General features: G+C 36.9%; 2 protein-coding genes and 2 long non-coding RNA genes across 5 annotated transcripts; 1 reads left to right on the top strand and 3 right to left on the bottom strand.

Moving 5' to 3' along the window:
* The first annotated feature begins 69965 nt into the window (after nt 1-69965).
* On the top strand, nt 69966-70795 carry LOC122198019 (uncharacterized). Its single transcript, XR_006191825.2, has 2 exons — nt 69966-70199; nt 70327-70795. It is a non-coding gene; the product is annotated as an uncharacterized LOC122198019 (long non-coding RNA).
* Nucleotides 70796-72148: 1353 nt separating this feature from the next.
* Nucleotides 72149-73335, bottom strand: LOC111880387 (uncharacterized). The gene is made up of 3 exons (XM_023876805.2): nt 73259-73335; nt 72577-72851; nt 72149-72468 (listed from the first exon to the last, which is right to left on the bottom strand). The coding sequence occupies exons 1-3, from the start codon at nt 73333-73335 to the stop codon at nt 72149-72151; spliced, it is 672 nt and encodes a 223-aa protein (XP_023732573.2).
* A 5990-nt stretch (nt 73336-79325) lies between these two features.
* Nucleotides 79326-82737, bottom strand: LOC128126230 (uncharacterized). Its single transcript, XR_008223995.1, has 3 exons — nt 82665-82737; nt 82453-82517; nt 79326-80852 (listed from the first exon to the last, which is right to left on the bottom strand). It is a non-coding gene; the product is annotated as an uncharacterized LOC128126230 (long non-coding RNA).
* A 21208-nt stretch (nt 82738-103945) lies between these two features.
* On the bottom strand, nt 103946-122902 carry LOC111880376 (receptor-like protein kinase HERK 1). 2 transcript variants are annotated; one of them, XM_042902561.2, is made up of 3 exons: nt 121870-122902; nt 121684-121728; nt 103946-104077 (listed from the first exon to the last, which is right to left on the bottom strand). In XM_042902561.2, exons 1-3 carry the CDS (start codon nt 122788-122790, stop codon nt 103988-103990), a joined length of 1056 nt encoding a protein of 351 aa, XP_042758495.1. In that variant the 5' UTR covers nt 122791-122902; the 3' UTR covers nt 103946-103987. The 2 variants fall into 2 exon arrangements, with proteins under 2 accessions (XP_042758495.1, XP_023732563.1); XM_023876795.3 differs by lacking the exon at nt 103946-104077 and adding an exon at nt 117096-117760.
* Between the last annotated feature and the right edge of the window lie 21277 nt (nt 122903-144179).

The raw sequence follows: 144179 nt of genomic DNA, 5'->3' as shown, positions 1-144179 counted from the left end.
TTGTGTAATTTGATTTGAAATTACCTTGACATATAAGAGTTGCTAGAAGATCAAATTAGTAAAAGATAATATGATTATTTTATAAGTTTAAAAATTTTGATCTAAATGTTTTGGAGAGTTTCAAAACTTGGCTTTAAGTTTTGGAATTCTAAAAGTTTTTTTTTAAGATTTACAAACTTACCATCAAGTTTGGAATTCAAAAGGTTTTCAAGAGATACAAAAGTTGCCCTCAAGTTTTGATATTTGGAAAGTCTTAATTTACAAAACATTGAATTCTAAAACTCTTGTAATTAAAAGGTGCAACTCTTATGTTCATAACTTAAAAAATTAATTAATTAGTTTTTAATTTTGAATTTTTATATTTAGAACCTTGATGTTTTTGAATAGTTCAAATTACACCTTTATGGATTTCATTTATTTAATTAAAGTGTTTAACTAAAAGAGATTAATAAATCCATAATAACATGGTTTAAGTTTAATTAAATTAAGAGTATAATTTATTAACAGATGAAACCATCAAGTATTTTAAAAGGTTAAAATACATCCTTATACTATATAAAATTAAAATTTTAATATGTTATATATGTATAAGTAAATAGTCAGTCTTACCGTTAGTAGGTCTCGTTCACGAAGCTAGTCTATAAGGGGTGTTTAAGGAAATTGCCTATAAATGACAATTGAATGGGTATCCACTCTTACCAACCGCACTGATGACTAGTGGAGGGTCGTTAGCCGAACGGGTAAGACAGGAGACCGTGACATCCGCATTTTTATGGCCAAAAAAGATCGATCTTGTTTATGCTTTATAAAAATCAGAGTATCTCTTTTAATAAAAACGTTGCAGAATTTGTTCCCAAAAAAACATGATAATTTCATTATCAAAGCATTTCCGAAGAAATGTATTTTTATTCATTTTAAAATATTTGGGATGTCATCGTCAAAACAGAAACATAAGCATAAACAGAACTTACATTCATTATCACTAGTGATTTATATCTCCTTAATCTCTCGGTGTAATGTGACTTCATATCAACACCTGTGATATAAATAAACTGAGTGGGTTGGGTTGGGAAACCTGGTGAGTACATAGGGTTTTAAACCCGCAATAATATAATTAATATGTTTAAACATCAAACAATCAACCCAATTACTCATCCCCATTATCTTCTATACTCTTAAGGATATACCCTAAGAATCAACTATTTCTCATTCATTCATTCCTAAGGATTATCCTAAGGAATAGATACGAAGTCCATCGTTGTCAATGACATAGCTGTCAAGCACGGCTGCTAGTTCTATCACTTAGGTGCAGCTGCCAGAATTGTGGCATTCTATGTGAGGCGCTTCTGCATGTATTGTCCTTTACACGCTACTGTCATGGTTATAATGTTCTTTATTAGGCACAACAGCCGATACTATCCTTAGAGCGCAGCTGCTAGGATGTTTATTGTAGATCTAAAACATCTACAGATTTTGGCGTAGCTGCCAGTGCTCATCTATAGGGTACTAGCTCCATTGCTGCCAATGTTTACCTATAGGGCACTAGGTCCATACTACTAATGTTCCACTATTTCAGCCTTCAGCATTCATCATTCATCTACCCATGTTTTACCCAACATATTTTGTAGATATAAAATACATATACAGTTTAAATCATTTAAAACATGTATAAAATCGTTCATCTAGCATAGACAGCAAGTATTCAGACAATATGCACACATAACACGTAATTTATATAAAATACTTCATATCTATGTGTAAGATGAAAGTAACTATGCACTCACAACACGTAATATATATTAAATACTTCATATCTATGTGTAAGATGAAAGTAACTATGCACTCACTTGATAATGTGGTGACTCGGTACTCGGAAAACGCTTCGTTTACTTTAAAATAATTTCCATCGACGAAACCTAGTAATATTACCACTAGATTTTAGTGTAATATTTACCGTGACTAATTACTAGTCTTATTATTATTATTATTATTATTATTATTATTATTATTATTATTATTATATAAGCGTTTAAACAATACTTTCCAACCACTATGTACAGACAGGGGCAGACATAAAACACCGGAGGGCAGGACCATTTTGGCATATAGCACTTCTGAAATCCAACAACCCTATGTGGCCCTTTAAACCAAATTTCCCGTACCTCAAGTAGTTAAAAAGATATTATAACGACACTTATGTAAGTCATAATAATAGCTCAAATATTTATTATAAGTTCATAATGACAATACTAATTTTAAATATAAACTACATTTAAAATAGGGTAAGCAAAACTTACTTACAAGGGGGTTTTAGCTAGGTGTCGGGCTCTGCAGGGGCAGAACTTCGTCGCTGAATCTTTCTAAGAAAGATTTGTGCAGCGCTTCAGCGCTCACCTTAGTATACTAAAACTACAGAAAGAGAAGTCGAATCACGAGGTACCGAAATGCTCGGGGGATAAGAAGAGAAAGACTCTTGAATCAAGAGAATGGTGCAAGAAATATGAGAGCCCAAACCTCTTATTTATAGTAATTGAATTTACAAAAAATACCCTCCATAATTACTTAATGACCTTATAGTTATATAAACGAGTAAACACCCCTTCATAGTATTATTTTAAATAGATCTAATGATTTTTTTACTAAACTAATGTCGAAAATACTCAACAATAGTCTTATAATGACCGCATCGTCGATACCTCTCTAATGATATATACATTTGTATATATATGTATACGTATATATGACTTATACTTTATTTTAATATGTAAATATGCTATTATATTTTATAACTCGTTCATACAGACTCCGTTTTTGATGTTCTTTATATCCACGTGTAGGAGGGACCGTACCCTACAACTTTCGTTTAGACTCCGTCGGCTAATTTTGATTTTATTTTTAAAGTTATATTTTTAACAGGCCGGGACATGATTGGTCCCTTAAAAATTCATAACTTTTACATACGGACTCTGTTTTTGTCTATCTTTTTGTTGTTGAGTTCCTATTAATGAGATCTTCAATTCTCATTTAGTCGCGTTGGCCAAAAATCGCTCTATCTAAAATTCGAATTCCGGGTTGTGCAATGTTATGCTAAATCTTAGAAAATCATAACTTCCTCATACGAAGTAAGATTTGGGCGTTCCTTTTATGGACGCTATCAGCTTAACATATTCTAAGACTTTTGTTTAGATTACTAAGGCTAAAAAGTCCTCCATCGTAAATTCACTATTTACGTCTCCCAGTGTCGTGCCGGTTTTGCCGTAAAACTTCGACGGGCCATAACTTCTTGGTTATAACTCGGATTTCAGTGTTCTTTATATGTACAGAACCCTTGAGACATATTCTACAACTTGGTTAAGATTATTTATTCTAAATAATCTTTTGTCAAAAAGTCGTTTTCGACCCTTGAGACATCAAACAATCAACCCAATTATCCATCCCTACTATCTTCTTTACTCTTAAAGATATACCCTAAGAATCAACTATTTCTCATTCATTCATTCCTATGGATTATCCTAAGGAATACGTATGAAGTCCATCATTGTCAATGACACAACTGTCAAGCATAGCTGCTAGTTCTATCACTTAGGCGCAACTGCCATAATTGTGACATTCTATGTGAGGCGCTTCTATCGGTATTGTCCTTTAGACGCTACTGTCATGGTTATAATGTTTTCTATTAGGCACAACTGCCGACACTATCCTTAGAGTGTAGCTGCTAGGATGTTTATCGTAGATCTAAAACATCTATAGATTTTGGTGCAGCTACCAGTGATCATCTATACGGTACTAGGTCCATTGCTGCCAATGTTCACCTATAGGGCACTAGGTCCATACTACTAATGCTCCTCTATCTCAACCTTCATCCTGATGGGTTTTGGTCATAAGAACATCATATGTGCTCATACAAACCCTAATGCTTGGATCTAGGTTTCTCTATTGTACATGCAAGTTATCTAAGACTATAAACCCTAATTCTAGCATACATGTAATCATATTAGCATAAGAATGGGTTTGAGATATTACCTTGATTGTTATATAGAAATAACAATCACAATTCCTCCTTGTAATGACTTTAGAACGCTTAGAGTCGCAAATGTCCCTCCTCTAATGCTTCACAAACACCAAGAGCAAGAGGATGAAGAGGAGAAGAGAAGGAAGCTGCCCAAAAAACATGTTGAAACCCTAGAAAGAAGCTTGTCCACGTTTTTGAGGCATAAGGACTCTATATATAGTGAGGCTATTAGGCTTATCTAACAAGGAAACCCTAATTTGGATGCTTAAGCCCTAAGCAACCCATGGACTCCTTTCCTTAAAGGCCTTGGACGATTTCTAATGGGTTTCCCCATAGAATTCGTCCACTCCTTAATATAAGGCAATCCATAGCCCAAATTGCAATTATCTTATAATTATAATTCCAGTCCTTTAAGTTTAATTAATCTCTTTTAGTCACAAACTTAATTCTTATTAACTCTTGACTAATATTATTTAAACAATATGATTTCTCCTTTAATATATTATTCTCATAATATATTAATAAATCATATTTAATCCTTTCTCTCCATAATTCATCCTATCTAGTTGCTTTGGGGAAGGCAACCCAAAAGGACCATGCAACATCGGGTCAAGTACATACCAAAATAGTTATGGACTTAGACACTAATCCAACAGTCTCCCTCTTGGATAAGTCTAATAACTATTATGCGTATGACTTCAGATCCTGATCTGTAATCGTAGCTTTCCAAAGCCGCTGTCAACTCTAATCATATCAGATACGCGTGTCCTTTAGATAAGGAATCATATATTCCTCCATTCTACATATCGTTTGAGACATGATCTCTAATCATTCTCTCTGTACTATTTCTTGACTTCCGATTTATGACGACTGACTAATTGAACAAATCAAATTAGCCCTAGCTCGTCCGAGCATCTATGTTTGTCATCACTAAATCATCGAGGGGCCCAAAGATATCGCTTTTATCCTACTTTGGATAAAAGGAACGGATAAACTTAGATTCAATGCTTGCTTGCACTTACTCACCGAATCACACACACCAATATGTTTTATGACACCAAGTTACTGGTGCGTTTACATATTATCAATGTGCAACCGATTTGCAAGATACAACTCACACATCTCGGTTTCAAGAATATAAGATGTTATTGTCTCACAATTCACTCGTGATACAATTCATGGAGTGTTCCAAGTGAGTGTGGGTTTAATCCAATGCTCAAATCATATTCATAAGCACTCATGAACGTTGCAGTAAACCTTTGCTTATGTCTAATACTCTTTAGACAATCCACACACCAATTCACGACAGTCTTTATTCATACCTACTTCCAATGTATGAACGACTGTGGCCCGTTCGAATAATTTAACTGTTCTCAACCAAGTAAATTATTCAGGAAGTCAACACATGCAAAGTGAAACACAAGAATAATACTAATCCCATATGGCCTCAAACCTTTGAGCATAAATAAAACACCTTTTATTTATCACCATATCGATTACTTATTATTTGTTGTTTCGGGTAATCAACTTTTTACTTGAATTATTACACTTGTCCCATGCTCCTAGCATGCACACAATGTTTACCTATGGTTCTTACTTTGTAAAATAGATCAAATGAACACATTTACAATCATACTCGTTTCACAACTCCTAATCCTTTTTCACAAGTGAAAGAATATCAAATTCTTGCCACTTATGGAATATGCTAGATTCTAACATTTTATGCAATGATTCTTTTGTAATGTCACTGCACTAAAGTCACAACGACTATTGCCAATGATATTACAAAGTCCTCTATCGGAGATTGTTACAATACAATTCCTTAGATGTGATGTCTCTCACTCAAAGTACATTCCTTTGAACATCCTTTTGCATAAAAGTTTCTAATCTAGACATAGATTTTCAATATTCAATTCCCAATATGGAAAACTTTCCATACATACCATATGACAACTCATTCTTAATAGAATCTTATCTATTCATAATAATGTCGATATGGTCCATCTAATACTATACTTCCAACTACTCACAAGCGACCAATCCTAGGCGAACTTTGGATTGTCCTTTGATAGTTGTTTAATTATCTTAGTCAAAACCGATTCTTGTCCTTTTTCCCTCTAAATGCGCTAGACATTTGGAAAATTTTAGAATGGTCAAATATTATATCATTTGCAATCGATCCTATACCCGAAGCGTATGGGACACGATACATAATGTCTTACATAAAGATTTGATACTTTATCAATCTTCTACCATAATATTTTATGTGCTACGTTCTCAAAATTTGAACTATGAAGGGGAATGCCGTAATCATAATCGAAATTCGAGAACACACAATTGATCCTTGACTAAATTTATTAACATTCCACAACCTAAGCCTTTAGATTTGAAATGAAGCATAATATTCTCTCCCTTAATTATAGCAAAACAACTATTCAACCTTTACAACTTTGCAAAGTATGACTCTTGTTTTCTATAATTAATATTGCTAACTTGCAATACTTTCCTTAATAATCATACAGTCATAACATTTATGCTCCCACTATCATGATGATTATTACAAACATAACACTTATTCTCCCACTAGCTTTGACATGTATTCAGAAACTAGCTTAACTTCCAGAAAAAACAATACTTATTGAATTTCTTAAGTTCATGTTTCTAATACCCAATGCTTTTATAATCTTTTATCAAGGCTTATTAAACTTATACACCTTTGCCTTAGATAGTTCATATGTGTGTCTAAACAATTTAGACTAATTGCTAAACCTCACAATTCAAATTATGGAAAGGGATACCGTAACCATAATAGAATTCGAGAATTCAATTTCACAATCACTATCTTCTTAAAATCTTTCTTAGTGAAAGCATTTGCTCATAGTCATTTTCATGAAGGAGGGAATCTTATGACACTTAGATTTTAATGGTGTATGTGTTCCTATCCATGTGAGTTTGTCAAAACCAAAGTTTAAAATCAAACTCATATGGACCAAACTTTCTTAATCTTGATTTCTTGCCTTATGGTAGCATAGCTGCCCACCATGTCTTCCAAGTAGTTAAGTAGCCCACCTTTTCTTATCAATGTACTTTTCATTGATCAAGGCCCTTGCCTTTTATGCATTCAAATGAGAACTCATAGGGCTCACATGCATAATTAACTCAATTGGAATGGCGCAGAAACAAAAATAGTGTCAACACGATAGGTTGTAAACCTCAACTCGTGTGCTAGTGATGATCGATAAGGTTTATTTTGATTTGTTCTTGAAACCTTTCAAGACCATTAAGACTCCCACTGACTCCTTGACATATAAGATTCTCTTGTCAATAAACATTTCTTGACAAACAAATATTCAAGAGTTAGTGTAGTCTTTATCAAAACACTTCATAAATTGGTCCTAGTTGGTCTTTGTCTTATCCAAGACATCACAACTTTCCACATTTGATGAATGTTATAAACCTTCTTAATACTTATCACTCAATTTCACAATCTTAACTCTAAGACTTGTTTTTGGAACGAAGTATGATTGACTTCTTGATGCCACCATTTCTTCAATTCTTGACTCCTCTTCTTAGACATACAATTGTACTAAGACTCACTTAGAGGATCAATTGAGATATGGTTCTTAATCATTAAGACTCATCATAAAGCATAAAAGGTACTCTCCCTTCGTCTTAGAATGGAGAAACTTTTATCTTTCTGCCTACTTGATTCTTCTTATTCGTTCTGCTATTTGATAAGTGATAAAACAAACTTGAAGATCGATTACATCTTTGTAACAGGTATTGCGAAGAACACAAAGATAATATATAAGACAAGTGTGGATCAAAATATGTCGAATGATTAGATCAAACAATCCCCAGCAGAGCTCGACTAAGAACTTCCGATGTAGAGGACTTTAGGGTTACAAGAACGATAATAATAAACTTGCTGAATAATACTCTGATCGTTCTATTCTATCGTTAACCTCTAAGATGCATGCAAGCACCTTTATTTATACTAAATCCTACTAAACTCACGGATGGACAGGCCCATACTAGAGATACAAAATGGACTAGCTAACGAGCCCAATAGACGCAACACCTTATACAAAACACGACCCAACAATCTCCCCATTTGCGTCAAATTGGAGCGAGACTACTTCTTCTTCTTGCTTGGGCCAGCAGCGGGAACTTTCTTCCTAGTATCAAACAGACGTTAGATTAGCGCCAGGATAGTCTGTCTGAACTGAATGTACCATTGAATCATGTCATCAAAGTACTTGACATCATCCGCTGTGTTCTGCTTGCATCTGTGGATGATCCTCAAAACATGCTCTAAACAGGCAGTGGTGTAGAGGTGTTTGTCAGCCAAGGCGAAAAGACATTTCTGTCCTTCGTTCCTGGTAAACATGACCGAATTCCTCCTCGATTCAATTTTACCCATCTGCATTTGGTTGAGATCATTGGCAGAGCCAATAGGAGAAATTGTAGGTTTCTTCTTAAATACGCTCGCAATCTCCTGATCGATCAATGCAACTTCCATGATGTAGCACACGAGCATCCTCTTGAAATGGTCGATGATCGGACCGTATTCAGCTTCGTTGGTGAGTAGAATGTTGTGCAAGATAATCCAATCATGGGGATTAAGGTTGGGAAGATCTGCAAGGGAAATAGCATGTTCGGTTTTGGCAGATACCCGAAGTACCTTGAACCGAATGTTGATGAAGTTCCCTTCACTGTACGGCTTCAAGACCCGAACGTTGACAATTTTCTGAGCGCTCCAAGTCTGATATTGGGGTTGAGCAGCCTTCAGATAGAAATTTATTAAGTCCTGATCAACCTGTGGATGAGGATGAGGGAACTCTGCAACGTTGGAGAATGCATGAAAAGTAAACGCCTTTCGGGTCAGTGGCATGTCGAACTGTGAGTCAACAGTGTTGGAACAATCTAGAGAGATTACAGGTTCCAGCCACAAGATACTCCGTGTGTCAATGGCTTCTTTAATCATCCTCTCGAGAGTCCAGACGGGAAAAAGAGTTTTCCTACTCTCAAGAAGCTCGTGGGCTTCCTTCTGTTTTCGTTCGGCTTCTTCAGCCTCTCTAGCCACACGAGCACTGATATCAGCTTCATTGTTTCGACTTTTTTGCTTTAACAAGTTAGCGATTGTCTCTTTATCTTCATCTTCTTCCTCCTCAGCAATCTTTTTTCCTTTGTCTTTCACACCAGAACCGGAGGCTTGGCCTACTGGAGGAGGTTCGGTTGTGTGAGTTGCTTTTGAGGTAGGAGGTGGTTGAGACATTGATTCCTTCTCTCCCCCTTGTTTCGGAATGGACACGAAATCAAGTAGCCCTTCGATTTTGCTAAGTAGGGCAAGGGCGGGAGCGAGCTTCTCTGCAAGGTCACGCCTCACAGTGTAGTTAAGAATTGGATCATGTGCTTCTTGGATGTTGGAGATGGCAGAGTGGACATCCGAAACACACGACTTTATCACCTCCCTTTCAGACCGAAGAGAGTCAATCTCCTGTTGAGAGTTGGAGAGTTGAATGCCCTTGACCTTCAGAGTGGTGGTCTTCCTAGCTCGAACATCCATAAGAGAATTCTCGGCAGCCAAATCTTCTTGAAGCTTGGAGAGACGCTCTTCAATGGTTGTGCAAAAAGCTGAGTTGTCGTCAGAAATGGATTGACGAAGAGAAGCGAAGGACTTCAACTCATTTGTGACTAATGTTTCCAGCTGGTGGACAATAGGTTCCAGCGTAGTCTTGGCAGCATTGGCACTCTCATGTAAAGACTTTAACAGAGAAGAGGCATCAGTAAATAGTTTATCGACTTTTTCGGTCGCAGCCTGACAGGCTTTTGTAGAGGCATCGATGGCAGTGGTTGCAGAAGCAAGGGAATCTTGCTGAGCTTTGGAGAAATCATCAACAATCTTCTGAACTGCAGCTTCAGAAAGGGATGACTGAGAAGTGGAAGAGGAGGCGATGAGCGAGTCAATTTTGTCATGGAGCTCCTTGGGATGTCTTTTGGTGACAGGAGCGTCGTCATCGTCATCACTCTGTACTTGAAATGGGCTATAGTAGACCGAGTCAAAAGTCATATTCTCCCCGCCAAGGAGTGGTTCTTCTCCCTCTGAAGCATGGCCAGGAGAAGGTGGTGGTGGTGAAGCTGGTGGTGCAATAGTATGGGTAGGTTCGGGTTGGGTTGTTTCGGGTGTAGGTGTAGGTTCGGGTGTTGGGTTGGTTTCGGGTGCTGAGGTGGATTTGGGTGCGTCAGTATGAACCCCCGTATCAGATACGTTGGCTCTAACATCTGCAGTGGTTGTTGTGGTTGCGTCGGTGAATATTGGTGGTGGTATTGGGATGGAAGTGGGTGGTATTGGAGTAGTGGAAGTTATGGGGGGAATTGAAATAGGAATGGTTTTAGGTGGAGAGGAAATAGGAGAAGTAGAGACATGAACTTCAGGGGTTGGAGATCTGGGTGGAGTGTTGCGACGTGGAGAGTCATCAGAATCTGAACTCTCACCCTCAGATTCGCTTGAGGAGGAAGCGATAACAAGCTTTCGCCTCAGCTGAGTTTTTCTTCTCTTCTGCTGCGGAGACTGAGCAGCCTTGGTGGGTTTCCTCTTCCTTGGAGACGGGCCTTTTTCCCCCTTTGGCCACCTGTTTCCCTTTATCAGCCTTCTTACCTCTTGGAGCAGGCTTGTCGGTGTCATGTATTGACTTCAGCATCTCCAGAGTAAGATACCTCAGACCAGAACGCTTGAATTCCTTGTACGTCCTGATAATCCAGCTATTAGCAGGAACATCCCCATACATGGTTTCCAGAATAGAACCGTTGAGCGGAAACTTTGAAGCGTCCAACACAATGATCTTCGTGGTATGGAAGGTACCAATCGAAGACATTGGAGCACCAGCGACAATGGGGACGTGGTACTTGTCCATCACCCATTTCGTGATAAGAGTCCAAAACCTAGCATAAGAGATATCCGAATGTCTGGAAGTATAGGAGAGACTCTGGATGAGTTGTTGCCATAGAACAGACCCATAATCCATGTTGATGCCATTATAGACCCCATACATGATGGAGAGAAATAAACGACTGGCTCCATCAGACCCGGCACTTCGTTCAGACAAACCTTTGAACAAAACCATGAACATCCCATTCCACTGTGGAGGTAGGCACGACTTCTTGAATTTCGTGACCGTAGTAAGCACCTCCGTGTAGCCCATGTTGTAGAACATGTTGAACAAATGACCCATGGGGATGGATTTTGGATTGACCCTAGAAGAATCCACGTCAAACCCTAATAGTGAATAGAACCGCTGCTTTGAAATTGATGCCTTGTGCTCAAAGACATCAAAGAAGATTCTATCGACGCCCTTGTCGTAGTGAGCGGTCGCAAAGATCTGTGACAAGAACTCCATCAGAACAGTTCCAGCCCTGGTAAGTGCAGGAGCGATTGGAGAAAACTTCAGACACTCAATGATGGGGAACATGAATGCGTCGTAAGCATGAGGGGTTAAATCGATGATTAAACTTTGTTGTGGGCGAATGGGCAAAATGTGGGATGTTGCGTGAACGGAGGAAGAATCTGCCATTGCATTGAAGAAAGTCGAGAAGATGATGAACAATGAAGGATTAAGGATTTCTTGCTCTTTGGGAATTTTAATTGCAGTAAAGAGGTAAACGGTGGATTATGTTGCCTTTTATACTGGGGGTTAAGGAGAGAGAAAGATCGTCCCAAATCTTCGATTGAAAATCGAAGGGTTTTTCGGAGTTGACTGATGCGTGACAGTTGGGGTTGCCGATGATCACGCATGAGAGAGAATGTCAGGCCCCTAATAACACGCCTTCCCATCAGGCGCCGTTTGGAGACGAAACGGTTCAGATTCGCAAGCTTCCCTCTTGCGCCGTTTGAAATCAAATCGATTAGACTCCCGCCTGAGTCATCATGTCGTAATCTTATCCCTTTAAATTGTAACGACATCCTTTTAAAAATGCTCCCACGTGGATTAAAATCAACCACAACCTTTAATCAACCGCCAATCCAATTAAAATGCCTTGTAATCAATAGAACCTGAATTTTGGAAAATCAAAGATTTTCGTGCTTAGAGTGTAAAAGAAAAGGAATAAAGCAACACTTTTGGGAAAATATGTGATGTCAATAAAGACACGAAATAAAGGATCCTGGGCACGAATCTCTTCCTTCAAAGTCAAGAGAGACCTTAAAGTGTTTGTATGGTTTCCCATTGAATAAGGATCATACACTTATTAAGAAGTGTTGAAAGGCTTCTTTTAATTAGGCATTTGGGGTTGACTTTTGCTTCGATTCAGAAATCCTAATCTTGAAATAAGACAGAAATCGAACGAAGTACTTGTGAGACCGGTGTAGTCTATTGAACAAGTAGGTTTGAGATAATTTAATTTGGCTAGGAAATATATATATATAAAATCTCAACAAAAATTTAAAACTGGATCCCAAGGGAAGAAATGTTATTGGTTTTAACAATTTCATAGGAATCACACAAAAGAAAATTTTGAGATTTCATGGAGGTACGTCCGGCAATTCATTAGTGAAAACTAGAGCAAATTAATTGTTCACCGTCAATTCGTATTGGGTATTGAATTTTGGGTTTCACTTAGCTTGTAGTGGCACGAAGTTAAGATCATAAACACAGTAATTGTGTAACCATAAACCTCAGTGGTAATTTCTGAGAGTCTCAAGGGTTACGTTGGTGAAACGAAGAAGATGGAGAAATGTAATGTAGATGTTGTAAAGAAACCAAAGTACCTCTGCTGTGAAGAGAAGGACCAAGCAGAAAACTATTATCTCATGTGAGAAGAGAGTTAGGTAGCTCATGATTATAATATATATGAGAGCCTAATTGGGAAGACAAGGTTTGTGTATACCAAGTCATTAAGGCTATTATTCAGAATCAGGTGAGGCTTTGGACACATACAGTAGCATGCTTCTAGGGACACTTAGCTAATTAAACAATTTCCCAATAAACGAACACACAAACAAAAAAATAAAACCAAAAAAAAAATGAATAACAAAATATTTTTGGAGTTTTTGAATTTATAAAAAAAAAATTTGGAATTTTTGATAAAAATGAAAAGTAAAAAAATAAGACATAAAAATTGAGTACAAAAAAAATGTTGGAACCGAACCCGAGCCTTCGGTTTATTTCGGTTGTGAAAAACTTTGGAACCGAACCCGAGCGTTCGGTCTATTTCGGGTGAGAAAAATTTTTGGAACCGAACCCGAACGTTCGGTTTATTTCGGTTGCCAAAGAAAATAGGTTTGAAACAGAAAATAACTTTGACAATAAGATAAATGCATTTGGAAAAAGTATACATAAGATCTACAACCAAGGAAACTACCTTTGAGTGATGAGCGAAAAGCAGATAATTCAACCGAACCCGAGCGTTCGGTGCATTTTGGTACATTAGTACAAGACCCGAACCCGAACGTTCGGTCTATTTCGCTCCTTACTTTTGATCTTGAGAGGTAATTTTTGGTACTGACTCTGATTCCATCATACCTAGCCCTTGTAGAATTTTGTTAAACGATGCTTCAGGAAGAGCTTTGGTGAAGATGTCAGCCAGTTGATCAGTGGTTCGTACAAAATGAATTTCGACATTCCCATCTTCCACATGATCCTTAATGAAGTGATACCGCAGTGCTATGTGCTTAGTCTTGGAGTGTTGCACTGGATTATGACAGATCCTAATTGCACTTTCAAAGTCACAATATAGTGGGATCTTTTTCATATCGAGTCCATAGTCTCGGAGCTGGCTTTGGATCCAAATCACTTGAGATGTACAGGAGGCAGCTGCGATGTATTCTGCTTCAGCGGTGGACAAAGACACACAAGTCTGTTTCTTTGATTGCCAACTAACCAACTTCCCGTCAAGGAATTGGCAGCCTCCCGTGGTGCTTTTCATGTCTAGTCCACAACCTCCAAGGTCTGCGTCAGAGTAGGCTTGAACAAAGAATCCTGAGTTGGATGGATACCATAAGCCTAGAGAGGTAGTTCGCTTGAGATACCGGAGTATGTTCTTCACTGCAAGCATATGAGGTTCACGAGGATTCACCTGAAATCTAGCACAGTAACAAACAGAGAACATTATATCAGGCCTGCTGGCAGTAAGGTACATCAGAGAACCGATCATCTGGCGATATAGCATAATATCAACTGCTGGCTTATCCAAGGATGGAGTGAGCTTGGTGCCGAACGCCATTGGAACTTTAACCTTTGAGTCTCCCATCATGCCAAATTTAGCAAGGAGAGTCTTCGTGTAAGCTTTCTGGTTCATAAAGATGCCTTCAGGTCCCTATCTAATATTTAAACCAAGGAAAAAGTTAATTGGACCCATTGAGCTCATTTCAAATTTAGTCTCCATCAGCTTTCTGAATTCAACCGTTAAGCTAGGATTCGTTGAGCCAAAGATGATATCGTCGACATAGATTTGAACAATCATAAGGTGGTTACCTTCCTTCTTACGAAAGAAGGTTGGGTCAACCGAAACTTGTTTAAATTTGGACATCTTTAAAAACTTGGTTAGCGTTTCATACCAGGCCCTCGGAGCTTGTTTCAGTCCGTATACGACTTTGCCCAAAATATAACAGTGATTGGGGTACCTTTCATTGACGAATCCAGGAGGTTGCTCCACGTATACCGTTTCTTCAAGTTCTCCATTTAGAAATGCGCACTTGACATCCATTTGGTAGACCTCAAAGTTCTTATGTGCAGCATAGGCAAGAAATATTCTAACAGATTCCAGCCTAGCTACAGGAGCAAAAATTTCTTCATAGTCAATTCCTTCCTCCTGACAGTATCCTTTCACCACTAGACGAGCTTTGTTTCGTATCACATTGCCTTCCTTGTCCATCTTATTTCTTAAGACCCATTTGAGACCAACAACTGAGGCATCTTGAGGAGTTGGAATGAGGCGCCAAACTTTATTCCTTTCGAATTCATTGAGTTCATCTTGCATACCTTGAACCCAATCGGAGTGATCAAGAGCAGTGTTAACTGTCTTTGGTTCAACTTTTGAGACGAAGGAGTTAAACATACAGAACTCTACTTTTGAAAATAAGGAGGTTTGCTTTGCCCTTAGTTGAGATCGGGTCAGGACCTTTTCAGAGACATTACCAACAACCTGTGAAACAGGATGATCTCTGGTCCATTTGACAAGAGGAGGGTAATTTGGATCATAAGATGGATCCAATTCAGCATTTACCATCTCTTCTAGTTTAGATAGACTATCATCATCATAAAGCATATCAGCATTCTCCCCCTCGACAGATCAGCTTTCAGGTGTGTCTTGAGTCACTGGAGCTACAGGAGTTTCGGGTGGTGTCGAGCTTTCGGGTGTTGTAGCACCTTCGGGTTTTGTAGCACCTTCGGGTACTTTAGGACTTTTGGGTACAGCTGGGCTTTCAGGAGCAACTGGATAACAGTTCTCCCGCTCAATATGTGAGCTCGGCTGTGATGAAGAAGATGGATCCTCCCCCTCAACTGAAGCAACATGTTGTGGAGGTTTGTTTGGACTTGATCCTCCTTCGTTCATTTGCTTGGCAGCATCTTCGATGAGTTGCTTCAGATGATCTACTTTGTTGTCTGGTGCACTAGCTTCCGAGAGAGTAGCCTTCTCTGGTTCATCGAATAACTCAACAAACTTCTCAAATAGATTTGCGATCGAGGCTGTGACTTGGCCTATTTGAGAAAAAATTTGTCCAACTGTTTCTTCGGTGGCCTTCATCTTTTTGACATAGCTATCATCAAAAGTCACATAATAAGTTTCTTCTATCTTCCTCGAGCGTTTGTTTAATACCCGGTAGGCTTTCCAAGTGAGAGAATATCCCAGGAAAATTCATTCATCGGCTTTGACATCGAACTTGTTACGATGTTCTTTAGAATTGAAGATAAAGCACCATGAGCCGAATACATGGAAGAATTTGACATTTGGCTTCCTGTTGTTGATGATCTCATAAGGAGTGCGAGTGAATCGCTTATTGAGATATGACATGTTCTGTGTAAAACATGCTGCAGCAATAGCATCAACCCAAAAACATAAAGGTAAAGAAGCAAAACTTAGCATGGTTCGGGCCGCCTCACACAAAGATCGGTTTCGTCTTTCGACAATTCCATTTTGTTGAGGGGTGTAAGGAGCTGAGAAGTTGTGACTGGTTCCTTTTTCGGACAAGAAATCTTCGAATTCTCTATTTTTGAACTCCAGCCCATTGTCGCTCCTGATGTTGCGAATGACTTTCCTCGGCTGCACTTCAACTTGCTTGATAAACATCTTTAGCTTGAGAGTTGCTTCAGATTTGTGCTTCAGAAAGAATACCCATGTAAAACGTGAAAAGTCATCAACAATGACAAGAATATACTTGCTACCGCCGTTACTTTCGATAGATGATGGACCACACAAATCAATGTGAATTAATTCTAGTGGTTCAACAACTTTAGTGTTTACTATCGATGGGTGACTTTGACGATTCTGCTTCCCCATTTCACACACAGCACATAAATGTTCTCGATCGTACTTAAGCAATGGAAGACCTCGAACATGACCACCTGTGACAAGTTTATTGATATCCTTGAAGTTGAGATGAGAGAGCCTTCGGTGCCACAGCCAGCTTTCGTCAGATTGTGCTTTGGATAACAGGCAGATAGCTGGATTCCCTTTGATGGGTTTGAGGTTCAGGGGAAACATTTCGCCTTTGCGCTCCGACTTGAGAATTACTCTTTTCGTTTTCTTTTCAATTATTTCCGAACCCTCATCGTCGAATGAGACCTTGAGACCGGTACCTCCAACAAGCTGAGATACACTGATAAGGTTGTGATGTAGTCCTTCAATGTATGCAACCTTTCTAATCGTAAAATCACCATTTGTTATCATTCCATAGCCTTTTATTGTGTTGAATGAGTTGTTCCCGAACTTGACATTTCCACCGTTTGAAAGAGACCGAAATTCCCTCAGCTCTTCCTTCCTTCCTGTCATGTGACGTGAGCAGCCACTGTCAATATACCATTCTTCGTCAAACTGCTCGTCACTAATAACCTGCAAAAATTAAGCAGATTTAGGAACCCAAATTTTCTTGGGTCCACGTGAGCCTTTCACAGGAACAGGAATAGTAAGAGAGATGTCAACAAGATATGTTCTTTTTATTAACATTGTTTCATCTTTCTTTTTAATGGTGAAAACCTTAATTTTATTGGGATTTGTTACTGTCGGTTTGGATTCTGGTTTAGGTATTTGGACTTTGGGATGATTTTGATCTGTTTTGACTGATGAATCCTTCGATTTTCCTTTCAAATCTGTTGAAGATTTAGGTTTCTGAGTGCGAACAGAATTGAATTTAGAATGAGGTTGAGAGAAATTAGAAGAATTAGAAGAAGTAGAACGAGAGAACTTGGACTGAGATGTTTTCTTGACTTGAGGTTCTAAGTGACCCTTTTGTTTTTTATCATCAGTGGGACCGAACCTAGAACTTTGGTTGCTTTTGCTCTCGGAACCGAACTTATGCTTTCGGTAGCTTGTGTTCTCTGAACCGAACCTTTGCCTTCGGTTGTCATATTTTTCAGAACCGAACCGAACCTTTGCCTTCGGTTGTTATGACCCTCAGAACCGAACCTCTCCTTTCGGTTGTTATTACTTTCTTGCGATCTAACAGTACTTTTCTCTGACTTTGAATTTCTGTCATGATAAGAGAAATGGGCCTTTTGAGATTGCCAAAACTGTTTTCGTTCAGATAGATTCTTCATGTATCTCTGATTCCTTTGTTGTTTTTGATTTTTCACTTGCTTCGGCTGACGATGGATATTCGCTTTTTGTTTTTTCTTTTTGTCAGCTGGTTCACTTTGAACTGATGATGTTTCGCTTGAAGGAGTGACTTCTTTTGCAGAAACTCCTTTTTCTTCAGGAACATCTTTTGTACCACTAGTACGTGGCATGTCGAAGCTATCAGGCTTGTTCAAAGGCTCTGGCACATATCTGCCTTTGGTTTTCCAGGACGTCCTTTCTGACATACCAACGGTTTCGTCAACATTGTCGATAAGGGCGGACCAGAAGAACTCATCACAACCATCAACATTATCTTCGTTTACAATGGTTGTGAGTTCAACTGTCTGATGTTCGGTTACACCTGTGACCTTATACACCTGATTTGGAGTCGTCCTTACCTTTTGGTATACTACAGCCTTTTCTTCAAGGATCGGGGACTTTTGTTGGGACAGACAAGAAAACTCCACAGAATTTTCTGAAATAAGATTTTTGTGGTTTTTGGGTTCGCTCTTGACAAACTCAGAACAGTCAACTTCATCCTCTACAGAAATTTCACTCATATCATTGTCCTCATTAAGCTCAGATGCATTTTCAACATCAATTTTATTTTCTGAGCTCAAGTTGGCATTCAATGAATCAAACTTTTGTATGGTTTCGGTCCTTAGTTTCAGTTTATCATTTTCATCCAAAAGATTTTTCAGCATGTCCTTATGGTCCTTGGATTTACGTCCTCAGACGAAACTACACTTTCGCAATTATATGCTTTGGCGTCGATTTCATCCTCCTTAAACTCAAGGAAGGGCAAAATCATGCGATGAATTTTCTGCCCTATTTCACAGTTCAAATGAAGTTGAGTGATATTAGTGTAAAGACGCTTAGCAATTAAACAAAAGACATTTCTCTGTTTCAAAAGTTTCAAATTGTCTCTTTGTAAATAAATATTTTCGTCCTTGGATTTGATTAACTCCGACTCCTTCAGCTCAATCCACATCCTCCGTTCCTCACTCTTTGAAGACACCCTGCTTATTTGGTCAGTTAGGTTAGAATTGGTGACCCGTGTTTGAGATAAACTACTGTCTAGATGAGAGATTCTTGAATTTACATTTTTTAATTCTTTTTCATATGAGTTTTGTGGGACTTTGAATGAAACAAAAATAGATTGTACCTTCTTGATTAATTCATCAAGCTCATTAAACTGCACACTAAGAGGTTTTGCTATGAAGCACAAGTCCTCTCGCTCCTTCGTGTCTTCATTCCCACCGTCTGTGTTGTATCCCCTCATTTGAGATACATCTGACACCATCAAACACTTTCCACCACTTCCTTCATCTTTCGCAACATAAGCCTTTCCATGAGATGGCTTCCAGACTTCATCATCCTCAGAGTCGGTTGACCAGACCTCCACGCCACCGAATTCATCATCCGCTACCGAACCCTGCACAATTAAAGCATTCATTGAAGGGTTAGTGACAGTTTTCTTTCTCTTGATCTCTTCCAGCTTTTTCATTAACATCGCTTCTTCATCTTTCTCCTCATCCTTTTCTGCCATTTTCTTTAGGACACAGTCTTTGGCATAGTGGTTATTTCCTCCACAATAGTAGCAGTTCACACCCGATTCTCCTTCAGCTTTCAGTTCTTTCTTTGGTTCTTCTGCCTTTGGTTCTTCCCTGACCTTTTCAGAACTATAACTTCCCTGCCAATTTCGGTTCTTATTGGTAGGAAACCTTTTCTTGATGAACCTCTTAGGGTTTGACACCATCATTGCATAGTCTTCTGAGGTAAGGTCATAGTCTTCTAAGTTAAGGTCTTCATCTTCCACTACACCTTTGCCTTTGGACAGAAGGGCCAATGATCCCAAGCTTGAAACCACATTTTTCTCCTGCAAGACAATCTTTTCTTGGGATTTCAAAATCCCTACCAGCTTTGCCAATGAGTAAGATTTGAATTGCTCATGTGCTTTAACAGTGGACACAACCGCTCTCCACTCAGATCTAAGACCGTTTAAGAACGTAACCTTTTGTTCAATTAAGTTCCTTTCAATATCGTGTTTAATCATCTTACTAAGAAGATGATTGAAGCGATCGAACATCTGAGTAACAGTTTCTTCAAGATTCTACTTAAATTCACCAAACTCAGATAAAAGTAAGGTTTGAATGGAATGCTCGAGATCTTCGTCTGTGGAATATAGCTCTCGCAACCTATCCCATATTTCTTTAGCAGTGCTGCACGAACTCACTAGCCTGAAAGTATCGGATTGAAGAGCGAATCTAATTAGTCTCAATGCTTTAATATTGCACTGAAATTTATCCTTTTCATCTTGGGCAATATCTTTTACGTCTTTCAACAGATCATTAAACTCTTTCTGAGTTTTAATGATTCTTGACGTTGCTAAATGAGCGAATGGTCCAGACACGATTGCTTCAAAAATAAGATATCCATTGTCCTCAGATCCAATGACATAATCTTCAAAGTGATGTGCCCAGACTTCGTAATCCTGGGTGTAAAGGATGGGAATCTTCGTCGTTGATCCAATGTTGTTTGAGATGTTAATGGGATTTGATTGTGACTCGTCCATGCTTGATCGAATAACCTGTTTGAAAGGTCAGACTTGTAATATATTAAATTAGGGCAAAACAAACAAAATGCTGAGTTACGTCAATTATGGGATGACGGCTCAATAAATATTAGTTAATGCGGAATAACCCTAATCGCAACCTTTTTCACAGAAAATATGTGTACGAATTACACAGCCTTCTGCTCTGATACCAATTGATAACTTATAAAACAAACTTGAAGATCGATTAGATCTTTGTAACAGGTATTGCGAAGAACATAAAGATAATAAATAAGACAAGTGTGGATCAAAATATGTCGAATGATTAGATCAAACAATCCTCAGCAGAGCTCGACTAAGAACTTCCGCTGTAGAGGACTTTAGGGTTACAAGAACGATAATAATAAACTTGCTGAATAATACTCTGATCGTTCTATTCTTTCGTTAACCTCTAAGATGCGTGCAAGCACCTTTATTTATACTAAACCCTACTAAACTCACAGATGGACAGGCCCATACCGGAGATACAAAATGGACTAGCTAACGAGCCCAATAGACGCAACACTTTATACAAAACACGACCCAACACTATTGATTTAAACTTTTTCAATCAATTCAGCATTACACTTAATCTTATAAGTATAATCATATTTACTAAACCTTCAGTAAATCATGACGAATATCTTTGTTACTCTTATGGTGGACTTGATCAACACACAACTTTGTGTAGTTGATCTCCTAGTCCTTCACTTGACACTTTGTCAATGAATTAGTCTAATTTCCAAATCTGAAATTACTCATTCATCGTGCAATCAAGTTGCGTGATTCCAAGTTTCTGTCCAATTGAAACTTGGGCGATGAGAAACTTTGCTTATTTGGTAAATTTTCGACATTTCCATAGTTAAGAATCAAATCGATTATTGCGAATAATAGAAATATTCAAACATCAATTTTTCATATATGCCATTGCAAGGATAAATAAATAATAAAAAAACAAAATTTACTTTTATTGCAGAAAAATTTGTCCTTACAACGCAATTCATTGAAAAACTATGCTAATACATCTTTCTTAGCAATCCAATTCTAACTCTAAGTAGCAGCTCAAGAATCTAAGAACATCCTATGTGCTCATACAAACCCTAATGCTTGGATCTAGGTTTCTCTATTGTACATGCAATTTATACAAGACTATAAACCCTAATTCTAGCATAAAAATAATCATATTAACATAAGAATGGGTTTAAGATATTACCTTGATTGTTATGTAGCAATAACAATCACAATTCCTCCTTGTAATGACTTTAGAAAGCTTAGAGTCACAAATGTCACTCCTCTAATGGTTCACAAACACCAAGAGCAAGAGGATGAAGAAGAGAAGAAAAGGAGGCTGCCCAAAACGTGTGGAAACCCTAGAAAGAATCTTGTCCACGTTTTTGAGGCATAAGGGCACTATATATAGTGAGGCTATTAAGGTTATCTAACAAGGAAACCCTAATTTGGATGCTTAAGCCCTAAGCAACCCATGGACTCCTTTCCTTAAAGGCCTTGGACGATTTCTAATGGGTTTCCCCATAGAATTCGTCCACTCCTTAATATAAGGCAATCCATAGCCCAAATTGCAATTATCTTATAATTACAATTCCAGTCCCTTAAGTTTAATTAATCTCTTTTAGTCACAAACTTAATTCTTGTTAACTCTTGACTAATATTAATTAAACAATATGATTTCTCTTTTAATATATTATTCTCATAATATATTAATAAATCATATTTAATCCTTTTTCTCCATAATTCATCCTATCAAGTTGCTTTGGTGAAGGCAACCCAAAAGGACCATGCACCATCGGGTCAAGTACATACCAGAATAGTTATGGACTTATAAACTAATCCAAAAGTCTCCCACTTGGATAAGTCTAATAACTATTATGCGTATGACTTCAGATCCTGATCTGCAATCGTAGCTTTCCAAAGCCGCTGCAACTCTGATCATATCAGATACACGTGTCCTTTAGATAAGGGATCATATATTCCTCCATTCTAGATATTGTTTGAGACATGATCTCTAATCATTCTCTCTGTACTATTTCTCGACTTACGTTTGTCATCACTAAATCATCGAGGGGCCCAAAGATATCGTTTTTATCCTACTTTGGATAAAAGGAACGGATAAACATTAATTCAATGCTTGCTTGCACTTACTCACCGAATCACACACACCAATATGTTTTATGACACCAAGTTACTGGTGCATTTACATATTATCAATGTGCAACTGATTTGCAAGATACAACTCACACATCTCGGTTTCAAGAATATAAGATGTTATCGTCTCACAATTCACTCGTGATACAATTCACGGAGTGTTCCAAGTGAGCGTGGGTTTAATCCAATGCTCAAATCATATTCATAAGCACTCATGAACGTTGCAGCAAACCTTTACTTATGTCTAATACTCTTTAGACAATCCACACACCAATTCACGACAGTCTTTATTCTACCTACTTCCAACGTATGAACGACTGTGGCCCGTTCGAATAAATTGACTGTTCTCAACCAAGTAAATTATTCAGGAAGTCAAAACATACAAAGTGAAACACAAGAATAATACTAATCCCATATGGCCTCAAACCTTTGAGCATAAATAAAACACCTTTTATTTATCACCATATCGATTACATATTATTTGTTGTTTCGGGTAATCAACTTTTTACTTGAATTATTAAACTTGTCCCATGCTCCTAGCATGCACACAATGTTTACCTATGGTTCTTACTTTGTAAAAAAGATCAAATGAACACATTTACAATCATACTCGTTTCACAACTCCTAATCCTTTTTCACAAGTGAAAGAATATCAAATTCTTGCCACTTATGGAATATGCTAGATTCTAACATTTTATGCAATGATCCTTTTCGTAATGCAATAGCACAAAAGTCACATTGACTATTGCCAATAAAATTACAAAGTCCTCTATCGGAGATTGTTACAATACAATTCCTTAGATATGATGTTTCTCACTCAAAGTACATTCCTTTGAACATCCTTTTGCATAAAAGTTTCTAATCTAGGCATAGATTTTCAATATTCAATTCCCAATATGGACACGTTTCCATATTTTGCATATGACAACTCATTCTCAATTCATAATAATGTCAATATGGTCCATCCAATACTATATTTCCAACTACTCAAAAGCGACCAATCCTCAGTGAACTTTGGATTGTCCTTTGATAGTTGTTTAATTGTTTTAGTCAAAACCGATTCTTGTCCTTTTTCCCTCTAAATGCGCTAGACATTTGGAAAATTTTAGAATGGTCAAATATTATAACATATGCAACCGATCCTATACCCGAAGCGTATGGGACACGATGCATAATGTCTTACATAAAGATTTCATACTTTATCAATCTTCTGCCATAATATTTTATGTGCTACGTTCTCAAAATTCGAACTTTAAAGAGGAATGTCGTAATCATAATCGAAATTTGTGAACACACTATGTTTCCTTGACTAAATATATTAACATTCCACAACCTAAGCCTTTAGATTTGAAATGAAGCATAATATTCTCTCCCTTCATTATAGCAAAACAACTTTACAACCCTTACAACTTTGCAAGGTATAGCTCTTGTTTTCTATAATTAATATTGCTAACTTGCAATACTTTCCATAATAATCATACAATCATAAATTTTATGCACCCACTATCATGACGATGATTATAAACATAACACTTATGCTCCCACTAGCTTTGACATGTATTCAGAAACCAGCTTAACTTCTAGAAAATCAATAATTATTGAATTTCTTAAGTTCATGTTTCCAATACCTAATGCTTTGATAATCCTTTATCTAAGCTTCTTAAACTTATACACCTTTGCCTTAGATAGCTCATATGTGTGTCTAAACAATTTTAGACTAATTGCCAAGTCTCACAATTTGAATCATGGAAAGGGATACCGTAACCATAATCAAATTCGAGAATACAATTTCACAATCACTATCTTCTTAAAAACTTTCTTAGTGAAAGCATTTCCTCACAGTCATTTTCATGAAGGAGGGAATCTTATGACACTTAGATTTTAATGGTGTATGATTCCTATCATGTGAATTTTCCAAAACCAAAGTTTATGACAAATTCAAACTCATATGGACCGAACTTTCTTAATTTTGACTTCTTGCCTTATGGTAGCACAGCTGCCCACCATGTCTTCCAAGTAGTTAAGCAGCTCACCTTTTCCTATCAATGTACTTTTCATTGATCAAGGTCCTTGCCTTTTATGCATTCAAATGAGAACTCATAGGGCTCACATGCATAATTAACTCAATTGGAATGGCACAGAAACAATATTGTGTCAACACAATAGGTTGTAAACCTCAACTCGTGTGCTAGTGATGATCGATAAGGTTTATTTTGATTAGCACAAAACACCAAACTATAACCATACCAAACCTTCAGGGAACAACGGATACCAAAACGAAAACTCTCCAACGAGACTAGCAATAAACGATACTCCACAATAATCATAAATCCACAAGGCAACAAGAAAGAAACATACTCGCAGCTACACCCGGCACTGCTCTAACCTCCTCCGCTGCAAGCTGAAAAGCACGACCCTAAGCCCTTAGGGGCTCCGCTCCACTCTGACCTCCACCCGTGATCCTCAACATGGCCGGTGCTGGAGCCTGTACTGGTCCTGCAGCAAACAGTGGACAGTTGACCCTCAAGTGTCCAATCCGATGACAATGATAACAAATCCTTAAACCCCGGGCCTGCGCTGACTGTTGACAATCCCTCGCATAGTGCCCCTCTTTTCCGCACTTGCGGCATGCACCACCGGACCGACAAACTCTGGCGTTACCCTTTCCACACTTCCCACAAGTGTTACTACCCTACTCTCCTACCATGGAATCGACGGTCATGGACCGTTTCGGCACCGGCTGCGATTGCACCGGAGCCTGCCTCAACTCATGCAACCGCAACTCAATCTCTAACTCACGCCGCCTGGCGGCCTCCTGCAATTCCAACAAGGTCTCACACCTCTGCGTAGACACCAACTGTCTGATATCCCTCTTAAGCATACTTAGATATCGGGACATCTGAGCCTGCTCCGAAGCATACTCAGGGCAAAACATCGCTCTCTCAGTGAACATTCTGGTGATCTCCGTCACCGACTCCGAACCCTGCTTTAGCACGAGGAACTCTTGAGCCAATCTTTCTCTCTCAACCCGTGGAATATAACGAGCGCTGAACATCTCTCTGAACTGGTCCCATGAAACCACAGGCCTCTGCGCACCCGAGTATGACCCCGTGGTCAATCTCCACCAATCCTTTGCCCCGAGCCTTAACAGGTTCAGAGCACAGCTCACGCTCTGATCAGCAGGGCATGAGCACATGAAGAAACACCCCTCCACGTCAGATAACCATCTCATAGCGACAATCGGGTCCTGAACTCCATCAAAGGTGGGAGGCTTCGTATCATCGAAGTCCCGATACTGAAAACCCCGACCAACTCCTCCCCCTGCCGTTGCTACAGCTGCTGTAGCCGCCGCGGCAGCCGTCTCTGTGAGAGCTGCATAGCGCTCATCGAAATACTCAACCATGGCAGTCTTGATTGACCCGAACAGTTCCGGCAACTCGGCCCGGAACAATGCAGCAACCTCATCATGCAGGACCTCACGAATCCTCACATCCAGCTCGCACGAGCTCATCTGACCAACAACCTCGGGCGGCACAAACCCGCCAAGAACTCCCTCTCCTACTCCCGATCCTGACCCAGATCCACTCCCAGCATGCCTCGGGATCTCCATACTGAAAAACACCACAAAATCTCAAACACTTCCTACAATCCTAGGATCCAACTCTCTCAACCCAACCCTAGAGATCATGGTTTCCCTGATACGCGTATGGGTCCTGTGCTTTCAGTAGTACGGGCCCATACTACCTTCCACACCTACCCATATTTGTATGAAGTACTACCACAACACCCTAGAGAAACATGCATAACAACGCTCAACCCTAACCACTAGAGGAACACTGAGAATCTCCCATAAGGAACCCTAGGCTACAGGCATCACAAATCAGGCAACATTATCATGAATTCCTGAAGATCCCTAGGCTAACTCTAGCATGCTGTTCTATCAAAGCTCAATAAAACAAATGTCATGAATGGTAATTTGGGGTTACTTACTGGCTCCGGCTGATCGTACCTCCGCGTCCTCCTTTTACTTAATTTAAAAAAAACCATTTTAATTTCTCTTTTAAAAGCCTCCTCGATTTGAGACTGGAGTCACACGAGTGTTCCTCCAATTCACTCAAACCAAGGCTCTGATACCAACTTGTAATGACCAAAAATTTCAAAACAATTCAAACTTTTCAAAAACAACCCATTTTAATAACGTTGTTACAAAAAGGTTTTCAATACATTATTTAACAGAGTATTTCCCAGGTCCATTTCATAAAACACCAACGCGAGGAACGGTAGGATCACGTCTTTGCCTTGCCACAGTCTCCTGAGAACCTGAAAACATAAAACCACAACTGTAAGCCCGAAAGCTTAGTGAGATACCCCCAAAATACCAACCACATATACGCCCTTCCAGGCCACGACCTTCCGGTCCAAAACATGTTGCCTTCCGGCCCAGAACATATTGCCTTCCGGCCCATAACATAAAAAGCATAAATAACATAACAGAACATAGAACAGCCATGCATACCGGGTCACACTCCAGTCCAAGCAACCGTGTGCACATAACATATAATCATATAACAGTTCACAGTCAACAAATCGATCAAACAGATCACATAACTTATCATCACCCTAAGATACCGGCCTAGCCGATCACTACCATAACATCACCCTACGACTCAGCCAACATACTAATTACGCACATACGCCTTTCCAGGCCATGACCTTCCGGTCCACATCATAATGCCTTCCAGCCCACAACATATAATGCCTTCCGGCCCACAACATATAATGCCTTCCGGCCCATAACATAATGCCTTCCGGCCCATATCCCGCAATATCATAACAACAGACAACCACCCGGATTTCCATCCGATAAAGGGTCGGCCTTGGTGCCTTAAACCCTGTTGATATAGTAAGGATAACTCACCTCGCACTGCCGAAACTCTGAACTGAAAAAGCAGACTCTCGAATCACCAACTCACCGCAAATCCCAAACTAACCAACATAACAAGCATAAGCATTAGGTCAAACATACTTCCCCTTATCGGGCCAAGACCAAGGTCCAAAACTCACACAAAGCCCAACATTGGCCCAATTTACCAAATTGGGCCCACCTCACCAAATGGACCTAGATCCAATATCCATAATATTAATTGGGCCCATAATACTATATTCATAATTTCCAGACTTGGGCCAAACACCAACAACCGACAAATGGCCCAACACGAAAGCCCAAAAGAATGTCCACAGGAGGAGTACGTTGGGCGTACTCTCCTTGGTACGCTGGGCATATTGCAATGGACGCAAATGAGGATCGGGGCTTTGGCCTGCTACGCGGGGCGTAATCAAGGATTATGCGGGGCGTAACTACGAGATCCAATAAGTCCTTATAACATCTTAATGGCTTAAGCTCTTAAGCCCAAACTTCAGATCCATAGGCCAAATCTGATTAGAAATCATAAAGTCTCAGACTTTATCACTTGGGACGTCCTTAAGCTCTTAATCCAAGGTCTTGATCCATTAAGACCAATATAACTCATACATGGAACAACAATAGCCCTTGGGACCTTATTTTTATCACTCAAGACCTCTCCAAAGGTCTGAAAGCACAGATAATCTTGACCAAATCGAACTATGCAACAAGATGAGGACTTTAGGGACAAGAATGATAACAAGGCTTCAAAATACTTAGATCTATGCAATATGGATATCAAGCAAGAAGCTTTATACCTTAAACCATCTCCAAAGGGTGGTATTTCTCCAGATCTACAAGCTTCACATGCTCTTCTTCTTCTTTGACAACTTCCCTCTTCTCCTTCAAGCCTCTCTTTTGCCAACAAGAGTGTCCCAAGGTCAAGCACACCCAAAAATGGAGAGAACACAAGATCTAGGGTCTTTCTGAGGTTAAGGATAAGCTTATGGAGGCTGAGGGGGTGAACCATCATGTTCCTAATATAGTGGCTGACCCTAAAAATAGGGTTTGGGGTTTCTGAGAGTACGCTGGGCGTACTCACCCGACTACTCGCAAACATTCATCCCATTACGTTGGGCGTAAGTCCAGCTTACGCTGGGCGTACCCAGCCACCTTTCAAAACACAAAAGCATGCATGCATGGGACCATTTCCTTCGCATTCCACAAGGAACTATAAACAATGGTCAACTTCGAGGCACCACAACTCCTCTAATCAACTCCCACTCTCAAATAACTTTACATTCATACGACGGTGACTAGAAGCCCAAAACTTCTAACACATACACCCGTCCGAAACCTACTCGGATGAAGCTTATTTCTTGAAAGGGACCAGAATTACCCTTCCTCTTAAATCTCAGGGACTTATAGTTGAACACTCGAAGAACGGGGTATTACAGATTGCTTTCATTATTCCTCAAATAACGTTCACTGTTATTGCTTTCATTTTCTCATCTGATGTCAAAATCTTGATTGCTTCAGTAACATGCTCCACATTTTTTTTATTTAAAATTATTATATTGATAGGAACCTTTATAATAGAACTATCAATCATTAGAATAGTCAATTAATAGAACCTCAAATATTACTCCCAATAAATCAATCAAATTTATAGAAAAGGTTAAACAGCTGCTTCACCTAAAGTATTTATGTTAAAAACCATACGGGCCATGAGTATTTATGCAAAGAATGAGAAGCGGTAAATATTTGGGTGCACATGTAAATAGGGATCATGAGGATGTTATTTTTTACCGAAATTGCAAGGAGAAGAAACTGTGTTGGTCGGGTCACTTTCCATACCTGAGAACCTTCTTGAAAACCTTCAACGTCACTTTATGGTGACTCTCTATATACAATCACTCACAAACCATTATCACTTTACTACTCTTGGGAGTTGAAGAAGGAGCTACTTAAACAAAAGATTCTGAAGAAATTAAGCATATAAAACCCTAATATTGGAGTTCAACATCACCATTCACACCATGGAAATAAAATCAATCACGATGGAAAAACCTCCATCAAGAAATTAATACTTTCCAGATACAAGCAAAACTAAGGAACGGTAATAGGGTAAAACCATTTTTTTTCAAAATAGGATGACCAATTCCATAAAATTATAAAAACTTACAATTTGATTTGTAGAGGAGGCATGGTCATCTGTACGTTACACATTGCTTGAGTCCGCATCTAGTCGTTCTTTTCATATGGACGACGAGGCTTCTTGAAAGTTTTTCCATATGAAAGTGGTGGTGATGGAAGAGATGGTAGGGCGGCGGCGGATGGTAGGAATGGTGGTGACGGTTGATTCTGTAGAGGTGAGTATGAGGTAAGGTGGAATGAGATTTTATGAAAAAAAAGCCCTAGATTTGGATGCCTTTTGTATTTGAGAATAATGGATGTGCGTTTGGTAAAAGAATTATAAAATAACGCCTTTACAATCCAGAAGGTGGAGGATAGAGATGAGAGAAAACCTGGTGGAGAAGGAGAGACGAGAAGGTGGTGGTGTCGATTAGGGGTTGTTTAACTGATAGCTTCGATTAGGGGGTGGAGACGAGGGAGAAGAAGGCGGGGGTTTAAAAAATTTAGGGATTTCATTTTCCCTCTAAGGAGAAGCGTGTTTCTTAAAAAAAATATAAAACGACATTCACAGACGACGCACCTTTTAGATAAACTGCCCTCCGTGTTTTAAATTTTTTTACATGAGAAACTAATTTAAGGGCACGCAATAATGCGCGACCTAAATCCTTAAATTTTTTAAAGAGATGACACTTTTTTAACGTCACTCTCTTTTGCGTAACATAAATCTCTGAGTGTTGTTGTTTGCGCGTCGTAAAAGGGTCTTTTTCTTGTAGTGGTAATTATTAGTATTAAATACATTATATGTTTTATATACATTTTATGTTTTACATTTGGTAATTGTAAATTGTAAATTTATTTATATCTTTAAGCATACATAGCTTAGTTGATGTTGTATTTCTGATTTTTGGATGTGATGTCAGCTTATGTTAAAAATGAATATTAAAAATTATGAATGGATTGATGAAGTCTTATAATACAAAATGATGAACTTTATTTAGCTAACTCCAAATTTGATTTGTATGATGAACTACTAAAGAGTGTAAGAGATTTTTATTACGATAAAGGATACATAATATCTATTCGAAATTCAAGTAAAGACAAATATATCACTTTGCAATGTGATGGAGGTGGTTGCTATCGAGATAGATTGTGTATTGGAGATAAAGGGAAGAAGAACATCGGACCTCGCTTGATTAATTTCCCTTTTCAGATTGTATGTAAAAAGGAATATAAAAGCGGTTAGTTTCTTAAGGAAAAATACTTGACTCACAACCATGAACCGCCTACTAATATCTCTCGGCATCCATCATTTCGGTGATTATCACCAAATAACATACAAAGTGTCAAAAAGATGACTACTTCTGGCATACCACCAAAGCAAATTCTTTCTTCTTTACGTCAAGGAAACCCAAACCTTCCATCAATCTCTCAAACTATATACAATCTGTAGGTGAAAATTCGCAAGGAAAAATTAGGAAATCGATCAATGGTTACTACTTTATTTGAAGAGTTTGAAAAAGAGGGTTTTAACAAAAATATTTACAAAAGCTGTGAAAACGGACACCACGAGCCGTTTAGATGCGAAACTTCGAACGCAGTTTCCCAAAGTTCAATAACTCCAAAAATTAATATGTTTAATCCTTGAATTAAACTCTATCTAACGGTACTTTCAAAAAATATTCTAGGTTTTGTGTGTTTTTGGGCATTTAATATGGGTATAACCCCATGTGGAACCCACATATGATTCTAGAAGCTAAAAATCAGATTTTTTTTGGTCTTCTACTTCTTCCCCCATTTTTTTCTCCCCCTCTCTTTTTCTTGAGTGCAAGTTTACATAAAATGGTATAATGGTTGGTTGGAGGTAGGGCCACAAAAGGGTGTGTGTGTGTGTGTGTGTGTCCCTCTTCTACAATAAATAGGAGCCTATCCTACCTCAAACATCACACACAAAAACTCAGTTAACTGATCTCTCAATCTTCCTCTCGGTGTATACACATAAACACCTTACACCACCAAAAACCACTTCCAGCACCCTAAACCACCTCCCTTATAACACCCTTAATTATTACCACCCTCTGTACCTATCTCCTTCTTCGAATCCCAGTCAAAACAGGAGGATGAACCGGAGGAAACCACCCCCGGAACCACTCACTGCCACCATACCACCACCCACTGCCACCACCAGGAAACTCCACCTCCATCCCTCGGTTGTTTCTGTTTCAATTCCCAAAGAACCTATCCACATCCCCTTCATCAAAATTTACTGAAAGAAGCAAAGAGGAGACAACATAAGACCACCGGAGTGGCCTCCTGCCACCTCTGTCACCATTCCTGACGGAGCTCCAAGCCACTGCCATCACCACCGTCTGCAGCAGCTACTCCACCCCATAAGCTACTCCACCCCCTTGATTCAATTTCTAACTCCTCATGCAGCATCAATGAACACAAAACCATTATATGATTTTTTTTTTTTGGTATCTACATCGAGGAAGAAACAGGAGGTGTATACCTCCTACTATGAAACTCATTTCAAAAACAAACATGCCTTAGAAATTTACCATTCCTACCCGATTTTCAAAAACGTTAACATGATAAATCCTAAAGTAAAAAAACTTTAAAATGTACAAAAATAACCCCTAGTTTGGAATAGCCTTTCAACTAAACCTAAATTTTAATAAAAATTTATTTATAAATATTTTATATATTTTATTTACTTTGTACAAAAATAACCCCTAGTTTGGAATAGCCTTTCAACTTTTACTAAATCTAAATTTTAATAAAAATTTATTTGCTCGAACCGTCTCTAAAACCATTAGAGATGGTCAATATAGGGTCACTATTGATGTGGTAACCCTTTGAACTGCTCTTCTTCTTCCTCGATTTGAAAGTTACTCTAAAACTCCTTCTGAAGAAAGCTGCAAGATTGTTCTTGAAACATTAGGTTATCACTTCAAACTCAAGTGCCTAACTTGTGATCCCTACAGGTACACTCATCGTCAGTTTTTTAATGTAGGATGGAAATACTTGACAGGTGTGATTGGAAAATTTGTTGGTCATGAGACTGGAAGTTTGGATCAACTGAGTCTCTTTGAGCAAAGGATCTTATACTCCATCGTTTACCAAAAAAAAGGATTTTTCTCTAATATTTCTTGATCAGATGATTGAATGTATTTCTGGGAACAATAGACCAGTGCATGTTCCCTACCCATGTTGGCTTGGGTCGACCTTGTCTCGTGAAGAAGGCTATCTTGAAAGTTATGGGATCATCATTCCTATTCCTGCTATATTCTAGAAAATTATTAATGTTGCTCCATTTAAGGATGATTTTCCTATTACTACAAGGATGAAAAAGTGGATTGAAAATACCTATGTGATTGAATCCTTAGACTCTGATGAGGATAATAACAATGATGATGTTGGTGATGAAGAAGATAATGATGCTGATTCAGAAGCTGGTAATAAAGAAATGGTTGAAAGGTTGAAAATGACTTAGCATATGGCATGGGAGATGACTTCATTCATAAAATGAACTCTTCTCCAAGGTTGAACAAGTACATAAATTTTTCAACTACTTCATCCTCTTCCTATACTGATGGCACTAAACATCATTGATCAACCCCTCCTTTTGGAGATACTACTAAGCCAATATTCCAGAATGAACCTTCTCCTACACCGTCTCTTTCCTCTAAGGCTGATATAATTCATCAAACTGAAATGGTTCCTCCTACACCATCACCTATTAATAATGTTGTTCTTCATCAGGGTAATCAGCGAGAATCTAGTTCAAACTTCATCAGGGGGAGAATTATCAAGAGGATCCTCAACCAAAGGAAAAACATGTGGTGATTGCATCTCAGCCTAAGATAACTGAAAGGGATAAAGCTGAAGCTGGTCCTCTGAAGCAAATTGTTGTTGCTGATATTCTATATGCTGATGCTATAGATACTGGTGACCAATTAGAAACTAATGACTATGAAGGGCTTATGGATCTTGGTTTCATGCAAAAATCTGTTGTTGTTATTGTTCCATTAAATTTTACCTATCCTCGTTCTTGATTTTAGGGGAGATTTCTCCAGAGGTTCTTCAAGGAAAAAAAATAATGACATTGATTGTGATGATGGTGTCCAACTCAATCCATAGAAAAAGGAAGGCTTCCTTCTTAGGGGGAGCTTTTAACTCAGAAGCTGGAAGTTCCTCTATAGCTGGTGATGCTTCAGCACCTCTTCAAAAGAAAAGAAAGCTCATTTTTATATGAATGATTTAGAAGAAACATGGAGCTTACTTATCAAGGAAGTTAAACAGATCATGCTGGAATACAGTGATGTTGTTTGACAGAAGAAAGAAGCCAGAAAACAAGAACGATTATCTACCAAACTTGTTTCTACTAGTAATATTGTTGATGTTCAAAGCACTGATAATCAGGTCAAGAAGATCTTTAATAACAATGTGGAAAAACAATATATTGTTTCAGACCTATATGACTAGATTGATTCAAAGAAGTTTAAGGACATTCTTGTTGGATTAGGAGTCTAAGCCCATAACTATAATTGGTATGTACTTGACCCGAGTGTAGCATGGTCCATTTCGGGTTGCATATCACCAGGACAATTTGATAGGATGGATATATGAGTAAGAGGTTATTTATGATTTATTAATATATTATAAGTATAATATATTAATTGAGGAATCATATTATTTAATTAGTATTGATCAAGAATTGATTTGGAATTAATTTAGTGATCAAAAGAGACTAATTAAATTAACAGAGACTGGTTAAGTAAATCAGTGATACATATATAGTTTGGGCTAATGATCCATATTGATTAGTAATCGACTAAGTTCATGTAAGACTCCATGAAGAGTTAGTCCAAATGGCTTATCATATAGATTATTGTATTAAGGCCCAAGGGAGTGGATTAGGGTTTAACTCTTGGAATTTTACACTATATGTAACCTACTAAGCCAAAAATCATACACATTAGTATTATATGAGACCTAGCCGATTTTGGTGTACCTAACCTCTCTCTCAATTCATGCATTTGTTCATGGTGTGTTGTGAATCGTTTGAGGCATCACACTTGAGGTGCTAAGCTCTTAAACGCCGAATACAACAAGCTACAACAAGAGGTAATCTTGTAACTTAGTTTTATGATTCATATGTCAAATTGTAGGCTTCATGCTTTGGAAATTTTTATTTCATATATAACTAGAGAAAAGTTAGATCCAAAGCATTTAGGTTTGTATGTGCATCATAGGAGTGGTATAGTACATAAAACCCAATAGTGGTATCAGAGCCGTGGATAGTTTTATGTTATATTGATGCTTGCTTAATTGTTCAAAGCTGGAAAAAGTAAAAAAAAATGCACTCTAAAAGAGGGACTCGACGAGTCCATAAATGAACTTGACGAGTTCATGATGAACTTGACGAGTCCATAAGTTGACTCAACGAGTCGGGTAGCCTGTTTGCAGTTTTTCGGGTTTTTTTGGATAGAATTGGATTAGAATCATTACCTTAAACTGTTTTGCATCTAAACTATATCTTTTCTATTATGGTAATGGTTATCCCATCCAATTAAAAGACAAATTATCAAATTATAAAATAATTACTAGATTATATGTTAAACTAATTATTTGTGTAATTTGATTTGAAATTACCTTGACATATAAGAGTTGCTAGAAGATCAAATTAGTAAAAGATAATATGATTATTTTATAAGTTTAAAAATTTTGATCTAAATGTTTTGGAGAGTTTCAAAACTTGGCTTTAAGTTTTGGAATTCTAAAAGTTTTTTTTAAGATTTACAAACTTGCCATCAAGTTTGGAATTCAAAAGGTTTTCAAGAGATACAAAAGTTGCCCTCAAGTTTTGATATTTGGAAAGTCTTAATTTACGAAACATTGAATTTTAAAACTCTTGTAATTAAAAGGTGCAACTCTTATGTTCATAACTTAAAAAATTAATTAATTAGTTTTTAATTTTGAATTTTTATATTTAGAACCTTGATGTTTTTGAATAGTTCAAATTACACCTTTATGGATTTCATTTATTTAATTAAAGTGTTTAATTAAAAGAGATTAATAAATCCATAATAACATGGTTTAAGTTTAATTAAATTAAGAGTATAACTTATTAACAGATGAAACCATCAAGTATTTTAAAAGGTTAAAATACATCCTTATACTATATAAAATTAAAAGTTTAATATGTTATATATGTATAAGTAAATACTCAGTCTTACCGTTAGTAGGTCTCGTTCACGAAGCTAGTCTATAAGGGGTGTTTAAGGAAATTGCCTATAAATGACAATTGAATGGGTATCCACTCTTACCAACCGCACTGATGACTAGTGGAGGGTCGTTAGCCGAACGGGTAAGACAGGAGACCGTGACATCCGCATTTTTATGGCCAAAAAAGATCGATCTTGTTTATGCTTTATAAAAATCAGAGTATCTCTTTTAATAAAAACGTTGCAGAATTTGTTCCCAAAAAAACATGATAATTTCATTATCAAAGCATTTCCGAAGAAATGTATTTTTATTCATTTTAAAATATTTGGGATGTCATCGTCAAAACAGAAACATAAGCATAAACAGAACTTACATTCATTATCACTAGTGATTTATATCTCCTTAATCTCTCGGTGTAATGTGACTTCATATCAACACCTGTGATATAAATAAACTGAGTGGGTTGGGTTGGGAAACCTGGTGAGTACATAGGGTTTTAAACCCGCAATAATATAATTAATATGTTTAAACATCAAACAATCAACCCAATTACTCATCCCCATTATCTTCTATACTCTTAAGGATATACCCTAAGAATCAACTATTTCTCATTCATTCATTCCTAAGGATTATCCTAAGGAATAGATACGAAGTCCATTGTTGTCAATGACATAGCTGTCAAGCACAGCTGCTAGTTCTATCACTTAGGTGCAGCTGCCAGAATTGTGACATTCTATGTGAGGCGCTTCTGCATGTATTGTCCTTTACACGCTACTGTCATGGTTATAATGTTCTTTATTAGGCACAACTGCCGATACTATCCTTAGAGCGCAGCTGCTAGGATGTTTATTATAGATCTAAAACATCTACAGATTTTGGCGCAGCTGCCAGTGCTCATCTATAGGGTACTAGCTCCATTGCTGCCAATGTTTACCTATAGGGCACTAGGTCCATACTACTAATGTTCCACTATTTCAGCCTTCAGCATTCATCATTCATCTACCCATGTTTTACCCAACATATTTTGTAGATATAAAATACATATACAGTTTAAATCATTTAAAACATGTATAAAATCGCTCATCTAGCATAGACAGCAAGTATTCAGACAATATGCACACATAACACGTAATTTATATAAAATACTTCATATCTATGTGTAAGATGAAAGTAACTATGCACTCACAACACGTAATATATATTAAATACTTCATATCTATGTGTAAGATGAAAGTAACTATGCACTCACTTGATAATGTGGTGACTCGGTACTCGGAAAACGCTTCGTTTACTTTAAAATAATTTCCATCGACGAAACCTAGTAATATTACCACTAGATTTTAGTGTAATATTTACCGTGACTAATTACTAGTCTTATTATTATTATTATTATTATTATTATTATTATTATTATTATTATTATTATTATATAAGCGTTTAAACAATACTTTCCAACCACTATGTACAGACAGGGGCAGACATAAAACACCGGAGGGCAGGACCATTTTGGCATATAGCACTTCTGAAATCCAACAACCCTATGTGGCCCTTTAAACCAAATTTCCCGTACCTCAAGTAGTTAAAAAGATATTATAACGACACTTATATAAGTCATAATAATAGCTCAAATATTTATTATAAGTTCATAATAACAATACTAATTTTAAATATAAACTACATTTAAAATAGGGTAAGCAAAACTTACTTACAAGGGGGTTTTAGCTAGGTGTCGGGCTCTGCAGGGGCAGAACTTCGTCGCTGAATCTTTCTAAAAAAGATTTGTGCAGCGCTTCAGCGCTCACCTTAGTATACTAAAACTACAGAAAGAGAAGTCGAATCACGAGGTACCGAAATGCTCGGGGGATAAGAAGAGAAAGACTCTTGAATCAAGAGAATGGTGCAAGAAATATGAGAGCCCAAACCTCTTATTTATAGTAATTGAATTTACAAAAAATACCCTCCATAATTACTTAATGACCTTATAGTTATATAAACGAGTAAACACCCCTTCATAGTATTATTTTAAATAGATCTAATGATTTTTTTACTAAACTAATGTCGAAAATACTCAACAATAGTCTTATAATGACCGCATCGTCGATACCTTTCTAATGATATATACATTTGTATATATATGTATACGTATATATGATTTATACTTTATTTTAATACGTAAATATGCTATTATATTTTATAACTCGTTCATACAGACTCCGTTTTGATGTTCTTTATATCCACGTGTAGGAGGGACCGTACCCTACAACTTTCGTTTAGACTCCGTCGGCTAATTTTGATTTGATTTTTAAAGTTATATTTTTAACAGGCCGGGACAGGATTGGTCCCTTAAAAATTCATAACTTTTACATACGGACTCTATTTTTGTCTATCTTTTTGTTGTTGAGTTCCTATTAATGAGATCTTCAATTCTCATTTAGTCGCGTTGGCCAAAAATCGCTCTATCTAAAATTCGAATTCCGGGTTGTGCAATGTTATGCTAAATCTTAGAAAAATCATAACTTCCTCATACGAAGTAAGATTTGGGCGTTCCTTTTATGGACGCTCTCAGCTTAACATATTCTAAGACTTTTGTTTAGATTACTAAGGCTAAAAAGTCCTCCATCGTAAATTCACTATTTACGTCTCCCAGTGTCGTGCCGGTTTTGCCGTAAAACTTCGACGGGCCATAACTTCTTCGTTATAGCTTGGATTTCAGTGTTCTTTATATGTACAGAACCCTTGAGACATATTCTACAACTTGGTTAAGATTATTTATTCTAAATAATCTTTTGTCAAAAAGTCGTTTTCGACCCTTGAGACATCAAACAATCAACCCAATTATCCATCCCTACTATCTTCTTTACTCTTAAAGATATACCCTAAGAATCAACTATTTCTCATTCATTCATTCCTATGGATTATCCTAAGGAATACGTATGAAGTCCATCATTGTCAATGACACAACTGTCAAGCACAGCTGCTAGTTCTATCACTTAGGCGCAACTGCCATAATTGTGACATTCTATGTGAGGCGCTTCTATCGGTATTGTCCTTTAGACGCTACTGTCATGGTTATAATTTTTTCTATTAGGCACAACTGCCGACACTATCCTTAGAGTGTAGCTGCTAGGATGTTTATCGTAGATCTAAAACATCTATAGATTTTGGCGCAGCTACCAGCGATCATCTATACGGTACTAGGTCCATTGCTGCCAATGTTCACCTATAGGGCACTAGGTCCATACTACTAATGTTCCTCAATCTCAACCTTCATCCTGATGGGTTTTGGTCATAAGAACATCCTATGTGCTCATACAAACCCTAATGCTTGGATCTAGGTTTCTCTATTGTACATGCAAGTTATCTAAGACTATAAACCCTAATTCTAGCATACAAGTAATCATATTAGCATAAGAATGGGTTTAAGATATTACCTTGATTGTTATATAGAAATAACAATCACAATTCCTCCTTGTAATGACTTTAGAAAGCTTAGAGTCACAAATGTCCCTCCTCTAATGGTTCACAAACACCAAGAGCAAGAGGATGAAGAGGAGAAGAGAAGGAGGCTGCCCAAAAAACATGTTGAAACCCTAGAAAGAAGCTTGTCCACGTTTTTGAGGCATAAGGACTCTATATATAGTGAGGCTATTAGGGTTATCTAACAAGGAAACCCTAATTTGGATGCTTAAGCCCTAAGCAACCCATGGACTCCTTTCCTTAAAGGCCTTGGACGATTTCTAATGGGTTTCCCCATAGAATTCGTCCACTCCTTAATATAAGGCAATCCATAGCCCAAATTGCAATTATCTTATAATTATAATTCCAGTCCCTTAAGTTTAATTAATCTCTTTTAGTCACAAACTTAATTCTTATTAACTCTTGACTAATATTATTTAAACAATATGATTTCTCCTTTAATATATTATTCTCATAATATATTAATAAATCATATTTAATCCTTTCTCTCCATAATTCATCCTATCTAGTTGCTTTGGGGAAGGCAACCCAAAAGGACCATGCAACATCGGGTCAAGTACATACCAAAATAGTTATGGACTTAGACACTAATCCAACAGTCTCCCTCTTGGATAAGTCTAATAACTATTATGCGTATGACTTCAGATCCTGATCTGTAATCGTAGCTTTCCAAAGCCGCTGTCAACTCTAATCATATCAGATACACGTGTCCTTTAGATAAGGAATCATATATTCCTCCATTCTACATATCGTTTGAGACATGATCTCTAATCATTCTCTCTGTACTATTTCTCGACTTCCGATTTATGACGACTGACTAATTGAACAAATCAAATTAGCCCTAGCTCGGCCGAGCATCTATGTTTGTCATCACTAAATCATCGAGGGGCCCAAAGATATCGCTTTTATCCTACTTTGGATAAAAGGAACGGATAAACTTAGATTCAATGCTTGCTTGCACTTACTCACCGAATCACACACACCAATATGTTTTATGACACCAAGTTACTAGTGCGTTTACATATTATCAATGTGCAACCGATTTGCAAGATACAACTCACACATCTCGGTTTCAAGAATATAAGATGTTATTGTCTCACAATTCACTCGTGATACAATTCATGGAGTGTTCCAAGTGAGTGTGGGTTTAATCCAATGCTCAAATCATATTCATAAGCACTCATGAACGTTGCAGCAAACCTTTGCTTATGTCTAATACTCTTTAGACAATCCACACACCAATTCACGACAGTCTTTATTCATACCTACTTCCAATGTATGAACGACTGTGGCCCGTTCGAATAATTTAACTGTTCTCAACCAAGTAAATTATTCAGGAAGTCAAAACATGCAAAGTGAAACACAAGAATAATACTAATCCCATATGGCCTCAAACCTTTGAGCATAAATAAAACACCTTTTATTTATCACCATATCGATTACTTATTATTTGTTGTTTCGGGTAATCAACTTTTTACTTGAATTATTACACTTGTCCCATGCTCCTAGCATGCACACAATGTTTACCTATGGTTCTTACTTTGTAAAATAGATCAAATGAACACATTTACAATCATACTCGTTTCACAACTCCTAATCCTTTTTCACAAGTGAAAGAATATCAAATTCTTGCCACTTATGGAATATGCTAGATTCTAACATTTTATGCAATGATCCTTTTGTAATGTCACTGCACTAAAGTCACAACGACTATTGCCAATGATATTACAAAGTCCTCTATCGGAGATTGTTACAATACAATTCCTTAGATGTGATGTCTCTCACTCAAAGTACATTCCTTTGAACATCCTTTTGCATAAAAGTTTCTAATCTAGACATAGATTTTCAATATTCAATTCCCAATATGGAAAACTTTCCATACATACCATATGACAACTCATTCTTAATAAAATCTTATCTATTCATAATAATGTCGATATGGTCCATCTAATACTATACTTCCAACTACTCACAAGCGACCAATCCTAGGCGAACTTTGGATTGTCCTTTGATAGTTGTTTAATTATCTTAGTCAAAACCGATTCTTGTCCTTTTTCCCTCTAAATGCGCTAGACATTTGGAAATTTTAGAATGGTCAAATATTATATCATTTGCAATCGATCCTATACCCGAAGCGTATGGGACACGATACATAATGTCTTACATAAAGATTTGATACTTTATCAATCTTCTACCATAATATTTTATGTGCTACGTTCTCAAAATTTGAACTATGAAGGGGAATGCCGTAATCATAATCGAAATTCGAGAACACACAATTGATCCTTGACTAAATTTATTAACATTCCACAACCTAAGCCTTTAGATTTGAAATGAAGCATAATATTCTCTCCCTTAATTATAGCAAAACAACTATTCAACCTTTACAACTTTCCAAAGTATGACTCTTGTTTTCTATAATTAATATTGCTAACTTGCAATACTTTCCTTAATAATCATACAGTCATAACATTTATGCTCCCACTATCATGATGATTATTACAAACATAACACTTATTCTCCCACTAGCTTTGACATGTATTCAGAAACCAGCTGAACTTCCAGAAAAAACAATACTTATTGAATTTCTTAAGTTCATGTTTCTAATACCCAATGCTTTTATAATCTTTTATCAAGGCTTATTAAACTTATACACCTTTGCCTTAGATAGTTCATATGTGTGTCTAAACAATTTAGACTAATTGCTAAACCTCACAATTCAAATTATGGAAAGGGATACCGTAACCATAATCGAATTCGAGAATTCAATTTCACAATCACTATCTTCTTAAAATCTTTCTTAGTGAAAGCATTTGCTCATAGTCATTTTCATGAAGGAGGGAATCTTATGACACTTAGATTTTAATGGTGTATGTGTTCCTATCCATGTGAGTTTGTCAAAACCAAAGTTTAAAATCAAACTCATATGGACCAAACTTTCTTAATCTTGATTTCTTGTCTTATGGTAGCATAGCTGCCCACCATGTCTTCCAAGTAGTTAAGTAGCCCACCTTTTCTTATCAATGTACGTTTCATTGATCAAGGCCCTTGCCTTTTATGCATTCAAATGAGAACTCATAGGGCTCACATGCATAATTAACTCAATTGGAATGGCGCAGAAACAAAAATAGTGTCAACACGATAGGTTGTAAACCTCAACTCGTGTGCTAGTGATGATCGATAAGGTTTATTTTGATTTGTTATTGAAACCTTTCAAGACCATTAAGACTCCCACTGACTCCTTGACATATAAGATTCTCTTGTCAATAAACATTTCTTGACAAACAAATATTCAAGAGTTAGTGTAGTCTTTATCAAAACACTTCATAAATTGGTCCTAGTTGGTCTTTGTCTTATCCAAGACATTACAACTTTCCACATTTGATGAATGTTATAAACCTTCTTAATACTTATCACTCAATTTCACAATCTTAACTCTAAGACTTGTTTTTGGAACGAAGTATGATTGACTTCTTGATGCCACCATTTCTTCAATTCTTGACTCCTCTTCTTAGACATACAATTGTACTAAGACTCACTTAGAGGATCATTTGAGATATGGTTCTTAATCATTAAGACTCATCATAAAACATAACAAAAGGTACTCTCCATTCTTCTTAGAATGGAGAAACTTTTATCTTTCTGCCTACTTGATTCTTCTTATTCGTTCTTCTATTGATTTAAACTTTTTCAATCAATTCAGAATTACACTTAATCTTATAAGTATAATCATATTTACTAAACCTTTAGTAAATCATGACGAATGTCTTTCTTACTCTTGTGGTCGACTTGACCAACACACAACTTTGTGTACTCGATCTCTTAGTCCTTTACTTGACACTTTGTCAATGGATTAGTCTAATTTTCAAATATGAAATTTCTCATTCATCATGCAACCAAGTTGCATGATTCCAAGTTTCTGTCCAATTGAAACTTGGGTGATGAGAAACTCTCCCTATTTGGTAAATTCTCGACATTTCCACAAATAATATAACTAAGAATCAAATCCATTATTGCTAATAATAGAAACATCCAATCATCAATTTTTCATATATGCCATTGCAAGGATAAATAAATAATATAAAAATCAAAATTTATTTTATTGCTGAAAAATTTGTCCTTACAATGCAATTCATTGAAAAACTATGCTAATACATCTTTCTTAGCAATCTAATTCTAACTCTAAGTAGCAGCTCGAGAATCTAATCTTCAAGTAATGCGATCGAACTCCATTTCTTCACGGTTAGATTCTGCTCACTTCTTCCCTTAAGCTTCGTTTCTTTTCTTCGATCCTACAAAACATCAATTGTAATTTTATCACATTATGTATTAAGAATCTAGAATGAAGCTTAAAAGAGTTAGTCAATGGATTTTACCTAAAGCAGAGCCATACGTTTTGACTCTCCCATCTCTTAGATCTCTTAGGTAAATAGGGCAGCTTTGTCTCCAATGCCCCTTCTCTTGGCAATAAAAGCAAATCGACTCTTTTGGAAGAGCACATGGAACTACTTCAGATATTGCCTTTCTCTTATGATCAAACTCTTCGATCATGGCATGTCTTTCGTTGCCATTGTCCATATCCAAAGGGGTCTTGAACGCAAATTCACCAATCAACTTTGCTTTTCTATTGCGCCAAACTATTGCCGATTCAGCAGCAATAAGCATATAAGTGAGATCTATAAGGGTCACGTCGCAGTTCATCATATAGTACTCTCTTACGAACTTACTATACGAGTTAGGAAGTGACTGAAGAACCCAATCAACAGCCATTTACTAACAGACAATGGATCCCAACATTCTTAACCTATCAATGTGTGACTTCATCCCTAGGACGTGCGCACACACCGACTTTCCTTCTTTATGTTTACTTCCCAAAAGGGCTTGAGTGAGTTTGAACTTTTGAAGTCTTCGAACTTGTGGGTTAGGGAGAATAATTGGAGGAGGAGGAGGAAGTGAAACATGATCTCTTGTTCCTCGATCGAATCGTGGAATATCATTTTCATGTGGAATGCTTGTTCCACGGGATTTGGGAAGACCATGGTTGTCGAACTTTAACATCTACAAAACGGGAGAAAACGAATTCAAGTTAGTTGATTGATTGAGTCCTTAGTAAATCACCAAATAAGATACTAAGGCTAGGACCCAACACAATATTCCACAACTCGGGAGAGGGATGTCGTAACCCTAATTGCAGAACATTTGAAGGTAAGTGAATGACGATTCACTAATTTCCACCATTAAAAAAACAAAAAAGAAATTTAAGTTTTAAATCTATGAAAAATCCTAGATCCTTTGAGATTCATTGAACATTTTAATGGCATGTTTAAATCTCGATATTCCCCTCATGTTCGTGATTGGGATGCCGAGGATCACAAAGCGGGTGTGAATAACCATGCAAACTTACATGGCGCCCTCACATGTTATGGTTACCTATTCGATGTGCCGGTAAACCACACACGCTCCACCGAACTATGACAAACATTGAGTCACCCTTTGCTACCTTTTCTTAGAACCATTTAGTGTGCCGGTAAACCACACACGCTCCACTAACGTCTTTGCAAGGGCACAAAGTGTAATTTCATGGAATTGCATCAATTCACTTTTGCCTAAGTAACTAAGATTGGGAATTTGTAAAACATTTAGTTACTTTTGTATATCATTATACTTATAATTGAAGGTTTTGTCCTATCCTACCCATTCGGCTAACGACCCTCCACTAGTCAAGAGTGCGGTGGGTAAGAGTGGATACCCATTCAATCGCCATTTTATAGGCAATTTCCTTAAACACCTCTTATAGACCAGCTTCGTGAATGAGGCCTACTAACGGTAAGACTGACTTTTACTCATACATATATATAATGTTAGAGTTCTAATGTTAGATATAGTATAGGGTGTATTTTACACTTGTAAAATACTAGGTGGTCAAATTTAGCAATTATACTTTTAATTCAATCAAATTATAAACCAAAACTTTATGGATTTATTAAACCTCTTTTAATTATACACCTTAATTAATTAATAAAACCATACGGACTCTGTTTTTGTCTATCTTTTTTTCGTTGAGTTCCTATTAATGAGATCTTCAATTCTCATTTAGGCCGCGTTGGCCAAAAACCGCTCGATCTAAAATTCAAATTCCGGGTTGTGCAATGTTATGCTAAATCTTAGAAAAATCATAACTTCCTCATACGAAGTCAGATTTGGGCGTTCCTTTTATGGACGCTCTCAGATTAACATATTCTAAGACTTTTGTTTAGATTAATAAGGCTAAAAAGTCCTCCATCGTAAATTCACTATTTACGTCTCCCGGTGTCGTGCCGGTTTTGCCGTAAAACTTCGACGGGCCATAACTTCTTCGTTATAACTTGGATTTCAGTGTTCTTTATATGTACAGAACCCTTGAGTCATATTCTACAACTTGGTTAAGATTATTTATTCTAAATAATCTTTTGTCAAACAGTCGTTTTCGACCCCTATTACCTCTAAATATGTTTAAACATCAAACAATTAACCCAATTATCCGTCCCTATTATCTTCTTTACTCTTAAAGATATACCCTAAGAATCAACTATTTCTCATTCATTCATTCCTAAGGATTATACTAAGGAATACATACTAAGTCCATCATTGTCAATGACACAACTGTCAAGCACCGCTGCTAGTTCTATCACTTAGGCGCAACTGCCATAATTGTGACATTCTATGTGAGGCGCTTCTGTCGGTATTGTCCTTTAGACGCTACTGTCATGGTTATAATGTTCTCTATTAGGCACAGCTGCCGGCACTATCCTTAGAGCGCAGCTGCTAGGATGTTTATCGTAGATCTAAAACATCTATAGATTTTGGCATAGCTGCCTGTGATCATCTATAGGGTACTAGGTCCATTGCTGCCAATGTTCACCTATAGGGCACTAGGTCCATACTACTAATGTTCCTCTATTTCAACCTTCATCCCTTATCATTCATCTACCCATGTTTTACCCAACATATTTTGTAGATATAAAATACATATAAAGTTTAAATCATTTAAAACATGTATAAAATTGTTCATCCAGCATAGACAACAAGTATCTAGACAATATGCACACATAGCACGTAATTTATATAAAATACTTCATATCTATGTGTAAGATGAAAGTAACTATGCACTCACTTGATAAGGTGGTGACTCGGTACTCGGACAGCGCTTCGTTTACTTTAAATTAATTTTCTTCGATGAAACCTAGTATTATTACCACTAGATGTTAGTCTAATATTTACCATGACTTATTATTATTATTATTATTATTATTATTATTATTATTATTATTATTATTATTATTATTATTATATAAGCGTTTAAATAATACTTTCCAACCTCAATGTACAGACAGGGGCAGACATAAAACACCGGAGGTCAAAACCATTTTCGCATATAACACTTCTGAAATCCAACAACTCTTTGTGGCCCTTTAAATCAGATTCCCCGTACCGCGAGTATTTAAAAAGATATTATAATGACACTTATATAAGTCATAATAATAGCTCAAATATTAATTATAAGTTCATTATGACAATACTAATTTTAAATATTAAACTATATTTAAAATAGGGTAAGCATAACTTACTTACAAGGGGGTTATAACTCGGATTTCGGTGTTCTTTATATGTACGGAACCCTTGAGACATATTCTACAACTTGGTTAAGATTATTTATTCTAAATAATCTTTTGTCAAAAAGTCGTTTTCGACCCCTTTTACCTCTAAATTGACTAGCCCGGATCTACGGGCGTTACATATACAAACACTCGTTAAAAGTATAATGAAATAGCATGTAACTAAGTTCTTTTATAAATTCCCAATCTTAATTACTTAGTAAAATGTGAATTTGATGCTTTCCATGAAATTTCACTTTGCACCTTGCCAAGTTGTTAGTGGAGCGTGTGTAGTTAAACTGACACACTAACATTGGACTAGTAAGGGTGGCAAAGGTTAGCTCAATGTTTTTCATAGATCAGTGGAGCGTGTGTGGTGAACCGGCACATTGATTAGGTGGTAAATGAATTTGAGAGTACGAAGCTAATTTGCATGGTTTTTCACATTTTGTTTGTGATCCTCAATATCCCATTCACAAACTTGAAGGGCATAATCGAGATTAAACATGTCATTGAAAAGTTCAATGAGTCTCAAAACATCTAGGAGTTTCATTTAAAATGTAATTCGTTTAAATTTCATTTTCGTGGTGGAATTGGTAAATCGTCATTTACCTACCGACAAATACTTTGCAATTGGATTACGGCATCCCTCTTCTGAATTGTGAATCATTATGTTGGGTCCTAGCCTTAATGTTTCATTTTTGGTGTTATATAAAGGACTTAAATTAACTAAACTTGAATTTCTCCCTTCTAGATGTCTAGTTTAGACAACTATGGTCTTCCCGAATCTTTTGGAAAAAGCTTTCCACATGAAGATGATGTTCCACGATTGGATCGTGGAAATGAAAATAATGCTTCGCTTCCTCCACTTCCTCCAATAGTTCTCACTGACCCACAAGTTCAAAGAATTGAAAAGTTCAAGGTCACTCCAGCCCTATTGGCAAGAAAACATGAAGATGGAAGGTCTGTGCGTGCACATGTCTTGGAGATGAAGTCACACATTGACAGGCTCGGAATGTTAGGAGTCGTTATGTGAAGGAAGTTGGTTATTGACTTGGTTCTTCAATCACTTCCTAATTCATATAGTGAGTTCATTAAAGATTAATATATGACAGACCGTTACGTGACCCTTATTGATCTTACCTATTTGCTAATTGATGCCGAATCAGAAATGATTTGGCACAGTGGCAATGAAAATTTGATTGGGCGATCTACTCCCCAAACTTCGATGGACATTTACAATGGAAACATTAGAAGTCTAGAAAAGTCTTCTCTTCCTAATGGAAAGGGATCGACCAAGGTCAAACCATTTGACCAAATGGTAAAGAGAAAGGCTAAGTCTGAGATTGTCCCGTATACCATTCCAAAAGAATCTGTTTGCTTCCATTGCCAAGAGAAGGGGCATTGGTTGCGAAACTACTGTGTCTACCTAAAGGATCACAAGGATGGTAAAGTCAGAGTGTATAGCTCTGCTTCAGGTAATTCCACTATCTAACTCTATTAAGTTCCTATTTGGAGATTCTTAATACGTGATGCAATGTATTACATTTTGAAATTTTGTGGGATCGAAGAAAAAAAGGAAGCTTAAAGGAAGAGAAAGTTGAATCTGATCGCGAAGAGATGGATTTTGATCGCCTGATTCGATGATCGGATTTTTGAGCCGCTACTTAGGAGTTATGATAGATTGCTTAGAAATATTTAGTAACATAGTTTTCATATGTATTTGCATTGTAAGGACAAGATTTTCCGCAATTTTATAAATAAAGTAAAATTTTGTTTTATCTTATTTTATAATTCCTTTCAATGGTATTTGTGAAAATTGATAGCAACATCGATTTGATTCTTTTGTTAGTGGTAGTTTTTAAATTTACCAAATAAGGAAAATATTCTCATCACCCAAGTTTCAATTGGATAGAAAATTGGAATCATGCAACTTGTATTGTATGATGAATGAGAATTTTTTTTCTTTGGAAAATTAAGACTAATTCCTTGTTCACATGTACATGTGAGTCAAGTGAAGGAGTAGGAGATATAATACACATTATTGTGCATTGGTCAAGGTCCACCATAAAGAACGATAAGACTATTTGTCATGATTTACTAGAAGTTAGTAAATATGGTTATGATTACAAGATTAAGTGTAATTCTGAATCATTAAAAAAGTTTCAATGCATAGCAGAACGAATAAGAATAATCAAATTAGGTAGAAAGATACAAGTTCCTCCAATTTGAATGGAAAGGAGAGTACTTTAGTATCATGTTTTATGATCATCTTACTGATTGTGAAAACCATATCACAATTGATCCTATAAGGACACCTTAGTGCACTTGTATGGCTAAGAAGAGGAATCGGAAATTGTTGAAATAATTAAATCATTAAGGAGAATCATACTTCGTTCCAAAATCGAGTCTTAGAGTCAATCTCCACGATTATGAATTGAGTGACATATCTTAAGTAGGTTTATAGCACATTTTTAATTGGTAGTTGTGATGTTTTGGCTAAAACGAAGAGCAACTAAGACCAATTATATGAAGTGTTTGTCTTGGTAAGAATCTGTACTAACTCTTGGATATTTGTTTGTCAAGGAATGTTTCCTGACAAGAGAATCTTATATTTCAAGAGGTCGGTGGGAGTCTTAAAGATCTTGAAAATTTTCAAGAACTAATCAAGAATAAAACCTATTGTTTATCACTAGCACACGACTTAAGGTTTGTAACCTATCGTGTTGACATATTCTTGTTTCAGTGCTCACTCTAGTTAAAGTTGACTATGCATGTGAGTTCTATGAGTTCTCAATTGTTTGCATAAGGCAAAGCACCTTGATCAGTGAAAGTTCATCGATCAGTAAGGGTGATCTGCTCAACCAGATGGAAGACATGGTAGGCCCTTGTGATACCAAGTGGTAAGAAATTAAGATTGAATAGGTTCATTCCATATGAATTTGAATTTATCTTAGACCTTGTCTTATGATAATGACATATTCACATGGATAGGAACACATACACCATAAAATCTAAGTGACATAAGGTTTCTATCTAATTCATGAAAATGATTGTGAGGAAACACTTTCACTAAGAAGATTTTGAGGAGATAACAGTTGTGTTAATTGCATTCTCAAATTCGATTATGATACAACATCCTTCTTCATAGTTCGAATTGTGAGAAATGGAAAATAGTTTGAACATTCGGACATACTGTCATAAGTTCTGAAATAGTTTAGACACACATATGAGCTTTCTTATAAAATATGTATGAGCTTAGATAAAGACTTATCAAAGCATCCCATATCAAAAATATGAACTTTGGTAAGAAAGTCAATAAGTATTGATTTCTAGAAGTCTAGCTGTTTTCTGGGTACATGTCAAAGCTATTGGGAGCATAAGTGTTATACTGGTAAGTATATAATTATCATGATAATGGGAGCATGATTATTACGTGAAGTGTTGCAAGTTAGCAATGCCAGTTATAGCAAACAAAGGTTAAGGTTTGCAAAGTTTCAAATTTTGAAAAATTGTTTCGCTATAGTAAGCGAGAGGATACTTATACTTTATTTCAAATCTAAAAGCATAGATTGAAATATTAATCAAACTTAGTCGTCGATTTATATGAATACCATGTTGAAATGCTTCAACATTGGAAATTCTATATATGGAAATATTATACCAAAAGACTGGTCAAGTATCATGTATTTATGTAAGACATCATGAATTGTATCCCATATGCTTTGGGTATAGGAGCGATTGCATGTGCTATAATATTGAATTGTTCTATTTTTCCAATGCCTAGGAATTAAGAGGGAAAAATGATTAGAACCGGATATATATGACTAAAGTTATTAAACAACTGTCAAGTACAATCTAAGTTTCGCTAAGAATTGATCATTTCTAGTTGGAAGTATAGTAATGGATTGACCATATTGACATTATTATGAATAGACATGATTCTATAAATCATAAGTTGTCGTATGGCAAATATGGAAATGTTTCTATAATGAGAGTTGGATATTAAGAATCTGTTGGGAATAAAACCCTAATTAAGATTTGATGAACAAGATGCGGAAAATAAGAACAAACACAAATATGAAGATTAGGTCGAATGATCACTCGATTTATTCAAACAAGAGGAATAAATTTCAGAAATAAACTAAAGAATCTAACACTACATAAGAAACCTCACGTGGCGGCTACATTTTGCATCACTCTTAACCCTAATTATGAATAATACATGTCTATTTATAGGGAAAAGACAAGTCTTGGGCTTTTAACCTAGAATTCATCAAAGGGGCCCATTGCCATCATCCATGGAGTACTTTGAAACCCTACAGAATCTATGTGTAGGTTAAAGACTTTTATGAAAGAAGGATGTTCAAAGGAATATACTTTGAATTTGAGACTTCACTTCCATGGAATTGTTCTTGTGACAATCTGTAACACCTGTGTTTCTGGGCTTGCCATTTTTAGCAATGTAATAGTCTAGGATAACTTCTATAACCTATTTTGAAATAATAAGAACGTATTATTTGAGTATTATGTGTTTTGTGCTTAATTGCTTAATTATGTGATTTGATTTAATTAAGAATAAAATAAGCGTCAAAATTTAAGTATAAAATAAACCTGATATCTTTGCATAAAGTTATAGTGGCCAAAACGAGGTGTCTGAATATATATAGAACGCCCAAATCTGACTTCGTATGAGGAAGTTATGATTTTTCTAAGTATCGACTTGGCAGTATGCAGCCCGAATACTCGATTTGAGATCAAGCGGTTTTTAGCCGAAACAATCTAAACGAGAATCGAAGATCTCGTTAGTATTAGCGAAGCGATATAAACATAGCCGAGAACGGACGTCAGATAAAGAAGTTATGAATTTATAACGAAGTTTTCCTGTTCTGGGCTACTAAAAATAAATAATAAAAATAAAGTCAAAAATTAGCCGACGGAGTCCAAATAAAAGTTGTAGAGCGTAGTCTCACCTTCGCGTGGATATAAAAAACATCGAAAACGGAGTTCGTATGAAGAAGATATGAATTTTTGTAGTTTATTAAATAATTAAAATATAAATTTAATTAATAAATCCGATATTATCCGAAGGGGAGTCACCGGAGTTATCCGGGTTATGCCCAGCATACAGCGAAGCGTGACCAGCCTCGCACTCGAGTACTTCGGAGACGTAAGCAGTGACGTTTTCCGAGGCGTACGCCCAACATATGTGACGCCTCAGCCTCCTATAAAAGGGCATGCGAGGGCAGCCTTATTCTTTTGCCAAATTTTCTCATCTTTCTCTCGTTTTGCATCGTTTTACATGCCAGAAGTATCCCGAAGCCCCAGTATCATTACCGAGCCCCGAAGCAAGTTCCGAAGTCCCGAAGATCCCGAGAAGTGTGATTCCCGAGCCGAAGCTCTGCCCGCGAGGAGCCCGGTCTTTGTGAAGATCTTCCATATCTACCGAAGAATACTACTTCTGCAAGTCGTAGTGCTGTCCGATCATCTTCTGATCAAGTGAGTGTTTAGTTACTTTCTTCTAACGCATAATTAAGAAGTATTTGATACGAAATACGTGTTATGTGTATATATTGTTGTTTATATATGTGAATGTATGTTCACTTTCTTCTAACTCATAGATATGATATATTCTCTATGAGATACGTGTTATGTGTGTGTGCCTCATCTGTTATGTGGAATATGTATTGAATGAACATGCTATACAGGTTTTAGACTATGTATAAAACTATATATTTTTATCTACTAATATATTGTGTAGAACAAGGGTAGATAGTTGATGTGTGATAAATAGATGAAAGGCCTCGTTGTTATTGTTGTTGATCTAGTTATTCAGCGGAGTATGGATAACGACCACGGACTCTTTCTAGACAGTCATGTGGAATGCTAGCAGGCTCATAACCTGTAGGTGTTGTGAACGATGTGTTCATCGGTGTACTCTATCCCCCTCATGGTTGCCTTAGGACTTTTATTGCTGAGGAAACCCCTCGAGGTAAAGTCCATCCCGATGAAATTCCTAGTTTAGGTCCCTTATAATAGATGTTGTTTTAGGGACGTAAAGTGAGGATAACGGGAATGGGTAATCAGGTTATTGTTGTGGTTGGTTGGTGAATTAAATATAATTATTTATTGTGGGTTGAAAACCCTATATGCTCACCAGGGTCCCAAGCCTGACCCACTCAGTTTATTTGTATTACAGGAAGTGGCGCAAGGGCATGATGGATGAATCATCAAGTTGTTTTGTTTACAAGTCTGTATATGGATATATTTGTTTAATGACTTGTAATGTCATCGTTTATGCTATGGTCTGTATGACATCCCGAGTTTTGATTATATAATGAAAATACATTTCTTTATGAAATGCTTTGGTAAATATCATTTTATCACGTTTTGTTTTTGGGACCAAATTCCACAACTCTTTTAAATCAAAAGGATTTACTCTGAAATTATTTTAAAAGCATAAATGAAACCGGTCTTTTCTGGATGTGATTTTGGGGATGTCACAATTGGTATTAGAGCATTAGTTTAAGTGAACTAGGAATTTGTAGGATTTCTAGACTTAAACTTAGAATGCTAAGTGGAAATTTGAGTTGAGTGTCTGTTGAATTTTAGACATGAGCACTAGTTTATTTTAGGAAAGTTGCCTAAAATGCTTTTATGTGCTAAATGTTATATGTTGTCATATATGATATTATTTGTTCGGATCCACGGTTTGTTGCCAACCTGATCTGAAGGTTTATGTGTTTAGGATTCTAAGCGTATGACGACGATATTAGAACTAGCATGTAATCTTTTCGGAGTTATATGGAAGATCGCAATATCTTTCACGAATGAAGATCTAAATTTCACCTTATTCGGTGTATAGATCAAGAATGGCGATAACAAGAAGCGGTGTTGGAAACGCAAACGAGAACAGGAATCAACCGCCTGTAATTCAACAAGTAGCTGTTGAAGCTGCTGCACCAGAACAGATCACCATGGCTGGAGTGCAAGCCATGATTCGGGCTATGTTAGCCGAACAAAGGGAAGAAATGCGACAAATGTTGCATGGAAATAGGGACGAACCTATCATACCTATTATGGAACCCGAACTGATTCCCGAACAATCGGAGGAAGGGAACAATAGTCGCATTGTGATTCATGTTGGCACTCAAGAAGAACGAAGGAATGATTCAGAACGGAGAAGCAACAAGGATGGGCGAATGTATAAGAATTTCTTGGGTGCCAAACCGCCAAGTCTTTCTGGGAGCCCAAAGCCTGTTGAAATTATGGATTGGATCTCCGAAATGGAGATGGTCTTTGAAAGTTGCGACTGCAGCAACAAACAGAAGACTGTCTTTGCAGTTAGACAACTGAAGACTGAAGTCTTGAGTTGGTGGAAGTTGTTAGCAGATACTATGCCACAAGGAGAAGCCCTGAAAATGTCATGGGAGGAGTTCTTGGAACAACTAAGGGTGCAGTATTGTTCAGAGATAGATCTGATTGATCTGAACAATGAGTTCCAAAACTTAAAGAAAGGGAGAATCAGCGTAGATGATTATGCTACGACATTTACTGAGAAAATGATGTTATTTCCGTACCTAGTGCCAACAGAACTCTCCAAGATCGAGAGGTTCGCTAATGGACTGACTGCCGACTTTGGCCTGACAATCAAGATGGCAACCACTCTGAAAACAGTTGTTCGAGCAGCTAAAAATGTGGATGCCCAACAGAAGGAAAAGGGTCTAGAAAGGATAGAGGTTGGTGAAAAGAGGAAAATCGATGGACCTTCAGGGTCCAGCAAGAAAAGTAAATTCTTGAAATCTGGTTCGAGAGGAAGTGGAGGAAAGGTAGAGGCGAAATGGTACGAAAAGTGTAAAAAGAAGCATCATGGGAAATGTGACGAGGAAGTGGTCACATGCTATAAATGTGGAAAGCCAGGGCATTTTGCTAACGAATGCACGCTTACCAAAAAGGTTTGCTATGGTTACCGTGAGGAGGGTTACATGTTGAGGGACTGCCCTAAGAAGAAGGAAGCAACAAGACCCAACATTCCACGAAAGCCGAAAGCAAGAGCCTTCCAGATGACACTGGAAGCTGCCAAAGAAGAAGTTGATGTTGCTTCAGGTACCTTTCTTGTAAATGAATTGCCTGCCCAAATTTTATTTGATTCTGGAGCCAACTACACCTTTATATCGCATGAATTTGGTAGAAAACTAGATTTGCCTGTTGTTAGACTAGATGATGTTTTATTAGTCGAAGTTGCTAGTGGCAAGTTTGTACCTGTTAGCCATCGTATGAAAAACGTATTAATTGATTTGAATGGGAATAAGCTCCACGATGAATTATTGCCTATCGAACTTAATGGATTCGACATCGTTTTGGTAATGGATTGGCTTAGCGCCAACGATGCCGAGATTTTATGCAAGAAGAAAATAGTGAAAGTAAACCCGCCTGGGAAGGAGTCATTTGTGGTGTATGGAGATAAATGCAGAGTAAATTCTGGAATCATTTCCCTAATGAAAGCCAGAAAGTGTTTGACCAATGGGTGTACATCATACTTAGCATTCGTGACCGATGCTAAGAAGGAAAAGAAGGTGATGCAGAATATTTCCGTGGTGTGTGATTATCCGGAAGTATTTCCCAAAGATCTTCCTAGATTACCTCCTGATCGACAAGTGGAATTCCGTATTGACTTGTTGCCCGGAACAACGCCGATTGCAAAAGCAACTTACCGATTAGCACCGACGGAGATGAAGGAGTTGATGATGCAACTTCAGGAGTTATTGGACAAAGGTTTCATTAGACCTAGTTCATCACCCCGGGGAGCTCCAGTGTTATTTGTGAAGAAGAAAGATGGAAGTATGAGAATGTACATTGATTATAGAGAGCTGAATAAGGCAACAATAAGGAATATATATCTATTGCCAAGGACTGATGACCTATTCGATCAACTACAAGGTTCAAGTTATTTTTCAAAGATCGACCTAAGGTCATGATATCATCAACTAAAGGTGAAAGAGCAGGATATAGAGAAGACTGCATTCAGAACACGATATGGACACTACGAGTTCTTGGTTATGTCATTTGGACTAACCAATGCTCCAGCAGCATTCATGGATTTGATGAATAGGGTTTGTAATCCGTTCCTTAATAAATCTGTGATTGTGTTCATAGATGACATTCTAACTTACTCGAAAAGCCAAGAGGAGCATGGTAGACACTTGAGAGAAGTGTTGGAAGTCTTGAAAAAGGAGAAGTTGTATGCTAAGTTCTCCAAATGTGATTTTTGGATTAGAGAAGTCCAATTCTTGGGTCACGTGGTCAACCAAGAAGGGATAATGGTTGATCCATCAAAGATCGAAGCTGTGATGAAGTGAGAACAACCGAAAAGTCCCACGGAGATCCGAAGCTTTTTAGGATTAGCCGGATATTACCGAAGGTTTATCCAAGGCTTTTCTTCAATCGCTAGTCCACTAACAGCTTTGACCCACAAAGGAGTTGCTTATGCTTGGAATGATAAGCATAAAGAAGCATTCGAGAAGCTAAAGAAGAAGCTATGCGAGGCACCGATTCTTTCTCTACCCGATGGAGTTGAAGACTTTGCTGTTTATAGCGATGCGTCTGGGGTTGGATTGGGTTGTGTTTTGACCCAGAGAGATAAGGTGATCGCATATGCGTCTTGACAGCTGAAAGAGCATGAAAAGAACTACCCGACTCATGATTTGGAGTTGGCAGCGGTATTTTTCGCTTTGAAAACATGGAGGCATTACCTCTATGGAACAAAGTGCAAATTGTTCACTGATCATAAGAGTCTCCAATATCTCTTTAGTCAGAAGGAATTGAACATGAGATAGTGACGCTGGCTAGAATTACTTAAAGACTATGGCTGTGAGATACTTTACCATCCCGGTAAAGCTAATGTTGTTGCCGATGCTCTCAGTTGAAAAGTCAATCTTGAAAGAAAAAGGCCAAGAGCGTTGAGAATAGAAGTTGTCTCAACTATTTTGGAAAGTATAAAGAAAGCTCAAAGCAAAGCTTTTGAAAAGAATGACCGGAAAGAGGAATGTTTGGGTAAAACGTTGGTGTTCGATACAAACCGTCATGGACTGAAGGTATTCCAATATAGGGTTTGGGTACCTAAGTCAAGAGGAGTCAGAGATCTTCTGATGGAAGAAGCTCACAAAACCATGTACTCCATTCATCCCGGTAGCACTAAAATGTATAGGGACCTAAAACCCTATTACTGGTGGCCGACGATGAAGCTCGACATTACGAAGTATGTGGCAGAGTGTGTGACTTGTGCTAGAGTCAAGACACAACATTAGAAACCATATGGGAGTTTAGAACCTTTGCCTGTGCCTATGGGTAAATGGGAAGACATTGCTATGGATTTTGTAACTAAACTGCCCAGAACAAAAAGTGGTCACGACATGATTTGGGTGGTCGTTGATCGATTCACTAAGAGTGCGCATTTCATAGCAGCCAAGGAGAAATGGTCTATGGAAAAGCTTGCGAATTCTTACGTGAAGGAAATTGTGAGGCTTCATGGTGTTCCGTTAACGATTGTATTGGATCGTGACAGCCGTTTCACCTCAAGGTTTTAGAAAAGTCTACAAGAAAAGATGGGTACCTATTTGTGTTTGAGTACAGCTTACCATCCACAGACTGATGGTCAGAGCGAACGAACGATAAAAACGCTTGAAGATATGCTTAGAGCATGTACCCTGGAATTCCTAGGTAACTGGGATGAACATTTACCTTTGGTAGAATTTTCCTACAATAATAGTTTCCACTCGAGCATAAAGATGGCACCTAATCAAGCTTTGTATGCACAGAAGTGTCGTACGCCGTCTTGTTGGCTTGAGGCTAGGGAAAAGCAGTTTATGGGACTGGAGATGGTTCATCAAACCGCCGAAAAGTTGAAAATAATTAGGGAGAGAATGTTAGTAGCTCAGGATCGTCAAAAGAGCTATGCTGACAAAAAGCAAAGACCTATGACTTTTGAAGTTGGAGATTCGGTCTTACTTAAAGTCTCGCCGTGGAAGGGACTTATAAGGTTTGGTAAAAGGGGAAAATTAACTCCAAGGTTTATTGGACCATTTAAAGTTCTTCAGAGGATTGGGAACCAAGCTTACAAGCTCAAACTACCAGAAGAATTGAATGGAATTCATAACACTTTTCATGTGTGTTATTTGAGAAAGTTCACGGGAGAAGTTCCCAACATAATTCCAATTTTTGAATTAATAATTGATGATAATCAAAGGTTGATTGAAGAACCAGAAGCAATCGTTGACCAAAAGACTGAGAAATTGTGACATAAGATGGTTGAGTTAGTGCTTGTCCGATGGAAACACACGAATGGGCCAAATCTCACCTGGGAAACGGAGAGTGACAAGATGAGTCGCTACCCGCAGTTTTTTGTTGATGTGTGATTCCGAGGACGGAATCATTCTAAGGTGGGGAGAATTGTAACGTCCGTGTTTCTGGGCTTGCCATTTTTAGCAATGTAATAGTCTAGGTTAACTTCTGTAACCTATTTTGAAATAATAAGAACATATTATTTGAGTATTATGTGTTTTGTACTTAATTGCTTAATTATGTGATTTGATTTAATTAAGAATAAAATAAGCGTCAAAATTTAAGTATAAAATAAACCCGATATCTTTGCATAAAGTTGTAGTGGCCAAAACGAGGTTTCCGAATATATATAGAACGCCCAAATCTGACTCTGTATGAGGAAGTTATGATTTTTCTAAGTTTCGATTTGGCAGTATGCAGCCCGAATACTCGATTTGAGATCGAGCGGTTTTTAGCCGAAACAATCTAAACGAGAATCGAAGATCTTGTTAGTAGTAGCGAAGCGACAAAAAGATAGGCGAGAACGGACGTCGGATAAAGTAGTTATGAATTTATAACGAAGTGTTCCTATCCCGGCCTACTAAAAATAAATAATAAAAATAAAGTCAAAAATTAGCCGCCGGAGTCTAAGCGAAAGTTGTAGAGCGTTGTCTCACCTTCGCGTGGATATAAAGAACGTCAAAAACGGAGTTCGTATGAAGAAGATATGAATTTTTGAAGTTTATTAAATAATTAAAATATAAATTTAATTAATAAATCCGATATTATCCGAAGGGGAGTCACCGGACTTATCCGGGTTACGCCCAGCGTAAGGCTGTACGCCTAGCATACAGCGAAGCATGACCAGCCTCACACTCGAGTACTCTAGAGACGTAAGCAGTGACGTTTTCCGAGGCGTACGCCCCGCATAGAGCATTACGCCCAGCGTAATGCGAGGCCTCAGCCTCCTATAAAAGGGAATGAGGGGCAGCCTTATTCTTCTGCCAAATTCTCTCATCTTTCTCCCGTTTTGCATCGTTTTACGTGCCAGAAGTATCTCGAAACCTTGGTAACATTCCTGAGCCCCGAAGCAAGTTCTGAAGTCCTGAAGATCCCGAGAAGTGCGATTCCCGAGCCGAAGCTCTGCCCGCGAGGAGCCCGGTTATTGTGAAGATCTTCCAGATCTACCGAAGAATACTACTTCTACAAGTCGTAGTGTTGTCCAATCATCTTCTGATCAAGTGAGTGTGTAGTTACTTTCTTCTAACGCATAATTATGAAGTATTTGATACGAAATACGTGTTATGTGTATATATTGTTGTTTATATGTGTGAATGTATATTCACATTCTTCTAACTCATAGATATGATATATTCTCTATGAGATACGTGTTATGTGTGTGTGCCTCATCTGTTATGTGGAATATGTATTGAATGAACATGCTATACAGGTTTTAAACTATGTATAAAACTATATATTTTTATCTACTAATATGTTGGGTAGAACATGGGTAGATAGTTGATGTGTGATAAACAGATGAGAGGCCTCGTTGTTGTTGTTGTTGATCTAGTTATTCAGCGGAGTATGGATAACGACCACGGACTCTTTCTAGACAGTCCTGTGGAACGCTAGCAGGCTCATAACCTGTAGGTGTTGTGAACGATGTCTTCACCGGTGTACTCTATCCCCCTCATGGTTGACTTAGGACTTTTATTGCTGAGGAAACCCCTCGCGGTAAAGTCCATCCCGATGAAATTCCTAGATTAGGTCCCTTATAATAGATGTTGTTTTAGGAACGTAAAGTGAGGATAACGGGAATGGGTAATCGGGTTATTGTTGTTGTTGGTTGGTGAATTAAATATAATTATTTATTGTGGGTTGAAAACCCTATATGCTCACCAGGCTCCCATGCCTGACCCACTCAGTTTATTTGTATTACAGGAAGTGGCGCAAGGGCATAAGATGGATGAATCATCAAGTTGTTTTGTTTACAAGTCTGTATATGTATATATTTGTTGAATAACTTGTAATGTTATCGTTTATGCTTTATGGTCTGTATCAGAACATGACATCCCGAGTTTTGATTATATAATGAAAATACATTTCTGTATGAAATGCTTTGGTAAATATCATTTTATCACGTTTTGTTTTTGGGAACAAATTCTGCAACTCTTTTAAATCAAAAGGATTTACTCTGAAATTATTTTAAAAGTTCAAATGAAACCGGTCTTTTCTGGACGTCATTTTGGGGATGTCACACAATCTCCAAAGGAATATTCTGTAATATCGTTGGCAAAGTCTCTGTGACTTTGGTACCTCGACATTACAAAAGGAATCATTTCATGATAGTATAGAATCTAACACAATCTAATAGTGGCAAGAAGTTGGATTTCTTACACTTGTGATATAGATTTGGAATTGTGAAATGGGCTTCATTGGAAATGTTTTTCAAATTAATCTATTTCACAAAGTAAGGACCATAGATAAACATAGTGTCCATGCTTGGAGCATGGGATAACTATTGTTTTAATTCAAAGTATTAGGTTGATCAATCGAAACATTATACAATGAATAATGTGTAATCAATATGGTGATTAAATAAAAGGTGTTTTATTTATATTCAAAAGTTTTGACACCATATTGGATTTGATTATTCTTGTGTTCCACTTTGCATGTTTTGGCTTCCCAAATAATAAGATTATTCAAACTATCCACAGTCGATCATACTTTGTAAGTAGGTATTAAGGCAAGGTTGTCATGAATCTAATTGTAGATTGTCTAGGTGTTTTAGATATAGCACAAGTTTGATGCAGTGTTCATGAGTACTCCTGTAATCAGATTTGAGTATTGGATTAAACCCATGCTCATTTGAATCACTTCATGGATTTTATCACGAGTGATTAGTGAGACGATAATATCTTATATTCTTGAAACGGAGACATATAGTTGTAGTTTACAAGTCGGTTGCGCATTGATAATATGTTGATGCACCAGTAATTTGGTGTTATAAAACATATTATTGTGTGTGATTTGATGAGTTAATAGAGCAAGCAGATGATTCAAAGTGTATCCGTTCCTTTTACCCATAGAGGGATAAAAGCGATATATGTGGGCCCCTCGATGATTTAGTGATGACAACCTAAGCGCTTGGCCAAGCCTAGACTGATTTGGTTTGTTCAATTAGTCGGTCATCATAAACCGAAAATTGGGAAACAACATATAGAAAGAGAGAATGATTATAACCCATGTCTCAGTCCGTACGATATCTAGAATGGAGGAATATATGATCCCTTATCTAATGGACGCGTCAGAGTTTGACAATGGCTTTTAAGAGCTACGAATTCTAGTCGGTTTTAAGTCATACTTGCAATTATAATTGTTAGACTTATCCAAGTGCGAGATTGTTGGATTAAGTGTCTAAGACCATATAGATTAGATGCAATCCCTTCAGTCAATGGATATACATGTATAGATTAGTATATATACAACATTAGGGTAAACCCTAATATTGTGAGGTTAGTGATCGAGGCTTTCTGTCAATCGTCTTTGTGATAAAAACTGACTTCTTGGTGAAGACAAAAGCTCTTTTCTTGGTGAAAGGAATAATTAACAGAACTTATGTGTTATTTACTTTTTGTTGATTATTTTGCTTAGATTAGTTTTACTTTTTTTTATTTATACTTGAAGTGTATCTAATCAAACACATAACTTCAATTTGATTTCCACTAGCTTCTTTGGAGATGAGCTCTCCATCAAGGAAGAAGCCCCTTCGAGACACAATTAATTTGTTCTCAAAACCATATAGAATAACTATCTAATAGAATTTTTAGAATAGCCAGGAAATAACACATTTCAGCTATAGGTTCTAGTTTATCGTTCTCCTCGCGATGAACGAATACTTTGGATCCCCATATTTTGAAATGTGCAAGTGTGAGAGGTTTCCTATTCCTCATTACGGAAGGTTTCTTAGTGACCTTCTTAACTGGTAGGATGTTTAATATATTAGATGTTGTATCTAGGGCGTAGCCCTATAAACTTATGGAAAGCATAGCTCGAGTTAAGTATTCTACACCCTATCAAATCGGAGCACCCTGATATTTTTTCCTAGTTGGTTTCAACTTCCTTTAGGAATTCTTTGAACACTTCAAAATGTTTCTTGACTTATGCTTCATTAAATAAATATAACCATACCTACTAAAATCAATAAAAGTCACAAAAGTATCTTTCACCATGGCTTATGGGGGATTTGAACGGCCACACACATCGATGTGGATTAGGTCCAACGGATCCTTCCTTTGTTCATAGTTTCCCATGAAAGGAGATTTTGTCATCTTTCAAAGTATGCAAGACTCATATACATCATTCAACTTTAGGTCAAATGATTCTAACACCCCACCCTCTAGGAGCTTGGTGTGACAACTGTAAAAATTATGTTAACGTTCGTCAAACTTTATCATTTGCGAAAAAATGTATTAAACCTAATGTAACATATTCCACTTAATTTAATGCAAATAAAGTTTTATTCTTTGAAATGCATTCGGAATATCATTAAAATCTTCGATGTCTGTAGATCGTTTACGAACAAATACTTTTCATTATACATAAGTAATGATTTAACACATATGATTGAAATGGATGTATCTATTAGGTATTATTACGCATAGATGATACACTAAACAAAAATTACATGAAACTAAAATAGATAATAATATAAAGAAAGTCGAAAACGAAGTTTGTATTTAAAATTTACGAGCTTTCCTTTAAACCATTCAACCTAGTATAGAATTCTACCTCTAACTCATTTTGCCCGAAAACCCTGACATTGTTGTGGGTAACAACGAAGAGCAACCCGTGGGGTTCCTACCTTCGATGAACCTTCAGGCAATTTGTTCGGCTAGCTATGATGCCTCTCGGAGACAAATTTTTATGTTTTCTAGAACCTAAAATAGTCTATTATTTGAAAAGTTCGCTAATTTATGTTTTTCACTAGCAAACGACACTTTCACGCACATAAGCGGACTGCAACAAACGACATTCTATCGTTAAGTGTAACTTCAAACCATTCGTTCACATAGCTATACTATTCATCACATTAATGTTTTCATATATTACAGAGCATAAATTCGAATAGTAATTTATTGAATTTTAGCCTTTTTGCGAAAAGTTGGATTATGATGGCCTGTTGAACGCGGTTCGAGAACATGTCACACGATGCATTCTCGGTCACACACGTCACAAACTCTATATGAAAATCTAGCTGATAGCTGAAAAGTTAGTTGATAAATAATGACTTTTGGTAAAACAAACTGATAAACTAACTGAAATTTATAAACTGACATTGAAGAACGTGTTTTTCATAATTAATTAAGATGTATATTTGAAACAAATTTAAAAACTCATGAAAATATAATGTAAGTAACTTAAATATGTAACTTAAAAGTTACTTTTTTTGCTTACCAAAAATGACAACTTAAAAAAATTTGAAAAATAAGTTAGTTTATCAACCAAGTATGACGTGTCAAAGATAGCCTAAATAAGAATAAATTATGTGTACAAATGAAAATAAAATAAATAAAAGAATATATTTTAATGATAAACTCGCTATGCCCTGTCATAACAACTCTACACAAAATATATGTCCTAGAAATATAATAATACCCAAAAACCATGTATATAAAAACTTAAAAAGAAGTTTCCTTATAAAATGGACAGGTAGGCACAAATTGTATGTGAATCTCAATTTTTTTTCCAATAGTTTAGTATGTCTCATATAGAAAACTGTTGCTTTTATATTTATTTTGTCACTTTTTTTATCTTATTTACCATTGAACTTGTAGGGAAATTGACTTATTAGGGTAATTAAGTGTCTCATTTGTACTCATTTGGTCACTTTTTGTTTTTGTATCTCATTTACCATTGAACTTGTTGCAGGTGTTCATAGAAACAATTAAAACAGGCTATTGAAGGTTTCCGACAATTTCTTATCTCCGGCGATTCTCCGATCGTCTTCTCCGACGAACCTCCAGTAAAAATGAGTTTTTCTGACGGACTTTTCTCAACTACCATCCAAGCGGCACCCACCGCCGATGCTGCTACTTAACTTTCTCCACCCTCCCCCTCTCCCTTCTATCGATTTGCTGCCAGAAAAATGAAGAAGGGACGAGGCAGCAAGCCACCTGCCACCTCCTCCTGCCATTATCGAAACCCACCTACCACCTCCCTCTTGCCTCAGTAAACCACCATCACCACCTCGTGCTGCTTGCTGCTGCTACAAGTCATCCAGCCAAGACCCAATGATCCGTCGGAAAACTCATTTTTGCCGTAGGCTCACCGGAGAAGACGACCGAAGAGTTACCGAAGATAAGAAATTGCCGGAAACCTTCAATAGCCGGTTTCAATGGTTTCTGTAAACACTTACAACAAGTTTAATGGTAAATCAGATACAGAAAAAAAATGACTAAATAAATACAAAGACAACAGTTAATCCTCTTAAGTTTCCGATCTCATACGTTTCCGATCTCATACATTATATATACTAAATTATTTATTTAAAGAATTTGAATGAACAGATTTCTTGGAGATACGTGTAGCGTAGCAATTTTAATTCGCTATATGTGTTATTAATATATTACAGTTGGCATGCTTCAATATAGTATATAATAATTAGGTCAATGCTTACCGAAAGTCACGTTGCGTGCTTTGTGGTGGATATTAGGATGAGATAGATATTTATGATGCTTGCTACAGTCTGGGTGGTCCCTTATCAATAGCTATGGTAGTTGTTTCTTTTGTATGTACAGAGTAATGTAGCAAACTTGAAATAATTAAATGAGCTCTGTCATTGGTCAGGAAGCATTTGAACTCTGAACCATGCAGGAGACGGATCAGTCTTTTAATTAAGACCGGCTTTGTTAGGTTAGAGATTAACTGAGAGATCTATAATGGGCAATTGATTAGGATACGTGTACAGGATCATTTAGTCGTTGTTGGCTCTCTTAAGGAGATGTGATTATGATCCATACCAGATGAAGTACGTGTATGACTTGTTAACCATCGGAGATTGCTTAGAAACTAAAATGGTTGATGGTGTATCGCTATCCCTTAAACAGTCGTTTTATTTTTAAACTATTGTTTTAATAACATGTGACACTTTGCACTTATGTACTCATATATGACAAAGGAGCACTTTTTATCGTAATTCGTTTCAAACCCATGCAAAGTTATGGAGGGGGTGTTTGGATTAGCTTATTAGTTTATTGTTTATTAGCTTATTTGTGGTGGGAATAAGCAATAAGCAATAAGCATGGGGAGAGATGCTTATTAAAATTAGCTTATTTAGCTTAATAAGCTGGATTTTATCCAAACACTCAAAGTTAGCTTATTGTGGGAATAAGCAATAAACACCTCTTTTTTTTCTATCCAAACACTCCCTAAGTTTTGATCATATTTTATGATTCTTTTACTCATTAACAATCGGTACCGTTTAACCCTTTAATTAAAAAGATCAGATATGAATCACTATCGATCGGAGACGTGTATGACCCGCCCTCAAGAAAACAAAAGAAATATTGCTTTAACTCTAGAATTCACATTACTTTTTAACTGAAACAATTTAATATATATTAGAAAAAACATCATAAATGATCATGTGGTTTCCTTACATCTAAAGTTTAGTCCTCGTGGTTTAAAAACAATATATATGGTCTATGTGCTTTCAAAACTTTTGACAATTGGTCGTTATTGCTAACTCCGTTAAGTTTTGTCAGTTAATTGAAGGGATTTTCGTTATTTTACTGCCACAGAACCATTTATGATGTTTTCATTTATTTAAAAAATAAATAAATAAATAATATATATGCAAAAGGGTCTCTCTCATTATATGATCAACCATGTTTAGACTTCGTTACTCCTAGTATGCAAAGATATTATTTTCTCACTACATGCTCCTTGATTCTTGCTCTTTTCAAGTTGGTACAAGTTCTTAGGGCTTTTGATTTCAATTCGAGAATGATGATACATTATCTTTTCGTTTGGTAAATATAGTGTTTTTTGCGTACTTGGATTTCAATGTTGAAGAAGACCCAATTGCCAAAACTCGATTTTGAAACTCAATTTGGTTGTACCTTTTGATTATTTGAAAATGATGTATCTTGTTGTAGATGTCTTCGATCATATGCTCGCTTGCTTCGTCCTTCAATAAGCCCTAAAAGCAATATGCCTTCATCCACTTCAACCCACCGTCAATCTCATGCTTCACTGGTGATCATTTACATAGTGAACTTCAAAAATCAATTTATCTCCTTCCTACGCCTCAAATTAATTTGATTTGGTGCATCTTCTAGGGTCGGAAAACATGTCTAAGCAGTTCCCGATGGAAGGTTAAAAAGGTTACTGAGCAGATTGATACGTTAGGTTTGAAAACAAACTTTGACAAGGGTAACTTGGTTTCACTCGTAGCATGAATCCTTTTTGGTCATCTAAACTCCCGATTTCGATCTTCCCTCCTTTCATTTCTTTATGCGTTTTCTGTTCATTCGATTTTGCAGAAACTAATTTTCATTTTGTTGTTTTTTGTTGACCATGGTGGTTTTGATGTGTTTATGAATTGCGTTATAAAGCTTCAGAGAAGAGAGATTAGTTCAAAAGGAGATCGCGCTGACAGGATTTGCAATGCTGGAGAGGAGTTCAGAAACATTCACTTACAAGTTGTTAATCCTACTCGTTTTCTATTTACCAATTTCTTTCATTTTAAAGTTAAATCTGGTTCTTAAAGTTAGGTTCTTTTTGTTGTCATACATTTCTAGGAGTAAGATACTCATGTTCCAAAGGGACACTACTCTGTAGTAACTTCAAACAACTTTTAAGAATTTCAAAGTACTTTGCTCGATTTCTTGCCTCTTTTTGTCTCTTTTCATGTTTTTGTTGCATTTTTTGTTGAATAGGGTTTATTGGAAGGTCAATTGAACTTGGTTTCTTTAGGAGGAGCAGTTCTGGAACCAATAACGATGCTAACAAACATCTAATATCAAACAACTTTTAGAATTTCAAATTGATTTCCTAGGTTGGTTTCCTTTTTTGTTTCTTTTCACGTTTTTACTGCATTTGGGTAAAATAGAATTTGTCGGAAGCTCAATTGCACTTCTTTTCTTCATTATCTATTGTGTGAGAGAGACCCTTTTACATATTAATTTATTGAGAGAGAGACCTTTTACATATTAATTTATTTGTTTAAATAAGAGAAAATATTATAAATTGTCCATGTGGTAGGGAAATGACGAAAACACCCTTTAGTCAACAGACAAAAATTAACGGAGTTCGCAATAAGGATCAATCGTCAAAATTTTTGAAAGCACAGGGACCATCTATGATGTTTTTAAACCATAGAGACTAAACTTCAGATTTGGCGAGACCACAGAGACCATTTATGAGGTTATATATATATATATATATATATATATATATATATATATATATATATATATATATATATATATATATATATATATCATTAACAAGTAAGTGGATTCATTCCACTTGAGTTTTTTGAAATGCATTGTGATGTTTATATTTTCTGATACATTTTTGCAATAATAGACATTTGTTTTGTTTTGGAAACATTATTTATTAAATTATATTTGAAGTTTGTTTTGGATAGCGATTCATGTTATATGTGTTGTAATGAATAATTATAGTCTAATCTTAATATTGTAAATGGATCCGGTAAAAGGGTTAAAAATCGGTTGATCCGATGGATAGGGATGAGTATAATTATTCAAAACCCTGCAGGTTACTGTTCGGGTTTGGATTAGTATTTAAAAATTGTTTAATGTGTTTGGATCAAAAACGATCTATGTTATTTACAGGGGTGGATTTAGGGGTTCCTTGGGTCCTGCCACTACTTCGTTTTGGTTTATAATCGATTTATAAGAATAAGAAAATGTTTTTTTTTTTTTGTTTTTTTGAGTTATTTTTTTTGTATCAAGCTATTATAGAGATATATATATATATTTGTATTTTGGGAAGGGATAACATAAACATATTGTAACTCGTGGTTGCCTCGCCCCTTCATCTATTTTCTTTATGGGTGTTGCTAATAATACACCCTTTAGACACCCTATTGACATTTTTTTAAAGTCAACCAATAATTAACTGTTTATAATCAGCTTTTCCGAAAAAAAAATACAATTTCAACCAATAAAAATATTTAAAAAATTAATTAGGGTGTCCATATTGCAATATGGGGTGTCTTTTTAGCCAACCCTTTCTTTATAAGTTGCCAGACAAGATGCCTGCTCCAACAAGAAAAGATAAATTGGGTTTGAATTAATTAGAATTGGCTGCTAAATTCTTTTAGGCTGCAACTAATTCTCTTATTGGGTTGTTAAATATAATGTTGGCAACTTTCTGTCCAACTCCTCATGATGCAAAAACCGATATAAAAACTTGTATGAATCAGTTCATTTTTCGTGAGATTGAATATCAACGAGTCAGGAAGACATCTGTAAAAATTTAGCTCAACTGGAAAACGTTTGCCTCTTTGTCTAATGGTTTAAAGAAAGTCGTGCAATATTGTCAAAATCCTAAAATTAATTGTGGCTCACAGATTTTGCTAGTGGACTTCTATCGTGGTTGTAAGGTATTCAATATGGCTTTAACGATGCTCCAAAATACAATCTTTCTCGAACAAATCTACATAAAATTAGCTTAAAGACATAAGAATATCATAACAATAAAACTAAGGGTAAATATTATAAAAGTCACTAAGTTTACATCAAAATTCTAATTTCATATTGTGTTTAATTTGTTTGAAATTAGAAATCTTGTTTTTCAATTTGTTACAATTCTGACCACTTGACTGGTCAACCTGATTATCTGTAGACGTGACATGATAACATGTCATTTTTTTGACGTGACATTTTGACATCACATGACATGTTGACGTGTGAAAATTGAACTTTTTTTTTTCACAAAAGATAGTTTTTTTTAATCAAATTTGACATTCATTTTTAATTTTTCTTTCAATTATGACACTCCATATTTTGTTCCAAATAAAACATCATATTTTTTAAATTTTGTTAATGTTGGCCATTTTCAGGAACACGATTGTTCGAGAGCCAGATGGAATGTTGGCTTTAGCTAGTGATTATATATTCGTGTAACTTATCTTCATGCATACTAAAAGCAAATTAATAAACAAATTACACCATAGTGCCATATATATATATATATATATATATATATATATATATATATATATATATATATATATATATATATATATATATATATATATATATATATATATATATATATATATATATATATATATATATATATATATATATATATATATATATATATATATATATATATATATATATATATATATATATATATATATATATATATATTAAAGACAAAACTGTAAATTTGGTCCTTGTGGTATTCAAAAAACTTTGGATAGGGTCCAAAAGTTTTCAACTTACATGGAAGGTCCAAAATCAAGGTTTTTGTAGGTTTTTGGTCCAAAAAAACTTAAAAAGATGGTTTTACCCTTGTGATTTCTTTTTTATATTTTTCCTACTTCGTCAAATACTATTTTAATTTAAAAAGAAAAAGATAAAAAAATTAATTATCCCCCCAGCTCTCTCTCTCTCTCACTCACTCACACACACACACACACACACTCTCTCTCTCTCTCTCTCTCTCTCTCTCTCTCTCTCTCTCTCTCTCTCTCTCTCTCTCTCTCTCCAGATAAGAGGGGACTGGTCCTAAATACTTCTTTCCTATAGTGTTCATGCTTTGGTGAAGAAATCAATTCCACCACCATTATAGAATCCACAACCCAATTGATTACTCAAGAAATAAAACTTCCCTCCTTCAATATTGTATACATAATCTGAAGCAAATTAGGGCAAGGGAAATTTGGTACAACCCATCAACGCATAGAGAAATCTACAGGTTCATATTGATTCATGTTTTCCCTTTTCTGAAATCTCTGGCATGAATTGTGTTTTTAAACCCAATCATGAATTACTTGATTGATTTGGAGCGAAGGAACCCTAATTTAGGGGTTTCAGATTTTCAGTTCGTCTACTTGTGTCACTGGTGTGAGTTGAGGAAAAAGAAAGGTAGAGTGACGGTACAAGAGGGGTAAGGGTAGATCCATGGGCAAAGGAGATGAAGGAGCGATGAGAAACAATATCCACCTGGAAGTCACGATATTTTGGGGAGAATACTCAATCTGTTCTTTGACAATAACCTTTGGAGCCGGTTTACCTGAATCGGAGCTTAACTGGATGTAATCGTCATCCTATCGCCACTTCCCGCTAAGGGCATCGACACTTAAGTTCTTCCTCAAGATATACAAGGCATCGACACATCAATTCTTCTTCAAACTCTTGGATTGAACCCACTTTGTTTCTTCTAGGTTTAATCTCTCATTCTTAGAAAAACTATAATCTAAATCTATGGTATTTGTAATCTAATTTTGGTGATTGAACGATTTCGTGTTCCAAAATCAATTTTGAAGAACAAATGGTTTTGTGTTTATTTTCTGGGTTTTGTTGGTGTTCTATATTTCGTATTCATATAAGTGTGTTTCTTTCCAGAAGGAAGCCTACACATACACACATACATAAATCGATTATAGATTGGATTTTGTGGGTTTTCTTTTGAGAGAGATATTTCAGTGTGTATTGATGTTCATCAGAAATCAGTGGAGTCACTAGTGAAATGAGAGAGAAAGAGTCAAAGAGAGAGAGGAGGGGATAGAGAGAGTGAGAGAGAGAGAGAGAGAGAGTGAGTGTGTGTGTGTGTACGGTGGGGTGGGGATGGAAAATTCATTTTATTTTATATCAAAATAGCATTAAAATACTTATAGAAAAAGGAAAAAAGAAATCAAAAGGGCATAATCGTCTTTTTAAGTTTTTTTTGGACCAAAAACCCAGAAAAACCTTGATTTTGGACTTTCCATGCAAGTTGAAAACTTTTTGGACCCTATCCAAAGTTTTTTGAATACCACAGGGACCAAATTTGCAGTTTTGTCTATATTAAAAGTGGTTGGGTTTATCTACAGTCACTTTTCTATCTTTTGGACATTGCCCACAATGTTTTAAGCTTTTTGTCAGTTTTGGTCCAATTCATTGTGGTTTCCAGCTTTAGTCCCCCTGGCTTCTTTTTGATGGTCAGGGACTTTTAGCCCAATAGTTTCTATGGTTTTATATAATTCCCTTTATTTATTTTATTTACCTCCTGTTCCTCGAAACAGTAACTTAGACTACTAGGTGTGAGCAACATGTTATCACATGTTACCACACCCAAAAGGTGTCATGTTAGCATCCTACTCATACATGGTGTTATAACACCCAAGGTGGAAATGGGCAACATCTAATAACATGTGATAACACCAATTATTTTCTATTTTTTTTTTATTTTTTTTTTTGATGTTTTGTTTTCTATATTTCGAATTTTTTTTATTTAACGCGTTATATTTGAAATGTAAAAATAAAATTTTAATAAATCTTAAATTAAAAACAACATAAAAAAATTACAACAAAACACAAACACAATTAAAAACCTAAAAAAACAAAAAAACAAAAAAAAAAACGATAAAACATACATTTTTTGCCCTAAAACTATTCATCTTCATCTTCGTGACCAACATAGATATAATCCGCCAAGTCTTCACGAAGTTGCATGTGTTTTCGCTGATCTTGAATATCAACCACTCTATGTAAATATTCTGATGTCCCTGGTTGAAATTGCACATGTCTTGGTTCCGTAGGCGAATACGTTGCAATATTGCGTCCTTTATCTTCGACAACCATGTTATGCATTATGATACATGCATACATGATATATCGTAGAGTATCTAACTCATAAGATCTCGCTACATGTTCAACTATGTGTCATTTTGATTTCAAAACCCCAAAAGCACGTTCAACGTCCTTACGTGCTCCTTCTTGTCGTCTCTTGAAATATTTGTCTCTTGGATCTATTGGGTGCCGAAACGCCTTCACAAACGTGGAATATTGTGGATATATTCCGTCTGTAAGATAATACCCAAACTTATATTCATTTCCATTCACTGTGAAAGCAGCATCCGGGGCTTTTCCTGACAAAAGGTCGTCAAATATTGGTGATTGATCGAGAACGTTGACGTCGTTGTTAGAACCCGCAACCCCGAAAAAAGCATGCCAAATCCATAAATCTTGTGAAGCAACAGCCTCTAATACCAACGAAGGCGCTCCATGATGACCGCTTGAATACTAGCCTTTCCACGCCACAGGGCAATTTCTCCATTTCCAGTGTGTGTAGTCAATGCTCCCAAGCATACCCGGAAAACCATGTCTTTCTTCATGCGCCGCATATAGTTGTTGCATATCATGCAACGAAGGTTTGTGCAAGTATTGGTCACCGAAGGTTTCGACAACACCTCTTGCCAATAAATACAAACTTTCTCGTGCGGTCCTCTCAGACATTATCATATAATCGTCAACAGAATCGGGTGACTCCCCCATTGCCATAAGTTTAATTGCAGCAACACATTTTTGCAGCCCTGTGAAGCCTCGTTTGCCTCTAGCATCATATCTCATTTGGAAAAATTCATATCTAAATAAATATTAAACATGTAAAAATTATATTTATTTTTATCTATAATTAGCATTTTATAAATTAAAAAAGTTGAAACAAACGATACCTAAATATATAGTAAACAAACGATACCTAATTAAATATTAAACATATAAATTTGTATTTATTTTATCTAAAAGTGACATTTTGTAAATTATAAAAGTTGAATCAAACGATACCTTGCTTCCATAGCGTTGGCTATCCTTTCGAAGACATTTTTTCGCAAACGAAATCTTCTTTTGAAATCGCTTGGCTGGTAGACACAATTTTCCGCAAAGTAATCGTTAACTAGCCATCGATGCCCTTTCTCACGATCTCTATTTAACGGCGCACGTCGCGTGAGTAGTGGAGTTGGATCTGGCTATAGTAGGCTGTCTGTGTAATACTGGTACATCATACTCACGAACAAATCGTCTTCGTCATTATCATCATTGTACGGATGAGCCGGATCAAATTCATTCATAGTTGGTTGATTTTTGTGTTTGTGTTTTGAGTGATATAGAAATAGAGATAGATATAGAGAAATATGTGTAGTAAAAAGAATATTGAGGTATATATATAAAAGGAAAATGTAATTAGTAAATTTTTTTTTATTAAAGTTACCGTTTTTAAACGGTTGAATTTGCAAACGTTCGAATTTTCACGCGTTACCGCACGTTACCACCATCACACGCCATAACGTAACACCTAATAACGGGAGGGGGGGCGGTGTTCCCCCGTTATGGCGCTGCCACATCAGATAACGCCATTTTGACGTTGCCCACACCCGGTTGTCTTAGAAGTTACATGGCGTTGTCTGTGGTTTTCCACTGTTTTGATGGGTACGTGTGAAAAGCATGGAGAGCCTTTTCATTTCAGGTTAAACCAAAACATCTCTCTCACCCGACATAGTCTTCTTCAGGCCGGTCCTCACATAGTCACACAACCATTTTGTTCCGTCGTTGTTCCCGTTTTTTCTCGCTAATCCGAATGTCATTGCGGTGTTGGATTGCAAATCGTTTGCTCATATGTTTGATATGGAAATCATGGAGAAGAAGAACATTCTTGTCGGTGGTTTCATGCCTAACACTAATTTCACCGGAGATCGGCGCGTTTGTGCTTATCTAGCTACAGCTGAGCCTCAACATGAACAGGTATGTTTCGATTTTACATCATTTCGTGCCAATTTTGCAATCGGTTTATGATTTACATATGATTTTGTTCAATTTAGGGCTATTTGGAACACAATTATATGAGTTTATTCAAATCTGCATCAGTTTTATAGAATTAATACACAACAACTTTGCCCATTTGACCTGTAAATCATTTTCCCAAATCTGCAACAAGTCTACCAACTCACTGCCTTCACATTTGATGTCCCCTCAGAATAAAGAAATTAGGATCAGCTTGATAGAAAAAACAATAATTATATATTGAGAGTAGTTATTTAAGAGTCGATGAACAACGATATTCGCTTTCATTAGAATACTACCTTATCTCTATTCCTAAGACTCAAAATCTGCAGCATATAATACCATTTTATTTTGTATAGTTTTTGATGTTTTTTCCTTTTGTAAAATTTCAGTAATACAATGCTCATAATGACGATGATGAAATATGGGAATATCACCAATTTGTATACATGGTATAGATGTATTTTGTGTCAACTTTGAGCTTCATGTAGTTTAATTTCAACAAAACGAATTATATTTGCAATAAAGCAATTTCTTGTGAAGTTTCATTGGGAATGTCGTCGAACATTGTAACAATGCTTTGTATTTGGAAATAATTCTTCAATTAGTTAGATTTTTTAAAGTATAGTGCTTTTATAGGAAAAAAATGAAAGTAGCATGCTACAACAAATGAGTATCAACGGAAAAATAACACCTTTCATCCAGCGCAATGGTCGGGGAAACCTTCCTAGTATATATTAATTTGCCAACTTTTAAAGATACATATATTTATTTAATCTATTTTATTAGTTAAAACATTTGACTTGAAATTGACGTATCTAATTATCCGTTAATGTAATTAAAATTTTATAAGTTAATAAGATTAAGGTTTTGCATAATAGGATTTAGGCTATGTTTAGCATGGATAAACTAGCTTTTTTTTTTTTTTTTTTTGTAATTTGGAGTTTTGTAATACCACAAAAGCGTTTGATAAACTAAAATATAAAAATACCACAAAAGTATCTTCTCATAGCTCATAAACTAAGTTTTTGATAATCTACTTAAGATAGTTTATTGATAAACTAAAATATAAATTAAAAGCTAATTTTTTAACTAGCGTTAAACAAATCTTTGTATTTATTTATAAATAACTTACTGATAAACAGGGCGTTCTAAACATATTTTGGGCCTAGGACGAGAGGAAAAAATGAGCCCTTAAAATACATAAATGTAATCTACTTAAGATACTTTATTGATAGACTAAAATATAAATTAAAACCTAATTTTTTTAACTAGCGTTAAACACATCTTTGTATTTATTTATAAATAACTTACTGATAAACAGGGCGTTCTAAACATATTTTGGGCCTACGGCGAGAGAAAAAAATGGGCCCTTAAAATACATAAATGTCTTCAAGTTTTTTATAATAACTCAATAATTGAAAGAAAATTAATTGTCCTATCTTCTAAATATAATAATTTCTATAATAATTTTGGGCTCTTTTAAAAGATGGGCCCTGGTCGCTCCTACCGCCAACCCTTTATGAAGGGTCTGCTCATAAACTAAGGTTAATATTTTAGAACATGTATTTTTTATAGATAAAGACAAGGATTAACTGATTAATCATGTGTAGATTAATACATGCTAACCAAATGGTTTTTATAAAAATATTAAGTTAATATAATCTAGATTGATATCCATCATTTAATTTAGTAAAATATGCAATATTGTAATCGATTCCTTATCATTAGTTAAAGCGAACGATCCCTTGGTAATTAAATGTAGATGTAAAATTCTAAAAGTCAAATATAGTGTCTTGTATAGTTTCGCATTTTATGTTATTTTACTAAGTCATGTTTGTGCGAAGTGTAATGTTTAGACTTAGTATATTTTTTGTACACTCATGTTCCCTGTGAATAGGGACTAAGGATAGAAGTAGAGGATAACTTTCGGAAACATAAATATCCTTTCTGCTTATTCTGTAATCAGTCTTCATCAATATAAGATCTGATTAATATTTACTCTTCGTGCTCTTAATCTTCAATTACTAAAATCTAACTTTGCTTTCTAAAATCTCAATAACAATTCTCATCAATTGGTATCAGAGCAGGATTCAAACTGCTTAGATCTGATTTTCGTGTTAGAATCATTAATTTGCTTTTTGAGTTGCAACTTTACTCAAAATTTTCCGCGCATTTTGGTTTTGAAAATCACATTTGATCTTCAGATTTGAATTGATTCTGTCTTTGAATTGTTAAGTCGAGTAATCGATTAGTGATTTGTGATCAATTCATTTGATCAAATTCTCAATTTCATCAAGTTTTTCAAGCTTTCTGAAAATTTCTGTGTTCATCAATGGCGAATTTCAATATGAATACAATGACTTCCTTCTCTCACTTGCTTGGTTCTTCAACCAAAATTCTGATGTTAATTCCAGAATACTATGATCAGTGGGTTGATAGAATGGAATATTACTTAAATGGAATTGATGAAGAACTTTGGAATTGTATTGATGGAACAGTGAAAGCTCCTGCAAATGTTCAACCAATTGGATCATCTACTGCATTTGCTGAAGCTGCTGATCAACAGAAACGACTGAAGAATAATGAAAAGAGATGCATGAGGGAACTAAGAGGTGCTCTACCTCCTGTGGTTTACAATTACATCCGTAGTTGTAAAACAGCCAAGGAGATCTGGAACACTCTAAAAGAGAAGTATCAAGGTAGCAAAAAGACGAAGATCAACTCTGTGAAGCAATGTTTAGTTGAACTGAAGGAATTCAGACAAAAGGATGCAGAAACTCTTGAAAATTACTATGATCGTCTGAATGAGCTTATGTATCGCTGCAATAGGTATGGAATCACTAGGTCTCTCATGGAGTTCAATTTAACTTTCATTATGGGTCTTCGTAAGGAATGGCGAAGTGTGAGCATGATGATTAAGAATCAACAGAGTTTTGATACAACTAAATTGAATGATCTCTACAATCAATTAAGAACACATGAATGTGAAGTTTCAGAAATGTATGAAGAATCAAAACAAAGTATTGGAGGTCCTTTGGCTCTTGTTTCAAAGATATCAGAAACTAATGTTAATGAAAAAGATGGTTCAGATGAAGAAGGATTTTTGATGAACTCTGATGATGAAGCTGTGGCATTCTATTCAAACAACAGAGTTAAGAAGTTTTTCAAAAAGCCTTTAATCCAAAAGGAAAGGCTAGTGATGTGAAGAATGCAGTCACAAGAACTAGAGGGGAGGAGAGGAAGAAATTGGAGAAAGCTGATGAAAAACAAAAAGATGCAAAAGAAGTGAAGAAGCTGAAAGGTGATTCAGGAATTTACTGTCACTATTGCAATGGTGCGAATCACTTCGCAGCTAATTGCATGTTGCGAAAGAAAGAAGAGAAGAAAGAAAAACTTAAAGATGAAGCATACTACTCTGAAAAGATTGAAGAGATACGTGCTAAGACCAAACGAGTGTCTTTGGTTGCGAAAGGTGAAACTGATAATGAAGAAAGTGGTACGTATCAGATCTGGTCTTCAGGATCTGATGACGAGGAAATGAGGCATCCCACACATGGAGCAATGTTCGCAAGTTTTGAAGATTGCGAAGAGGAAATTTCAGGAAGGTGTTTCGTATCCAAATCCACAGACAAATCACCCATGACAACCAAGGTACGTGCAATACTTGAATCTTTTAATATTCCTTTATCTGCTTATGATGCTGAAATTGTTTCATTTGATGATACTGTGGCTTATTTTGATTCTGTTATTGTGTCTGCTAGTACTGAAGCTCAAAAATTAAATTTGCAACTAGGAAAGACACGGAGAGAATTAGAAATAAAGAGGAGCAGAGTAGAAAAACTTGAAATGCAGATCAAAAATATAGATTATGATAGGAATAATCTTACAAATGATGTTAGGTTGTTGCTAGCACAAAGGAACATATATTGTAATTCTGCTAAACGATTGTATGCAAAATTAACTGCTTTACATCATTCTTCTGACATTAGCAAAGAACAACATAGGAAACTTTTACCTTTTCTTGAGTATGAACGTGAAAAAGTTGATGTTGTTTCTTATGATTGCGAAAGTACAATTGCTCAATTTGACAAAATACCTGATGATAGATATACATACGGTATTGTCAAAATTAATGAATTTCTGAATGCTGATGAGTTGGTTAACATTGTAAATGAAAGCTTGACAAAGAGTGAACAAGTGAAAATCTTAAAGAAAACAGAAAATTCAACTCTTGCCTCACAATTCAATTATGCTGATATTGATGAAAATTCAGATAATGTGAGTGAAATCAGTGAGATAGAAGAGGAAGAAGAGATTGATTGTTCTCAATTGTCATTTATTAATATCACATCTAAGATCAAAGATAAAGAAATAATAGTTGATTCAATAGTAGATGATGAAATTGATAAACCTTCAATTTCGCAACATTGTAAGTTTGATAATGTGGAAGTTGAAAGCTGGAAATCTGATGATACTGATGAGAACAAAGAAGTAAAGAAAGATTCAAATGAAACATCTCAACGAGTTGTGGTTGATCAAGTGTTTGAGAATACAAAAGAATTTGACAAAATTTTAAATGACAAAGGCGCACATTATTTGGAAACTAACACTGTGGTATACCCAAATTTTGTATGCACTGATAAAACTCTTTTTCCAAATCAAGTTTTTGTCACTACTGGACACTACTAGAAAAACAGCCTTTTACGACGTGCAATCAATGACACGCGCTAATAGAGGATACGCATTTGTGCGTGCCCTAAAATCGATGTCAGTTTTCCAAAATTTAAAGGATAGAAGACACGCATTTGTGCGTGCCGTACAATTAGTGTCAAACAAAACAAAATTAAAAACACGGAGGGCGCTTATTTTAAGTGTGTGTCGTCTACAAATGTCGCTTTATATTTTTTTAACTAAACGCGCGTTTTTAAATAGGGATCTGAAATTCTAAAATTTTGAATACCCCGCTTCTCACTCTGATCCTATGGGTCGCCTTACCTCTCGCACAGAGCCATTCTCTCCCTTTTCCCTCTCTCTCTCTCTCTCTCTCTAACCCTAGACATAACCACTGGCCATTCATGTTCCTTCTTCCCAGCCGCTATATTCTTCTTGCTCCATATAATAAAATCGGCGACCAAACAATCAGGCTCACTTCTTATTTTGCTTCTCCGTCTCCTACAAAAACCCTAGTTTCTATCACCACTTCTTTTTCCTCACCGACGATCTCATCTAAACCTCATTCTTCCGTTCTTTTCTTATACTTCTTAAACCCCGCTTCAAAGAACTAGGGATGCGGACATCACAAAATCCTTCATAGAACCGGCGATTGGGGATCTGCAACTCTTCACGTTGACAACGCCCTACTGCAACTTACGGTGGGGCCCAATGGTGAAGCAATTACATAACACGGTTGACTACTCTGGAGTCCTCACTTTTTCTGTGTGGGAAGAGGGTAAGAGGATGAAGAGGTGGAAGATTTTCAAAAGTCAAGGCTGAAGAAGGAGAAAAATATTCAACGGTACGTATTTACTTTCGTATTCATCTTCTTCCTATGTATCTTCCCGTAAATACAAAATTAATCCCACTATTGAATTAGTGAATTGGGGGTTAGGGTTTGGAGTGATTTGGGGAGAATATGAGATTGGGTAGTCTTCTTCCTATCTATCATCTTCCTCTACATATAAATCCACCCCTCATCGTCATCTAAACACAAATTAACCTTCATACTTCTTCACTCAGAAGGGTTCAGAAACAAGCTCAAAGCCTGAACACAAGATCCCCATGATGTCCATATCTCGATCCAGCCTGCTTCTGAGCCTTCTGCTTTCTCTTGCTTTTACTACAATATTCGCATAAACACATAACTATGTGTTCAAAGTACACCCTTATATTATACATAGTGTACCATAATCATCATATACGTTTTTTGTGCAACTAATGTTCATGTTAATTTCAACAGTTATGCAAGATGGTATTACATCTTTTCTTTTACTTAGCCCTTGTGATGCGTCTTAGACAACATGAGGAAACTGTAATGCAAGATGGTATGACATCTTTTCTTTTACTTAACTCAATCTTTAATTTCTATTTCAGTGAATATTTATGCTTTCTGCATCTATCTATACTTTGGGTTGGTTTCTTTTTTGTGTTATGTTGCTGTTTGTTGGAATTTGAAATTCCCTTATTTAAGGTTCTATTGAGTTTTCCTCCTGTTGCTGTTTGTTGGGAATTATGATGTTGATATTTACCTTTTCTACCCTCAAATTTCAGGTACGTGATTACATCCATGTTGTAAATTTAGCAGATGGACACACTGCTGCTTTGAAGATACTCTCGGACCGTAATATAGGTGTGTATCTCTTTCTGATTGCAGATGACATTTTTTAGTTTTGGAAATTTTGTTCTGTTTGACATTAAATCAAACCATTATCTTTTTTTTAGGCTGTGAAGTCTACAACTTAGGAACGGGTAAGGGCACATATGTGTTGGAGATGGTAGCAGCTTTTGAAAAGGCATCCGGAAAGGTATTACAATTACAATCTTGTAAATATGTTATCTAGTTTCTACCCAATGTTGATAAAGAAAATATACTTGTATTTAGTTGTTTATTTTAAGAAAATTTACCCAAGTATAGCAATCTCATCCAAATCCCAACAATTTTCACTGCTATAATAATAATAAAACCGAAAGTAGGCGTCAACCTGTAATGTTTTTGTTTGTCCAGCGAATTCCTGTTGTGACAGCTAGGCGTCGACCTGGCAATGCTGAGGTGGTAAAAACCTTACACTAGCTTCTGGGAATCTTAAAACTGCAAGATCAACTGAAAATTTTACAAATTAATTATAATTTTCAGAAACAGGTGGAAGGTTTGTTAATTTATAATCTAAATACTACTACTAAATGGGCTCTATAGCACATAGCAGCCAGTTCTTAATCAAGCAGTCAGTACCGTGTTAACTTTTTTTATAAATAAATGCAAATAAAGAAGTTTTTAATTAAGGAGAAACCAAGGAACTTGATTCCATTGGTATGTATACATGCCTTGCATATGCCTAGCAGAGCACCTGGTCAAAAATAAACTGAAATTATAAGACAATTAGATAACATAATTATTAACAAAGAAAGGCTTGAATGAAACACTAACACAATTCCATTAGTCTATGAATTGCATAGAATCAAACAAACTGATATATTACAAAGCATGATTTTGTCAAGCTTAAACTTTTTACATTTTGAACTGAAAGTTGCAGCCAAGGCCACAAGCTCAAGAATTGCATACAATATATTTAAAAATCTATAACACAGAAAAAAGAAAATTGGAGTTGATTTTCAGATTTATACATATTTAGAAAATAGAATTCACAAACAATATCTATCCTAATGACCAATGCAGTTAATCTAAATCGATAAATAGGACTAAGACAAACTGCTATAGAAGAGCCATCATAATTAAACAAATAAAGAACCAACATGACATTTAAAGATAGTACAAATAGAGAATGAAACAGAGGGCACTACGAACATGTTATAACTCCACTTATGACCTGTGTTTACATAAATATAATTTAGAGTCAGGGTATTGTAGGTTGCAGTTTGTGTCAAAAAGATACTGAGTTGAAACCCCCAAAATTAGAGTTTATATATATATATATATATATATATATATATATATATATATATATATATATATATATATATATATATATATATATATATATATATATATATATTGCATGTTATCCTTAGATTATATAATGTGTCAAATGGACTTCTCCAGTTTTTTAAATATCCCACAAAAAGACACCTGATAGTAACAAATATATAAGGATTGACATATCATCTTTCAAGTGCTAATTTTGCAAATAACCTATATTGAGTATTGGTTAAAAGAAAAAATAAATAATAATAACTACATGAAATAATGAACTTTTCAAAATGTCTCATTCCATTATAATATCTTTGTGACTTAATGTTTTGGAACTTGATTGCTTATTGATAGTTGTTTGATTCTGGTGTTCTATTTTTCAGAGAAACTGGATGACTAGCTAATCCAAAGGCTTCCATTTACGGATTAGTCGCCTCTTCCTCTTTAAGAAAATTAGGGCGTTCATCAAGAAACCTTCAATTGCAGTTGATAACTCAATATTTAAGGGTCCTAATCAGGTATTTTGTTTTCCCAAAACATGAACATTTGTAAAGTGAGACTGAGAGCCACTTGGTATAAAAAAAAAATACATCTTTTCTACTGTAGTGCCAGAGAGTGTAAAAAACAACTGACCAATTAAACTGTTATCATTTCCAAGATCCTTGTTCTCCTAAACAAAAAGATTCAACATTTTATAAAATTAACCAATTAATGTAATGTAGTACATATTTGCTAATGATTTATATGAAAGAAGGTAAAGTACCACTTTGAGAAATGGTTCCAAGGCAGTTTATTAGTTCTTCTTTGGTCATTCCAATACCAGTGTCTCTACAATAAGGGTAAAAAAGGTTTATAAATCTCTTGTAGAGTTGTATTTTATGAGGAAAGATTCAAGAATGAAGAAAAGTAAGTAATCTTATGATATTGTGATTGTCCCTTTTTCTGGATCAGGTTTAATTTGGATTTCAAGCTCACCAGCATCTCCAAGTAATGAGGGATCCGTTACACTTAAGAACATCAGCTTATCAAGAGCATCACTTGCATTACTAAAAGAAGGTTTCTTGTTAGAACTTTTGTTTTTAAAAACGATAAAAGATGGAAATCAAGCATGAAACATGTAGACTGTAGAGATGTTTTTACATGTAAATTTATATATTGTAAGAAATAGAATTGTAAGACATTAAATTTTATGAAATGGATTATATTTTTTGTATATGATATTTTATTTTCTATTGTGATGCATTAAATGCAAATTTAATTTGAAAATTAGTAAATCTATAAAAAATATTTTTTTTAAACATTTAAAATTATGATACGCAAACATGCGTGTCATCTTCATTTATGACATGGCCTTTCTTGACAGAGGCTTTCTTGATATGCATTGCGTGTCATTAACACGCGCGTCGTAAGGTTACGACACGCGAATGCGTATCGTCTTCCTATATGACAGGGCCTTCCTTGATACGCATTGCGTGTCGTAACCGTGCGTCGTAAATGCACGTCATAAATGCGCGTCGTCTATAGACGACGCGCAAAAGCGCGTCATCTCTCTTTATGACAGGGCCTTCCTTGACACGCATTTGCGCGTCGTCTGAGCGTTTTACGACGCGCAATGAGCGTCGTAAAAGGCCTTTTTTCTAGTAGTGGGAAATGCTGAGAAAGTTCATCCTGAATTCAACAAAATGATTGAAAAAGATAATCTAAAGTCAACCACAGAAAGTTTTTTCGCAAATCAAAACACAGAAGAAAACAATTTAACTCAAAATTCTTATGTGTTTCAAAAACAAAAATCATTGAAAAAATGGGTAGTTAAAGATGAAAAACCAAACAAAATTTTTGAAAAAGTGGAAAAACCAAAGTCTGAAGTGAAATTAAATTCTCATGATTTCAAAGTGATGGTTAGAAATTATTCAACAGAAAATAATGTTTCAAAAAGAAAAGCAAGAAAAACAATTTTCTGGCAAGTTGTGTCTAATGACAAACCAAGAGCTGAAAAAGAACAAATTTCAAAAACAACATCATCAAAATTTCAAAGCAAAAATAAACAAACATATACAAGTTTTCATAAACCAATAAATTCTGTTGACAAAATTCCATATATTCGCAAATATGACAACAATCGAAAATTTGAGAATTTGCAAAAATTTGCAAATAATCAAAAGTTTCAAAATGTTGTCAAATTCACGAATACTTCATCAAGTTTGAAAAATTCAACTCAAGCCAAAGTGAAATTTTCACCAAAACAACCAAATTTTCCAAATCCTTCAGTCTCAAAACCGACCAAAGTTTCATATACAAAAGGAAAATCTGATGTAAGTACGATCAATCGTTGGTTTGAAGGGAAAGGAAGAAAATATCAAAGTGGGATGTTTTCAGAGCAACAAATCAAGAATGCATTTAATGAGTTCGCAAATAACTCTTCCACTACTAGTTCAACATCTCATAATTCACAAGTTCCGGTTCAAAAATGGAAACCGGTTATCAAAAGTGCGAATGTTGTGAAGGATAAGATTACAATCAATGGAAATCCAAAACTATTGAATGACTATATCTCAATATCTAGATCTGATGATGTTGATATAATGGATTCTGTCACAAACAAAGTGAAAACATGGTTTTTAAACTCCAAGAATTTGTTTCATTCTACTAATGATGGACCCAACAAGTCTTCGGTACCTAAATTCTTTCAATAAATGCAGGTGATGTGTGACGAGCAATATGATACGAAATGGTATATTGATAGTGGTTGCTCTCGTCATATGACTGGAAGAAAGGAAAACTTGCGAGATTATAGAAGCTTGGAAAATGCTAGAGTAGTCAAATTTAGAAATAATCACAAGTGTCAAGTGAAAGGCTATGGGAAAGTCACAAATGGAAAATTCACTGTAAACAGAGTTGCTTATGTTGAAGGACTTAAACATAATTTGATAAGCGTGTCACAACTTGTTGTTGGTACTGGAAATCAAGTTGTATTTAATGAAGAAGGAAGTATCATTTCAAATGCGAAGTCAAATGAAATACTTCTCAAATCCAAAAGATATGGTGATATGTTTACACTGGACATCAAACCAATTGTGGGAAAACCTGCTGTGTGTTTACTATCAAAAGCATCTAATGATCTCAGATGGCTTTGGCATAGAACATTGTCACACTTGAACTTTCGAAATATTAATAAACTTGTCACTGAAGATTTAGTTCGAGGGTTACCAGTACTAAAATTTGACAATGATTCTTTGTGTGCAGCTTGCAAACAAGGAAAACAACATCGAAAAGGTCATCCAATTGTGATAGATTCAAAAATCGTAGAACCATTGGAACTTCTTCACATTGACTTATGTGGACCGTCGACTGTTGTAACAATCAATAAAAAGCGGTATATTTTAGTTGTTGTAGATGATTTCTCTCGATTTACATGGGTGTTTTTTCTTAGGTTGAAATCTGAAGTTGCTCAGACGATGATTGATTTTATCAAAAAGATTGAACTCGGTCTGAAGAAGAATGTACGAAAAATTAAAAGTGATAATGGCTTTGAGTTTAAAAATCAAACTCTTGATATTTTTCTCACAAGCAAAGGCATTTCGCATAATTTTTCATCACCATATACTCCACAACAAAATGGTGTTGTTGAAAGAAGAAATCGATCTCTATGCGAAGAAGCCAGGACAATGTTAACATATGTGAATCTACCTCAATATCTTTGGGTAGAAGCAGTGTCCACTGCATGTTTTACTCAGAATCGATCATTCATTCATCAAAGATTCAATGTTACTCCATATGAAATAATCAATAATCGGAAACCTAATGTAAAATTCTTTCATGCTTTTGGTTGCAGGTGCTTTATCATGAATCTCAAAGATAATTTGTCCAAGTTCCAAGCTAAAGCTGATGAAGGCATATTCTTAGGATATTCACAGAATTCAGTTGCATACAGAGTGCTTAATAAAAGAACAAGAAAAGTTGAAGAAACTTTCAATTTAACATTTGATGATTACTTTCTTAAACAAATGGATAGTAAATTTGAAAATAAATCAATACTTGTGGATTCAAATACTCCAATTGATAATTCTGAAATAAATGATTTTGATTATGACTTAATTTTCGGCATTCCTGACAGGGTAATTGATGCAGAAAATAATGCTCCTGATAATCAAACATTAGAATCCTCAAAACATACTGATGATTCGACAATAACTTGTGAAAGTACGCCTAATATTCGTGTGGAGGAGGAACATACAAATATTCATGAAGATAGTCAGTCAACTTTCGAGGGGGAGAATGACATTATGAATCATCAAGTTGAGGGGGAGAATTCGTAGAATCAACAGGAACATCATTTTGAGGGGGAGCATCAAGATGAAGATCATGTTGAGGGGGAGCATGATGAAATAGAGACAATTAATCTTGATGAAAATGATGAGTTTCATGATCCAAATGATAACTTTTCTGTTACAGGATCTGAAAATGAAGATATGTATGAAGATGCACCATTAGAATTTGATCCTAATTTTCCACCACTTGAGAAATGGACAAGAAATCATCCAAAAGAACAGGTAATTGGCAATCCACAAGAAGGTGTGTTGACTAGAGCTCAAATTCGTGCGAAAAATGAGGTACTGAATGCGAACCAAGAACTATGTATGTTTAATGTCTTTATTTCGAAAATAGAGCCAAAGACAGTAAAAGATGCTGTGGAACACTCAGATTGGGTTGTTGCCATGCAATCTGAACTGGCTGAATTTGAACGAAACAAGGTTTGGAGATTAGTTTCTAAACCTTCTGATGTTTCATTGTCGGATTAAAATGAATTTTTAAACACAAAACCGACAAAGATGGTAATATTATTCGAAATAAAGCTAGACTAGTGGTTAAAGGTTATTCGCAACAAGAAGGGATAGACTATGAAGAAACATTTGCACCTGTTGCAACACTTGAAGCAATTCGCATATTTTTAGCCTATGCAGCTCACAAAGACTTTGATGTTTATCAAATGGATGTTAAATGTGCATTCTTAAATGGAGAACTAGAAGAAACAGTGTATGTTGAACAACCACCAGGATTTATAAACAATGAACATCCTAATCATGTTTATATCCTAGACAAAGCTGTATATGGATTAAAACAAGCACCAAGAGTCTGGTACGCAACACTTACAAATTTCTTGAAACAATCTAAATTTAAACAAGGATCAGTTGACCCCACATTATTTCGCAAGAAAGTTGGGTGTCATCTAATGCTTGTTCAAATTTATGTTGATGATATTATATTTGGCTCAACTGATCCAGCATTGTCAATTGAATTTGAAAATCTAATGAAAAGTCAGTTTGAAATGAGCATGATGGGAAAAATTAATTATTTTCTTGGCTTAAACATAAGACAGAACAGGGATGGAATCTTAATCAATCAAGAAAAATATACGAAGAACTTGCTTGAAAAGTTTGGAATGTCTAATAGCACGAAACTCAGAGTACCAATGGCAGTAGGAACAAGACTAACTCCTTCGTTAGATGCTCCTGCTGTTGATTTAACACTTTATCGAAGCATGATAGGGTCTTTATTGTACTTAACTGCAAGTAGACCCGATATTATGTTTTCGGTTTGCAATTGTGCTAGATATCAAGCTAATCCCAGAGAACCTCATTTGACTGCAGTGAAAAATATTTTTCGCTATCTTAAGGGAACAGTTTCTTTAGGACTTTGGTATCCTACGAAAACGGGGTTTTCATTCAAGCTTTTTTAGATTCTGATCTAGGAGGATGTACTTTGGATAGGAAAAGTACGAGTGGTGGATGTCAACTATTGGATGGGAAGTTGGTGAGTTGGCAATCAAAGAAACAAACTTGTGTGGCTATATCAATTGCTGATGCAGAATACATTGCTGCTGCTGCTTGCACTTCGCAAATTATTTGGATTCAGAGTCGACTTCGTGACTATGCAATAAACATGAAAAAGATTCCTTTGTATTGTGATTCGCAAAGTGCACTTCGCATTTGTCATAATCCAGTACAACATTCAAAGACAAAACACATTGTTCGTCGATATCATTTTATCAAAGATCATGTGGAAGATGGGAATATTGAAATTCATTTTGTTAAAACAACTGAACAACTTGCTGATATTTTTACAAAACCTCTTGATGAAAAATCATTTGTTAGAATTTTAGCAGGTTTGCGGATGATTAATGCGAATTCAATTTCAACAACACATGCCTAAAAGTCTTGTTCAGCAGTTAAGAGTCAAATTTGTTCAGATGTTACTGTTCATTCAGAGGCTTCGCATGGCTTCGCATCCACATCTTTTTGCATCTGAGATCATAACAACTAAGGTAAGGTTTACGACTAATTTTTTTTTTTTTTTTAACTTTTGAAAAATCAAAAATCCAAAAAGATTTTATTTTGTTATGTTTTTAATTTTGAAAAATTAAAAATCCAAAAAGATTTTATTTTGTTATGTTTTTAATTTTGAAAAATTAAAAATCCAAAAAGATTTTATTTTTTTTGTTCTTTAATTTTGAAAAATTCAAAAATCACAAAAATATTTTTGTTTTCTTTGTTCTTTAAACTTTGTGTGCTGAGAATTTAATACAGGGCTACAATGCGAAGAGGTCATACTTATTTGTTTCTATGGGAAGGTATTAAATTTCTTTTAAAAACTAGTTAGGATGTCCCTAGAAGCTTGTTGTTGTATGTAGACCAAAAGCCTCAACACGACTCTATGTGTGAAAAGAAAGCCTTAATGAAATTATCACATGAAAATTTCTTCCCAAAAAGGCTTATATTTGCATAAGTCAAAAAGAGCTACCTTACTCTTCTCAAATGAGTTAAGAGTTTTCTGTTTTGTCCATTATAACAGAGGTACATTTCGATTCTTATTCAATCTTTTTATACCAAACAATTCTTTTAATCCAAAATTTTTTTGAAAAGATTTGTCCTTGAGGTCTTTGATCAAACCAATCAAAACTTAGACAAATCACAAGTCTGTGTTTATGATCTAACATCATGAGTCCGTGATGGTGGTGAAACCCAAATATCATAAACCTTAACGAATTGACGGGGAACTATGTTCTAGAAATTACGAAACATTTGTTTCAGTACCTTTTATACTCAAAATCATATTCATTTTTTTTAGTGATCTTAATCAAACATTCGAAACCCACGATGTTTGTTCCCAACAAGATCCAGCATAATTTTTTTTTTTATGAATATGATTTATGTGTGAGTATATTTCGCAAATTCTAGTCATGATAAATATTTTCACAAGCCAACTTGTCACTGACTACACTTGTCAAACAAGTAATTTCATTTAGAATTTCTCACCTTATGTTAAGGCTGATATGTAATGAAATTTCAAACCAATCCAAAATGTCTTTTAAAAGAAGCCCTTCGATACTTCTCTACAAGTATTCGATTGTAATTCACGGGAAACTACACAAGCTTTGATTCTCTTTCTTGATGATTAACGAAGCAACCTTTGCCTGGGGTTTTACTGCATTCATATCAAATTAAATTTTTGACATCACAACATTCCAAATTTTTTTGTTGTTTCTCATCTTATTCTGTTGACACAATGCACACATGAAATCCTTGAGGTTCTGAGTAAAACCAACTCAGACTGATGATTTCGCAAATCTGGCATATGACTTCACTTTATTATCCCAAAAGTGAAAGAGCCTTGACTCCATGCGAAGGGTTTTAACGGTTCAGATTCTATAATGGGAAACTTGACAGGCTGTATACTCAAGATGGTTGGTATTCTATCCGGTTTTCAAGGAGATGTGACAGTTACTTTTTGAAGCAGGGTTATCTTTTGCAGTCATGATCCGATTTTCAAGGTGCCACATCGGATAACATTAAATGTATCCCGCTTTAATTTCAAATCAATTTGAGTAACCTATAAAAGGGGGATCAACAACACTATATACGGTTACGCAAACAGAACTCTCACAAACCTTCAAAGTTTCAACCTTGATAAAAACTTCATCTTTTTCAAACCCTAAAAATGGCAGCCACTCAATCCAACACTGATGAAGTTCTTTCTCAATCCCTGATGAAAATCCAAAGCACAAACTATCAAGTTGATCCAAATGTATCTTCTTATCCTGAAGGTTTGAAGATGCTCATCGTTGCTCTGAAACGATCACCTCTGTCAACTGCCATGTTTAGTTCCTTCTCTATTCTGATGACATGGCTAACCTTGGCAGCTTCAACGGCATCATACAATCATTCATCGGATGTGATCACATTCAACTTTATCAAGAACAAACGGGTCAAACTTTCCAAGAAAATGTTTGTTGAATTCTTGCAGATTCCAAACAAACCTCCATTTGTCAAACCTGTTAACTCTCAAATTATCCACATGTTCAACGAGATGGGACATCAACCAGAGCTTGAGAAGATTAGTGACTTTCGAAAGTCTGGGTTGCCGTGCATATGGAATTTCTTATTTGGAATTTTTCTTAGATGCCTAACCGGAAGGTCAGTTGGACTGGATAGAGGACGAAAGGAAGTATATGCCATGGTTATGGGCCTATACTATGATGTAAATGTTGATTATGCAACTCAATTATGGAAGGAATTTGTTAAGAGTCTTGAAAACACAAATTCGGCAAAGGGGATTTCGTGTGCAAGATATTGGAGCTTGATTCTGGAGAAGGTCTATGAAAAAGAAGCAATTCCAGTCATGGAGGATGTTGAAGTTGCAGAATTTTCTTTGTATCAGTTTCCAAAGATAGTAGAAGATGATGAAGCAATCTTTACTCATGTGGCTCGTATTCCAGATGCGATGCTTCGCAAGGTATCTCAAACTCACAAAGTCTTGGTGAGATATTTGCGAACAATTGATCAATCAAGGCAGACTGGAGTATTACTGGATGTTGCTACTCCGTCAAAGAAGAAGAAGCTTATAAAGAAGGATGCAAAAGGTTCATCTCCACAACAAGTTGAAGATGAAGATATTCAGATTGAAGAAACTTTATCTAAGTCGAAGAAAGAAATCATACCTTCTAAGTCTGGGGTATTGAAGAAAATTCGCAAGGCTGAGGTGAGTAGTAAAGGTGTTACTATTCACAGTATTCCAACTCCGGTTTCTCCAGGAAAGAAGAGGCAAAGAGCTGAAGATGTTGCCAAGAACATGCAACGTACTCTCATCAAAAAGAGAAAGATAGTGATTCGCAATGAATCATCTGATGAAGAAATCGTACCAGAAACTCCACCAGTGACATCTACGGTAAATGTTTCATTACCTATTATCCATACTTCGCAAATTTCTACCACTTTACCACTTTCCAAACCACTCGAAATAGTCACTACCATATCAGTTTCTGAGGAGGTACCTATTTCTGATACGGTTGTCAACGTATCTGATACAGGGGCACCTATCCTGAGTGTTGCAACCACAATCCCAATCTCCTTACCCAATTCATTACCAATTGTTTCACTTCCAATTACAACTTTTTCCACCACCTCATCAATTTTTGATCATGCTCTTCAAAACCCATTCACAACACTTTTTCCATCTCAATCACCCGAAAATCCTCAACCTTCGCAACCTTTATCTGATAATGAAGCTGAAGGAGGTGCCTTTGGAGGGATAATTGAAGACATTCATTTTGATTCAGAGGAGGAGGATATTCTTGATCATATGTTTATGACAGGAAAACAATTCAAAATCCTGAATCAGAAATTGAATGCTATTATTCAGTCGCAAGCTGATTTTGGCAGGATGTCGTCTATTTCTGCTATGGAGGTTGATGTAATGATCAAAGGTGCTGAGAAGCGTCTTATGGAGAAGGTTGATCAATCCGACAACAATAATGAGCTTCGCATTCAAGCACAAGGGAGCAATTTTTCTTCAGCAGTCAAGGATTTGAAAGCTGTTGCAACAGAACATCATGTTCTTTTTGTACAAGATGTGAAGAAAGTTTGCGAAGATGTCAACTATAAGCTTCAAGAGTTGAAATTTGAACTTGCGAAGGAGCTTCAGGATATTCATGCTCAAAACGCTGAAGTTCACAAACAGATTGCGGAGGTTTCTTCAAGAGTACAAAAGTTTGTTGATGTTCCTGTTCGTGAAGCCCATAATGAAGAAACAAAGGAGAAGCTTGATCAGTTAACCAAGATGGTGTCTGAGCTTAAAGTGGTGGTTTCACAATCTTCAACTTCACAAGTTCTTACTCCTGAGTTCTTGTCTCTAAAGATTAATACTTTAGAACAAGCAATTCAGAAAGCTCTTGCTCCACTCGCCAATTTTACTTCTTTACTACCAAGGAGTGCCCCACATGCTTTCACAGGGGTGCAAGGGGGAGAGAAAAGCTTAAGTAAAGAAGAGGATGCGAAGACTGTTGGAAAGGTTATATCTATTCAGCTTATAACTACTCTTCCCATACTTACGAAGCCAATTTCCTCAACCACAGTAACAACAAAAACGATTGCCAAAGGAATTGTTATTGGAGAAAAAGAAGGAGGTTCAAGTTCAAAACCTCAAACAGATATGGTGGGAAAAGGAAAAGGGATTTTATATGAAAAATCAAAGGAGGAGAAGAAAGCTGAGGCTGAAGCTGAGTTGGAAAGAATGAGGCAAGTACAGAGCATTATGAGGCAGAGGGCAAGTGATCCTCCCACGGTGAACAAAGGAGATCCTGCGAAACTTTACTCTTAAGAAACTATAGAGTCAAAAGTTGTCGGAAGGGAAATGTACGAATTTGAGAAGAAGCCAAAGAGAAGTTACGACATTGCGAATTCAGACAATTATCAGCTGGATTTTCCAATCAATGAAATGCTATTCATTACGGCTCAGTACAAGATTAGTGAGAAGTTTGATAATCCTGATGATTATATACACATGAAAATCCGATTTCATGCTGTCTTGGGGAAGAATCTAGATGAAGTTTGGTCTTTAATGAAGATCAAAAAGGTGCTGACAATCAAGAAAGATGTATTGTTTGAAGACATGCTTCAAAATTTTCGTTATTTTGTTATCTGAGCTGACAACAAACAGTATGATTTCACGGTAGCTGATTTTCCTCTGATGAACTGCAATGATTTAATTCAAGTGGCTCTGATTTTGAAGCATATGTAAGAAAATAATCTCAAAGGCTCTGAGACTGAAGTGTTCAAGATAGGCTTCGCACATGTGAAGACATTCATCGACAACTACTTCGATCGTTTGGCCCTTACAGATGAAGAGCTGGCTCATGTGTTGGGAAGAGAAGTAAATGTTCCTTGGGAAGAAACTTTATCTCAATCAACATTATCGAAATATGTTGTTGGAGAAATATGTCTGAAACCATTCGGCATGGTGTTTTCTGGAAGAGATACAAAAAGGGAAACCTAAGAAGTTCTTGTTTAAAGTCTCAGAGATTGAAAGATATAATTCTTCGCAATATACGCACTTTATTGTTCGTATGAATAATTGCAAGAAGAACAATGAAGGAGACAAGAAAGATCTCAAGAAGGTGATCTCCTGGTATAGAGAAGTGCGAAGGACAATTCACTCAGCTATTCAAAAGCTTATGGGATGAATAGCTTCGACTGTTTACAAAGGGGGAGAACGTAGATGTAAAATTGTAAAAGTCGAATATAGTGTCTTGTATAGTTTCGCATTTTATGTTATTTTACTAAGTCATGTTTGTGCGAAGTGTAATGTTTAGACTTAGTATATTTTTTGTACAGTCATGTTCCCTATAAATAGGGACTGAGGATAGAAGTAGAGGATAACTTTCGGAAACGCAAATATCCTTTCTGCTTATTATGTAATCAGTCTTCATCAATATAAGATCTGATTAATATTTACTCTTCGTGTTCTTAATATTCAATTACTAAAATCTCACTTTGCTTTCTAAAATCTCGATAACAATTCTCATCATTAAAGCGACATCTAAGCCATTATGTTCCCGAAAATGGTCAATATTGAACAAATTGAAAAATATGATGTTCAGTTTGGAAAAAAATGGAGTACCAAAATTGGAAGAAAAAAAATTAATGTCAAAATTGAAAAAGAAAATTAGCGTAAAAAAGCATAGTGTATTTTGTGGAAGAAAGTTCAATTATAACACATTAGCATGCCATGTCAGAATGATAAATCATCAAAAATTTACATGTCATTATACCACGTCAGCAGACAAGCTGGTTTGACCGGTCAAGCGGTTAGAATTGTAAAAGACTGAAAAATACAATGTCAAATTTGAGACAAAAATACATAAAATGTTAAATTGGAATTTTGGTGCAAACTTAGTGATTTTTGTGCGATTTACCCTAAATCTAACGTGCTAATGTAAAAAGAAAATTAAAAAAAAAAATACTAAACTAAGATCAAATGAATGCTAAAATAAATACAAACATTAAGCTATCATTATAACTTATATAAAAAAGCAAATAGCTTCCTTGTTTTTCATTCAAATGCATAAGGTATCCCACCTTGTTTGTGATATGAAGCACATGCCTAGCTTATGCTTCTATATAAGGTTTTACATATTCTTTAAGAGTTTCTAAATCCCTAAATCCCAACCTAACATTTGATAAAATGGTGATTTTGTTGCTTTAAAGATTATACTTATAGGTTTCAAATCGATCAACCCGAAATCAAACCTCGGAAAACCAAGAAACCGAACCCCTTGGTTTTGGGTTGGGTGTGAGTTTAAATTTTTGAAATTAAAGTTTTTCGGTTTGATGTCATTAGTGTTGTAAATTCCTACGGCTGCCCCTGTCTATGTAATCATTAAATTTTATAAAAATGATATGAAATCTCAGTTTATTCTACCCTATGTGAGTGGATAACGGAATATAATATATTGTCTTCTAGTTTTAGAAGTTTCAGCTATGGATTTGGTCAACAATGGCATACTTACCTAAATAATAAATGACATTCTTACCTAAATAATAAAAATAAAATAGTAAGAATGGTCCATGTGTTGTGTTATAAGTTGCAAGTGTGTCCAATAATGTTTGGACTCGCGGCATTGGACTTGCGGCAGTGATCCAAAAGTTTGATTTTGTTGCAAGTTTGGTCAAAATTTTCAAAACTCTTTAAGAAGACATATTTATCCTTTCTATTTCTTTTTTTCAAATTTTTCATTAAAGAAATCAAAAAAGGAAAAGAAAAAAGAAAATACCAATGTCACCCATATTTCTCTCTCTCTCTCTCCTCTCCTCTCTCTCTCTCTCCCTCTCTCTCTCTCATCATTAACCAATCATAACCCTAAAATTTCTTCCAGAATCCTTTAAGCCTCCATGGAAATATACTGGAGAACCATCAAAAACACTTCTTAATCCTCCTACTGGATGTGTTCATGATTGTTAGATCCCTCAAGAGAAAAATATCCCAACGATAGGTACATCGAGAAAAACTCATCTATCAAAGCCAAGAACCATACCTTTAACAAATTCGAAAAACACACCATAGTTTATGCTTGGTTTTGTTCTTCACGGTATCATACCCAGTGTTGAAACACACCTACCTTGAAACCCATCTCTAGATACAAAGCTTTGAAAATGTTGCAATTCGTAGTCACCATCATTGATTTATCTCACGCTGGATATAAAGAGTTCACATATTTGACTGTGGTAGAAAAGGACGAGAGTTCGTTCAGATTCTAACTAGGTTATGGCAGTGGAGCTTTGGATGAACTTAGGGATCAATCAGAAGGTTGAAGTAGAAGCGAATGATACCTATCCCATTGTTACATAAACTAAAACCCAATACGAAATCTTTCCTCTGCCATTATTGTTTATTCGAAGTCTGATACGAAGTCAATTTCTAAGAATGACCATCGAGTTTGGGTTTGGAACTGAAGCTTGGATTTGGGTTTGTTTAACATTCAAAATCGAACCTTTTACAACTAAATGGAATTGATTGCCTCTCATCCTCCTTTCTTCTAGTTCAGAATATAAATATGGTGCGATTATGTGTTCATGTGTTTGAAGAAGAAACCTAAATTTATTTATTCCAAAAATCTAGCCATGTTTTTATATTTCTACCTCTCCTTCTTCATTCTGAAACCTGTAACTCACCCCCCCCCCCAAACATTTAGGATTCTCTATGTGTGATTTCACGATCTCCACCGCCTCTTTGGTTGATAATAGCTCTAAATCTTATGATCATCTTCAAGGTGTAGCCAATAATTTCACTTGTTCCCCATTACAGACCTAACCCATTGTACAACTATCATTAGGGTTTCTCTTTCTTTTTTCTCAGTTAAAGTTTTGGTGGATGGTGATCGGTGAGGTTAAACGATGTGTATTGTTTGAGTTGTAGATGAAATAAAAAGAGACAAGGAAAAAGAGAATGCGGGTGTTTGGGGATGATGTTCTTTGTAGTTTGAGAGAGAGAGAGAGAGAGAGAGAGAGAGAGAGAGAGATATGTATTTTATTTTTGTTTTACTTTTATTTTTTGTAATAAAAGAAAATTAAAAAAATAAAATAATAAGGGGCAAATCCATCATTATAAAAAAGTTTAAAACAATTTCAACCAAAGTGGCAAGAAAATCAAATTTTTGGACCACTGACGCGAGTCAAAACTTTTTTTTGACCAATATTACGAGTTATGACATAACACATGGATCATTACTGGAATTTTGTCAAGAATAAATGCAATAGGTGCTACGAATATTAAAAGAAGCATGCAACTTGGGTTGGAAACTTCAAATGGCTAAAAATAATATTTTTAGTGAAATGAAAAGTTATTCTAAAGATTTGAATTTTTATTTATACACTCTATCCTATTACATTTCATATAATTTTCCTGTAGCTTCTCTCTCTTATTTCTCCGATACAAAAAGTGTTTAAATCTACTACGTATTATTGGCCATGTCCTTTTCGGGGGTTTCATTGTTGCCCGGATGGTCAGTAGGGTCTAATGGGATTTCTCGTTTGATATCTAATATTAAGAGGTTACACCTTACTTTTGATGAACGTAAAAATGTGTTGTGGGAGGCTATTTATGGGGACCATGGATTGTATATGGATGTAGAAGACACATTAAAGGTATTTGTTCAATGGATATGCGCTAATTATATGAGTATTCATGCATTGAGTCGTTTTTGCCACTACCCTATTGGTCTTGTACAATTTGCTGGTGGAGTCGATGATATGATTGGACACATTATTGGCATTTCAAAGCCAGCTTCCATAGGGTGTGAAACCGTAGTACTTGAAGTGATGGTTTTAGATGCTGAGCTAATTGATTGTGTTTTCAAGGCACTTATCATGACCGTTAAAAGTTTCCCTCATAGGTTTCGCATAGCTTTCTCTCAAGCATTACAAACAGCTCTTACCAAGGTGGTCGCTCACCCCGAGTCCGTTAAATCGTGGGTTAGGTCTGCTTCTTCCTCGATGTACTTTGCAGGAGTTCAGGCCTAAGAGTAGACAAGAAAGTAGGTTTGGGAATAGGAAATCATTTCAAAATTGTTGCATATTGAATTCTTTAGCTATATTGGGGAAAGAGGACTTAATTGTCATATTAGTTGAAAATATGTTCTACAGTGCGAATCTTGGCTCATCGGGCCAAGGAGCAGATCACTTTCTGGAGGGCAAAGAAAAGGGCAACACCAATGTTAGACAATGTCGCTGTAAGGTTGTTGATAGGCATTTTACAGAAGCGGTGAAAGTGTTGTGCTCCTCAGGTGTTGCTTCACATGAGATTGACACTACCAATGCTTTAAAGGCTAAGCATCAATACAAGCCACCCCATCCATGTTGAGCAACATTTATTGTGATCCTCCCCTTATAGTAGATATTGACAATGTACTTGGTTGTATTAAATCATTTTCTAAAGGCACTTTGTGTAGGAGAGACGGATTGAGAGCTTAATACATTTTGGATGATCTCTATGGGGAGGGGTCTGCTATAGCCATTGATCTCTTACACGCAATCACCGTAGTGGTTAATCTATGGCTAGGAGGAAGATGTCTGTCATGTCTAGCAGAATCTGTAGCGTCTGCACCTCTTACTCTACTCCTAAAACCTGGCAATAGAATCCTTCCTATTGTTGTGGGCACTATATGGAGGCGTTTGGTTTCAAAGGTTGCTATGAAAGGATTTGGTAAAGAAATGACATAATACCTTAATGAATTTCATTTTTGAGTAGGTGTGTCAAGTGGCGCTAAAGCTATAATTCTTAGTATCAATAAGGTGTTGAGTACACGTCATGATGATGGATCTCTTGCAATGCTTACTGTGGATTTCTTGAATGACTTCAATTTAGTGGATAGATATGCCTTACTTCATGAGGTCAAGATGAGGTACCCTTATATTTCCTTGTGGGTCGAATTCTTATATGTGTTGGGTTTTGTAAACTACAACATCCTATGTTGCACATACAACCCTAAAAGCATTGAATCTATGTTTTCTCTAATTATACATGCAATGTTTTTTCCAAAGCTTTAAGGCTATAACTAACATACAATTGACATGAACAACATAAAAGTGAATTATAGAATTACCTCTTTGTTGTAGCTTGTAGTTTTGGCCTTTAAGAACTTAGCACCCCAAGTGTGACGCCTCAAACGGTTCACAACACACCCTTGAACAATTGGATGACTTGAGAGAGATTACTAGGCACAAAAATCGGTTCTGAACTCTAAGAACATTTGTTGTAACCAATTTTAGCCATGGGGTTATGTATATATATGTAGGAATCCAAGAGTCATGGATAAACCCTAATCCATACACTTTGGGCTATGATCCATATTTCATGTGGGCTAACTCTTCATGGAAACTTACATAAACTTAGCACATCATGGATCAATAACCCAAACCATATATCATTGATTTACATAATCAGTCACCGTTAATTTAATTAGTCTCTTTTGATCACTAAATTAATTCCAATTTAATTCTTGATCAATACTAATTAAATAATATGATTTAATATTAATATATTAGAGCTTATAATATATTAATAAATCATGAATAACCTTTTACTCAAATATCCATCCACAAATTGTCTTGGTGATATGCAACCCGAAAAGGACCATGCTACTCTCGGTTCAAGTACATACCAATTATAGTTATGGGCTTAGACACCGAATCCAACAGTCTTCCACTTGGATAAGTCTAATAACTATTATTGCAAGTACAACTCCAAAATCGCGACTAGTAATCGTAGCTCTTAAAAGCCGTTGTCGAGCTCTGACCTAGTCAATGACGCATCTATTAGATAAGGGATCATATATTCCTTCATTCTACAAGATGTCATATGGACTGAGATATGGATTATAATCATTTTCTCTGTCCATCTATTGTTTCCAGATTTTCGATTTATGACGACCGACTAATTGAACAAATCAAATCAATACAGGCTTGGCCATGTGCTTAGGGTGTCATCACTAAATCGTCGTGGGGCCCACAGATATCGATTTTATCCCTCTAAGGGTAAAAGGAACAGATAAACTTCTACTCATATGCTTGCTTATACTTACTCATCAAATCACACACAACAATATATTTTTTAACACCAAGTTACTGGTACGTTTATATATGTCAATGTGCAACCGACTTGTAAATTACAACTCACATTTCTTGGTTTCAAGAATATAAGATATCATCGTCTCGCAATCACTTATGATAAAATCCATGAAGTGATTCAAATGAGCGTGGGTTGATTCCAATACTCAAATCTTATTACAAGAGTACTCATGAATACTGTAGCAAACTTGTGTTATGTCTAAACGCCTGTAGACAATCTACAAACCCATTTATAACAGTCTAGCTTCAATACCTACTTCCAAAGTTGGATCGGCTGTGGATAGTTTGAATAACCTAGTTATTCGGGAAGTCAAAACATGCAAAGTGAAGCACAAGAATAATACTAATCCTACATTGACCCAAAAATTTTTAGTGTAAAAAACACATTTTATTTAATCACCATATTGATTACTCATTATTCGTTGTATAATGTTTCAAATAATAAACTTAATACTTCAATTAAAACAATAGTTGTCCCATGGTCCAAGCATGCACACTATGTTTATCTATGGTCCTTACTTCGTGAAACATATCAATTGACAACATTTCAATGATGCTCATTTCACAATTCTAAATCTTTACCGTAAATGTAAGAATACCAAATTCTTTCAATTTACTGTAATCTGTTAGATTCTAAACTTATATGCAGTGTTCCCCTCGTAATGACTATGCACAAAAGTCACAGAGACTTGGCAACAAACATTACAAAGTATTCCAATGGAGAGCAATTCCATGGAAACGAAGTCTCACATTCAAAGTACACTCCTTTGAACATCCTTCTTGCATTAAGCTTTCTAATTTTACATAGATTTAATGAATAACTTCCACCTATGGAAACATTTCCATATTCCCATTTTGACTACCACTTCTAAACAAGAATTGCCTTTTTTCAGAATATGTCAATATGGTCCTTCCAAAACTTTACACTATACTTCTAATTGTCCATGAGCAACCAATCTTTGGTAAACCTCAGATTGTCCTCGACAATTGCTTAACCATTTTAGTCATATCTAGTTCTGGTCCTTTTTCCCTCTTAATGCCCTTGACATTTGGAAAATTAGAACACATTAATATTATAGCATATGTAATCAACCCTATACCCGAAGCATATGGGATACGATACATAATGTTTCACACAAAGACATGTTACTTTACCAATCTCCTGCTATAATATTTCCGCATACAGAATTTCCCTATGTTGAATCATAAGCATTCATATATGTTCTTGACTAAATTTGATAATAATAAAAAAACTCAATCTGAGCTTTTATAATTGAAATGAAGTATGAATTCCTCTCCCTTAATTATAGCAAAAACAACTTTTCAAATCCTGCAACTTTACGAATTGAAACTTTCATTTTCCATAATTAACATTGCTAACTCACAACACTTAAGGTAATAATTGTGCTCCCACTAGCATAATATTTACATTCTTATTAGCATAACACTTATGCTCCCACCAGCTTTGACATGTACCCAGAAATCAGCTGGACTTCTAGAAATCAATACTTGTTGACTTTCTTACCAAAGTTCAGATTAATGATACGAGATGCTTCGATACAACTGTATCTAGGCTTCTTAAACTCATACACATTTCCTTAGATAGCTCACATGTGTGTCTAAACAATTTTAGAACTTGCAAAAATAAGTCTCAAATGTTTAGACCTTTTGTCATTTCTCATAATTCGAACTATGAAGAGGGATGTCGTAATCATAATCAAATTTGGGAATCCAAATATCACAATTTCTATCTCCTTAAAATCTACTTAGTGACAACGTTTCCTCACAATCATTTTCATGAATTGGAGAGAAACCTTATGACAGTTAGATTTTATGGTGTATGTGTTCCTATCCATGTGAATTTGTCAAAACCATGACCATAAGACGGTAAGTGACAAATCCAAACTCATACGGACTGACTTGTTCAATCTTAATTTCTTGCCACCCGGCAGCACGAGGGTCTACTATTGCTTCCAGGTTGTTAGGCAACCATTTGAGAATTCTCAGAACTCACATGCATAGTCAACTTTAACTGGGATGGGCACAAAAACAAGAATATTTCAAAACGATAGGTTACAGACCTTAAGTCGTGTCTAATGATTAATAATCGGTTTATTCTTGATTAGTTCTTGAAACTTTTCATGATCTTTAAGTCTCCCACCGACCTCTTGACATATTAGTTTGTCACACCCTGAAACAGACGGCGGAAACCTCCGGGGGTTAGGTGACTTCATTCTTGTAGTATCATCACATTGTATATAATTGAAACAAAACATCATCATCATCACACATACAATATTACAACTGTCATTGTTTACATCAAGTATTGTATTTCAAATTACATGCCAAAATATCCAAAGTATGGTGATAACAAAACACAACAAAATTCCAGGTATTCTTGCGACCAACCTGCTCAACGATTTCCGGAGAATACAAGTTAATTTGCAAAAGTCAACACATATAATATTGGTGAGTTCATAAACATGTTTGAGTAAAATGTTTTGTATTACTTTGTAAACACCAGAAAATCTAATATTTTCTAAATAGCGGTTTGACATATTTGTGTCTGATCTTGTATTAATGCATGTGTGTTAATATTTGAAAATGTATGAAGTGAATGATCCCAGACAATCCGATATTATCTGTTTATAAAACGTTGTGGTCTTAACACCTTAAAACTGAGTACCAGTGCATGTATGTTACCGTGTTACAAAACTATAAATGTATTCTGTAAATTTTATAATGGAGTTAATTTCTCTAAGTGAGTCATTATCATCATACTTGATAATGACTGATCCACCTGTCATGATGTTTTTCAGATGCCGACTTGTTTAAAGTAAGGTTTGTCACCCTAGACTGGCCTAGTTTAATTGTAGGAAACAGCTCAGGTGTGGGGTTTCACCCCCGTATATATCTATACACAAACTCCCGCTCTCCCTCTAGGAGACTCTGGTTATAACTACATGCAACGGTTGTACACTCGATGGGTATCAAACGAAGTGTCGCATCAGATCCTTGACTGAGTTTACATGAATATTGAATTGTACAGTGTATATTGTTTCTGTGTATTTTTTAAGTTTACGAAGCCAAATGAGTATGTATGTGAATGTGTGAGGCCTAACAAGCATGTAAAAGGACAACTAAGGCCCACTAAGCATGTAATGTATATTCCAGGCCCAATAAGCATGCAAAAGGACAACTAAGGCCCACTAAGCATGTAATGTATATTCCAGGCCCAATAAGCATGCAAAAGGACAACTAAGTCCCACTAAGCATGTAATGTATATTACAGGCCCAAAAAGCATGCAAAAGGACAACTAAGGCCCACTAAGCATGTAATGGATATTCTAGGCCCAATAAGCACGTAAAAGGACAACTAAGGCCCACTAAGCATGTAATGTATATTCTAGGCCCAATAAAAATGCAAAAGAACAACTAAGGCCTACTAAGCATGTAATGTATATTCCAGGCCCAATAAGAATGCAAAAGGACAACTAAGGCACACTAAGCATGTAATGTATATTCCAAGTCCAATAAGCACGCAAAAGGACAACTCCGACCCACTAAGCATGTAATGTATATTCCAGGCCCAATAAGCATGCAAAAGGACAACTACGGCCCACTAAGCATGTAATGTATATTCTAGGGCCAATAAGCATGCAAAAGGACAGCTAAGGCTCACTAAGCGTGTAAGGTATATTCTAGGCCCAATAAGCATGTAAAAGGACAACTAAGGCCCACTAGGCATATAATGTATATTCCAGGCCCAATAAAAGTGAGTTTAACGTATTTGACTCGTTTGTTATTGTAATGCTCGTTCTTGTTCAATCATTTTCTAAAATGACATAAAAAGGGCCACTTTTTGTAATACTGGCATCTTTGGTCCATTGGACTAAAAATTTACAACTTAGGCGTAATTTTGGTAAAAATGACATTTTAGGTCCCTTAGGTCCAAAAGATTACATTTAAGGGATTGGTTTAAATAAAATAGCATTTTTACCCACTTTTGTTAAAAATGTCATTTTTGGCTCGATTTTGTGAAAATTCACATTTTCGGCCCATTTAACCGAAAATTTACATTTTTGATCCAAATTTGTTTGAAATAACAATTAAGACAAGTGTCAAATTTTTACAAATAAGCCGATAAAAACCATGAAAGCCCATTTTGAGACCCATTTTGTGAAAATTTACACTTTTGGCCCCTTTTGAACCACGAAAATCATATAAAGACCTATTTTTATTTAGAAATGACTCTTTTGGTCCCTTCAAACCCGTGAGTTAACATAAGACCCTCGTGTTTTGTTTATTTTGTCAAGAACTACCCCTTTTTGGTTTTGTTTTGTTTTCTAGAGTACCTTAACATGTTTACTCCTTTCACTTTGTTGTAAGTTGTAAAATATGTTTTAGTTTACAAACATCACGAATTTTTGGTAGAGTTTTCGAGATTTATGAAGTTTCACCACATAATATCAACATACAACATAGAAACACACATATTCATGCATAGACACATAGATCTAACACATTGCAACTTGTATCCTCCCCAAAACAATATAAAACCGAAAACAGGGGGTATGAACTCACTTTGGGGTTTGGGTCGGTTTTGATGAATAGATATGAGAGAGATTTCGGCCCTAGAAAGCTCCCTTGATTAGATCTCGAACTTATGGGGTTTCTAAGGAACATGAATCCTTAAATGAAGTGTTAAGAGAAGTAAGTTTAACAAGAACATGAAGTTAAACCCCTTGTGTAACACCATAAAAATTTGAACAATTTTTCACTTTGGAAAACTCATAGAGTATCATTCACATTCATAAAAAGAAACATTGTATCAACATTGTATTAGTACAAAAACCCAAGATTAAAATATATAAACTCCAATGTGCGTGTGTACGAATCATGCCGGCGCCTTCCCGCGATCATCACTGGGACCTGAAACACATAACACATAACACTGTAAGCATAAATGCTTAGTGAGTTCCCCCAAAATACCACTCTAACACATAATAGCCACTCGAGGCTGTAACTCTGTCGACCCTTAGGTCAATGTGTCTCAGTGGCGCCCTCTAGCCCTAACTCTCTATGGGCCCTCTGGCCCTAACTCTATGGACCCGATGGTCCTAACTTTGTAACTCTGAATCATGCATATCACATATCACAATAAATCACAACACATAAATAACATGCAAATACATTGGCATATAACTCTAGAATACTCTGTCACATAACTCTGTTACCATACAAGGTAAAGTATAGTGAGAACACTCACCTCTGGTATCTCGGTAAATCTCTGACTCGGTAAACGCTGGCCTAGCCTCCACCTAACCATATGAAATAAATACCCTAATTAATATAACTCTCAAAGGCTAGACTATGTCCTCTTATGACACTCTCAAAAGGGTAAAAGACCATTTTACCCCTCTCATAACTCAAAAGGCCCCACAATAGACCATACCCTAAAAGTCAACCAAAAGTCAACTTTCCGGGTTAGGATGCGTGTACCAGATGTGTACGCTGAGCGTACCCGGCTGCATCTCAGAATCGGGGAACGCCACCCAGTATGCGGCGCATACTGGGATTACGCCCGGCGTACTCCCCATTTTCAACCCCTTAGCTCTTAAGGTCTTAACCAGTTAAGACCCACGTCTAATTTCTGGATCTGACCACATCTAAGCCTCTTAATCCATAAAGTTGATGACTTTAAGCCTTTGCATGGCTGAACAAGCCACCAACTCCCATAATATTCCATCCTCTAACTCTAGAAGGCTTATTACTCAAGCATGACCTCAAACTAACAACCAAAATGGAAACTTTATGGTTCTAAATCACTAATATCACTGAAAAGGGACAGATCTCGGACCATGGAGCACCTTATACTTATAAAGTCTCCACCTTTGGGATTTTTAACCCTAGAAATGGCACATGCAACAACCACCAAAAGAAGAGGAAAGTTTTGAACTTTATACCTCTTAGTGTAGCCCCTTTATCTGTAGATCTTAGATCCAAAATGGCACCTCAAGCTTTAGCTTCCAAGAGCTCCTTTCCTTCTTCTTCACTAAGTCACCAAAGCACAATTAGCTCCAACAACACTCACACACACTAAGGACGATGGGAAGCTCTCTCTTAGGGTTTCACTCACTGATATGGAGGCTGAGAAATGAGCCTTAGCACCCTTTAAATAGTGCACAAGACGGATTAGGGTTTTTGCACCTAGGCCGGGTACGCCCGACGTAACTCTGGGTACACCCAACGTACCTTGGCGACTCCGCGTCCAAACTAAGTGAATGAGTACGCGCAGCGTACCCTTATGGTACGCCCAGCGTACTCACTTGCTAGGTTCCCTCCACTCAAGGACTAATCATGACCAATTGACAAAGAATAAGGGTGAAAGAAATGCACCTGAATCTTGGGGTGTTACAATTCTCCCCCACTAGAACCAGACTTCGCCCCCGAAGTCTCATTCCTCGAACAACTCTGGATGCTACCCTCGCATCTTCGACTCTGACTCCCAAGTCATCTCGGACCCCTTCCGATGTTGCCACTGAACTAAAACCAGAGGCACTTCCTTGTTCCTCAAAACCTTGATCTTCTGATCCCTGATCGCCACCGGTCTCTCAGCATAATTCAGGCTCGCATCCACCTGATTATCCTCCAATGGTACCACTGCGAACTCATCGGCTGTACACTTTCACAACTGCGACACGTGAAAGGTGTCATGAATCTGACCCAACTCTGCAGGTAGCTCCAACCGGTAGGCTACCCTGCCTACCCTCGCGATCACTCTGAAGGGACCGATATATCGGGGTCCCAACTTGCCCCTCTTATTGAATCAGATCACTCCTTTCCAAGGAGAGACCTTCAGGAGAACGAAGTCGCCGACCTGGAACTCGAGCTCGGACCGGCGCCTGTCCGCATAACTCTTCTGACGACTCTGAGCGGTCAATAACCTCTGCCTGACCTGCTGTATCTACTCAGTCGTCTGAAGCACGATCTCTGTACTACCCATCACACGCTGCCCCACTTCTCCCCAGCAAATGGGGGTCCGACATCTCCTCCCATACAACAGCTCACAGGGTGGCATACCAATGCTCGAATGATGGCTGTTGTTGTAGGCAAACTCCGCCAAGGGTAAGTACGTGTCCCAACTCCCACCGAAATCCAACACACATGCCCGGAGCATATCCTCGAGCGTCTGAATCGTCCGCTCGCTTTGTCCGTCAGTCTGGGGGTGGTACGCGGTACTAAAATGCAGTCTAGTACCCAATTCCTCATGGAATTTCTTCCAGAATCTAGAAGTGAAACACACATCTCGGTCTGAGACAATCGAGATCGGGACTCCATGCCGTGATACTACTTCCCTCACATACATCATTGCCAACTTCTCTGCGGAAGAGCTCTCGCTAATAGCAAGGAAATGAGCGCTCTTCGTCAACCGGTCTACCATCACCCAAATTGCATCGACGCCCCTCGCAGTCCTCGACAATTTGGTGATAAAGTCCATGGCAATCTGTTCCCACTTCCACTCGGGAATCTTTAACGGCTGCAACTTTCTGTGCGGTCTCTGGTGCTCGGCCTTAACCCTGCGACAGGTTAGGCACCTCTCCACGAACCATGCAACGTCCCTGTTCATACAGGGCCACCAATACTCCCTTTTCATGTCCAAATACATCTTAGTGGCCCCAGGATGGATCGAGAACTTCAATCGATGAGCCTCTTTCATCAAAATGGTACGCGTTCCACCCACATGCGGCACCCAAATCCGACTCTGCTACGTCATAAGCCCCCGACTTTCGGTAACGAACTCTGATACTTGCCCTATAACCCGCTCTTTCTTCTGGTTTTCTGGTCTTATGGCCTCGGCCTGAGCTCCACGAATGGTGTCCAACACCGGAGTCATCACTATCAATCTCATACAAATGTCATGCATCGAAACACTCTCCGCCCTATGACTCAATGCATTGGCTACCACGTTGGCTTTCCTCGAGTGATACAAGATCTCGCAATCATAATCCTTTACCACATCCAGCCATCTCCTTTGTCGCATATTTAGGTTGGGCTGATCCATCAAGTACTTCAGGCTCTTGTGATCCGTGTATATGGTACACCGGACCCCATATAGATTGTGACGCTAGATCTTGAGGGCGAACACTACTGCCCCCAACTCTAAATCATGGGTAGGATACCTCGTCTCATGAGGCTTCAGCTGCCTCGATGCATACGCTATCACATGGCCTCTCTGCATAAGCACTGCTCCCAACCCTGATATCGACGCGTCACAATATACCATAAAATCCTCCATTCCCTCCGGAATGGCTAACACCGGGGCCTCGCATGATCTCTGGCGAAGTGTCTCGAAGGAGGCCTGCTGCTCTGGACCCCAAGCAAAAACTACACCCTTCCTGTTCAATTTGGTGAGTGGCACGGCGATCTTGGAGAAATCCCTGATGAATCTCCGATAATAGCATGCCAGTCCTAGAAAACTCCTGATCCTGTGGGTGACCTTGGCACCTCCCAACTCATCACCGCCTCAATTTTAGCCGGGTCGACCAATATCCCTTTCTGGTTAACGAGATGTCCCAGGAACTGGACCTCTCGTAACCAGAAATCACACTTGGAGAACTTGGCATAAAGCCTCTCCGATTTCAAGACCCCTAGGATCCCCCTCAGATGCTCCTCATGCTGCTCTGTAGATCTCGAATACACCAAAATGATGTCGATGAATACGATCACCGAGCGATCCAACATCGGTCTACACACCCTGTTCATGAGATCCATGAACATCGCTGGTGCGTTGGTGAGCCCAAAAGGCATCACCACGAACTCGTAATGCCCGTAATGAGTCCTAAACGTTGTCTTCTGGATATCCTCATCTCACACCCTCACCTGATGACATCCAGACCTCAAATCGATCTTGGAGAACCAAGATGCTCCCTGCAACTGATCGAACAAATCGTCAATCCTCGGCAACGGGTAACGGTTCTTGACCGTCAATTTGTTCAACTCCCGGTAATCAATGCGCGCACATCCGGTGTGAACCATCCTTTTTCTTGACAAAAAGGATAGGAGCTCCCCACGGCGAACTACTCGGCCAAATAAACCCCTTTCCCAACAGCTTCTGAAGCTGCTAGGATAACTCCTGCATCTCTGGAGGCGCAAGGCGATAGGGCGCCTTGGCGATAGGCGCGGTCCGCGAAACCGAATCGATACTGAACTCCACCTACCTCTCAGGAGGTACGCCCGGCAACTCCTCCAGGAATACATCCGGGAACTCACGCACTATCGGAACCTCTCCCATAGACCTCGTTCTCTCTGACTTAACCCTCACGTCCATCACATACGCTATGAATCCCTTACATCCCTGCTGTAGACTCTGCCTCGCCCTTGCGGCTGAGCAAAATGCTGAACTGGAACGTGTACCCTCACCATATACCGTAAGAACTCCCCCACTAGGGTCTCGCATGGTCACCAGCTATCGCTCGCAGTCGATGATTGCTCCAAATCGGCTCAACCAGTCCATGCCCATGATGACACAGACATCTCCCATCGTAATGGGGACTAAATCGATCGGAAACTCTACCCCGAAATCTCGAGTACACAACCTTGAATTACCTCGGTGGCATACACCGCTCTCTCATCCGCTATGGAAACTCTCAAAGGTCGACTTAACGCCTCTCGACTAATACTGATGTATCGGCTAAAGCCCAACGATACAAAAGATCGACTCGCACCCGAGTCAAATAACACTAGAGCAGGTACAGAATTCACAAGGAAAGTACCTATGCGTAACATAATCTATGCACAATATCACAATATACAAAAGAATACATGAAAGAGTACATACCGGCCATGACATCGGGCGCTACGCGGACCTCCTCCGCAGTCAACTGGAAGGCTCTCCCGCGTGCCTTCGGTGCCTCGACCTTCGCAGGCCGAACATCCGCAGCTCTCACCGCAGCAGGGGCCGATCTCGGAGATGCTCCCTACGCTGACCCTCGCAACTGTGGACACTCTGCCTTCTAGTGTCCAGTCTGGTTGCAATGAAAACAGACTGAAAAACCCTTGGGGCCATCCTTGGCCATGTGCCCCTCCTTGCCACACTTGTAGCAAGACCCTGCTCTACATATCTCATCGTGCTACTTGCCGCACTTGCCACAAGTACGGCCCTTCTGGTTCCCAGATCTCGAATCAGCGGGTTTGGCCCACTTGGCTGCCGGCTGAGACTGAGCCGGCCGCCGATCCTTTCCCTGAGACTCAGCCTTCTCCTTAGCTTGGGTCTCCAACTCTATTTCCCTCTTCGGGATATTTGCCTGAAGCTTAGCAAATGTCCGGTATGATGAGTTCGCCACGAACTCTCGTATATCCCTCCTCAACACACTCAAATACCGGCTCATACATGCCTGCTCGGAGGACACGTGCTCTGGGCAGAACATCACCCTCTCATGGAACTTCCAAGTAATCGCTGTAGCCGACTCAGTACCCTGCTTGAGGGTCAAAAACTGTTGTGCCAATCGCTCCCTCTCCACCTGGGGAATGTACTCATCTTGGAACATAGCAGTGAACCTCTCCCAGGTTACTGCAGCAAGCTCAGCAGGCGTGTAGTGCGCTGTCACAAACTTCCACCAATCCTTCGCTCCCAAGCGAAGTTGGTTCAGTGCAAACCGAACTCTCAAATGCTCATGGGATGAGCAGGTAAAGAAACACCCCTCAATGTCTGATATCCATCTCATTGCTGCAATTGGGTCCTGGGTCCCATCGAACTCTGGTGGTTTCGTGCTGCTGAATTCCCGGAACAGCAACGCATCAGCACCCTACGGTCTCGTCGCAGTTATAGCTGCAGTGGCCGCAGAGGATTTCACCAAGATAGCAGTTTCGCTCAGCCGACTGACCAAGAAGTCGGTGGTATTTCGTTGGGGTCCTGAGCAGCATGCAACATTTGAGACCCTCAGACAGAGATTATCCGAGGCGCCGATTCTTACCCTGCTAGAGGGAGTAGAGGATTATGTAGTCTACCGTGATGCTTCGATCATAGGTATAGGAGCGGTTTTGATGCAGCAAGGCCACATGATAGCTTACGCCACTAGAAAGTTGAAGCCTCACGAAGCTAACTATCCGACACATGACTTAGAGTTGGGGGCGGTAGTTTTTGCCCTCAAGATTTGGCGACATTACCTCTATGGGGTCCGTTGTACCATTTACACGGATCACAAGAGTTTGAGGTACCTCATGGATCAGCCGAATCTGAACATGAGGCAGCGCCGATGGTTAGACGTGGTAAAGAATTATGACTGTGACATCCTTTATCATCTGGGAAAGTTCAATGTAGTGGCCGACGCCCTGAGCCGCAAGGTAGTAGCAGCCCCGATCAGGGATATATGTCTGAGGATGACAATGATTAATCCATTGTTGGAGCAGATTAGAGGCACATGTTGAGGGATTGAAGGAGGAGATGCAGAAGGGTGAGAGGATTGTAATATGAGTAGCTTCCTTTGACTATGACAGTAGAGGATTGTTGACCCTTCATGAGAGAATTTGGGTACTATACTGGGGCGGAGTATGGCAGGTATTAATGGACGAGGCTCACAAGTCTCGGTTCTCCATCCACCCAGGGGCAACGAAGATGTACAAAGATCTTTGACCCGATTATTGGTGGCCTTGCATGAAGTGGGACGTAGCTTGGTACATGGAGAGATGCCTGACCTACAGGAAGGTCACGGTGGAGCATCAGAGACCCCACGGCAAAATGTAGCCGTTAGACATTCCCGTATGGAAATGGGAGGATATCACTATGGATTTCATCACTAAGCTTCCTAGGACCGCACGTGGAGTTGATTCGATTTGGGTCATTGTGGATCGGCTGACCAAGAGCGTGCATTTCATACCGATTCAGAAGTACATATCGGTCAAGAAGCTATCCGATATTTATGTGCGCGAGGTAGTGGCATGGCATGGAGTGCCTGTATCAGTAGTATCATATCGAGACGTCCGGTTCACTTCCAGGTTTTGGAAGTGGTTTCATGACGAGATGGGGACTCATCTTCACTTCAGCACCGCTTTCCACCCTCAGACAGATGGGCAGAGCAAGACGACGATTCAGACTCTCGAGGACATGCTTCAAGCATGCGTCCTAGACTTCGGTGGCAGTTGGGATACGTATCTTCCATTAGCGGAATTTTCGTATAACAACAGTTACCACGCCAGAATTGACCGCCTTCCCTTCGAGATACTCTATGAGAAGAAGTGTAGGACCCCGATTTGTTGAGGCGAGGTCGGTTAGAGAGGCATCGAGAGTACTGAGGTGGTGCTCAAGACCACAAAGTTGATCCATCAGGTCCGTAGCAGACTGCAGACTGCGTAGAGTCGGCAGAAGAGTTACACCAATAGGAGGCATTCGGACTTGGAGTTTCAGATGGGTGATATGGTCCTCCTGAAAGTGTCACCCTGGAAGGGTGTCATCAGGTTCTGGAGGAGAGGTAAGTTGGGCCCCAGGTTTATTGGTCCCTTTAGGGTTTTAGCCCAGGTGGGTCGAGGTTGCTTACCGTTTGGATCTTCCAGCAGAGCTTAGCCAGATCCACAACACTTTCCACGTTTCTTAATTGCGGAAGTATTTGGTGGATGAGTCAGCAGTGCTACCATTGGAGGATATTCAGGTTGATAGCAGCCTGAATTATATTAAGAGACCAGTTGCGATCTTAGATCGGAAGATGAAAACCTTGGGGAACAAGGTGGTTCAGTTAGTGAAGGTGCAGTGGCAGCACCAGAAGGGTTCAGAGTGGACGTGGGAGACTGAGCAAGAGATGAGGGAGCACTATCCGGAGTTATTTTCAGGAACAGTACCAGTAGACTTCGAGGACGAAGTCCAAGATAAGTGGGGGAGAATTGTAACGCCCCATTTTTGGTATGTAATTTAAATATAGTATTTTCCTTTCTTAAGAGGAACTCGACGAGTCGGTAGCCTGACTCGTCGAGTAGAGACGAGATTTGCACGCATTTTTAGCAAGTGACTCGACGAGTCTGCATTTCGCACTTGGCGAGTCCGCCAGTCTGGATGAAACCCCAAATCCCAAGGTTTGTACCCTATTTAAACGTCATTATAGCCTCCCATCCCAGCCTCCAGCATCTCTAGAGCATTTCTCTATAAACCCTAGTCCCCATTGTTGAGCTTGAGTGTTTTTTGCTAGCTTAGAAGTTGTAGAAGAGAAGGAAGGAAAGAAGACCAACAGAAGAGAAAGGAGATCCAGAAACTAGCTTCCATTTGCTACATATTCTGGTAATAAAGTTATCACCTTGCTTATTCTTCCATTAAACCCTCTTTTATGCTTGTTTATGTTTCTCTTGGAACTTTATATTATTCAACTCGAGAATTGAACTCTCCTTAGGATGGAAACCATAGATCTGGATGTTATTGAGCTCTAGGAGCTCAATGTAACTACCTTTATGCAAGTATAGCCTTGTTCCAAACCCTAAGTGCTTATTGTTGGATGATTTTGGTGTTTAAGCCCCATTCTATTGTGCATGCACGTAAAGTTGGAAACTTTACATGTAAAACCAGACCTAGAAGCCAAGATCTATGATTTGGATGCACTAAAATCGACTAGAATCGATTGTATAGTAATGGCATGCATGAAAAACGACGATTTGTTCATACAACCCGGCGAGTCACAGACTGTACGTGTTCATATGATGAAGGAGAACTCGACGAGTTGTTCATACAACTCGGCGAGTCGGATGAAGTTAGACTCCATGTTAGTATTGAAGAAGAACTCGTCGAGTCTTTGCCAAACTCGACGAGTTGAAGGGGGTAGGGGATTAGAAAGGATGATAGGGACTCGGCGAGTTGGTGGCCCAACTCGGCGAGTCCGGTCAACTAAAAGTTGACTTTGAATAGGAAGTTGACTTTGACTAGGATGTTGACTTTAACCAAGGGTAAAATAGTCATTTTACCATGAGATTAGTTATCAGTATTTGATTTAGTGTTTATGGGATTTGTAGCCGGGGAGTTCCGGAGCATCAGTCAGACAGTTTTAGATTTAGCATCCCAGCAGCCAGCATTACGAGGTGAGTTTCCTTCCGGTAGGAACGGGTCTACGACCACAATGTCGGCCCGTTTAGTTAGCAGTAGTTCCAGACTTCGGTCTGATGCAGTAGTTCAGTGTGCTTGATGTCTTTGTGATTCAAGCATGTCTTTGTGTTATGTGTTCCGGACTTCGGTCCGATGCAGTATGAGGTATATATGTGTATGCTAGTAGTTATGATTATGTTATGCTATGTTTAGTCAGTTCCGGACTTCGGTCCATTGCAGAGGGCAAGGCCCTGGTTAGTTCCGGTCTTCGGTCCGATGCAGAGGGTAAGGCCCTGGTTAGTTCCGGACTTTGGTCCGATGCAATTTCCGGACTTCAGTCTGATGCAGAGGGCAAGGCCCTGGTTAGTTCCAGACTTCGGTCTGATGCAGTTTCCGAACTTCGGTCCGATGCAGTGGGCAAGGCCCAGTAGTTGCTTTATATGTTATTGTTTGGTATTTGGTAGTTTGGGGGAGCTCACTAAGCTTTGTGCTTACAGTTTCAGTTTTTGGTTTCAGGTACTTCTGCTAGTAAGGTGAAGAGCTCGGGATGATGGCATGACACACACCATAGCTTAAATTTATCCTGGGAGTTTTATCGGATATTTTTGATATGTTTTGACATCAGTTGAATTGAATCATTCACTTTTACATTTGAATACATGTGATTCGTGGTTTTACTATATGATGATTGATTCATGGTTTTGGTAATGTTTAAAACAAAAAAAATGGGTTGTATTTTTGGGATGTTTCATTATAGATGAATTTTCAAGCTTTACGTGGGTAGTGTTTCTAAGAATGGAAAGTAATGTCGTTGATGGAATCATCGCTCTCATTAAGCAACGGGAAGTCCTCTATGATCACAAAGTAAAGTAATTGCGTAGTGATCATGGTACTGCATTCATAAACTCTTATCTTGAAGATTTTTGGTCTATCTTAGGAATCTCTCATAACTTGTTGGTGGTTAGAACTCCCCAACAAAATGGTATTGTAGAAAGAAGAAACAAAACTCTCATAGAAGCTGGAAGAACTGTGGTTGTCAAAGCTGATCTTTCATTTTCATTTTGGGTTGAAGTCATCAATACAACATGTTATACCCAAAACCTGTCTATTATTTGTCAAACGTCATGAGAAAACTGCTTATGAGTTATTAAAAGGAAGAAAACCAAACATTTCTTATTTTCATGTGTCTGGATGTGTTTGTTACATCTTGAATCAAAGAGATCAGTGTTCAAAGTTAGAGGCTAAAGTTGGCGAGGGAGTGTTTCTATGATACTCTAGCATGTCCAAGGCTTTCAAGGTATGTAATCTTTCAAGGAAAATTATTGAAGAAAAAATTCAAGTCATATTTGATGAGGAATCATTCATTCATGATCGAGTTGGTCACCCATAATCAATTCAGAATGAACTTACCAACAGTCCTTTAGAACATGTTCCTGAGGTCTTATCAAATGATGTTGATCCCATTGTTCCCAATATTGATCAATTAATCATTCCTCAACCTATCTCTAAAGATCAACCTGTCATTCCCGAAGAGTTTGATCCATTCAATCATGAATACTCTACCCAAAGCAATACAAATGAAGGTTCCAACCAAGAATCCTTCGAGATCATTATGAATCTCAAATCATTGGAGATGTAAACTCTGGGTTTCTCACTCGTAGAAAAGTCGGTAGCAAGTTTTGCATGTTTCTTAACTTTGTCTCAATGATTGAACCAAAGAATGGCATTGATGCATTGAAAGAGGCTGATTGGATTAAGACCATGCAAGATGAGCTGAATGAATTCGAACGTCATCGTGTGTGGACTCTTGTTCTCGAACCTCAAGGAAAGACTATCATTGGTACTCGCTGGATATTCAGGAACAAAATGGATGAAGATGGAATTGACATAAGGAACAAAGCTAGACTTATAGTTGAAGGTTTTTGTCAGCTTGAAGGGTTAGACTATGATGAAACATTTGCACCAGTTACAAGACTTGAATCAATTCATCTGTTTCTAGATTTTTCCTCTTTCAAATCCTTTAAAGTCTACCAAATGGATGTCAAGACTATTGCAAGTAAACATGATTATGATTCAACAAGGTTTTATTATTTATTTTACATTTATGTTATAATTGTTGTTCCAAGATTATTTTGTTTTAACTTATCATTTTGCACATTTAATTATTGTTAAGCAATATAATATACTGTGAAGAACTTAATTATTTTGCAACTTAACTTATTTACTTACAAAATTCTCTCAACGGTTAGTAAATCCATAGTGGTTGTTTTTAAATGTATCCAACAGTGTGGGTAGTTTAAATAGAGCTCCCATACTCATTGTAGACAAGTATCACCAATGTTCTCAAACGATGACAAGATAATTAAAAAGATTAAGAAAATATGTTTGGAGATCTATTGAAGAAGGAGCACATCTACATGTCCTAACATTGATAACTAACGAAGCAATAGTACGAGGAGGTTTTACTATGTCCAGACCCACCCATAGCCGGTGATATCTCCATGATGGAAAACGGTCAGATAATTTTAGTTCCTAAGCCTTATGGGAAGAGCATGAACGAAATTGAGGCCATAAGGGGTCCTATTTATAGTTTAGGTAACTTAAGGACAAAACAATAGTGGAATGACTAAATAATAGATATAATCTCAAATCAAATCCTTTCCTTATCTACATCAGGGAGGCTTCTAGAAGCCCTAAGGAGGCTCCGAAAACCGTCCACCTCTTGGATGGTTCTAGAATTGCTTCTATTGTTCAACTATTGAATAATTACAATTCACCCCTTGCATCTTTAATTAATTCCAATTAATTCCAGATTAATTCTAGATTAATTCTGATTAATAATTAATTAATTTAATTGATTTCATATTAATTTATTAATCATATTAATTAAAAAATCGATTTTATAACAACTGATCTCATAAAGATCCACAAAGTTGCAAACTAGATCCATCCCAACAACTATGTTAAATGTCCTAAAGATCCACAAAGTTGCAAACTTTATAAGATCCTAACACTCTAACCCACAAGAACATGAAGATTTGTGGACAAAACATAAGATCTAGCAACCTAACATGATTAAAAAAACGAGTCTTGAACACTTACAAGGGTCCAGAAGATTGCTAACACCAAGGATGACGACTAGCTAGCTGAGTCGTAGCTGGCTTCTTCTTTCTTCCTTCCAAGGCTTCAGGAACACTAACAAAGGTTGGAAATGAGATAGAGATGGATTTAGGGTTTCACACGTCTGATGGAGGCTGATGATGAGCAAACCCTAGCCCCCTCATTCATTTAAATAGGGAACAAAACCCGGAGAATATGGTTTCTGACTTGCTAGTTGCCACGTCGTGGCTTATACTACCACACCGTGATGGCTTAAATGAAACATACGGGCAAATACTGACTTGCCACGTCATGGTGCCTAACCACCATGTCATGGCGATCCTATACGATGCCAAAATTTGTAAATTGCAAAGTAACCCGAGATTCGGATGTTATACATTTTTTAGAGCTACATATTTGATTCATAACATTTACGATATCATCATCTTTTCTTTGTAATGTTACATTAAAATGATTTGCGATTCCAAAGATATCAGCCATAAAGTGCATATTAAGCAAAAATCAAATGATTTTAATGACTTCAAGAAGCGAACAACTTCATATTTACGATCACAGCTACTATTCTCATTACCAAGGTCTTCAAGTACCTCATAAATTGAAGGATATATGGTCTTATATATATATATATATATATATATATATATATATATATATATATATATATATATATATATATATATATATATATATATATATATATATATATATATATATATATATATATATATATATATAATCTAGAACAGTAGTCGTCTACTCAGATGTTGGTTCCCTACGACAGCGAGGGCCGAGACCGCAAGAGTTGTAGGACACAATGAAATGAAAGGGAAGAGAACGAGACAATGGATCGATTTTAATTTACATGAGTTGGATTGGGGTTTTTCTTTTAAATTTGGGTTATTTTTTAATAGAGAAAATTTGGACCTTAAAATATTTGGTATATTTATTTCATTTTGTACAGTACTCGAGTACTACAAGATATGTCCTAATTTTGTTCAACGGAGTGACTAACTTTTTTTTTCTAAAGAACTCTAAAAAAAATTAAAAAATTCGGTTGGTCCAAAGACACCTCTAGCCATAGCTTAAATTTGCTCATGCACCCAACTCCAACACATCGTTGGTCATAATACCGGCAAAGTCTCCGACCACCACCAACATTAAAAGCTGAATCGAAAATCAAAATCTCCACAACGAATCCGAGTAAGAAAAGGAAAGAGGCAACCCCTTCCCCCTGGACTAGTGGGGTTTTTGATCTTTTCTTCTTTGTAAACATCACAGTCACTACTTGTTTCATACTGCACACCCATTCCACAAACGTTAATGGTGCTGCTTTTAGCTTTGGCCACAATTAGTGGAACACCAGAAGCTTCATCGTGCTTATCATCACAATGGCAAATGATATCATTGTTGTTATTTGGATTAATTTTTTCCATAACCTACACGAGAAAAAAAAATCAAACTCCGCCAAAAGAAATGATCAGTCGTGATAAATTCATGATCTCGTTTGTTACGTAGGTTGATTACAACCTTGAAATGTGTCACTAAACCATGGAGTAATGAAGTTAGGATCTTATGGGAAGTTTGTTTTGAATTTTTAATATTGCTAACAAATATTTTCAAATTGAATTAATACGATCTTAAGGAAACAAACAGAGTTTAATACATATCTTAAGGAAATATTTTTTATTTTCAAGTATTATCCGTAAGTTTCATATAGCTCAAAGTAATATATTTGAAAGGATTTGAGGGCGATGGCTTAGATATGGACGACAATGTTAAATTGTCAAAGAACGTCGCAAAGCCGTGTACCCGTAGATTTATAAAAATAAAAGTAAAGCATATAACAAAAGCAGCAAATTGTATCCAAACATGCCTAGTTTTATTTAATTTTCATTTTACAATATAGATTATATAAATCATACTCATAACCGAACATTTTCAATATTTTAGTATCTGAAAACTGAAGCATTTCATTTATCAATAGTGGTTTATAATTTATAAATGAACGGTGGTAAATAAACCCTAATAAAAAAAATACATATGTGTTTGTATGGTCCACTGTGTGAATGTGAGAAGATTGCTTTACCATCACTTTTATTTATAGCATATCAAACGAAAGTTTTTGTTAAGAGGCCAAATAGTCACAATCAACAATCTAATGGTGCTTTTTATCATACGCGTGAATTGCTTTTTCGGTCAATATACATAATGTTTAAATTATACTAAATGTTTTTTATATTATATATTTTTCATATACTATCTCCTTTTAATTAACAATGTTTTTGCTTACTTTATTATTTTTAACTAATTATTTTATATAATTTGAAACTCCAGCATTAAATAACATTGAAGTTGAGTTGGTAAAGATTGCATGTTTTCCTTTCATACCCCTAATTGTTTATTGACCCCAGACTTTTATTTCTTGACTTTTTTTATTATCTATTTATTTTTAATATTTTTGATAAATGCATAGTGTTATTGTTAACAAAAAAAATATTTTTATTTTCGTTTGGACTTTTTTGTGTTATTTTTTTTTCAGTATTGTATTATTTTTTTTGTTTGGAGTATCCATGTATTATTTTTTTTTGGATTATCCTAATATTATTATTATTTTCGTTCCAATTATCTTTGCGTTGTTTTTTTATTGGATTATCCATTTGTTACTTTTTTAGTACAAATTGTTTTGTATTATTTTTTTTATTTCCGACTATCCATGTGCTGTTTTTCCGTTTGGACTATTCACATGTTAGTTTTTTCGTCCCAACTATCATTTTGTTATTTTCTGTTCTGACTATCCTTACCTTGTTTTTTTTCGGTCGAATTATCCTTGAGTTATTTTTTTCATTCGTAGTATCTCTATGTTATTGTTTCGTTCCGATTATCTCTATGTTATTTTTCCATTTCGACTATTCATATGCTATTTTTTTTTCAATCAGACTATATTTGTGTTTTTTTTCATTCCGTCTATCATTATGTTGTTTTTTCCATCGGATTATCTTCATGTTATTTTTTTCATTGAGACTATTTCTGTCCGAACGAAAAAATAGCACAGAGATAGTCAAAATGAAAATATAACACATAAATAGACGGGACGAGAAAATAACATAAAGATAATACGAACAAAAAAATAATATAAGTATAATCCGACCGGAAAAAAGAATGATACAAGGATAGTCCGAACGAAAAATTACGCAATATTAGTACGGGTGAAAAAAATAACACAAGGATAATCCAGATGAAAATATAACATATAGATAGTCCGAACCAATATATATATATATATATATATATATATATATATATAGTCCGACCGAAAAATAAAAATACAATTATATATAAAATATTGTTTTTCTAAAACACAAATAATTAAAAGTGGTTATTAGGTGATAACGGATACCTAATATGGGATACATAAGCAATTAGGGGTATAAAAAGACAGTTGGAAAATCGTTTAATACTCCGAACAAAAAAATAACGGGGTCAAATCAAAACACAGTTGTTAGTTTATAGCGGCAATTAGGGGTTGATACTACATCTTTTTTTTTTTAGGATTATCCCAATGTTTTTGTCCCAATATTATTATTTTGTTTAATACTCTGAACAAAAAAAAATAACAGGCCAAATCAAAAAGATAACAGAAAAGTAGTGGCATTTAGTGGTATTAAAAGACAATTGGAAAATAATACACAAGTAGTGGTTGATACTCCTGACTTTTTTTCTATAAAAACAAAACACAATTTGAAAATTATTATTTCGTACCAATTATTATTTTGACATGTTTGATAAAAGTAGTTGTTAACTCATAATTGATAGTTGTAACTTTTATTTATTATAAGAATGTTTGACAAATATAACTGAAAACTTCTAAAATATATAAAATTATATTAAAAGACAATTGTTTAGAAAACATACATATATAAAAATATTTTTAAGAAAAATTCTGAAAATGAATTTAAAAAACACAGTAACATTTTGTTAAACACTACAAGAAGTGGTTTTTAATTTATAACATTTTGTTTAAACGAAAAGCTAAATGATCGTAATGACAAACAAAATTTTTTGTTTAAATTAGAACGTTTTGTAAAAAAACTAGAAGCTAGAAACTTATAAACGCTTCCGAATGCTCCATATCAAACAGCCTTTTAATTTATATATGGTTAGTGCTAAATAAACCCTACGAAGACATGTGTATGTTAGGTCCACTTTGTGAATGAGATAAGGTCCGTTTAATATTTCCGTTAAGAGCATTATTAATAAGAGCTTTTCCTAAAGGATAAATAGTAATAACCAACATCAAAAAGAGATTTTTACTATTGGAGTAATGAATTGCATTCAAAATGTTTAAATTTTACTAAATCTATTGTTTTTAAATTTTATGTTTGCCATAATAAATCCTTTTTATTTAAGAATTTTTTCTTTACTGTTAAAAATAAAGGTGGCGGTTGGCTGTGAAGAATCACGCTCTTTTTGTGAAAGTTATAAAAGCAGTTCATAATATCTGAGGAACTGGAAGTAGACGACATGTTGCATGTCATAGAATCTTAAAATGGTGGAATGTTATGCACGAGAAAGGTATTGTTCTTCATTCTTGTTTAACTCTTAGGAATGGAGAGGATACCTTCTTTGGAAGGATAATTGGTATCAAAATGTCCATCTTCTATATATGCTCTTCCAAATAGAGAGACATATAGATTTTTTGATAAAAGACCAACGGGGAAATGATGATTAGATGTGGGATTGCAAAGAGAAATTAATCAGCATGTGGAAACTTTACAATTTCAAGAATTGAGTCTTTTATTGGTCAACTTTAATATGAATTCTAAGTCGGATAGATGGAAATGGGAGTTGTCGATGATGATCATTTTATACTAAACAATACTATACGGTTTATATGGTCCAAATTTTGTAAACACATTCTCCTATTTTGTTTAAAGAACAAGGTGGATCATAGTATGTGCTAAGAAAAGTAAACATTTTTCTTGGCGTCTTTCAATTTTGCAAAAGGATTTGTGAACCTAGAGACCAAAAGGATTTGTTGCCCTTTCAGTTTTGCAACCTCACTGTGATATAGATGTAGGATCACTAATTCTACTCCTAAACTAAAACTTGAGCCTTCAAACTTTTGGTCATGGTACTTTTCCACCAAACTTGATATGATTAGGCCCCAAGGCCATTAAAAAGCATATCTTATAATAAGAAATAAAAAATCAAGGGGAAGGTCTATGTGTCTTTTTTACTGTTTGTATTGAATAACGAAAACTAATTGAAATTTACTATTGCATATATTTTTATATTAACAATTGCTTTCAGGTGTAATACTTGTAATAAATAATTCAACATAACTGACTACTTAGCGTACCTGAGGTTTCGACGATTCTGCAAGTTCTGAAGATTCCGCAAGTTCCTGAACCATGCATATAAACAATGTTACAGGGCAACGTTAATAACCAAAAAAGTTCAACGCTAGCCAATCTAGTTGTTTACCATATAAAGATAAATAAACACAAAAGTACCACATACCACTTAATTTTTAAAAGTAACTTACTTGCAATTCCAAAGCTTTTTCAAGTTTTCTTATGACCAAACCCATTGAGGGTCGTTGATTTCGATCATTTTGCAAGCATAGATAAGCAATCCCCGCAAACCTATTCAAGCTATTCGAGTCTATTTGGTTCTTCAAATCATGATCAATAATATCATTTAAATTTCCTTTTTCACAGTAGCTTTGGGCTAGAGGGGCTAGAAACCTCCGTTCATCACTTACGTTAATGAAGCCAGGTCTCCCGCATAAAACTTCAAACAATACAACACCAAATGAATAAATATCCGACTCTTTTGTGAGGATCCCTGTATCGATATATACCGGATCACAATAACCATATGTACCACTACCATTAGTAATGAGATAACTCTCATTTTCATTTGCACGACCAATCTTGGAAAGTCCAAGATCAGATATCATGGCTTTGAAGTTGTGATCTAACAGAATATTTCCACTCTTAATATCCCTATGGATAACTCTATGATTTTCTGCAACATGGTTATGAAGATAATCCAAACCACGGGCTGCATCGATGCATATCTTGATCCGTTGCTTCCATGGTAGTGGAAAGATGGGATTTGCCATACTTAGGTATCTGTCGAGGCTTCCATACACTGCATACTCGTAAATAAGGATCTTTTCATTGCCTTCTTCGCAATAACCAAGAAGGGAGACTAGGTTTGGATGTTTATAGCGGGATAGCAATTGAATCTCTGTTAAGAACTCTTTAAGACCTTGACCAGAATGGCCAATCTTTTTTAGTCTCTTTACAGCAACCGGGGTTAGTTTACTGCTAAGTAACAGTTCTCCTTTATAGACGTCGCCATATCCACCGCTTCCGATAATGGTTGTGAAGTTTCTGGTGGCTATTTCAATGTCTCGAAAGGGTATTTTGAGGTGCTGTGACTTTATGATGACTGACATTAGTTTTGTGTAATACGAAAAATATGGCGCTTAAGAGTTAAAGATAAAAGAAATGATACACAAAACGATTGTGTCGGAAGGAATGATGCACAGATGCGTATGGATGATGAAACCAGGCGCAGATATGTTTTACATTAAAGAAAAGCAAACGGTTTATAAAGACATAGTGAACGTGTTGCTATGTTGCATATCCTCGTAGACTTTGGTCATAAAGAAAAAGCAAGCGTGTTTTTGCTTATTTTATTCATCTTGTCATTGGCTTGCATTTTAACGGAAACTCTTAAGAAATTTATTAGTGCCCACTATGGTCCACATGTCATAGGTACAAACTAGAGAAATCATAACATATTATAAAGACTAAATTGCACAAATGGTCCCCATAGTTTGCTCAAAATTGCCACTTTGATCCAAAAAGGTTTGGACTAGCACCACAAGTCCAAAGTTTTGATTTTGTTGCGATTTTGGTCCGATTTGATATGATTTTTTTTAAATGACGAGTTTGCCCTTCATTTTGCCTTTTCTTTATTTTTTTTAATTACTTTAATGTTTTCTGCTTAAAAGGAAAATAAAAATAAAATTAAACCCTCAACCCACCCTCTCACTCTTAGCTTACTAACACTCTCCCTCTCTCTTTTCATTTGCTACCGGAGCACCACTGTTGGTGCCACGCATTTCACCGGAGCAACCCATTTAGCCGGAGCACCACCATTGGTGTCACCCATTTAGCTACCGCCTAACAACTCAAAACCACCGCCACTCTAATATGCAACTCGAAGAACGTAGGTCCGACTCCATCTTCCTTAGAAAACCCCAGGTTTCCACCACCAATTGGGAACCCTGACCCTAGCCGCCGCTAAATCTAAACCATGACGAACGATATGGCGAGGTAGGGAGGCCCTAAATGACCGATTAGAGCGACAATTTTGAACAAATCTCCATCGTCTTTCCAAATCCGACTAGAAGGTGACACCAGACTATGGTGGTGCTGGCATCGTCATCCACAAAATCGCTGGGGAGCTGTAAAGATGTTGCAGATTTGGAGCTTCAGAGGGGGTTGAGGTACCGGCGATGACACCACCCTTTAAGTTTTTTGAAACCCTAGTCGGTTCGTGTGTGTTCTTGTATATATCAGATTTCTTATTTTGTGTATAAAATCTTCAATAGATGTATGTTTTTGGCATTAGAAAATCTTTAGGTTTTGTATGTGTTGTTATATCTTAAATTTCAGAATTTTGTCTGTGTATTCATCTGGAGAAGAGAGTGGTGTTGTTGACCGGAAAATCGAGGGTGGTGGCGGTCATAACCGGTGGTGCTTCCATGGGTTGACCGGAGTCGACATTACTAACCGGTGGTGGTAGTTTTACCGAAGGACGACGAAGAATAGGGAAGAAGGGGTCTAGAAGCAGGGAACATAATAGAAGAGGGGAGGGTTTAAGGGTTTAATTTTATTTTTTATTTTTCTTTTAATCAGAAAAACATTAAAGTAATTTTAAAAAAATGAAAAAATGAAAAAAAATGAAGGTCAAACTCATCATTTACAAAAACTCAAAACAAATCGGGCCAAACTCGCAACAAAATGAAAACTTTGGATCTGTGGTGCTAGTCCAAACCTTTTTGGACCAAAGTGACAATTTTAGCAAACCACAGGGACCATTTATACAGTTTAGTCTATTATAAATAAATATATACAAAATGTAACTTACATTTTCTCTCACAAATTTACTGTAGCTAAAAGTGCTACATAAAATACATAGCTTACAAGCCTGATTTGTGGTTCAAATATGTTGTCGCCACTCGTCACACATCTTTCAATTGTTTTGAATTGAACTTAAAGAATTGGTCCTTACAGTTTTGTATTCTATTCTTAAATTATCCGCCTTGTCCGTTTTCTTTCAACTTTTACCTTTACAACTAACTTAACTTGTCATTTGTAACCTTTTTTCTTTTTTATTGGTTTTTTACCCTTATATTCCATAAGTTATTTCTCCTTCTCCACAATACCCTTTTTATTTTTTTACTTGCCATTTGCATCATTATAACTTTTTTTTTTCATCTTTTTTCCTGAAAATCTATATTTTTGTAAATACAATTTACAAGACCGGTATATACAATAGTATCGGCCTATATATTTTGCTAGCAACAAATACAACGATACACACGTTTTATCAATACAATTGTTAAATTAAATTAAAAAACAAATTAGACGGCAAAAAACTAGATATAAATTGTATAAAATAGTTCATAAACTCTTCTCAACTTTACTTATAATGCTTATTATGATACTTCTTTTTACATTTATGGCCTCTACATTCTTATGGATTATTCATAAACAATCTAACTTACAAAAATAGTCCCTAAAATCTTTTTAACTTTTGATAATTCATATAACGTTTCATTTCTTTTAAACTTTTTGTGTTTTCTAAAGTTGTAATATACACAAGAAAACCACAAGTAAGAACCCGCAACAAAGTGGGGGATCAAATACTAGTTTTATAACTTCTACAACTTTTTTCCGTTAATATTATTTATGTGTTCATTGTAACATGTGGCTAGTAACTTAGAATAATGTTTGGAGGGAGTTGAGGAGACAAAGGTGTTCGGCATCCTTGTTGTTGGCCTCCGCATACCGATGCATACTGTCTCGCCTTCTTAGCAAAGTAAGAAAATATGCATTATTCAGCCCCTACAAGCCGAGCCTCTCTCCTCTTGACAAAGGTTTGGCACATGTCGACAAGGATTTGGACCTAAAAACGTAATGAGACAACTCAGAAAAGGATTTGTCCATCCAACTTCACCTTAACTTCACCTTACCTAATTTGTTTTACCTACTACAAGAATAATAGGCAATAGCGGTGACACTTTTAGCGGCGACATTAAACAAACGCGTTTTGTCGCCGCTAAAAGTGTCCATCGCCGCTAAAGGTTTATGTTGGCAATCCGCGTCATTTCAACCATAACCGTCGATTTAGGCGATGTTCCAACGACTAGGAGGACGTAGAAAATCCCGCATTGTCTTCCCTCCGGTTTGTCGCCGCTAAAGGCTATCCGTCGCCGCTATTGCCTGTTCTGGCGATCCGCGTCATTTCAACCTCAGCCATCGATTTAAGCGATGGTCCAACGACGTAGGAAACCCCATATTGTTTTCCCTCCGATGTGTCGCCGCTAAAGGCTGCCCGTCGCTGCTAAAGAGCGTCGTCAACAAAATCTGCTTCGTCTTCACTTTCTTCCCTGATCTTCTGTTTCTTTTTTCTTCTCTCTGCTCACCACCGTCGATCTCATCATATTTTCACTGAATTCTTCGATATTCACCCCTCTTCCTCTCAATTTTTCCCATTTTCATTTCCTTTTCTCTTCTCCGTACTAAATTTGTCTTGGTTGTCGGAATTTTGAGATCCCCCACCGTTCTCTCCGGAGTTTACTGCCACCACCACTGTTCATGACGAAATTTTGATAATTTTGATATTTTAGATATGTATTTGTATGTGTATTTGTTTTTGTAGATGTGGATATGTATTTGTATGTATATGTGTATCTTGAGTGTATTTTATGTATGTATATGTGTTTTTCTATGATGATTTATATGTATATGTGTATTTTGTATGTGAATTACGTATGTGTATGTGTTTTTGTATGCAAATGTGTATTTTATGTGTGTATTTGTATGTATAAAAATACATATAAATAGCAGTGACACTTTTAGTGGCGACAAATAGTATTAACAGCAACACACCTTTAGCGGCGACTCACTTTTAACGTCGAAATAAGGCAACAGTGACGATCAGTGGAGCATTAGTCACGAACCAACAATAGAGACCCTTTAGCGGCGACAAATCGCCGCTAATACTTGAATTTCTTGTAGTGCCTGAATAAAAAAAGAAAAAAAAACAGGTATATTTGAACTCGTCAACCCAGCTGAACCAACCAAAGTTCAAGATCCAATTATAGCCTCACAAATTTTTTGTTTAGAATTTTAGTTCAATTTATACTATTTTACGGTTCTTATCCTAAAGATGGACGTAGGAATATGCAACAGTAGGTCCATCAATAACTTATTTTTCCTAAATTCTCACCAATATGGTTAGTTTATTTTGTTTTCACTACGTTTCCGAGTTTCCGGGTTTAGATTCGGTTTTACGATGTAAAGCAAACCTAAAACTATTTTTTTTTTAAACCACCTCAGTTCCTTATATTATATAAAGCTGAAGATGGCTCATGTTTTGATCCCACAAATTATGTGGGACTCAAAGCTATAGTTTTAATAATGTCCCGTTATTTTAAGGTCTAATACGAAAAATAAAAATGAACCCTTATATATATATATATATATATATATATATATATATATATATATATATATATATATATATATCACACGAATGGTTTCTATGGTTTAGAGTAATTTGCGTATTTGGTCCCTAATTTATTTTTTAACTCGGAAGGTCTCTATTGTTTGTTTTGGTTACGTGCTTAGTCTCTGTCTTACCTAAAAAGACTATTTGTGTCATTGATTTTTTAATTTAATTAAATAAACACACCTCCAACCTCACTCCCTCACCTTACCTTACATAACCCACTATTTTTCCCTATTTAAATAATAGTCTTTTTAGGCAAGACAGGGATCAAACGCGTAACAAAAACAAACAATAGGGACCTTCCGAGTTAAAAAAATAAGTTAGGGACCAAACGCGCAAATTACCCAAACCATAAGAACCATTCGTGTAATTTACTATATATATATATATATATATATATATATATATATATATATATATATATATATATATATATATATATATATATATATATATATATATATATATATATACACACAAATTTCATTAATACTATGATAAATCATTAAACGCTATAAAAACAACTAAAACAAAAGAATGATAATATGATATATAATCTTACATAGTTACATAAATTATGTCTCTTTTAGCATTTTTGGAAGACTCGAATATGGGATCGGAATGGCAGACTTGCACAACACTTGACTAATTGAGTATTTTTATTTAATAAGTGAAATTAGAATTGAAATATGAAACATTGAAACTTACAGAAAAATATACGAATCGAGTTACAGAAGAAAAAAAAGGTAGTTTGCATTTGTAAATTGCCAGGAAAAAGAAAATTGAAATTGTGTTTCTATGTGTGAATTGCGTTTGCAACTTGCCGACAAAGGGCTAAAATAATAATAATAATAAAATAAATAAATAAATAAATAAATAAATAAGAACTTAGTTTGATAATTCCAAACTCATGAATTGGGTTTGATAAAAGGGAGAAAAAACGTAATGGAACGACCTTATGAATTAGTTAATGGGAGAGTTAACAAAGAAATATAAAGTGAAACTCATTGGTGAAAAGGCAAAAGTATATGAAATGACTGTCAAAATATTTTTACAAATTTGTTTTGCATCTTAATAGAATTTTAGCTGTGTTGCAATTATCTGGCTGTCATCATATAGATTTGGATTAGGATTATATTTATTGTTTTCTAGTTTCTAGTCTCTTAGATATTATCTTTTCTTTGCTTGTTTATGAGGCCTATATTCTTGTATTAAACCTTTGCCATTGTGCGTAATCAATGATGAGAATCTCGGAGAGAACTCCGATTTTAGTATAAATTCTGTTTTCTTATTAGTTTTGTGAATTTGCTCAGTTTGTAATGTTGATTACAAAATTTCCAACTTTTCTTATTTATATTATTAGAACTTGTTTTTTTTTTTTTTTTGCACAACTTCGTATACATATTTTTTCAACCATTACTTTTTATAAATATTTCAGATTTTTTACAACTTTGAGTTATTATTATTTTTTTTAAAATTAATATTTAGTACAATTTTTCTTTGCGCAACTTTTTATATTTGTTTTACAACTTTCTTCGGAGAACTCGTAAAATAAAGATATCAACCATGAAAAAGAGATAATTTTTCTTTCTACTAAAGTAGATCGCTATTGTTAATATAATAATAAAAAAAAATGTTGGCGAAACATGAGGGTGAGAACTCGAATATTTCTAATGTTTTTTTTTCCAAATACACTATACAAATGTGACATACATTATGCGCAACTTTGTGAAATCCCTTTTTGAAATAACTTGAGCTAAATAGGTTCTAAAATACAATATACAAGTGGCAAAAAGTTCCATGGAGATTAGAAGCTTTTTTGGATGATCAGGTTACTACCAACGTTTCATAAAGAACTTTTCAAGAATTATGGGTCCTTCGACTTCTTTCCCTTACAAAGATGTGAAGTACAAGTGGATAGAAAATCTAAATGAAGCATTTGAGGAACAAAAGAAAAGATTATTTGAAGCTCCTATCCTTACATTATCGGACAGTATAAAAGACTTTGTAGTGTATATTGATGATTTAGGGACGGGTCTAGGGTGTGTTCTTACCCAGAGATGCAAAGTAATAACATATGCATCAAGACAAACTAAAGGTAGAAAATACGGATCATCATGGGAAAGAAAATACGGTGGTGGATGCCTTGAGGAGAAAAGAAATGAAAGAGCCAAAAAGAGACAGGGCATGAAGAATAGAATTAGTTGTTGGAAATGGTGTTTAAAGGTAATTAACTATTTATAATATTTATAATAACAACAGAGTCCTTTTGAGTTTCCCTCATATTAATAAACTAATTTCTCCTAAATGCTTTTAAGCATTTAGGAGAAATTAGTTTATTAATATAACATGGCTTGATAAATTAGCTAGAAACTATTTTGGAATTAGTATGGAATTAATTAATTTAAAGGGCTTAAATGCTAATTAATTAATAGTTAATTAATTGGAATATTACAAAAAAACGTAGACGGATTACTTGAGCCAAATTTTAGGCTTATCTCATAAGCTTTTGGAGTTGCTTTGGGACTAAGCAATTGTAGCTTATAAATAGGGTGTTAGGGATCAAACCCTATTGATCATCCATTGGATTTGAAATTTTGGCCTTCTCCTTCTTCCACTCTTGAGGATGATTTCTTAACCCTCTCTAGGGTTTGTAGATTTTAATCATCCGATCTAGTTTTCTTTTATTATTTTTATTTTATTTTATTATTATTTTTTTTGGTAATCCTAGTTATGATACCATTAGAGGGATTCTTGTTTGGGTCTTCTCATCCAAGCGACATAGGAAGAATAAGATCTCATGCAATGATATCATTGGCATCAAAAGAGGTATATACTTTTTCTCATCTCTTAGTAGTTGAAGTAATAACATGAAACTTAGATCCTCTATCGTGCATTAACACATGAGAATTAATGTTATGGTTTTACTGCACATAATCATGTGTTCAGATATAGCAAATATATTAGAGATCTTAGAGCCTTAGTTCAAGATTACACTATTTAATCTAATTTTATTTGAATTTTGATTGTTTATTAGTTTTTTTTTCAATTTTACATTATTAGGGTTAGAAAGTATGATTTTTGTTTACGATTGGTTATCTGTTTAGCTTGTGATGTAAGCAAGGGTTTAATAACCATAACCCTATAAAAAGAAATTGAAAAAGAAACCTAGAAATCATGTGAGAATAATGCACCTCCTCCAGGGTGCGGTGCGCCTTGCTCGATTTTTGTCCAAATGGAACCCTAACTTGCTGTGCAAGTTTCCTAACTTGTCTTGCAAGAAACCAATCTTAATTAATAAGGTTTTAAGTCATATTTGGTCACTTTATTTTTAGTTTTTGTTCATTTGGTCACTTAACTCTATTAGGTCTATTATTGTGTTGTGTCAAATGTGTGCTATTAAAGTTTAGTTTATTCTGAATGGGCATGTCCATGATCAGAATTATTGTGATAGTCTTAGTCCATAAATAGTGTGCATGTGACATTTACTGTTACGCCTTTTTGAAGCAAGTACAGAGTAGTTCCTCCTTGAGAAGTATTCTATTGCTGTAAATAATAATCATTCGACACACTTTTGATCAATACTGTTTTTTGTCTTCAATTCATCTTGCAAATATAGAATCTATCGATCTTTATTTTTCTCACAAACTTGTTTTAAGTTTTAAAATGTCAATTAACTTCTAATTTTTTGCCAACATGGTCACTATGACCGAAAATAATAGGTTATCATTTTTTTTGTCTATCTAAGGTCATCAAATTTTCTTTTGTTGGCTATTCCAGGTGACTAAACATTTTTTAAGCGATCATTGTCATTAAACTTTTGAAATTGTGATCATTTAGTTTTATATATTTTTTTCCACGATTCATTTTTATAACTTTATTTTTTTTTACTTTCGTTTTTACAGTTTATATTTCATAATTCGTTTTTCTGTGTGCAAATTTATTGTATTTTTTCATTTTTCTTACAATATATTTTTACAACTTAACTTTTATTTTTTAATTTACTTTCTTGTTTTTCCAAAATTCATTTTTACAACTTTTTTTTTTCTTTTTTTATATTTTTTCATAACAAGTTTTTAGAGTTTCATATATTTGTTTAGCCAATTAAGTGTCAATACCGAACTATATAATTATTAACCCAAGTGATAATCCTAGAACTATTTATTTCTCGCACATCCAATAACATTGCATAATTAGCAACTTTCTTATATGAAAGTTTACATATTAAAACGTAACAATACCTTACATATGTTTCTCAAAGAAAAAAACATCATTCTTTTTTTATTTTTGTTGTTGGTGTTTTTGGAGTACTAAATTTTTGTTTTGTTTTGTTATTGGCATTATGGTTCCAAAATGTGATTATTTTTAGTCAATTATTATTTAACTTTATAACAAGTATTATGGATACCGTAAGTTATGTAATTATCATTTTTTTTTATGTGAGAAACATATGTAGGATATTGTTATTTGTCTAATAAATAAACTGTCAGAATTCAGATGAAAAAGTTGCTAGTTATGTAATGTTACTAGATGCGTTGTAACGCCCTGATTTTTAGGTAATAATTTAAATAAAAATATTTTTGGGTTTTGGCCCTACTCAACGAGTTGGTTTTCCTACTCGTCGAGTAGCAACGGGTCGGATCGCGAATTAAGTGGCCTACTCGGCGAGTCCTTTGTTGGACTCGGCGAGTAGGAGCTGGAGAGTGAAACCCTAAGTTCTGGGGTTTGCACCCCTATTTAAAGAAGCTCAAGCCTCTCTCAGTTCTTTTGTAGCCCCCTTTGCATCTCTATCTCGTGTGTGTGTGCGCCCTTTGTGTGTTGAAGTTTGAGAGAGGATTTTTGGTGGAAAAGTTTGGTGAATCAAGTGATTTTGGCAAGGAGCTAGTAAGAGATCCGATTTCTTCTTCTATGGACATCTCTTGGGAAGGTAATTGACTATTTTCCTCAGTTATTTCAGTTAGACCTCATCTTTGAATGAGTTTTAGGGTTTTTGAAAGGGGATCAAGTTGGTATGGCAATCTATGGGTTAGATCTGAAGTTGTAACTTCAGATCTGGACCCCCTTTGGATTATTTGAGCATAAAGTTCCAGCTTTAGTCGAGTGTAAGGTCCCCTTGGTCCATGAGCACCCATTAAGGGCTTGGTTTTGGCATTTGGAGCTTGTAAGGCAATTCATGCACGTAAAGTTTGAAACTTTACGTGATAAGTAGGCTTAAGGAAGCTAGATCTACAATTTGGGACCTTGCCATGGCTTATAGACGTCTGCATGTTAAGTTGACTGAAGGAACTCGGCGAGTCGCAAAGCCGACTCGGCGAGTCATATGAAGATATGCATTGGACCCGACGAGTTGGATGAACAACTCGGCAAGTCAGTTGAAGGAAGCCATGAACTCGACGAGTAGGTTGAACAACTCGGCGAGTTAGATAAAGTCGGTCATGAAACTCGACGAGTTGAAGAGCAACTCGACGAGTTGTATGAGTTTTAGCCAAGGACGTGGTTGCATGTATACCCGTCGAGTTGCAAGGAGGAAACTCGACAGGTGGCCTTGAGACCTGATCAGGATTCGAAGGAACTCGACGAGTCACCCCGATGACTCGGTGAGTTGGTGTGTGCTTCAAAGACTCGGCGAGCCGCCGAGTGTACTCGGCGAGTAGAGGTCAACATGAACTGTTGACCTCGACCAAGGACTTTGACCTTGATCAAGGATTGACTAGTAGGTTATGGGGTGTCTCATAAGAGTAAGAACTTATGAGTATATTGTGCTATGGTTATAGGTGGTGGAGCCGGTGTCAAGTGATCCGATAGTTGGAGTTCGCATTTCTATCGACATCTGCGAGGTGAGTCATCCCCACTATATCGATAGGGTCTACGGCACCAAGGCCGACCCTTTATGGTTTACATCCTGGGTTAGGATGGTTGTTTTGTTATTGCCATGTTAGATTTCATCCTGGTTTAGGATGGGTGTTATTTTATTGCTTGCTAGAATTTATCCTGCTTAGGATGGTTGTTATACTAGAGATCAGTAGTTACGGTATGCTGCATAAGATTCTGATCTGTTGGATTGGAATCAGGATAGATAGTATGTTATGCTTATATGGCCAGTATATGATAGTATGCGTACATGGTTAGTTACTTGTTGGCTGGGTTGAGGCGGTCCTGCTTTGTGCTGAAGGCCAACACACCCTCTGAGCGGTCCTGGGAGACTGTAGGCCCATGCGGCGGACCAGTCATGTCGAAGGCTCGGGATAGATTCAAATAGACTGTAGGCCCAGTAGGGCGGACCAGTCCGGCCGATGGGCCAGTATGTATGTTGTTTGATTGTTCGTATGGCTATGGTTTCTGTTAGTGTGTTATTGGTATTTTGGGGATAGCTCACTAAGCCCTCGGGCTTACAGTTTTCAGTTTATTATTTCAGGTACTTCAGGAGAGAGAGGGAAGGTGAAGGCATGACCGTACCGCTCCTTATCCTTATGATCTATTTTGGGACACTCTGATGATAAATGAATTGGAAATTTTTTGTAAAAACAAATACTATTTGACTCTTTTGTTAGAATTAAAAGTTTAAATTTGGCGTAAATTTATGGTTGTTACAAGTTGGTATCAGAGCCTTGGTTTGAGCGAATTGGAGGAACACTCGTGTGAATCCAGTCTCAAACCGAGGAGATTTTTTGGGGAAATAAGTTTTAAAAATGGTTTTCAAAATAAAGGATGGAGGATGCAGAAGGTACGATCAGCCGGAGCCTGTAAGTAAGCCCCAAAATACCATACAATTATTTGACATTCTGATATGATTAGAACAACATGCTAGTGCTAGGCTAGGTATTTTAGGAATCGCATGATAGATTGGCCTGATTGTATGATACCTATTAGCCTAGGGTTCCTTTTTATGGGATTGACATCATAACTGTAGATGTTTAGTGTATGCACCACGGCTGTGGATAGTCAAGATCTTATAGCCTGAGAATGTCCTATTCGACCTTAGTGTAGGATCGGATATTCGAAAGTCTATCGGGTCCAGCACTATGTGCAGCCAGTGTACACTAGCGCTGCAGGGGATGATGGAAGTTTCATGGATATGCGAGTGGTGCGGAACTGCATGATCAATTACTAGTTAGGTGATGTCCCCTGTTTTTGCGGGATGAGCGCATATTATGTTAAATACAGTTCAGGGCGTTGTGGTGATACTTGGCACAAATATGGGTAGGTGTGGAAGTTTGTAGGGGCCCATACTACTGAAAGCACAGGACCCATACGCGTATCAAGGAAGTCACAACCCCTAGGGTTTGAGGGTAATTGGTCTTCCGTCATTATATGATCTGTTTGAGACACTGAGTCTGTTTGTTGTATGGTGGTGACGAGACGTGTTGCTTCGGGATCCGGATCAGGATCGGGATCAGGATCAGGGTCGGGAAACGGAGGATTGGAGGTGTAGGTGGCACTTGAGCCTGTGGTTCAAATAGGGACTGAGGAGTTAGATGTCCGGATTCGGGAGATCATGCACGATGAGATTGCTGCTGCGTTCCAAGCGCAGCTGCCAGAGATGTTTGGGTCGATTAAGACCGTGATGGTCGAGTATTTTGATGAGCGGTATGCCGCCCTAGCAGAGATTGCTGCCACTACAGCCACTTCGGCTGTAACAGCTGCGGGGGTTGGAGGAGGAGGAGCCGGCAAGGCTTTCCAGTACCGGGACTTCGACAATACGAAGCCCCCGACATTTGATGGTACACAAGATGCTATTCGGGCTATGAGGTGGTTATCTGACGTGGAGGGGTGTTTCTTCACGTGTTCGTGTCCTATTGACCAAAAGGTCAGGTGTGCCCTGAACCTGATGAGGCTTGGGGCGAAGGACTGGTGGAGGCTAACTACTGGGTTGTATACTGATGATCAGAGGGTTGCTATTACCTAGGAGCAGTTCCGGGATATGTTTCACACCCGCTACGTTCCGCGTGTGGAATGGGAGCGGCTTGCTCAGGAGTTTTTGACCTTGAGACAGGATGGAGAGTCTGTGATGGAGATTACCCGTATGTTTGCGGAGAGGGCTATGTTTTTCCCAGAGTTTGCTTCAGAGCAGTCTCAGATGACTCGTTATCTGAGTATGCTCAAGACGGATATTCGACAGTTTGTGTCTACTCAGCGATGTGATACCCTCCTAGACCTACAGAAAGTCGCGCGGCGGCGTGATTTGGAGATAAAGATGCAGCTGAAGGAGCAGCGTCAGGCACCGACACAGTCTCAGCTGGCGCCTAAGCGGTCTAAAACCGCTGATACACGGTCCGGGGGTCATCAGAGCCGCACTTGTGGAAAGTGTGGCAAGGCTCATTCGGGGGTTTGTCGAGCAGGGGGTGGGTGCCACCGGTGTGGCAAGGAGGGGCATTATGCCAGGGACTGTCGTCAGTACACCCCTCCAGCAGATATAAGGATTTGTTTCCATTGTCATCAGGTTGGTCATGTGAAGACCAACTGTCCGCAGCTTGCTGCCAAGTCGGCGCAGGGTTCCGCGCCGGCTACTGTGAGGATTGGAGATGGGAGGCCAGTCAAGATGGAGCCTCCGAAGGCTCAGGGTCGCGCCTTCCAGCTCATGACCGAGGAGGCCAAGGTAGCACCAGATGTGGTTGCTGGTACGTTTTTAGTAAATTCCTTGCTTGCTTTGGTTTTATTTGACTCGAGGGCGAGTCATTCATTCGTATCTCAGACCTTCTCTAGAGGGTTCAGTGTGCTGATAGATGATCTTGAGTGCCCGTTGCGAGTTTCGATCGCCAACGAGCATGGGATTTCCGCTTCTTCGGTCTACCGAGGATGCAAGTTAAAGATTTTCGGAGTGTCTTTCCCGATAGATTTGATTCCTATTCCCATGGGGGATGTATGCGTGATTGTGGGGATGGATTGGCTTAGCAGATTTAGCGCCATGATCGACTGTGAGGGTCAGCGGGTAGTGGTTTGAACTCCAAGTGGGGGAGAACTTGTGGTATATGGTGAGGGCACCAGGCCGGGATCAGAGTTCTGTTCGGCGGCCAGAGCACGACAGTATATTCAGCACGGGTGTGCCGGTTATTTGGCGTATGTGGTAGATATGCGAATTAGAGAGCATCTCTCTATATCAGAGGTCCCGGTGGTTAGAGAATTTGCGGATGTATTTCCAGAGGAGTTACCCGGAGTGCCTCCAGTGAGGCAGGTTGAGTTTAGGATTGATCTAGTGCCAGGTGCGGCCCCTATCGCCAAGGCGCCGTACCCATTGGCACCGCCAGAAATGCAGGAGCTATCATCTCAGTTGCAGGAACTGCTGGGTAAGCAGTTTATTCGTCCGAGTAGCTCACCCTGGGGAGCACCGATCCTCTTCGTCAGGAAGAAGGATGGTTCGCACAGGATGTGCATTGACTATAGGGAGTTGAATAAGTTAACGGTAAAGAACCGTTATCCGCTCCCGAGGATAGATGATCTCTTCGACCAGCTGCGGGGTGCATCTTGGTTTTCCAAGATTGATTTGAGATCAAGTTACCACCAGGTCAGGGTGAGGGAGGAAGATGTGGAGAAGACCGCGTTCCGAACTCGTTATGGTCATTACGAGTTCGTGGTGATGCCGTTTGGACTCACCAACGCGCCAGCAATGTCCATGGATCTGATGAATCGAGTCTGCAGACCAATGCTCGATCGCTCGGTCATTGTGTTTATAGATGACATCTTGGTGTATTCCAAGACCCGAGAGCAGCATGAGGAGTACCTCAGGGAGCTGTTGGAGGTGCTACGACAAGAACGACTTTATGCCAAGTTCTCGAAGTGTGAGTTCTGGTTGTGGGAGGTTTAGTTCCTTGGACATCTCGTTAACCATGATGGGATTTTGGTCGATTCGGCCAATGTGGAGGCGGTCATGCAGTGGGAGGCTCCGAGATCTCCCTCAGACATCAGTAGTTTTCTGGGCTTAGCAAGGTATTATCGGAGATTCATTCGTGACTTCTCCAAAATTGTTGTACCCCTCACTCGTCTAACGAGAAAGTGGGTGGACTTCCGGTGGGTCCAGGAGCAGCAGAGGGCATTTGAGACCCTCCAGCAGCGGTTATGCAAGGCGCCGGTGTTGACACTCCCCGAGGGAGTGGAGGATTTCGTGGTATATTGTGATGCGTCCATCGCAGGTTTAGGGGCAGTCCTCATGTAGAGGGGACGGGTGATAGCTTATGCATCACGACAGTTGAAACCGCATGAGACGAGATACCCCACGCACGATCTTGAGTTGGGAGCGGTGGTATTCGCTCTCAAGATTTGGAGACATTATACGTACGGGGTCCGTTGTACCATATACACGGATCACAAGAGTTTGAGGCATATTATGGATCAGCCGAACCTGAATATGAGGAAGCGCAGGTGGCTGGATGTAGTTAAGGGCTATGATTGTGAGATCCTTTACCATCCTGGTAAAGCGAATGTGGTCGCGGACGCTCTGAGCCGCAAGTCAACTGGGCCTTCTACCCCAGCCAGGTGTATGAGGATAGCGGTGGATTCCCCACTGGTGGGTTTGGTCAGAGATGCTCAGATCGAGGGTATGAAACCAGAGAACAGGAAATTGTAAAGGATTAAGGGCGAAAGCGTCCGGTTTGTTCAGGATAGCCGCGGGCTACTGACCCAATATGGTCGGGTTTGGGTTCCGATGACCGGAGGAGTTAGACAAACAGTGATGGAGGAGGCTCATAAGTCTCGTTTTTCTATTCACCCGGGGGCCACCAAGATGTACCGAGATTTGAGTTTGGGTTATTGGTGGCCTGGTATGAAGCGAGATATTGCTTGGTACGTTGAGAAGTGCTTGACCTGCAGAATGGTCAAGGCCGAGCACCAGAGGCCGCATGGTAAGTTGCAACCCCTGGAGATACCCATGTGGAAATGGGAACGGATTACGATGGACTTCATCACGAAGTTGCCGAAGAAGGCAAAGGGATTCGACGCTATATGGGTCATCGTGGATCGATTGACCAAGAGTGCCCATTTCCTAGCCATTCGGGAGAGTTCGTCGGCGGAGAAGTTGGCCGACCTATACGTCCGCGAGATCGTCTCTCGCCATGGGGTTCCAGTTTCCATAGTTTCCGATCGGGATGTACGATTTACTTCCCATTTTTGGCAGAAGTTCCACGAGGAACTAGGTACGAGACTACATTTCAGCACAACGTTCCATCTGCAGACTGATGGGCAGAGTGAGCGGACCATTCAGACCCTTAAATATATGCTTAGGGCGTGCGTCATCGATTTTAGTGGGAGTTGGGATTCCCACCTACCGCTTGTGGAGTTCGCCTACAACAACAGCTATCATTCCAGTATTGGTGCCCTGCCTTTCGAGCTGTTTTATGGGCGGAAGTGTAGGACCCCAGTCTGTTGGGGCGAGGTTGGGCACAGGGTGATGGGTCGGACAGAGGTAGTTCTGCAAACTACCGAGATGATACAAAAGATTAGAAAGTGATTGCAGACCGCTCAGAGCCGGCAGAAAAGTTATGCTGAACGGCGCCGATCTGAGCTGGAATTTCAGGTGGGTGACATGGTTCTCCTGAAGGTCTCACCCTGGAAGGGTGTGATCCGTTTTAGGAAGAAGGAAAAATTGGGTCCCTGATTCATTGGCCGTTCAGGATTTTTGCCAGGGTTGGCAAGGTTGCTTATATGCTAGAGCTTCCGGAGGAACTTAGCCGGATCCACAACATATTTCATGTTTCGCAATTACGAAAGTGCGTCATGGACTAGGAGGCAGTGGTGTCGTTGGACGATATCCAGGTCGACGAACGTTTGAACTATGTGGAAAGGCCTATGGCGATTTTGGAAAGAAAGAAGAAGATTTTGCGGAACAAGGAAATACCTTTGGTAAAGGTACAATGGGAACATCAGAAGGGATCTTAGTGGACATGGGAGCCAGACGCAGAGATGCACGAGCATTATCCGACGCTGTTTATCCCAGCGGACTTCGAGGACGAAGTCTAGTTCAAGTGGGGGAGAGTTGTAACGCCCTAATTGTTAGGTAATAATTAATAAAAACATTTTTGGGTTTTGGCCCTACTCGACGAGTTGGTTTTCCTAATCGCAACGGGTCGGATCGCGAATTAAGTGGCCTACTCGGCGAGTCCTTTCTTGGACTCGGCGAGTCCTTTCTTGGACTCGGCGAGTAGGAGCTGGAGAGTGAAACCCTAAGTTCTGGGGTTTGCACCCCTATTTAAAGAAGCTCAAGCCTCTCCCAGTTCTTTTGTAGCCCCCGTTGCATCTCTATCTCGTGTGTGTGTGTGCGCTCCCTTTGTGTGTTGAAGTTTGAGAGAGGATTTTTGGTGGAAAAGTTTGGTGAATCAAGTGATTTTGGTAAGGAGCTGGGAAGAGATCCGATTTCTTCTTCTGTGGACATCTCTTGGAAACGTAATTGACTATTTCCCTCAGTTATTTCAGTTAGACCTCATCTTTGAATGAGTTTTAGGGTTTTTGAAAGGCGATCAAGTTGGTATGGCAATCTATGGGTTAGATCTGAAGTTGTAACTTCAGATCTGGACCCCCTTTGGATTATTTGAGCATAAAGTTCCAGCTTTAGTCGAGTGTAAGGTCCCCTTGGTCCATGAGCACCCATTAAGGGCTTGGTTTTGGCATTTGGAGCTTGCAAGGCAATGCATGCACGTAAAGTTTGAAACTTTACGTGATAAGTAGGCTTAAGGAAGCTAGATCTACAATTTGGGACCTTGCCATGGCTTATAGACGTCTGCATGTTAAGTTGACTGAAGGAACTCGGCGAGTCACAAAGCCGACTCGGCGAGTCATATGAAGATATGCATTAGACCCGGCGAGTTGGATGAACAACTCGGCGAGTCAGTTGAAGGAAGCCGTGAACTCGACGAGTTGGTTGAACAACTCGGCGAGTTAGATAAAGTTGGTCATGAAACTCGACGAGTTGAAGAACAACTCGGCGAGTTGTATGAGTTTTAGCCAAGGACGTGGTTGCATGTATACCCGTCGAGTTGCAAGGAGGAAACTCGACGGGTCGCCTTGAGACCTGATCAGGATTCGAAGGAACTCGACGAGTCACCCCGATGACTCAGCGAGTTGGTGTGTGCTTCAAAGACTCGGCGAGCCGCCGAGTGTACTCGGCGAGTGGAGGTCAACATGAACTGTTGAGCTTGACCAAGTACTTTGACCTTGATCAGGGATTGACTAGTAGGTTATAGGGTGTCTCATAAGAGTAAGAACTTATGAGTATATTGTGCTATAGTTATAGGTGGTGGAGCCAGTGTCAAGTGATCTGATAGTTGGAGTTCGCATTTCTGTCGACATATGCGAGGTGAGTTATCCCCACTATATCGATAGGGTCTACGGCACCAAGGTCGGCCCTTTATGGTTTACATCCTAGGTTAGGATGGTTGTTTTGTTATTGCCATGTTAGATTTCATCCTGGTTTAGGATAGGTGTTATTTTATTGCTTGCTAGAATTTATCCTGCTTAGGATGGTTGTTATACTAGAGATCGGTAGTTACGGTATGCTGCATAAGATTCTGATCTGTTGGATTGGAATCAGGATAGATAGTATGTTATGCTTATATGGCCAGTATATGATAGTATGCGTACATGGTTAGTTACTTGTTGGCTGGGTTGAGGCGGTCCTGCTTTGTGCTGAAGGCCAACACACCCTCTGAGTGGTCCGGGGAGACTGTAGGCCCACGCGGCGGACCACTCATGTCGAAGGCTCGGGATAGATTCAGAAAGACTGTAGGCCCAGTGGGGCGGACCAGTCCGGCCGATGGCCCAGTATGTATGTTGTTTGATTGTTCGTATGGCTATGGTTTCTGTTAGTGTGTTATTGGTATTTTGGGGATAGATTACTAAGCCTTCGGGCTTACAGTTTTCAGTTTATTGTTTCAGGTACTTCAGGAGAGCGAGGGAAGGCGAAGGCGTGACCGTACCACTCCTCATCCTTATGATCTATTTTGGGACACTCTGATGTAAAATAAATTGGAAATGTTTTGTAAAAACAAATGCTATTTGACTATTTTGTTAGAATTAAAAGTTTAAATTTAGCGTAAATTTATTGTTGTTACATGCGTGACAAATCATAGTTGCAAGATTTCCACTTGGGTTAACAATTTTATAGTTCAGTTAATTTACGTCTAATTGGTGACGCAAATATACAAAGTTCTAAATCAATTTTATCAGAAAACATATAAAAGATAAAGCAGTAAAGTGGATTTTGAAAAAAAAAAAAGAACAAGTTACGTTGTAAAAGTAGTATGTAAGAAAATATGACAAACGTTCTAAAAGTGAAGTTATAAAAACAAATTATGAAAAAAATCATATAAAAACAAATGTAAAGTAAAATAAACTTATAAGAACAAATCGTGAAAAATATGTAAAAAATAAACAAAAGTGAATTACAAAAACAAAATTTTGATATATATATATATATATATATATATATATATATATATATATATATATATATATATATATATATATATATATATATATATATATATATATATATATATATATATTAGTTGTGATATCCGTATAATATACGGGTTGATTAAAACAAAATGGTAAATACAAATGATTAAACAAGAAGTTTTATTTAAATTTGAAATTTGAAATAAGTATAAATTAAAAAGAAAATGAAAAAATTAAATTAAAATTATGTGTTTAGTTATCAGACCCGTATATTAAATGTATTAATTATAACAAAATTTTAAATACAAAGGTTTCAATTGTAAATTTATTTAAAATTGAAATTAAAGTTTGAAATTTGAAATTTAAAATTTGAAATTAATATAGTTATTATGGTATATATTCAATAATAATAAATGAAGTAAATGACAAGTGGAAAATAAATATCTTAAAATTATGACAAAATGACATGTGACATAATGAATGAGAGTGTGACAAGTGGCAAAAAAAACATTTATTTATTAAAGAGGATATATATATATATATATATATATATATATATATATATATATATATATATATATATATATATATATATATATGAGTAAATTACTGAAATCGTCCCTATGGACGTTTGGTCCCTAACTTTTTTTTTGCACTCGGACCGTCCCTATGGTTTGATTTTGTTGCGTTTTTCGTCCCTTACGTACATAAAGTTAGAGACCAAACGTGTAATTTTGACCAAACCATAGGGACGAAAAACGCAATAACATCAAACCATAAGGACGATCCGAGTGCAAAAAAAAAGTTAGGGACCAAACCTGCAATTTTGACCAAACCATAGGGACGATTTCAGTAATTTACTCTCTCTGTCTCTCTCTCTCTCTCTCTCTCTATATATATATATATATATATATATATATATATATATATATATATATATATAACCGAATTAACATAATTCAAATTTTTGTTGGAAAGTATTTAATTATAATTATATATTTTTAAAACGAATAAAGTCTTTGATGGTAATGGTAGGAAAATTCAACGGAATATTATTTAGTTGTCTAATGGTCATCATATTTAGAGTTGTAAGTCTCAAATTTGCTTGACGTATCAATCAGATCCAATTGATAGTGCGGAATCCCAATCAATTGGATGATGCAAGATCAAAACAAGAAGAAGGAGAAGAAGAATAAGATGAGTCTATGATGTATCCAAGATTGGAATGATGAACAATACACAAGATTCACATACACTTAGCCCTTTCTCTACTTTCTTTTTTCTAGAATACCTTAGAGTACACACACTTAAGCTCCTTGTCTTGACGTTTACTCTTGTCTAATTCTATGGCCAACCTATACTCCTCACATTTACATTTATATTTATACTAATTGACTAAAACCCAAGGCCCAACCTGAAAACACTTTCACGTTCGTAAACAGGTTCACGACCGTGAACACCCATACAGACTTAAACACCAGGCTGTTTACGGTCCTAGACTAAAAAATATTGTTTCCTAGAAAAGTAAAGTATAAACAATATTTTTTACCCAACAATCTCCCCCTTGGTTTATAGTTTTCTTTTCTTTAACCCAACAAGCTCCCCCTAAAAATGTAGCTGGCTTTTCTTGTCAATCTTCATCTGGAGCTTGGATTTAGCGTTTATCTTTGATTTCTTCACCACTTCAAGATGAACTTGATGAATCTTCAACAAATGACTTCATCTTGAGCAGTTGGGATTTTCTTCAAAATTTGACTCTGAACGTACATTGGGTGAGGAGGCTTGATGTACTGATTCTTGAAAGATAGCGCTTTCAGCTTGAGAATCTTCAGAGAGAATATCTGAGAGAATGAATCTTCTGGATCACTTCAGCAGGTACAAAGATAGCAGCAAATTGATTGAGGAGGCTTCAATGCAACTTATCACATAATCTTCAGGTCAGCTTCACCTTGCTTCTGGGGTTGAAAGATTTTATGTTGAAAAATGATCTTCACTTCTTGTTCCTTCGAATGAATGCTCTTTAACAATCACCAATGTGTCTTGAGAAGTAACCATTGACTAAAAAAACATACTAGCATACATATTGGGTCCATAATCATTAGATTGGATTACCCACGGTATGTTGGCCTGCCGCCTCAACCCAACCGCTCTTTCCGAGCGTCCATGCATACAACTTACAGCCGGCCCACACCCGATATCTTAGTGTACAATACCCAACATGTCAGCCTCAACCTAACCCACCACCATATGTTGACATATAACAAACAAGGATCATGTAGGCACATAATATAGGCAATTATAAATCATATGGCTCACTACCGCCTACTAGACCTCCCACATCACATTACTCCGCTCCTAGAAACCTCCAAGGAATGCGTAATCATAAGTAACTAGAGGTGAGATAGTCATCCAAACAGATGATCCTACTCTAGAGCCACAACCAAGCGAGGAGCATGCAAGATATCCTAAATCACGAGTTCTCAGGCAATGTTACATGACTACATACAACCCCTAGGCCACTCCATTACACAATAACTAGCTTGCTAGTACTCAAACTAACATACCACTACTAATGCATCCTATAACACAAGGATATATATATATATATATATATATATATATATATATATATATATATATATATCAGATCACTAT

Source organism: Lactuca sativa, chromosome 5 (assembly GCF_002870075.4).
Source record: "Lactuca sativa cultivar Salinas chromosome 5, Lsat_Salinas_v11, whole genome shotgun sequence".
Lineage (NCBI taxonomy): Eukaryota > Viridiplantae > Streptophyta > Magnoliopsida > Asterales > Asteraceae > Lactuca > Lactuca sativa.
The sequence above is the reverse complement of the archived record's forward strand: the minus strand, read 5'-3'. Positions and strand labels throughout refer to the sequence as shown.

Coding starts and splice junctions, on each gene's coding strand:
- LOC111880387 (XM_023876805.2), bottom strand. CDS start 73,335: ATGAATGAATTTGATCCGGCTCATCCGTACAATGATGATAATGACGAA. Junction 72,852..73,258: donor TTCGTGAGTATGATGTACCA/GTATTACACAGA, acceptor ATATTTATTTAG/ATATGAATTTTTCCAAATGA. Junction 72,469..72,576: donor AGAAAGACATGGTTTTCCGG/GTATGCTTGGGA, acceptor CGTTGGTATTAG/AGGCTGTTGCTTCACAAGAT.
- LOC111880376 (XM_023876795.3), bottom strand. CDS start 122,790: ATGTCAGTCATCATAAAGTCACAGCACCTCAAAATACCCTTTCGAGAC. Junction 121,729..121,869: donor AAAAAGCTTTGGAATTGCAA/GTAAGTTACTTT, acceptor TGCATGGTTCAG/GAACTTGCGGAATCTTCAGA. Junction 117,761..121,683: donor CAGAATCGTCGAAACCTCAG/GTACGCTAAGTA, acceptor TTTCTCGTGTAG/GTTATGGAAAAAATTAATCC.